Source organism: Syngnathus acus, chromosome 3, assembly GCF_901709675.1.
Source record: "Syngnathus acus chromosome 3, fSynAcu1.2, whole genome shotgun sequence".
Taxonomy (NCBI): domain Eukaryota; kingdom Metazoa; phylum Chordata; class Actinopteri; order Syngnathiformes; family Syngnathidae; genus Syngnathus; species Syngnathus acus.
In genome coordinates, this window is record NC_051089.1 from 21334613 (window position 1) to 21478791 (window position 144179).

The 144179-nt window shown below is 44.3% G+C and overlaps 4 protein-coding genes and 1 long non-coding RNA gene across 7 annotated transcripts; 2 read left to right on the forward strand and 3 right to left on the reverse strand.

The window, feature by feature from the left end:
- Positions 1-891: 891 nt before the first annotated feature.
- LOC119120192 (USP6 N-terminal-like protein) lies at positions 892-60103 on the reverse strand. Its single transcript, XM_037246843.1, has 15 exons — positions 59633-60103; positions 32480-32551; positions 17023-17108; positions 16882-16921; positions 16492-16572; positions 13341-13448; positions 12906-13015; positions 11184-11232; positions 9928-10048; positions 9617-9711; positions 9440-9505; positions 7496-7595; positions 5162-5314; positions 3852-4805; positions 892-3095 (listed from the first exon to the last, which is right to left on the reverse strand). The coding sequence occupies exons 2-14, from the start codon at positions 32543-32545 to the stop codon at positions 4465-4467; spliced, it is 1416 nt and encodes a 471-aa protein (XP_037102738.1). The 5' UTR covers positions 32546-32551; positions 59633-60103; the 3' UTR covers positions 892-3095; positions 3852-4464.
- A 2166-nt stretch (positions 60104-62269) lies between these two features.
- si:ch211-71n6.4 (para-nitrobenzyl esterase) lies at positions 62270-75356 on the reverse strand. 3 transcript variants are annotated; one of them, XR_005097483.1, is made up of 10 exons: positions 75210-75356; positions 71800-72070; positions 71032-71452; positions 70300-70407; positions 68266-68462; positions 67589-67788; positions 67454-67512; positions 65541-65708; positions 63016-63152; positions 62270-62847 (listed from the first exon to the last, which is right to left on the reverse strand). XR_005097483.1 is itself a non-coding variant. In XM_037246840.1 (10 exons), the coding sequence occupies exons 2-10, from the start codon at positions 72061-72063 to the stop codon at positions 62705-62707; spliced, it is 1788 nt and encodes a 595-aa protein (XP_037102735.1). In that variant the 5' UTR covers positions 72064-72070; positions 75210-75356; the 3' UTR covers positions 62270-62704. The 3 variants fall into 3 exon arrangements, 2 of the variants coding, with proteins under 2 accessions (XP_037102735.1, XP_037102736.1); XM_037246840.1 differs by having other exon boundaries at positions 63016-63243; XM_037246841.1 differs by lacking the exon at positions 65541-65708 and having other exon boundaries at positions 63016-63243.
- Positions 75357-93231: 17875 nt separating this feature from the next.
- Positions 93232-94524, reverse strand: LOC119120875. Its single transcript, XM_037248102.1, has 3 exons — positions 93498-94524; positions 93281-93458; positions 93232-93236 (listed from the first exon to the last, which is right to left on the reverse strand). Exons 1-3 carry the CDS (start codon positions 94437-94439, stop codon positions 93232-93234), a joined length of 1125 nt encoding a protein of 374 aa, XP_037103997.1. The 5' UTR covers positions 94440-94524.
- A 17167-nt stretch (positions 94525-111691) lies between these two features.
- On the forward strand, positions 111692-111994 carry LOC119120556. Its single transcript, XR_005097539.1, has 2 exons — positions 111692-111845; positions 111896-111994. It is a non-coding gene; the product is annotated as an uncharacterized LOC119120556 (long non-coding RNA).
- A 9670-nt stretch (positions 111995-121664) lies between these two features.
- LOC119120877 lies at positions 121665-123065 on the forward strand. Its single transcript, XM_037248103.1, has 2 exons — positions 121665-121881; positions 122518-123065. The coding sequence occupies exons 1-2, from the start codon at positions 121665-121667 to the stop codon at positions 123063-123065; spliced, it is 765 nt and encodes a 254-aa protein (XP_037103998.1).
- Positions 123066-144179: the final 21114 nt, after the last annotated feature.

A 144179-nucleotide genomic window follows, 5' to 3' on the forward strand; every position in this document is an offset into this window, starting at 1 on the left:
TCATTTGTTCCAGTTGATCGTTGGTTCGCTGTTGCTGCTCCAGGAGGGCTTGGAGAGTGGACTTGTGGGATTGGAGTTGGTATTGCTGTTTTGCGAGGGTGCGTCTGAATGGCTCTACTGGGTCTGATTGGCCTGAGTGTTATGCTATTGTTTTAGCGATTTAGTTGACCCATATGCAGAAAAACCAACTCAGACGTCCAGAATGAGTGAGGAGTGTTTATTGGAGGAGCTGCGGTGGAGGTAGAGCGGGATGATCGGAGCCAGGAGCACGGAGCGGGAGCAGCAATGGCGGAGTGTGTGGAGTCCAGCCAGATCGGAGTGGATCTTGGCGTTGATCGGTGGAGGTAAACTACGAGCAGGATACACAAGACTTGGTCAGAGAATTCAACGTGACTGTAGCGGAGATCTTACTGCGGACCAGAGGATCTGAAGAACGTGGCGTCGAAGAGCAAGGCGAGAACTTTGAGCGAGGAGCTAGAGGCACAACCGTGGAGGTGATCACACTGAAGGGACACTCAGGCGCCGAGCAGTTGACAGCATGCTCCTTAAGAGCTTTCCTTTAACGAGCCTGATGAGTCACACCTGGGCCCTCTGCACTCTGCCACTCTGCTCACAGTTGCTCCCTGTGGACAAAAGAAGTATGCCACCCCGAACCCTGACAAGTTTTTCACCAACACACCACGGGATGCAGAATTGCGGATGAATGATTTCCACTTCAACATCACTATTCAAAGTAAGATTATCTCTGGGCTGGTCTAACTGCCTCAAAAAATGGGGTGGGGCCTTCTTCTGGCATTTTGGTCGATTTTGGGTGCATACCCACTACAGCATTTATTTTGTGCAATACAGTAAGTTAGATGTGGAATACAGTCAATACCACCTCACACAGAATGTAGTCAAAGGTTTTAATATTTAAGAACCCGAGTTTAACAGACAATGTAATATAAAATGTGCTTGGCATTTGAATGTACAACAATTTTTAATAAATCATTACAGAATAATTCATAGGTTTCTGCTCACTTTTCTGATCGATTAAACACTTTATTGTTGGCACCGATTTAATTAGGAGGAAATAAATGAAAACAAAATTTACAGGATTCATACTTCAAATACAAATTCTGACAAATGACTTTAGCTCAGCTTAACCTAAAACAACCACACGATGTCGGCTTTTTACCATTTTTAAGCACAGCTACACCGCCTTGTCCTATGACACTAAAGTGGGTCCTAGTATGTATTTAACATGTCCACTAATGATATAAACATTCTTGTTAGGGTGTTAAATGCAATGTTTGAGGAAAAAACATAAAATCAACATAAAAAATAAAATGGACTGCTCCGTATTTGAGCTTTTTATTGCATTAAATAATCAAAGTACAGTACTGATGGAATCAATTTCAGAGTAAAACCACAAATAACTGATCAAAAAAAGGAGCGTGAGAAAACAGTTTCACTGGGTGCAATTCTGACAGTGAGCCAGCTCACCATGGCAGAGGCCTCAAGTTAATTTTTCAGTGGAGTTTAACTTTTTTATGTCTGATGGATCCTGTTTGAAATATGAGTACGTAAGCAATATTCAATTAAGGGCTCAAAATATCAGCAAAATTGGTAAGAGAGCAAGCAAAAGTTTTACATCCTTTGTTTCCTGATGAAAAAATTCAAAACTACAAAAAAATAGGTCTAAAAAGAGTGATGCCCCAGTTTGACGTCTCTAATTTAAACATTACATCAAGCTTAATGTGGTTCTTAAGTTCCAAATTTGATGTGAAAATGATCCTAATATTTTAGGAATAGAATGATCATAAACAGAAAGAGTGGAACTGTTTAAAAAGAGGGGTTTCAAATACTGACCAAATTAATCGTTAAAAACAAGCATCTCTTCTCAATTTGAGGAACTAGTGGGTAGTTACTGTAAAAGCTCATTATAAAAACTCCCTCGTAGGCGCACCTTTGAAAAAAAAATCATTAACACAACTTCAAACTGCAGCAAATTGCTGTAAAATTAGTATGTCCTAATTGCAGGAATTGAAGCAATACCCACGCAAACCACTATATAACTTTTTAAAACTAATCTTGCCAGACTTAGTGCCTAACAAGAACTAGAGCTGAACATAAGTACGTTTTTACACTTGGCTGTATGTAATTGCAGATAAGTAAGAAAACAGATGCTGCCTCTACAGAGGTAATGTGCCAACATTGTACTACACTAGCTGTTCATGCAGTTATCATTTCACACAACTGTTCTATTTTTCCAATGACAAGTGATTATAGTCCATTTTATAATGTTCAATCATCAAATGTTAAAAGAAAACGACACAACACTCTAAATTGGGGAAAATATTTAGAAAAAACAGTTGCTCATGAACTGAAATTAATGTATTGCCAAACACATAATCTCATGAATGAACCCTATGTCACCAAACAGGAACAGTATGTTTATCTAAACCGTAGCAATCTGTTTTTCCTCTTAATCTGCATCACATTTACTTTTGCAATTGTGCCATCTTTCAGGCCTCTCATCTCAACCTCTGATGTATATAGTACTCAAGTTCTTATGACAATAAACACTTTGAATTGTGGACTCTTTGAGACAAATGATCAAATCTAGATCAACCACGGACGATATCCTATAGGCTTGCATGAAAATGCAAGAGCATTAAAATAAGAGTGCCTACTCAAAGCCCTGAAATATTGCGTCGGCGGAGCTTGCATGTTAAACTATTCATGAGAGTCTATGGCTGTTGTCCGCTGTGCTCACACCGGAAATACATTTACGTTTGAGATGCTAGAGGTAAACAAATCAATTTTATTCATCAATAACGTCAGACTATTTATCCTGCTCATCTAAAAATAGATATAAACATACAGTGGCTATTTTTTTATGATATTGCAATATCATTTTCATATAATTTTTGACCCTTTTAAAGTGAATGAGCCCTAGCCCCCTCTATTGATGAGCAGCCACTGATCATGAAGCAACAAAACGAACTGTAAAACTGACTTGTGTGTGTGTGTGTGTGTGTGTGTGTGTGTGTTCATTTGTGCAAAAATCTATTTTTCTCATGAGCAAATCAGAAGCCGAACTGATGATTAACCTATAAATCACTGCATGGCTTAGCGCCTTCGTATCTCGTCGGCCTAGTTGTTCCTTATGTTCCGTCTCGTAACCTTCGTTCGCAAAACGCTACCCTTTTAGCGACACCGAGGGCCAAGAAAGTGTCTGCAGGGTCTAGAGCATTTTCTATCCGGGCTCCAGAGCTTTGGAATGCCCTCCCAATGGATATTAGGACTGCTACCTCAGTAGAAACATTTAAGACACGTTTAAAGACACATTTCTATGACATGGCCTTTAACTAACCTGTAGTGGCCGATTCGGCCGGAGTTTGTTTTGTTTTCTCCCCACCACCCGCCCCCCCACCCCCCTCCCCGGCCGGGGAGGTGGTTAGGTGGCACCCAAGCTGACAGCGGCTATCTGGATTCTCGTGGGCCAATTCAGGTTGGGGGATCTACAGCTCAACCTCCACTGCCAGGATAGTAAAGGGCTCCTCCGGCAGCCCTTCGCTCTGACTTGGACATCCACTTTTTTGATTTTCATATTATGTATTATTTGTGCCCTCTCTGCATCCATTACAACCTGGTGATCCTGAAAGGGGGATCCTTCCATCTGTGGTCCCTTCTCAAGGTTTCTCATTTTCCCCTGGCAGGGGTTTTGAGTTTTTCCTTGCCCTTTTGGGAGCTTAAGATCAGGGGATGCTTTGAGAATAATTGTCAATTTCTTGTCTATGTGAAGCCCTTTGAGACTGCTTGTGATTTAGGGCTATACAAATAAACTTGACTTGACTTGACATGACATTTTTTTGTCTAACGTTTGTGGAGCATCAGTGTCTGTAAAGGCAACTCTTTGTTGTGACTTTGCTGTGAAGTAAAGGCTTGAAGCTTGTGGATTTCTTTTGCTTCATAGTGCAGAATTGAAGATTTAAAATACTGTCCCTTGCAAATGAGAATCTGTTCTCACTTTCCTTACCTGGATAAATAAGGGTTAAATGAAACAAAAGAGTGCTATTTCTACTATGTAGGAAACACAATGCATTGCAAATGTACCTCGTGCTAGCCTGTTCTCAGAGCAAAGCATTTGGACAAGGCAGTCAAAATGTAATGTTCATGGAGAGTAACAATATTGGGCTGGTATTGAACATACAATGAGCATTTTCATCAAGTGTTCAGGGGTGGTCCTGGCTCAGGGTCCTATTGGAGGACAGAGAATCCGACAGCTGGCCTAGGAAAGTACATTTTTCTATTTCTGTTGCCGTCTCACTTTTTGACTGAGCAAGACTTAAGGGGGCTGATAGTGTCCTCAGGACCTTGCTGGAGGATCCCTCAGGGCTAATGTTCACAGGAGTGAGGTTGTCTGTCGAGTGTAAATCTGGGAGCCCTAAGTCATCAGCTTGCACCTCAACCCTCCACTCATAAGACTGCGAGAGCTGAGCAGCAGTTCTGGGTGCTAGGCTCTCTGGGGGCTGGTAAGGCGGTGGCCCGGTTGTACAAGGCCTGGTTGTGGATAATAACGGGATCTGGGGAAGGAAGCGGAACCTCCTCATCATTAACAGAATGCAGATCATTGATATCTTTGCAAAGAGTCTGGTCGGGGGATATGGAATCTGGCTGGTTGGATATGATGTGGAAGCTGAGTCCTGCTTTAGGACAACCACTGGCTGAGGAGCGCTTTCCTCTGGATGGCTCCAGTGGACTCAGCAGCAATGGCAGCTCCTGGCCTAAAGGCTTACGTGGTAACTCTTCAGGCTTCCCTGAGAAAACAAGTGGATAGTATTGGTGAAAGGAATATATTGTGTGTGTGTGGGGGGGGGGGGGGGGGTAATATTGAGATTGCTTAGCACTCAAAACAAACAATTTCAGGTCAAATATGTGTTTCCTCTGTTTTTTTCTTGCTGCTGTGTTTGTGTGTCAGATTTATTTTGGGCTCACTGAATTTTCTATATTGGCTGTAGATGTGAATGGTTGTATCTATGCTATTCCTGTGTTGTCTTTTGAGACTGTTGGAAAAAGCATTCTGTATAAATGAATGACTTGCTGTAGTGCTCAGTGTATTGGTTGTTATGCACTAAAATAAGACAATTTGGAAGCTGTCAAAACTGTTATGTACCTGGGGGAGGAAAATCCAGCTTCATCTTTCGTAATTCAGTCATAGAGGCCTGTAGCTGTTCAATGACTATGTCGTCACTGTAAAAAAAGGTCTGAGCAATTCGCTCCAGCAGGAATTCTCGAAGCTCCTCCAAAGACATCTTCATGAGATGCTCTGTGCAAACATAAATGCACTTGCATCAGGCTATGTTCACATCATACAAGTGATACAAAAAGGTTGTATTCTTACAATTCCTCAAAGTGATCTGAAACTTTACAGTGTCAGCTGACTGTCTCTTTTTCTTAGATAAAATGCTAAAAAAAATTGCAAGTATAAAGAGATAGAATGTTAATAGAAAGGTTTAAAATGTATATTAAGTTTTGCTTTTGGGAGCTAAACCAAACATGTATTAATTCATTGTCACTTGACTTGTGTAATTACTGGTGTAACTGCCTCAATTGCTAAAGTTGGTGACAGTGGTGGAGCTAGAAAATTGTCAGTGGGGTGGCCAGGGGGACACAGTGAATCACTACAAAGTGGCTTTAAGATGTTGCATGCAGCCACAAGCACACAGCTGTGACTTTACACCTCTGCCAAGGCTACATATCGCACATGGCCTAGAAGTAATTTTTATCCACAGTCAGGGTTTCATGAAATAACATGCACATACGTATAACCAATACACATGTATAACCATAACACAACCTTGCCCAACGCACACATAGTACAGGCATGAACACATCTAAGTAAAAAGCAATGTTCGTCTTAATATTCTAGATAATGCCCTTTGCTTTGTTGTTTGTTTGTTTTTCTGCATAACTGTAATAATTTGTGCAGTAATTCGCTAGTTAACAGCTAACCAGAGTGATCTGTGGCACTGACCATATTTAGCATATACCCTATTTTTCGGACTACAAATCGCAGTTTGTTTTTCATAGTTTGGCTGGGGGTGTGACTTATACTCTGGAGCGACTTATGTGTGAATTTACTAACACCTTATTATATCATTTTACGTGTTATTTTCACTAAACCGCAAGAGGTCACTCTAGGCCTGTGTTGATAATTTCTGCAACTGGCGATAAGTCTGACGTAAGCGATGTAGAAGAGGAAGCGCCGCATCTTCTACCTCCGGAGTAAGCAAAGTAGTTTAAAAGTGATACTGAGGATGAATATATCATTGGATTTAGTGATTTGGGGTGACACGAGTGGTTTGATAAACTTGTGAGCATGTTATTCATGCTATAGTTATCTGAATAACTCTTAATATGTTATGTTAACATACCAGGCATGTTCTCAGTTCGTTGTTTATGTGTCATGTAACGGTAGCATACTGTACAATTATTCAGAATGTTGTTGCCTCTATTCTATTTTTATTTTAAATTGCCTTTCAAGATGACATGTCTGTTCTTAGTGTTGGATTTTATCAAATAAATTTCCCCCCAAAATGCGACTTATACTTCATTGTGACTTTTATATATATATATTTTTTCTTTATTATGCATTTTATGGCTGGTGCAACTTGTACTCCGGAGCGATTTATAATCCAGAAAATGGGGTACTGTCGATCAATGGCTCATCCATTTAAATCATACCTAAGAAGCAGTGCTATTAGTAGTTGATGATGTACCATAACCATTGTGGGTTTGGCAGACATCATAAACATCGAGTGAACCATGCTGAAGTGCATTTGCAATTGTTTTGGTGACATCAGAGTTAGTTTGATGTGTTTACACCTGTCCAAGTGAACTGCACAAAGATGGAATATGAACTCCAGTTCAATTAAAACAAACAACAGGGTGCGTGTGCACTATTTTGAAAGCATGAGAAAGATCATGGTGACTTAGGCAAGGAGATCTTCATTTAGGATAATAAAAAAATCCTGGTGATTGGTTATTACATTATGTAGAATCAAACATGAGGTTATTTTTGCGAATGGTTTTAATGCTACATCTTTGGCTAATGATGATGATGATGACTTTATTCATCCCACAGCGGGGAAATTCACTTGTCACAGCAGCGCATATGAGTGCAAGAATAATACGAGTGCAAGAATAAAACAAGTGCCAGAATTACAAAAAAGGGTAAACAACAGACAAGGACAAACACAAGTGCTGCTGGCAGAGACGAAACACATTCATTTTATCAGGTGGTTTTAATGATATCTCATTGGGTCATAATGTTGATTAATTAAATATGTCCCATTATCATGTAAGACAGAGGTAAAGCAGACGAATCAATGTCCTAGTAAGGTTATTTCTTTACATACTTTACATAAAAGAATAACTAAGGAGTGTGCATTAATAAATAAGTGTATTAATATGTCAGCAAAAAATGGCAAGCTGTTTGACATCTTACTCTTGTGTATCTTCAAGATGGTGTAAGACATGGCGGTGAGGAGCCTCTCTCCCTCCAGAATGAAAACATCCCATAGGCGTAGGGTCAAAGTAAACGGTGTCTGCAAAAATCACATCATCACTCTGGATAAATGAATTTATGGCATCTCCTGGCCAGAATCAGAGAGTTTCTTTTATTTTCTTTTGTTTTGTTTTAGCGTCCAGCAGACTATATCGAACGGCAAAATGACTCAGTGGGAAAGATAAGTGCTGACAGTGGCCCAATGGTGCCAAACCCCCACCACAGGATTGTAGGCCTAAATTGGTTTGGAATAGATGAACACTTCATTTGCTTCTGATGCAATATTCCAGAGATTTAAAACACACAAGGTAGTATTTGCTAAAATAATATTTAAAAAAATATATATAATAATGATGTTGCATGGCATTTCAAAGAGATTTTGTAACGGTTTAGCTTTAAAGAGTGCCTGTCTTTGTTGTTCAGAATAAGAATTAGAATCATCTTTCTTATAGTAGTTCATCCAAAGATGGCTTGAGGTTATATAGTACATGTTCTTCCACATGAAATAATCCGAGCATGTCTCTGCTGCCATGCTGGAACAGAAAAAGGCCTTCCCCAAACTGTTGAAAAAAAATCCAATGTCCATCTTTAAATCAAACTTTAAACCAACTACTAAGAAAAAAACAAAGATGAAGATTAAAGAAAAAAATGGGTCCTATCCTTCTCTTTCAGTATTGTGTTCTTAAATCTGTCTCAGGCTAAACGATAGGTATGCTAACGTGACATAAACACAAACGAAGAGCTGAGAACGGCCATTCAGTTATTTAAAAAAAACTATTACATAAATAACACGTTTATAAAACCATCTGTGTCACTCTAATTCATTAAATCCATCGATCGTCCTTTGTCAACAATGTGTGCGCGCCGCTGACGGCGCTTGCACTTCAAAATATTCCACAGGCCCAAATAACGATATATAAATTAGAAATCAAATAACTATTATGTAAGCAATAATATTATCAAACCATCTGTGCACTCTAAATCATTAAATCCATCGATCAAATTCCTCGTCCTTTGTCAACAACGCCGCGCGTGAGCCCTGACGTCAGCCTCGTCGTTATTCCACAGATCTAGTATATAACTATATATACGTCTAGCCTTAACAAAGTACAAGGAAAGACGTGGGTTTGGTAAACGGCTCTTTATTTAACAAACCAAACTTCCAGGCGTGTGGCAGCGTGGACTTCCAGCCACGGAAGTGGAAGAGAGATCCATAGAATAGGACCGGGCGTACGTAAAAGCCATGACCGAGCCCCATCCACCGTCCCCGGACAGCCACCCGGCCGAGCGCCGGCCCTCGACTTCCATCCACGGAGGTGAAAGAGAGCTCCCTAGAGTAGGACCGGGCGTGCGTAAAAGCCATGTCCGAGCCCCATCCACCGTCCCTGGACAGCCACCCGGCCGAGCGCCGGCCCCCGACTTCAATCCACGGAGGTGAAAGAGAGCTCCTTAGAGTAGGACCTGGCGTGGGTAAAAGCCATAATAGTTTTTCAAGTTTTCCTTCTGTGTCACTCCAAATCCTTAAATCCTTCAAACTCTTCGTCCGCCGTGTCACTTAGAAACAAAGCCGCTAATGATGCCGGTAGTACGTGGGGCCCTTCGTCATCTTCGTCATCCCGTGATCAATCTTTGTCCTTTATGTAAACAACCGCCGCGCCACGCCACGTCGCGCTGTTGACGTCACTTGAAATTCAAATTACAGTAATCCCTTGCTACATCGCGGTTCGTTTATCGCGGTTTCACTTTTTTTTTTGGGGGGGAAAATTTTTGAAAAAAAACATATATAAGTTGCTCCTTATTATAAGTCGCCCCCCCACCCAAACTATGAAAAAAAACGCGACTTATAGTCCGAAAATTACGGTATATCTTGATCAATTTACTCACCCTATCAATGAAACACTGTAAGAACCATTTAGTACTGTAAATCCCTGCAGACATCTGTTCTTTGTCCTACAGAGAAACATTTAATGGTTAACCAACAATCCTTAATAAAACTGAAGAATTGTACACGCCACTGTGTGTTCACAGATGTACTGGTAATGCAACAGTGTCACGCCTCACCAGGTGTTTTTTTAGTTTCGGAATGAGTTTGGAAATGATCTGGTCATGATGTGCTTGGAATCGCTGAAGTTTGGGGAACCCAGGAATAAAAAATCCTGAAAGGAAGGGACAATGGCGTGAGTTTGCGAGCAAGACAGCGGAGAAACATTAAAAAAAAAAAAAAAAGCAAATCATAGCAGCGCACCGAATAGAAAGTTACACTGACCTGCACATTCCAAAAGCAACATGCAGCAAACTGCAAAATGACTTTTTCCTATTCTTAGAGCGCAACATCTCAAAAAGCATACGTCATCTTCAAAACATAATCTCACCATGCATGGCGTGTTTCTGGTTCGCCAGTAGCTGTGTCAGAGCCCAGAAAGCGTCTTCCTCATTCATGTACATGAGCAGCAGTGCAGCGATCTGACTCATGCCCTGGCAATAGCTCACCTCCTGCAGACCACAGGAGAAAGTGAAAACAATTACATAGACGGGTTTCCACAGCTTTCCTGATGCTGACACTGCAGCACAGCTTCAGGATGATCAAATCCTCTGCGTTTTTGTGGCATTGTGCACAATAGTTGCAGCCAACAGCTGAACTGAACCTAATTCCTAGCATGCCTTCCCTCTCCTTGCAACAGTACTTTAATGTAATTCATGCACAAAAACCCTTCTTAATAAAAAAGTAACTACAAAATGAAATATTTGTATAGAAACTACGTATGTGAATGCTCAAGAGCTGACACTGAGCTGAAACACTGTGAATCTAATTGATTTGCTGAAATATACAATGTGAGTCTTTAATTTGGAAAAATGCAGCCATAGACAAGTGTCTTTCCTGTGCCGGTCCCAAGCCCGGGTAGTAAATGCAGAGGGTACGTCGGGTTAGGCATCCGGCGTGAAATTTGCCAAAATTTCTTATGTGGCGACCCGTGAGGGAAAAAGCCTTCAAAGTCTTTAATTTGGAAAGGTTTGACACGGTCAAGAAATGTAGCAGGATGAGGTAAATATGTAGACTATCTTAGAATTTGTGTATTTCATTGTAATATACAGTGCATAAATTTCTCTTGAATTCACTGAGCAAAATCAATGATGAAATGCACCCCAAATTCCATGACATACAGCCAACTCTATCACCATGGATGGCTATGCAGTCTTATATTTGGAATGCACATTTATCTTCTCCGTTTTGTAAGTGAACTCCAAAGTATGTGGAAGCAGTTTCCACTAGGGGTGTAACAGAATGCCAAAAAGTGAATCGACATAAACACAGAACTGGAAAAAGAACTGCAAACAACTAGCTCTAATTTTTTCTGCAAATAAAATATTCTCCAATATGCAAAATAATAATAACATATCTGATAATGAAATGTTAAAGAAATGATCATATCATTGTTTTTTAAGAAACCACAATATTGATAGCTTGACTTATGTGGTGATACATAGTATAATTACTTTCTGGCTTATAGATAGTTACACTAAAGGTGTAATAAGAAACTAATACAAATTTTAGTCATCTTTATTAACATTCAATGAGTTTCACTAGTACAAGAGTGGGTTTTGTGATGGAGGCAAAACCGTCACTCACTGTGTTGTAGGCTGAATACGCCGACAGAACATTGAAGAGAGACTGCTGTCTGCAAAAAAAGGTTCAAAGTAACAATGTCAGAAAATGAGTAAATTATTTCCACGTTACTATTGTTCTGTTCACTTAATATGCTTGTGCCCATGGTCTAGAACCCTACACATCTTTCAAACATACAAATAGCAGTAACATCAAATGTCCTAATTACTCGTGACTAAAATAAGCTAAGATGATGTGTGTCTTGGAATCACGCTTCCTACCAATGAAACAGTTAACAATAATAATTTGTGTATTTTATTTAAAGCACTATTCAGTACACTCAGGGTCACTGTACCAAGAATTTACTAAATTTGATTACAACAGTTGGACATATACATTTCAGAGGTTGACCTGCATGTCAAAACAGTTTGTTTTCATCCTCAGAAATACCACTGTTTAAAAATAGGTAATACTTTGGAAATACCTCTTAGGTAATCCATCCTGTTAGGGTTTACAGATTATCTTCATCGTATGATTATGTTGGAATGTAACCTGGAATAATTTACCTAGCTTGTCCTGTCTTAACAAAAGTAGTAGAACAAAGTGCTAAGATCTTTTGAACTGATTGACTAGCTGCAGAGGAAGCAATCAAAGTTGTTTTGTTTACACGTCGTAAAAGCCCCCCTGCTATGCTTTGATCAGCAGGCCAGGGGCTTCAACCCCATCCTGTCCACTCTCACCCCCACTCTCACCCCCACTCTGTTTCTCTCAATAAATATGCTCCTGCATGAGGCCTGAGTCAGACCTCATTCGATCATCGCTGTACGCACAGCGACGAATGGACTCTCCACCTGCAGGTGTCTAAAAGGACTTACTTGTGTCCCGTGTGGCTTTTGCAAAATAAGGTAGAGTGAGCACCACCCTAACACATCCAATTTCATTGAAACATTAACAAAAACTTTCTAAAGCGACATGTGCTCAATGGGTTTTCAATCATTTTATTTTCTTCATACTTAGTATTTTCTGCTTCCGTTGACTTTAGTCATAATCAGAAATAATTTGTGGTTGCAAGCCAATGTTCCTTCTACAGAAGCTTACAACACTGTTCAAGTCATTGTTTTGCATAACAGATGCAACAACACAACATCTACAATGTATACATTCTAAATCATAAACCAAAACATTAGACAGACCCTCGCCCACAGTGAGGCGAAATGAGCGATCAACTACACAGTGGCTGCAGAAATTTCTTAATAAAATGGAGCTCAAACTCGCCAACACTTTATCTTCAAATATACATTTTGCAGTTAGGTAAAGAGATTGCTCCATACTTTCCAGTGCCTCTTCCAAAATAGGCCTGTGATCTATGACAATGACATCACAATGTAGAACACTAAATTCCAGTGAAACCCATCCAAAACATAGCCTGGACTTAGTCCACACTGAGGTCGCAAACGCAATGGGTAAGAAAAACGCTCCCTGATTTCATGATGTAATGACATCTAACCCAATTTAAATCAATTGATAAGATTAAGATCCTCAATCAGCTCTCAAATATGTACGTATATATTCCATCCATCCATCCATCCATCCATCCATCCAGCCATCCGTTGTCTGTACCGCTTGTCCCCATGGAGGTCACGGGCGTGTCCTGAACCCATTGCCAGCCAATCGCAGGTTGGTCGGTTGTTTGGTCTTTTGAGGTTGTCCTTTTTTTTTGTCTTTTATGATGATTTGAATACTTACTTGACTCCAAATCGATCCATGAACATGACATGATTGCGGAAGGTCCTGTTGATGTCAAGGTCAATCAGTTTGATCTCAGATGAGTAGAGTTTGGCTTGCTCCTTCATTTTCTAGGACATCAAGACATTATAGTCAGGTTAAGATACTCATATGTACTATGTTTATGAAAAACAAAATTCAATGAAAGTATGATGATTCCAATTGCTTTATGCAGGAAAAAAAATATGTAAGCAAAAGCTGCATTCATAGCTTCATGAGATAACTAAAAGCTTAAGAGCATACAGTATGGTATTTCATTTCCCAATTTGTCCCATACCAGCTTTGCAGCAATGACAGTGGACATGGTATTGTCTGAATTGCTGTTAATACGTGAAAGGCCTGAGACAAGTCCCGGAAAACAATGCTGGCATCGTGAATAAGTATTCTTGTGTTTACCTCATATTTACCCTCATTGAGCTTCTTGATGTCCTCCACATCCAACAGCAGACACCAGACACGACCTCTAAGCTGCACAGGGATGCCTTTGTACACCCGTTTAACCATCTGACAACATGAAGTCGAGCAGAGGGAGGTACAAATGTGGCAAATACAAAACCAGAAATTTTAGTCAGGCATGGTATAATAATAATAATAATAATAATAATAATAATAATAATAATGATAATAATAATAATAATAAAACTGTCAATATTTTGATGCAACAAAATTTAAGCAATTTTCAGATGCATTAAGGCATCTGTGGGTATCAGAGTTTAGAAACAGCTTATTGCAAATATCACAAAACATCAAAAACATTACCATGAAAATTAGCATTTGACAGCTGGCTCTTTTGTAGTACCGTATTTTTCGGACTATAAGTCGCGTTTTCTTTCATAGTTTGGGTGGGGGGGCGACTTATACTGAGGACCGACTTATACGTGAATATTTTCATAAATTTAAAAAAATAAAAAAATAAAAAATGTGAAACCGCGATAAACGAACCGCGATGTAGCAAGGGATTACTGTAATTTGAATTTCAAGTGACGTCAGTGGCGCGGCGGTTGTTTACATAAAGGACAAAGATTCGATCACGGGATGACGAAGATGACGAAGGGCCCCACGTACTTAGAGACTTAGACTTAGACAAACTTTATTGTCATTTTGTCAACACTGGGTGTACACAAAACGAAATTTCGTTGCATATGGCTTTCAACAAAGTAGTGATATTGCGGCTGGTTAAAAAGTGACATTCTATATAAAAATATGAAATAAGATAAGTATAAAGTACAAAGTGCAGCAGTGATAAAGTATGTAAACAGTGCAGGAGACAAAAACAGTATTTACAAGTGTGCAGAGGAATGCTAAGTTTGAATGTTCAACAGTCTGACGACAGCAGGGAAAAAACTATTGCAGAACCTGGTGGACCTGCAGCGGATGCTGCGAAACCTCTTCCCAGAGGGCAGCAGGGAGAACAGTCCATGGTGGGGGTGTGATGGGTCACTGATAATATTACGGGCTCGGGACACGCAGCGCTGGGATGACAAGTCCTGAATGGAGGGGAGAGGGGCCCCGATCTCTCTGCTGTCCTCACCACTCTCCTCAGGTTCTTTCAATCGGAGGCGCTGCAACCTCCACACCACACTGAGAGACAGCTTGTCAGAATGCTCTCTATGGTGCTTCGGTAGAACGTCCTCATGATGGGTGGGGGCAGGTGGGCTCTCCTCATCCTCCGCAGGAAGTACAAGCGCTTCTGTGCCCTCTTGACCAGTGTTGTGGTGTTCACAGTCCAGGTGAGGTCGTCTGTGATGTGGACCCCCAGGAATTTAGTGCTGCTGACCACCTCCACAGCTGAGCTGTCGATGATCAGTGGAGCGTGGTGAGGCTGGTTCTTCCTGAAGTCGACGATGATCTCCTTCGTCTTCTCCACATTCAGGATCAGGCTATTGTCTCTGCACCAGCCCACCAACTGCTCCACCTCCTCTCTGTAGTCCAGGTCGTTGTTGTCACTGATGAGGCCCACCACCGTTGTGTCGTCTGCAAACTTCACGATGTGATTGGTGGTGTACCTGGAGGCGCAGTCGTGTGTCATCAGGGTGAACAGCAGGGGGCTCAGGACGCAGCCCTGAGGGGAGCCTGTGCTGAGGGTGATGACATCTGAGGTGTTCTGTCCAACCCGGACTGACTGAGGTCTGTTGGTGAGAGAGTCTAGCAGCCAATTTCGAAGGGGGGTGCTGAAGCCCAGGTGTTCCAGTTTTTCCACCAGATGCTGTGGAATGATGGTGTTAAACGCTGAGCTGAAGTCCAGGAACAGCAACCGCACGTGGGTGTTCCTCTTCTCCAGGTGAGCCAGGCTCAGGAGAAGAACGGAGGAGATGGCATCCTCAGTAGAGCGGTTCTGCCGATAGGCAAACTGGAACGGGTCGAATGTTGGGGGGAGTCTGGAGACGATGTGTTCTTTGAGCAGCCTTTCGAAGCACTTCATCATGATGGACTACTACTGGCATCATTAGCGGCTTTGTTTGTAAGTGAAACGGAGGACGAAGAGTTTGAAGGATTTAAGGATTTGGAGTGACACAGAAGGTTTGAAAAACTATTATGGCTTTTACGCACGCCCGGTCCTACTCTACGGAGCTCTCTTTCACCTCCGTGGATGGAAGTCTGGGGCCGGTGCTCGGTCGGGTGGCTGTCCGGGGATGGTGGATGGGGCTCGGACATGGCTTTTACGCACGCCCGGTCCTACTCTAGGGAGCTCTCTTTCACCTCCGTGGATGGAAGTCGAGGGCCGGCGCTCGGCCGGGTGGCTGTCCGGGGACGGTGGATGGGGCCCGGTCCTATTCTATGGAGCTCTCTTCCACCTCCGTGGCTGGAAGTGCCACCTCTGGGGATGGAAGTCCACGCCGCCACACGCCTGGACGTCCACGCCGGTGCTTGGGTCCTTGTACTTTGTTAACGCTACAATATAGTTATATACTAGATCTGTGGAATAACGACGAGGCTGACATCAGGGCGCACGGGCGGCTTTGTTGACAAAGGATGAGGAATTTGATCGATGGATTGAATGATTTGGAGTGACACAGATGGTTTGATAATATTATTACTTATATAATAGTTATTTGATATATAATTTATATATCGTTATATGGGCCTGTGGAATATTTTGAAGTGCAAGCGCCGTCAGCGGCGCGCACCCATTGTTGACATAAAGGACGATCGATGGATTTAATGAATTGGAGTGACACAGATGGTTTTATAAACGTGTTATTTATGTAATAGTTATTTGAATAACTCTGAATGTTACGTCAGGCCCGTTCTCAGCTCTTCGTTTCTGTTTATGTCACGTTAGCATACCTATCGTTTAGCCTGTTGTTGCTCGTTCATGTCTGTTCTTGCTGTTGGATTTTGTCGAATAAATTTCCCCCAAAATGCGACTTATACTCCGGAGCGACTTATATTTTTTTTTCCACGTTATTGTGCATTTTATGGCTAATGCGACCTATATTCCGGAGCGACTTTTAGTCCGAAAAATACGGGACTCAATAATGTCAGCCCATTTATTATCATTCGGGATAGACAGACTATTTTTACATTTCATTTGGCTGCTACTTACTCTGTCACTGTTTTTGTATTTATCCCACTTCTTCACCATCTTCAACCACTTCTCTGCTCTCACTACCGCTAGTTGCTTCAACTGTGGAAAAACGAACAATGAAATAAACAATTGAGTGTGAGGAATGTGTGATAAACTTCACACATCACTTACACACAGCCTCAGTTACTATGTTCCTTTCTGACACTATGGGCTTTATATTTTTTGAAGGTGTAGATGCGCTCAAGTGTAAAAACTGGTGAATCTGGCGCACCTGTCAATTGGATAAGACTTTAGCCTAATGGAATCACGTGTAATTATTGGTGCAGGTAATACGTGACTTTAGTGAATGGGATCCGAGAACACTTCAACTTCACCTTGTTCTGATAACTTTACACGTGCATAACGTACCTTTTCTTCATGAGCAGTTGGTGCAGGCAGCTCATCGTCACTGGAAAATGAATAAATAAATAAAATAATTAACAGGAAGAAAATAGTATTACTTCTACAATACATTTATAAACTCGTCAAAAAGATCAAGAATCGACTTACTGCATGAACCCGAGGCGATCAATGACTTTATAGACGCTGTAGTCAGCATCTTCCCAGGGGTCAATCTTGACCCCACCCTGTCTGCCCTGGAGATATAATCAGTACCAATAGGTAAAGGTTATCTCAGGATGAAAAATAATTCAGTGGGTGTGTTGAACTGGGTGTTGGGGGTCAAATCAAGCCAATTATCTGATGGCTGGGGAGTGTTGGAGAACATGGAATTTGCAGACTCCAACCCAACCCAAACCAAACAGTACAACTGAGAAGGTAAGAATTATGGGTCAACGTCATTGAATAAACTCAAGGCTACAAGCGCCTTAATAATAATTCCCATTCCATCTGGCAGTGTTGCATCATGAATCCGTTTTCATTTTGAGAAGATAAAAAATACATTGGTTTACAATCAGTAAACCTTCGATTGTCAAAATGAAACTTGATGTCAAGTGCATACACAATCACTCTCTAGGTCCGTCAAAAAGTGGAAATCTTTGTTATGGTAATATGATGATGATGATAATGATGATGATGATAAATCCGTCACTGCACTTTTTACTAAGAATATCAGGCCAGCATCGATTCAAAGTCAATTCAGCCACCTCAACTATTCACTCCAAGGGGCAACTTCAAAATGTTTGCACTTCAAACTAACAAACTTCAAAATAAATGCAAGGTAAGTCATTGATATCCATGTGACCCTCGCGGTGCTTTCCATAGAAGCCTATGCACAACCGTTGTCATAGCTGGCTTGACTAGGATGCATTCAATGCAAGACAGTGGCCAAACCCGTCACTGGAGGACCACTTCAACCGTCTGTCAAAATATGTTCATGGTGCAAAAAAAAGACAGCAACCCAAGAGAACATTGCCAAGCTATCTGATCACAGGGTCCCATACTCCAAGTCAGAGGTGGTCAATTAAAGGGCATGTAAAGACACTATGGGGTCCAAAAATGTATTTGATAAAGATGGACGTGTATTTTTGGAAACTGTTGTTAATTTTTGAATAAAATTGCGAAATGAGGAGTAATCGATGAAAAATCAACGGTTTGTATGTGATCATCCCGGAAATTGCCGAAGTGACTGTGACGTCGATTATAGGAGGCCGAGCGTTGCCGAGTTACTTAGCCCATGTAAGCATAATGGCGGATACAGAAGTGGAAGCGATGTCGTTTTTGTTTTGTTTTGTTTTATTTACAAATAGCGAAGCGATGTCGTCTGACGAATCTCCCTCAAATGATTCTTCACCTTCTGACGAAAATGAAGAAAAGTATGATTTCTTTCTTGGGGTACAAGGCTACCGATTTGAACCAGTGAGAAGTACCCCAGCGACTGATGCATTGCAAAACGAAGGCGCGGAAGGTACAGACGGATCGGGACAAAATCAATGGCTATATACTGATATTGTTTTGGGTGTCCAATTTAATAAATTCTAAGAAAGTTGCAAAGAAAATTTATTTTAATAATATATTCGGCAACATATTTTTTATAGGGTAGAAAACAGTAGGAAAATTAATTTTTAGGACTGGGAAAACCCATGAACGATTATTACTTTGGTGTGATAATTCTTATTTCCCCTTTGCACACAGTATGTTACTACCGAAGTTACACCTATAGTTATAAGCCTAAACGTTTTTATTTTTCAAATAACATAAAGGTAACATTTTATTATTATTATTATTATTATTATTTTCATACCCCAAGAATCTCCCTTTTGGCAATTGCACGGCTCTGTCTTGGCACTTTCGAGGGGGGGTGGGTGAACTTGGGGGGGCTCCGTTGTCTCTATTATGCTTATATGTGAAGTATTGGAGACAAAACACCAGGAAATTGTATGGATCTCCGCGCTATCAATCGGTAAACAATGGAGGGAGTCCTATCATCTACGTCACGGTACCATGTGATCCAGAATGGCGCGGTTCATGACAGGGGCAGGAAAGATCAAGAAATACACACAAATTGACTGCGTTTGTCTCACGAATGCAATTTTATTTCAAATGCTATAATATTATTTGGATACAGGTGAATATAATCGAACATTCTGAGTGGTTTTTAAAACATGTTAAAGGTGCCTTTACATACGCTTTAAGTTTTTGAACGGGCCAGGAAACTCAAGTGTGCCAAATATGAATTTAATGTCTTCTTTTAATCAAATAGTAAATTGTCTTAATAAGATGCCATAGTTAATATGTGAAACATATATTCACTTATATCAAAATTGAATATCCACACATAAACCTTGCCCAGGTGTGATGTAAGTCTCTAAGTTCATCCATAAAGGTCAATGGGTCAGGTAAAATATGAGCACCAAACAACAATCTCTGGTGCTTGTTTGAGAACCCTGCTAAAATGTTTAGTTGCACCTCTGATAATAATTTTTAAAAAGGACATACAGAATATTGTTCAAAGTCTTGATTGTGCATTTCTGGGCATGCCTAATTCTATAAAACAATGCCAAACACATTCTATGAATCAGAAATATGCATTAAAGAAGAGAATGGGGCTTGCCTTACAATAATAGTCTTACAGTGTTTGCGCATTCAATACCGAAACTGGCTGAAATAAAATACATTACCTACATTCCTTTTCAGTTTTGCTAAGAGTATTTTAATTGTGTTAAAGGTATCTAATGAGCAGGGAGACATGCAAAACAGGGTAAGCAGTTTATTCAACACTATCATGCTGTGAGTTTTATTTTGTTCCAGCTATGATCCAACTACAAACCTTCATTAGAATGCACGAGTCTCTCCCACTGAGAATTTAGCCCGGAATATGGGAATGTCAATCAGTGTCACAGCTGTTGCTAAGGCTAGACAGAGTTCACCCGTCCACTGCACACCCCACCTCTCAGACATTGAGCAAAATTTAACCTCACTGTCCATCTTCCATCTCCACATTAGCCTCTATAAAGTTACCAACTAACTCGATGAGCAATTCTGCTTTAACAACAACCTTTATTAATGTACAAAAAGTATTCATTTATCCATGTCTACCTGTCAATCTATCCTCAAAAATCTACAAGACACTGATGTCGTTCTGGGTGACTGATGAAAAGAATGAGTTTATGGCCACTGTTCAGCATTTCTTCAAACATTTCCACTCAACCAGTATAGTCTGAAAACATTTCAATAAGGTTGCTTTATCTTGTTGACAATTTAGAGCTGTTTCATACTTCATTTTAACGAATAGAATTGGTCCTCATTCCCCCCATCACATGCACAGCCACTGTAAATGCCTTTGGCAACACGAATTCATCGACCTGCGCACACCCACACTAGTTTATGTTTTCATCCTAGAGCAGTGGTTCCCAAACCTTTGCAGGCTGGCGCCCCCTTTGGCTCCCCAGTGAATTCCTAGCGCCCCCCCCCCCCTAAGGCACATATGGAAACAAACACCTCTTTCTTGATATTTGGTTTGCTGCAATTTGAAAAGAGAAAGGTTAAACACAAATGTGTATTTCACAAATAAAACCCAATTTAGTATTTAGTAAACCAATTTATTTTTTAGCAGTTTTAACTGTTTCAGCAACATAGAATCGTAAATAAACATTCCATCAGTAACCTTCATTGTCTCACGTAATATTAATGGGATGGATGTGCTTGGTGCAGGGACATAAGCTTCTCAACATCAGGCTGGAACTCACTAAGAAGTCGTAGATCCCCGCGGTCAGTAATTTTCAGTCGGTTTCTTTGCTTGGAAAGAAGCAAGGTGACTGCACTGAAGCCCCGTTCTACTAAATTTCATAAATAGGCCTACTTAAAGACAAAAATGACAACATTGAAGGTATGAAAAGCAAGTTTACCCTCTCATGTATTCATTTTCTTCCATTTACTCACATAAAATGGTGGCGGACGTGATCTAAGGCAGTGGTCCCCAACCTTTTTTGCGCCACGGACCGGTTACATGTCAGAAATATTTTCGCGGACCGGCATTTATATAAATAAATAATACATTTATATAAATAAATAAATAATACATTTATAATATCATTACCATTACGTTGAATTAGTGGGAGCACTGAGTTTGTTTCTCAGAAACGAGCCGGTCCCATCTAGACGTAATCGGAGACAATGACACCCGAAGTGATTTAAGGTTTGTCTTTTATTGCAGGATGCTTGGTCTCCATGTGTTGAAGCAGTTTTGAATGCTTCACTGCCTGGTTAGTTAGCCTGTCGCCACATATTAGCTTTGCGGGCTCGACTGGGGAAACATGTCACGTGACCGGGACGAGTGTCTTGACCTGAATTAATTGATCGTCGATAAAAAAAAAAATTCTGTGCGGCTTGGCGGCCCGGTACCAAGTGACCCACGGACCGGTACCGGTCCGCGGCCCCGTGGTTGGGGACCACTGCCCTAACCAGCTCAACACAACACAACACGGCGCGTTCTGGCGAGTCCCCAATTTCTTGTTGACTTGAACTCAAGATGATGTTGACCGCCAGAATGCGGTTTTTATTATAAGATAAAATTCTGAACATTACAAGCTTGAAATTACAAACCTGAGCTTTTGCTTTTGTAGTCTATGCTGTCGGATCTGACTGGGCCAGAGCGGCGTGTTGTGTACAAATCGACTGCCGCCCCCCTACCGCCCCTTTCTTCCTCACCGCCCCCCCAGATCTTTCCACCGCCCCCAGGGGGGCAGTACCGCCCACTTTGGGAACCACTGTCCTAGAGTAACACAAAGCAAAATACCGTGTTTTCCGGACTATAAGTCGCAGTTTTTTTTAATAGTTTGGCTGGGGGTATTCCCTCCCTAAGACAGTGCATGTTTTGATAAATAATAATAATAAAAATAATCATTTATAAAAGAACAACATATAAAAATATTTTTACTTTTCCTCTCTATTGGTAGAGATCTTCCTAGGGTACATTTTCTAGATTAAAATGAACATCTCAATATTATCCATCCATCCATCCATCTTCTTCCGCTTATCCGGGGTCGGGTCGCGGGGGCAGCAGCTTCAGGAGGGACTCCCAGACTTCCCTCTCCCCAGCCACTTCATCTAGCTCATCCCGGGGGATCCCAAGGCGTTCCCAGGCCAGCTGAGAGACATAGTCTCTCCAGCGCGTCCTGGGTCGTCCCCGGGGTTTCCTACCGGTGGGACATGCCCGGAACACCTCCCCAGGGAGGCGTCCAGGAGGCATCCTGATGAGATGCCCGAGCCACCTCATCTGGCTCCTCTCAACGTGGAGGAGCAGCGACTCTACTCCGAGTCTCTCCCGGATGACCGAACTTCTCACCCTATCTCTAAGGGAGAGCCCGGACATCCTGCGGAGAAAAACTCATTTCGGCCGCTTGTATCCGGGATCTCGTTCTTTCGGTCACGACCCATAGCTCGTGACCATAGGTGAGGGTAGGAGCGTAAATCGACCGGTAAATTGAGAGCTTTGCCTTTTGGCTCAGCTCTCTCTTTACCACGACGGACCGGTACAGAGTCCGCATTACTGCCGACGCTGCATCGATCCGCCTGTCGATCTCGCGCTCCATCCTCCCCTCACTCGTGAACAAGACCCCAAGATACTTAAACTCCTCCACTTGGGGCAGGATCTCCTCCCCGATCCGGAGAGGGCATTCCACCCTTTTCCGATCGAGGACCATGGACTCGGATTTGGAGGTGCTGACCCTCATCCCGACCGCTTCACACTCGGCTGCGAACCGCTCAAGTGAGAGCTGGAGATCACGGCCTGAAGAAGCCAACAGCACCACGTCGTCTGCAAAAAGCAGAGACGCGATGCTGAGGTCCCCAAACCGGACACCCTCAACGCCTCGGCTGCGCCTAGAAATTCTGTCCATAAAAATTATGAACAGAATCGGTGACAAAGGGCAGCCTTGGCGGAGTCCAACCCTCACTGGGAACGAATCCGACTTACTGCCGGAAATGCGGACCAAACTCTGGCATCGGTGATACAGGGACCGAACCGCCCTTATCAGTTGGCTCGGTACCCCGTACTCCCGAAGCACCCCCCACAGAACCTCCCGAGGGACACGGTCGAACGCCTTCTCCAAGTCCACAAAACACATGTGGACTGGTTGGGCGAACTCCCATGCACCCTCGAGGATCCTGCTGAGGGTGAAGAGCTGGTCCACTGTTCCACGGCCAGGACGAAAGCCACACTGTTCCTCCTGAATCCGAGGTTCGACCTCCCGACGGACCCTCCTCTCCAGCACCCCTGAATAGACCTTACCAGGGAGGCTGAGGAGTGTAATTCCCCTGTAATTGGAACACACCCTCCGGTCCCCCTTCTTAAAGAGGGGAACCACCACCCCAGTCTGCCAATCCAGAGGCACTGTCCCCGATGTCCACGCGATGTTGTAGAGACGTGTCAGCCATGACAGCCCCACAACATCCAGAGCCCTTAAGAAATCCGGGCGGATTTCATCCACCCCCGGGGCCTTGCCACCGAGGAGTTGTTTAACTACCTCAGTGACTTCAACCCCAGAGATTGGAGAGTCCGCCTCAGAGTCCCCAGGCCCTGCTTCCACAATGGAAGGCGTGTCGGTGGAATTGAGGAGGTCTTCGAAGTATTCTCCCCACCGACACACGACGGCGCCCCAGTTGCCTCCACACCACACCGAGAGACAGCTTGTCAGAATGCTCTCTATGGTGCTTCGGTAGAACGTCCTCATGATGGGTGGGGGCAGGTGGGCTCTCCTCATCCTCCGCAGGAAGTACAAGTTATTTAGACCATTTAGGAAGTCAGCATCAACCTCACCCACCGGGGGGGGAGGGTAAGTTGTAGTCCGTGATCGCCCGTATGCCTTGCCACATACTCCTGGTGTTATTGGCGTCGTGGAAAAAATCCTGAATTTTTCGACTGTGGCTTCGCTTCGCTAGCCTGATGGCACGGTTCAAGTTGGCTCTCGCTGTCCTCAGTGCCTCCTTGTCGCCAGACTTGAAGGCTGAGTTCCGTGCTCGTAGCGTATGACGTACCTCCTCAGTCATCCAGGGTCGTTGGTTGGCTCGGGTGATGATGTTCTTAGTGGTGCTGATGTCCTCGGAGCATTTGTTGATGTAGGCTGACACAGTCATGGCGTACTCATCAATGTCGATCTGATTGTCATGTGTTGCTGCTGATTTGAACATGTCCCAGTCAGAGCACTCAAAGCAGTCCTGGAGTGCCTCCATGGCCCCCTCAGACCACACCCTCACCTGCTTCACTGTGGGTTTTGCTCTGATCAGCAGGGGCCTGTATGCAGGGATTAGCATAACAGATAGGTGGTCTGAAGAGCCGAGGTGGGGGCGGGGGGCTGCTCTGAATGCATCCTTTATATTGGTGTAAACCAAGTCCAGAGTGTTCTCTCCCCGAGTTGGAAAATCCACGTGTTGGTAAAAATGAGGGAGAATAGTCTTCATGTTAGCCTGGTTGAAGTCCCCAGCAATGATGAAAACACCCTCTGTGTGCGTGGATTGCAGCTCACTGATTGTCCGATAGAGAACACTCATGGCCTCTTTAGTATTAGCGCTAGGAGGCACATACACAGCCGTGATGCGAACAACAGTAAACTCTCTGGGCAGGTAGAAGGGTCTGCAGTTAACAGTCAAAAGCTCGATGTCCGAAGAGCAGAAGCTGGCGACAGATCTAGCATTTTTGCACCAGTTGTTGTTGATGTAGACACACAGCCCACCTCCTCGGGATTTACCGCTTAGCTCGCTGTTTCTGTCGGCGCGGAATGTAGCGAGCCCCTCCAGGCTAACGGCGTTGTCCGGTATTGATGAGTTCAGCCATGTCTCCGTCAGGATGAGAGCGCAGCAGTTTCTAGCCTCCCTCTTTGAAGAGAGTTCCAGTTGTAGATGGTCCATTTTATTATCCAGTGAGCGGACGTTGGAGAGGAAGATGGATGGAAGCGGCGGTTTGTAGGGGTTAGCTTTAAGCTTAGCCGTTAGCCCACCTCGACAGCCGCGCTTTCGCCGCCGGTCACACCGCCTACGCTTACTCCTGCTCCGGCGTGTGCTGCCCGGCGAGCCCGCTGCATCGTGAGCTTCTGGGGCTAGCGCCCTAAGCACTCCGAGGCTACGTTAACAGACTAGGGTAGTTGTGGCTACGAGTCCGAAAACACTTGATGACCGTACCTCCAGCAGGCGCTGGCGATCATACACTAATCTACTGGATGGATAAACTAAACTTTATGTTGTTTGTAGTGTCCTAGGCGACATATTTTGTGAAAATACTCGTCGGTTGTTGAGACCCGTAGCGGCCGCGGCCAACTGGGGCGCCGCCATCTTGAATACTTGAATAACACCATCATTCCACAGCATCTGGTGAAAAAACTGGAACACCTGGGCTTCAGCACCCCCCTTCGAAACTGGCTGCTAGACTTCCTCACCAACAGACCTCAGTCAGTCCGGGTCGGACAGAACACCTCAGATGTCATCACCCTCAGCACAGGCTCCCCTCAGGGCTGCGTCCTGAGCCCCCTACTGTTCACCCTGATGACACACGACTGCGCCCCCAGGTTCACCACCAATCACATCGTGAAGTTTGCAGACGACACAACGGTGGTGGGCCTCATCAGGGACAACAACGACCTGGACTACAGAGAGGAGGTGGAGCAGTTGGTGGGCTGGTGCAGAGACAATAGCCTGATCCTGAATGTGGAGAAGACGAAGGAGATCATCGTCGACTTCAGGAAGAACCAGCCTCACCACGCTCCACTGATCATCGACAGCTCAGCTGTGGAGGTGGTCAGCAGCACTAAATTCCTGGGGGTCCACATCACAGACGACCTCACCTGGACTGTGAACACCACAACACTGGTCAAGAGGGCACAGAAGCGCTTGTACTTCCTGCGGAGGATGAGGAGAGCCCACCTGCCCCCACCCATCATGAGGACGTTCTACCGAAGCACCATAGAGAGCATTCTGACAAGCTGTCTCTCGGTGTGTTGTGGAGGTTGCAGCGCCTCCGATTGGAAGAACCTGAGGAGAGTGGTGAGGACAGCAGAGAGGATCATCGGGGCTCCTCTTCCCTCCATTCAGGACTTGTCATCCCAGCGCTGCGTGTCCCGAGCCCGTAATATTATCAGTGACCCATCACACCCCCACCATGGACTGTTCTCCCTGCTGCCCTCTGGGAAGAGGTTTCGCAGCATCCGCTGCAGGTCCACCAGGTTCTGCAATAGTTTTTTCCCTGCTGTCGTCATACTGTTGAACATTCAAACGTAGCATTCCTCTGCACACTTGTAAATACTGTTTTTGTCTCCTGCACTGTTTACATACTTTATCACTGCTGCACTTTGTACTTTATACTTATCTTATTTCATATTTTTATATAGAATGTCACTTTTTAACCAGCCGCTATACCACTACATTGTTGAAAGCCGCATGCAACGTAATTTCGTTTTGTGTACACCCAGTGTTGACAAAATGACAAAGTTTGTCTAAGTCTAAGTCTCTAAGACGTCCCGAGTCGAGGTCAGCAGCACGCCATCTCCACTGTAAACAGTGTTGACGTTGCACTGCTTCCCCCTCCTGAGACGCCGGATGGTGGACCAGAATTTCCTCGAAGCCGTCCGGAAGTCATTCTCCATGGCCTCGCCAAACTCCTCCCACGTCCGGGTTTTTGCCTCAGCAACCGCCGAAGCCGCGTTCCGCTTGGCCATCCGGTACCTGTCAGCTGCCTCAGGAGTCCCGCAGGCCAAAACGGCCCGATAGGACTCCTTCTTCAGCTTGACGGCATCCCTTACCGCCGGTGTCCACCAGCGGGTTCAGGGATTGCCGCCACGACAGGCACCAATGACCTTCCGGCCACAGCTCCGGTCGGCCGCCTCAAAAATGGAGGCGCGGAACAAGGTCCACTCGGACTCAATGTACCCGCCTCCCCCGGGACGTGGGAAAAGCTCTGCCGGAGGTGGGAGTTGAAGCTCTTCCTGACAGGGGATTCCGCCAGACGTTCCCAGCAGACCCTCACAGAGCGTTTGGGTCTGCCAGGTCGGACCGGCATCTTCCCCCACCATCGGAGCCAACCCACCACCAGGTGGTGATCAGTTGACAGCTCCGCCCCTCTCTTCGCCCGAGTGTCCAAAACATCCGGCCGCAAATCCGATGACACGACTACAAAGTCGATCATCGAACTGCGGCCTAGGGTGTCCTGGTGCCAAGTGCACACATGGACACCCTTATGGTTGAACATGGTGTTCATTATAGAAATCCGTGTCGAGCACAGAAGTCCAATAGACTTAGACTTAGACTTAGACAGAACTTTATTGTCATTTTGTCAACACTAGGTGTGTACAAAACGAAATTTCGTTGCATACGGCTTTCAACAATGTAGAGGTATTTCGGCTGGTTAAAAAAAGTGACATTCTATATAAAAATATGAAATAAGATAATTATAAAGTACAAAGTGCAGCAGTGATAAAGTATGTGAACAGTGCAGGAGACAAAAGCAGTATTTACAAGTGTGCAGAGGAATGCTACGTTTGAATGTTCAACAGTCTGACGACAGCAGGGAAAAAACTATTGCAGAACCTGGTGGACCTGCAGCGGATGCTGCGAAACCTCTTCCCAGAGGGCAGCAGGGAGAACAGTCCATGGTGGGGGTGTGATGGGTCACTGATAATATTTCGGGCTTGGGACACGCAGCGCTGGGATGACAAATCCTGAATGGAGGGAAGAGGAGCCCCGATGATCCTCTCTGCTGTCCTCACCACTCTCCTCAGGTGCAGCTCAGTGGCCTAGTGGTAGAGTGTCCGCCCTGAGACTGGAAGGTTGTGGGTTCAAACCCCGGCCGGGTCATACCAAAGACTATAAAAATGGGACCCATTGCCTCCCTGCTTGGCACTCAGCATTAAGGGTTGGAATTGGGGGGTTAGATCACCAACTGATTCCCGAGCGCGGCACCGCTGCTGCTCACTGCTCCCCTCTCCCCCAGGGGATGGATCAAAATCACATGGGAATGGGTTAAATGCAGAGAACAAATTTCACCACACCCAGGTGTGTGTGTGACGATCATTGGGACTTTAATCTTTAATCTTAATCTTTCCAATCGGAGGCGCTGCAACCTCCACACCACACCGAGAGACAGCTTGTCAGAATGCTCTCTATGGTGCTTCGGTAGAACGTCCTCATGATGGGTGGGGGCAGGTGGGCTCTCCTCATCCTCCGCAGGAAGTACAAGCGCTTCTGTGCCCTCTTGACCAGTGTTGTGGTGTTCACAGTCCAGGTGAGGTCGTCTGTGATGTGGACTCCCAGGAATTTAGTGCTGCTGACCACCTCCACAGCTGAGCTGTTGATGATCAGTGGAGCGTGGTGAGGCTGGTTCTTCCTGAAGTCGACGATGATCTCCTTCGTCTTCTCCACATTCAGGATCAGGCTATTTTCTCTGCACCAGCCCACCAAATGCTCCACCTCCTCTCTGTAGTCCAGGTCGTTGTTGTCCCTGATGAGGCCCACCACCGTTGTGTCGTCTGCAAACTTCACGATGTGATTGGTGGTGAACCTGGGGGCGCAGTCGTGTGTCATCAGGGTGAACAGCAGGGGGCTCAGGACGCAGCCCTGAGGGGAGCCTGTGCTGAGGGTGATGACATCTGAGGTGTTCTGTCCGACCCGGACTGACTGAGGTCTGTTGGTGAGGAAGTCTAGCAGCCAGTTCCGAAGGGGGGTGCTGAAGCCCAGGTGTTCCAGTTTTTCCACCAGATGTTGTGGAATGATGGTGTTAAACGCTGAGCTGAAGTCCAGGAACAGCAACCGCACGTGGGTGTTCCTCTCCTCCAGGTGAGCCAGGCTCAGGTGAAGAACGGAGGAGATGGCATCCTCAGTGGAGCGGTTCTGCCGGTAGGCAAACTGGAACGGATCGAATGTTGGGGGGAGTCTGGAGACGATGTAATCTTTGAGCAGCCTTTCGAAGCACTTCATCATGATGGGAGTCAGTGCCACAGGTCTGTAGTCATTCCATGAGGTGATTTGAGGTTTCTTCGGCACCGGAATGATGGAGGCAGCCTTGAAGCACACTGGCACTTTGGCTTGGTCCAGCGAGATGTTAAAAATGTCTGTGATGACACCAGCCAGCTGGCCTGCACATTCCTTGAACACCCGCCCAGGTATGTTGTCGGGGCCTGGGGCCTTACGTGGGTTGACTCTTCTCAGAGTCTTCCACACGTCGGCTGAGTCAAGGCAGAGGGCCTCCTCTTCCTGGTGGGGAACAGTTTTAACTGCCGGAGTGCTGTTTAGTGCCTCAAAACGCCCAAAGAAGTTATTTAGACCATTTAGGAAGTCAGCATCAACCTCACCCACCGGGGGGGAGGGTGAGTTGTAGTCCGTGATCGCCCGTATGCCTTGCCACATACTCCTGGTGTTATTGGCGTCGTGGAAAAAATCCTGAATTTTCCGACTGTGGCTTCGCTTCGCTAGCCTGATGGCACGATTCAAGTTGGCTCTCGCTGTCCTCAGTGCCTCCTTGTCGCCAGACTTGAAGGCTGAGTTCCGTGCTCGTAGCGTATGACGTACATCCTCAGTCATCCAGGGTCGTTGGTTGGCTCGGGTGATGATGTTCTTAGTGGTGCTGACGTCCTCGGAGCATTTGTTGATGTAGGCTGACACAGTCATGGCGTACTCATCAATGTTGATCTGATTGTCATATGTTGCTGCTGATTTGAACATGTCCCAGTCAGAGCACTCAAAGCAGTCCTGGAGTGCCTCCATGGCCCCCTCAGACCACACCCTCACCTGCTTCACTGTGGGTTTTGCTCTGATCAGCAGGGGCCTGTATGCAGGGGTTAGCATAACAGATAGGTGGTCTGAAGAGCCGAGGTGGGGGCGGGGGGCTGCTCTGAATGCATCCTTTATATTGGTGTAAACCAAGTCCAGAGTGTTCTCTCCCCGAGTTGGAAAATCCACGTGTTGGTAAAAATGAGGGAGAATAGTCTTCATGCTAGCCTGGTTGAAGTCCCCAGCAATGATGAAAACCCCCTCTGTGTGCGTGGATTGCAGCTCACTGATTGTCCGATAGAGAACCCTCATGGCCTCTTTAGTGTTAGCGCTAGGAGGCACGTACACAGCCGTGATGCTAACAACAGTAAACTCTCTGGGCAGGTAGAAGGGTCTGCAGTTAACAGTCAAAAGCTCGATGTCCGAAGAGCAGAAGCTGGCGACAGATCTAGCATTTTTGCACCAGTTGTTGTTGATGTAGACACACAGCCCACCTCCTCGGGATTTACCGCTTAGCTCGCTGTTTCTGTCGGCGCGGAATGTAGCGAGCCCCTCCAGGCTAACGGCGTTGTCCGGCATTGATGAGTTCAGCCATGTCTCCGTCAGGATGAGAGCGCAGCAGTTTCTAACTTCCCTCTTTGAAGAGAGTTCCAGTTTTAGATGGTCCATTTTATTATCCAGTGAGCGGACGTTGGAGAGGAAGATGGATGGAAGCGGCGGTTTGTAGGGGTTAGCTCTCAGCTTAGCCGTTAGCCCACCTCGACAGCCGCGCTTTCGCCGCCGGTCACACCGCCTACGCTTACTCCTCCTCCGGCGTGTGCTGCCCGGCGAGCCCGCTGCGTCGTGAGCTCCTGGGGCTAGCGCCCTAAGCACTCCGAGGCTACGCAAACAGACTAGGGTAGTTGTGGCTACGAGTCCGAAAACACTCGATGACCGTACCTCCAGCAGGCGCTGGCGATCGTACACTACTCTACTGGATGGGTAAACTAAACTTTGTGTTGTTTGTAGTGTCCTAGGCGACATATTTTGTGAATATCCTCGTCGATTGCTGAGACGCGTAGCGGCCGCGGCCAACTGGGACGCCGCCATCTTGGAATAATAGAACACCGCTCGGGTTCAGATCGGGGGGGGCCGTTCCTCCCAATCATGCCCTTCCAGGTCTCACTGTCATTGCCCACGTGAGCATTGAAGTCACCCAGTAGAACGATGGAGTCCCCAGAAGGAGCGCTCTCCAGCACTTCCTCCAGGGACTCCAAGAAGGGTGGGTACTCTGAGCTGCCGTTTGGTGCATAGACACAAACAACAGTCAGGACCCGTCCCCCCACCCGAAGGCGGAGGGAGGCTACCCTCTCGTTCACCGGGGTGAACCCCAATGTGCAGGCGCCCAGCCGGGGGGGCAATAAGTATACCCACACCTGCTCGACGCCTCTCACCGTGGGCAACTCCAGAGTGGAAGAGAGTCCAGCCCCTCTCGAGAGGGCTTGAACCGGAACCCAAACTGTGCGTTGAGGCAAGTCCGACTATATCTAGTCGGAACTTTTCTGCCTCGCACACCAGCTCGGGCTCCTTTCCAGCCAGAGAGGTGACATTCCATGTCCCAAGAGCCAGCTTCTGCAGCCGGGGATCAGACCGCCAAGGTCCCTGCCTTTGGCCGCCGCCCAGCTTGCACTGCACCCGACCCCTTTGGCCCCTCCCACAGGTGGTGAGCCCATGGGAAGGGGGACCCACATTTCCTTTTCGGGCTGTGCCCGGCCGGGCCCCATGGGCGAAGGCCCGGCCACCAGACGCTCGCCTTCGAGCCCCGCCTCCAGGCCTGGCTCCAGAGGGGGGCCCCGGTGACCCGCGTCCGGGCGAGGGAAATCTGTGTCCATATATCTTTTTCATCATAAGGGGCTTTTTGAGCCGTGCTTTGTCTGGCCCCTCACCTAGGACCCGTTTCCCATGGGTGACCCTACCAGGGGCATGAAGCCCCAGACAACATGGCTCCTAGGATCATAGGGGCACGCAAACCCCTCCACCACGATAAGGTGACGACTCACGGAGGGGTCAATATTATGGTTAGTTGTTAATCTCTGTATTACAAATATATAATTACTATATTCAAACATTGATGTGAATTGAATGAGCAACCAAATAAAGAAAAAATGGATGGATGGATGGATGGATGGATGGATGGATGGAGGGATGGATGGAGGGATGGATGGATGGATGGATGGATGGATGATTTAAATTTTAAACTGTTGACTGAAGGTATGGCAGACCCAAATATTAATTTACAAAAATAACGAACGTGACCACCTGCTTGTTATCGACCACGTCTTGCTTGCCGTCCTAACCATCTGCCCGTTATTGACCATGTTCTGCTCGCTGCCCGTCCTGACTCCTCACCTGTCCCTGACCACGATCACCACAAGCGTCCCACTTTGCTACGCGCTCGCTTTGCTGCTCTCTCCACCAAGTCAGCTCCTGCCCACTTGCTTCCCAGCGCGTCATGGAGAGCGTTCCTCCATGAAGCCGTTGGCTAAAGCCAACTCCCACGCCGTGAGCCGATCAGGTTCCAGCCTGAGCTCCAGCACTCCAATTCCCCATCCCTTATCCTCAATAGTCTTTGTCATTCTGGACTTGGCTGCACCGTCTGATCTGTCACAACGCCGCACTGGACTACAAGCCGCTGGGTTCAAAGCTTGTGCAAAAAGTAGCGGCTTATAGTCCGGATACCTTTCCTGTCTGAATGTTACAACTGTAGAAAATGTCGGGTTATAGTTATTGTGAGCTAAGTAAAAACATTCTGTTGTACTTTAAGGCACAGACTCACCGTGGCATATTTTAAAATGATGTCAGCTCTTTCCTCTGCTATTAATGTCTCAATGTCTTTCTTCATGTCAATCTGTGGAATAGAAGGAAAAAGCAGGTAAAAAAAAACACGAGTGCAACAGGCTAAAGAAAACTTTGCAGTATTGGGCTCCATGTGTTAATAGAAACAATTCTATTTAGCAGCCATTTTTTTGTAATAATGCTGAGTTTCTGGTACTGTTTATGGTGATTAACAGTATTATTCTGTTACACAGATATTCTCGGTCAGGAGCTGTTGAATGCTCAGGGAAATGTGAGCAAGTTCTTTGTCACGGTGAAGCATCCACAAGCTGCCTTGTCCCAACTCTCGGCTTTTCTCGCACTTTGCACAAAGCAAACGTCACAGGATCTCTTTGAAGTCGAGCTGTTTTATTGTCGAGCACACATTGAAGGGTCAAAATTGTAGTTTGGCTTAGAAAGATTTCTTTTCTGACACCAGTCTTGGAACCTTTCTGACACCCCTCGAAGACAACTGTGTTTGCAGCATCTGTCAGAGTCAGAGTCAGAGTCAGAGTCAGCTTTATTGTCAATTCCTTCATGCTAGGACACACAAAGAAACCGAAATACCGTTCCCCCTATCCCACGGTGACGAGACACAGCACACGATTAACACACAAGTAAAACAACGGGGAGAGAGTTCAGGACCCCAACAGCCCGGAGATCACAAACTTCGCCAGTGGCGAGCAGTGCTGGCATCCCACAACAAAGTCCCGGCACCATTCTTCACGGATGCAGACGCACAGTCCACCTCCACGTGATGTTCCCCCTCGTACAATGGCCCGGTCCGCCCGATAGCGCGCCATCCGCTCCAGACGCACAGCAGCTACGCACTGTCCGGTCCGCCAAACTCAGCAGGCATGTTGATGTCCAGCGATCGAACGTCCGCCAGAAGAATGGAAGGCACGGCCGGGCGAGCTGGGGTGGCCGCCAGCCAGGCCCGGACGCCCAACCGGGGGAAGAATAGCAGGCGAGTCCGGCGACGATCCAGGACGGCGCAGACCGAGCGCCTTTAATGTCCCCGCTTCAAAGTTCAGATCGCCACAAAACTCGCTTTCGCCGATGTCGAGCAGAACCAGCCCGCCGCACTTGAAGCACAACCCGGTACGACGAGACAAACACACAAAACTGGCGGACAAACCCACATTAAACGACAAAACAAAACACCGTTCGGGACAGAGAGAGGCCGCAGCGTGTGCACGCGCCGCCATCTTACTTCCGCTGTAGCATCCATCCATTCTCTTCCACTCATCCGGGGTCAAGTTGACTATTTGAGCTTGGCTTTGTTTGGTCCTTTAGCTTATTTGGCATAAGAGACCCTGGCAGTGACACTCTGCCCCTGACAGCTTAGCTCAGGGGTGGGCAAACTACGGCCCGCGGGCCACATCCGGCCCACGGGACCGTTTAATCCGGCCCGCCAACCCTGAATTAATTGTATTATTAAACTTTTTTTTTTGTCATTTTGCCTGCAATGACTGCGTTTCCCCAGTAGATGGGGAACCACTCGCCTGCGCATTTACTACCGGAAGCCGTGTCAGAAAGCTCGGTGCACACTCACAAGTGCGTGTACGTACGTACTCAGTAGTACGGACATGGCGCACTCGCGCTCTATTTGTATCAGTCCCGAATTTAGAGCGTGGGCTGTGACGACAGCATTCTTGTAATTCGCTCGCTGAGCTTTCAGATACAGTTTTACGCTAAAGCCACCCACAAACCTTCCGCTGGAATCCTTCCATTAAAATGAGTGGCCCGAAGAAAAGAAGTGAGTGCCGAATGTTAAAAGAGTGGCCAATTTGGCTCGACGTACGCGACGTGACGTTCAGCCACATCAACCCGTCACAGATCGAGGTAAACGGATCTCTCCTAAGAATTGCCACAACAAATTTTACTCCAGACTATGATGCACTATCAAAAAAGGGAGACCAACAACACTGTTCCCACTGAAAATGAAGGGGAGGCTCTCAAGTTTGTTGTAAAAAAATGCATTTTGAATATGATTTGTACACATAGCAGGGATTGAAACTAGCGACCATTCTCATTTTCAAACAATGCAGGATGCTCAAGGACATTGATGCACCACCTGTTTGCGACTAATCTTAACCTGTAAAGTTCTTAAGGCTTACTTTAAGGAAGTGTTTCCCGTTTCCTCACCTCTGTTACCAGGTGTTTGTGAGTTAAAACTCTGCTCTGATGTTCAGATACCCCTCACCGTGTTGCCGTTTTGATTACTTTATTTGGATGTATGCTTTCACCGATTCTTCAAGATGATATATTTGGTCAGAATGTTTGCTGTTTGATGTGATCTCATAAGATAAACATTTTTCATTAATCTGACCTGCAGGCACTGAAGTGATGGAGACTGTTATTCATAATAATAGTGTCGTATTTTATGAGAATCACTGATAACAGTTTTTCAGTGAATTTTTTTTTTTTTTAATGCTGTTAATAAATGCATTTGTTTTCAAAAAACTTGTTTGGAATATCCATGCTTTACTACCTACTAAAGGCCAAAATCTTTTATGCAATGACCTTTACAGGTCGCTTATATTACTTCACACAAACACTACGTCCATCTGCTCCTGGTTCGGCCCTCCGGTCCAAATTTAGAACCCAGTTCGGCCCGCGAGTCAAAACGTTTGCCCACCCCTGGCTTAGCTCCTAGGATAATTGACACAAAAATCCCTCCACCACAACAATGTGACGGTTCAGGGAGTGTGTTGGTTGTCTTGTAATGTATACTGTATTTTAAGGGAAGTGACAATAGTATAGCAAAATGTTTCACCCCCAATTTTTTATTATTGCTTTTTTTAAACTCCCGCTATGTTCTTTAAAATATATAAGATCTTTGGCAGTTGTTTTAGTCAAAACAATCAAAAGACTCTCCAATTATCTTAACTTGGCATCGAGTAGGGAATGGAACGGACAAGAAAACAGGCTGTGAATTAAAGAAGCAACCATTTATCGCGTAATGTGAGTGGCTCTGATAATACATCTATGTGCGCAACGTTTTTGAACAAACAAATCCCAGCCTCAACCAAACTGATACTACCAAATCATCCCCATACATTAGAACTAGGTACTACTAATCCTACTTGATCTGCATTCTGTGGGCAGATCTCCTCTAATGGCAACAATGGCAAACTTGACACGCAACACCACAGGGCACAAAACCAAAACATCTGTATTAAATATTTATGTAAAGTGGAATTACAGAGTTGAGTTTTGGGACGGGGGAAATAATCAGATTCCAGAGCCCACAATTGGGTCACTGAATAATTATTGTTGGGTTGTAAAAAACATACAGAGGGACTGTCCTTGGTTCATGACTGTGCCGATTTACGACTTTTTGTTTTTCATGTTTTATATTCATAGTTTTTCATACAAGTCATGTATTTACTGTATTTCTTACTTTATTACTGCATTTTCATAGGTTAGTGATGGAGTTTGACAAGTTCCAATTTTTGTACAAATTTGAAGGAGTGGAAACTGAGAACCTCCTAAATATTTACTATTCACAATAATGATAATGATGGCGGTGAATTTGTTAATAATAATGAGAAGAAGAAGAAGAGGAAGAAGATTAGGAGAAAGAAGAAGAGCAATAGGAATAACAATAAGAATAAGAATAACTTAGCATTTCTACATACATAGTGGTATAGTAGTTAACTGGTTCTTTGCATCTCGTCATCAATATTTCACTATAATGACAACAAAGTTGTATTACCGTAATTTCCGGACTATAAGCCGCACCGGACTATAAACCGCACCAGCTTAAATCCGGGGATATTTTAGTTTTTTTCTTATATAAGCCGCACCGGACTATAAGCCGCACGTGCACACGAGTTTTTTACAAAGAAAGACAGTACACAGAAAGCCTTTTTAAAGTTTTAATAACATACTTTAACATGTCTTTCTAAACATTGCCTGTGACGCAGCAGTAGTACCGCAGCAACACGGAAGTGTGCACGCGAGTTATTAACAAAGAAAGACTGGACACAGAAAGCTTTTTTAAAGTTTTAATAACATACCTTAACATTTCTTTCCAAACACTGCCTGTGACGCGGCAGTAATACCGCAGCAACACGGAAGTAACACAGCACTAATAGGGTTTGATTAAATAAAACATACCGGTAAAAGTCACTGAGACGCGGCGGTAACACAGCAGCAACACGGTAGCACAGCACTAACAGGGCTGATTAAAAAAGCATACAAGTAAAAGTAAAAAAAAGAGCTTCATCGTCTTCATCTTCCTCCTGTGCATTGAAACCATCGAAGTCTTCCGATTGGAATAGCGTTAGTTATCCTTTGCCACACACTTTCTCAGTATCTCTTTCGTCGTCAGTTTTATGCATTTCTTCTAGCATTTTCCATGATGAGGGTCTGTTCATGCTAATTTTATTCATGCACGAAGCACTAAATTACATTAAACTAGCGAGCGACACGTATAGCTCCAGAGTAGACGGGACCACGAAATAAAGAAAAGGGTGATGCAACACAATGTCATCAACATCGACTGCCTTTAGCTTAAAAGCGGCATCATATGCATTTCTTTTGTCCCCCATAATGACGGTTTGTGTATAAAAGCTTCCTTTCAGTAATGTCCGTCTTGATCTCGTTCTGTCTCTTCTTTGTGTGATTTATACGGCACTATTTGCCTGGCGGATGGACATGCGATCAACACACCACTTTTCTCCCCAGTGACCGTGTCCATATATCCCTCCGCCCAGCAAAGCGGTGCCGCACAACAGCGGTCCACAGCCTTTTTACGAGTGTATAAAAGTGATCAAGTCATCACAAAAATCACGGAAATAATCATATATAAGCCCCCCATAATGATGGTTTGTGTATAAAAGCTTCCTTTCAGTAATGTCCGTCTTGATCTCGTTCTGTCTCATCTTTGTGTAAATTTTACGGCACTATTTGCCTGGCGGATGGACATGCGATCAACACACCACTTTTCTCCCCAGTGACCATGTCATATCCCTCCGCCCAGCAAAGCGGTGCTGCACAACAGCAGTCCACAGCCTTTTTACGAGTGTATAAAAGTGATCAAGTCGTCACAAAACTACGGAAAAAATCATATATAAGCCCCCCATAATGACGGTTTGTGTATGAAAGCTTCCTTTCAGTATTGTCCGTCTTGATCTCGTTCTGTCTCATCTTTGTGTAGATTTTACGGCACTATTTGCCTGGCGGATGGACATGCGATCAACACACCACTTTTCTCCCCAGTGACCGTGTCATACATCCCTCCGCCCAGCAAAGCGGTGCCGCACAACAGCGGTCCACAGCCCTTTTACGAGTGTATAAAAGCGATCAAGTCATCACAAAAATCACGGAAAAAATCCTATATAAGCCGCACCGGACTATAAGCCGCAGGGTTCAAAATTTGAGAAAGAGTCGCGGTCTATAGTCCGAAATTTACGGTACTCTAATTTCAGGAAAGAATATAATGTACACATGTATAGTAGACAACATGTGCCCATTTGTTTTTTGTTGTTGTTCATAATTGTATTAGATAAATTTGTTAAAATATTTTAGTTTTTATTTTAAAAGGGGAAACTCGTTAGCCGGATTTTCATATCCACTGCACATCATGCACTAAGGACAGTCTTACTGTGCGCATGGGTGGAGTTTTCTTGTTTTTGGTATTTTGCTTGGATATGAGAAGGTAGAATGGGCTCCATTCCATTTCTGTTTCCGTTATGTTCCCTGTCAGTCTCAGACAGGCCCATAGTTTACAAAAATCGGGGACTTCCCCTGTCAAAATCTCTTTTCGGAATAAAAGAAGACCTTGAGAATGGACGACGGATGTGGGTCTAAACATTCGGAAAAATGTATTAATCTCTAATGTGCCAATATTCCAACATGGCTATGGCAGCAAGGCACCTGCGTGAAGCTGGCCCCCCACCCCACGCAAAATTTAAGCAAAATAGTCTGTTTCGTTTGTGCTTCGTTTGTGCAGGTTTGTGCAGCCAAAATGTTCGTTTGTGCTGCTATGGTTTTTTAGTTATGAACAATTCTTTTGTAGGTCATCCAGAGTTCACCCAGCCCCCCATCTGCTCAAAATGGACCCAAAATGGTACCGTTCGTTTGTGCTTCGTTAGTGCTGGTTTGTGCAGCAAAAATTTTCGTTTGTGCTGCTTCCGTTTCGGCGATATTACACATTTATTTTATAGCGATGACGTCACCCAGCCCCCCATTTCGGTCCAAATGGACCCAAAATGGTACCGTTCGTTTGTGCTTCGTTAGTGCTGGTTTGTGCAGCAAAAATATTCGTTTGTGCTGCTTCCGTTTCGGAGATATTACACATTTATTTTATAGCGATGACGTCACCCAGCCCCCCATTTCGGTCCAAATGGACCCAAAATGGTACCGTTCGTTAGTGCTTCGTTAGTGCTGGTTTGTGCAGCAAAAATTTTCGTTTGTGCTGCTTCCGTTTCGGAGATATTACACATTTATTTTATAGCGATGACGTCACCCAGCCCCCCATTTCGGTCCAAATGGACCCAAAATGGTACCGTTCGTTTGTGCTTCGTTTGTGCAGGTTTGTGCAGCAAAAAGTTTCGTTTGTGCTGCTATGGTTTTTTAGTTATGAACGATTCTTTTGTAGGTCATCCAGAGTTCACCCAGCCCCCCATCTGCTCAAAATGGACCCAAAATGGTACCGTTCGTTTGTGCTTCGTTAGTGCTGGTTTGTGCAGCAAAACTTTTCGTTTGTGCTGCTTCCGTTTCGGAGATATTACACATTTATTTTATAGCGATGACGTCACCCAGCCCCCCATTTCGGTCCAAATGGACCCAAAATGGTACCGTTCGTTTGTGCTTCGTTTGTGCAGGTTTGTGCAGCAAAATTTTTCGTTTGTGCTGCTTCCGTTTCGTAGATATTAAACATTTATTTTATAGCGATGACGTCAGGTAGCCCCGCCCCCCTGTTTACTTCCAAACGACCCAAAATAGTGCCGTTCATTTGTGTTTCGTTTGTGCTGGTTTGTGCTGCAAAAGGTTTCGTTTGTGCTGCTACGGTTTTGCAGATATTACACATTTAATTCATAGCGAAGACGTCACCCAGCCCACGTCACTGTATTTTGTCGCGAATTTCAAGCTCCTGGAATGCTCCTGATGCAGGACGAATACAAGGTAAATATGTTCTTAGCCTTTTTTTTCTTTTCTTTTTATCTTACAGAAAACTTTCACTGCGGGGAATGGCTTTTAGTACGAGGATATTTCTGTAATTATGTTTGTATCGTGCTCATTGATTAATTTCCTTGTTTTCAATAAGCCTATGTGATCATTTTTTCAATTACATCTGACATGCAAAAGGTTCACCGCAACCTAAATACCTGATGAGTCTATGTCTGCTCCAAAACATTCATTAATGCAACAATTAATACATGTATGTGAAGTTGATGACAGCCAGAAAAGGAAACTTGAAAACGTGAAAAAATAACTTTCTTTGTCAAAGGGAACATTATCAACATTTTTTTCCAACAATTCAAACAATGCATCACTGCACTGTGTAGAACACAGCATGTAGGAAGATCTTAGTATTTACTGATGCTGCTTTCACTCCACTTCCCAGGTCATTATAGATCTCCCAGGCATATGCAGTCCTCCTGCAGTATGCCACATAATGCCCGAGAGAATCCTGGGTCAGTACTGGTTCAAAGCCAATGACTGCTCTCAAAGTAAAGGTCTTCTCTTTTAGCTCCAGACTGGAGGGAAATTCAAGCAAGGCAACTTCCTTGCAACTGCTACCAAGGTCAGTGTCAATCCACACAAACTCTCCCAGATTATAGCTGTGAGTAACATTACCTGAACACAGAGCCTTGCCTGTATTGTTGTCCTGTGTTTTGAATGAAGACGGACACTGGGAAGGATTTTCAATTGGCCTGAGGCAGAGAGAGTCAGGAAGGCTGAGTCCCTCTTCAGCAGCAGTCTGAAGAGAAGCCATGCCACAGGTCTGCAGGACAGCAACGTTTGGACAAACAAGTGAAAGTTGCCTTGTTACTTGTTAGCTTAAACTGCAGTACTGTGAGGAGCATTGTTTTATCAAATAAACACTTGGGATATTCCTCATTGCGCTCTCAATTACAGTGGAGATGTGGCATTGTGCATCAATTTGGAGAGCACCAGAGGTCAGGAGGACAGGTTTGAATATTTCCCCCAGCAGTTCTGCCCTCTGTGAGTATACAAGTCTGTGGGTTCACACTCTGTGTTGTGATGGTTTTCACCAGGTGGAGGAATTGGTTCCCACGTTCATAGTTCAGAACAGTCTTTTCAAATGAAAAACTTTCACAGAAAGAACAGCATACGCATTGCAAGACAGAATCAAATGCACAAGTATTGAGCACAAACACTTTTGATGTGCGAAGTTTAACAGGCTGTTGATGGTTCCCGTTTTTCAACAATGGTACCTTGACTTTTTTCCAGCCCACTTGTGTGTCAATATGCAGCCATTCAGGACAAGGAGAGAGATATGAAGTTATCTTTCTTTTTTTCGGTGGGACCGCTAAACCTCTCCAGTTTTCAACTGCACTGTCAGTAGATGCATCTGGCTCCGCTCCAAGATGAGATTTTTTTCCCCTTTTGTTTACTACTTCAGTTTGAGAAGTACTGCAGACATTGTCAGGCTCTTTGACAGTCGCGGCATCACACACATCCTTTTCACTTTTTTGTTTTGCAGAGCAAATCCGCATGTTTCCCTCAATGAAGGAAAGATGACGAGCAACAAACCGGTCCACAAGAATGGGTAGGCTTTCATGCTTAAAAAGGCCTTTTTTTATGTTTTTGAACTCTGCTTCAACAGCTGCGGAACTTGCAGTGATGCTGGCGCTTTTGAAGAGAGGGACCATTATTGCTGTCCAGAGTGGCAAGTAACTTCCAAGTCTTGTTATTTGGGGAATAATCTCAGGGAGGAAGTGGATGTTGTCTCTATCCCCATCAGCCATGGCAAGTGACCTGCTCTCCTCACATATTTCTGTCACCCACTCTCAGACATTAGTCTGGATGTGCTGATTTAATGCATCACCTGGTTCTTGTCCCTCAACTTCCTCATCTGAAATGGGGACAAATTCCTCTGCGATTTGCGCTCTCAAGTATTTCTTGCACTTTTCTGATGGGATAGGGGCTCCAGAATTGTCATTACCCTCTGTCTCACTCAGTGCCACAATGGTGATAGCACGAAGAAGTTATTTTGCATGTTGCAAACATTGTGACTTAAGAAGCTGTGCTATTGACCTAACAAAGAAATCCTTAACACGAGGTCTTTTGTTTTTCAGGCAGTCCCATCGGCAGATCATCTTAATACAGTGTGCTACATCTACCCTGACAAAACATGGGGGTAGATGTCCAGGTTGATTCCCACGTGAAATGTTAAAGCACTCATTGATGTAGCTCTTCAGATCAGGATGAGGGGTAAAAGCTTTGACTAGAGCTCCAAGAATCGCCAGAGAAAAGTCACTCACTGCTTCTTTAGGAACAGATGCACCTGCATGGATCCATTCCTTCAGCCACTGTGTGATAGCATTAACATCATGCTTCTCTGACAGCATCTGCACGACTGGGACACTGGAGCTGTCATAACACCCTGATACAGGAAGATATGGCCAGACATGCTTTCTGTCACTCACTGTTATTAAATCTTCGGAGATAGTTGTGCATTTGTCGCTTGAAAAAGTTGCACGTCTTTGTTTTTCGCCACCCTGTTGCAATATGTCTTACCGGCCTGCAGAGGTCACTTGGCATGGTAATTAGTTGGATAATACATGTGTAAGAATTAAGGAGTTATCATGATGTCAAGTGAAAAAGAATAAAATACATGACAGGGGGTTAATGAAGATGCATGATTTTAATAATGAAAAATTGCAATGGCACAAACAAATGGTTAATTAACGATCCATGGAGCAAGGATTTGACATCTCTAGAAAATAAATTAGTATTAAATAAATGACAAATTGAATGATTCACTGAACGCCAACAAATTTTTTTGCGGCACAATCTGTACCATTTTTGCAGCACAAACCAGCACAAACGAAACACAAACGAACGGCACTATTTTGGGTCCATTTGGAAGTAAACAGGGGGGCGGGGCTACCTGACGTCATCACTATAAAATAAATGTGTAATATCTACGAAACGGAAGCAGCACAAAAGAAAATTTTTGCTGCACAAACCAGCACAAACGAAGCACAAACGAAACAGACTATTTTGCTTAAATTTTGCATGGGGTGGGGGGCCAGCTTCACGCAGGTAGGTGGCTGGGTGACGTCATCGCTATAAAATAAATGTGTAATATCTCCGAAACGGAAGCAGCACAAACGAAAATTGTTGCTGCACAAACCAGCACAAACGAAGCACAAACGAAACAGACTATTTTGCTTAGATTTTGCGTGGGGTGGGGGGCCAGCTTCACGCAGGTGACGTCATCGCTATAAAATAAATGTGTAATATCTCCGAAACGGAAGCAGCACAAACGAAAATTTTTGCTGCACAAACCAGCACAAACGAAGCACAAACAAAACAGACTATTTTGCTTAAATTTTGAGTGGGGTGGGGGGCCAGCTTCACGCCGTGGCTGGGTGACGTCATCGCTATAAAATAAATGTGTAATATCTCCGAAACGGAAGCAGCACAAACGAAAATTTTTGCTGCACAAACCTGCACAAACGAACGGTACCATTTTGGGTCCATTTGGACCGAAATGGGGGGCTGGGTGACGTCATCGCTATAAAATAAATGTGTAATATCTCCGAAACGGAAGCAGCACAAACGAAAATTTTTGCTGCACAAACCAGCACTAACGAAGCACAAACGAACGGTACCATTTTGGGTTCATTTTGAGCAGATGGGGGGCTGGGTGAACTCTGGATGACCTATAAAAGAATTGTTCATAACTAAAAAACCATAGCAGCACAAACGAAAATTTTTGCTGCACAAACCAGCACAAACGAAGCACAAACGAAACTGACTATTTTGCTTAAATTTTGCGTGGGGTGGGGGGCCAGCTTCACGCAGGTCTGCAAGGGCCCTAGCTCAGACACCGGCAATCTTTTCGGAATAAAAGAAGACCTTGAGAATGGACGACAGATGTGGGTCTAAACATTCAGAAAAATTTATTAATCTCTAATGTGCCAATATTCCAACATGGCTATGGCTGCAAGGGCCCTAGCTCAGACACGGGCAAACTCCGGCCCGCGGGCCACATCCGGCCCACGGGGTCGTTTAATCCGGCTCGCCAAACCTGAATAAATTGTATTATGAAACATTTTTTTGTCATTTTCCCTGCAATGACTGTGTTTCCCCAGTAGATGGGGAAACGCCCGCCCGCGCATTTACTCCCGGAGGCCGTGTCAGAAAGATCTTTGCACACTCACAAGTGCGTGTACGTACTCAGTAGCACTCCACGCTCTATTTCTATCAGTGCCGAATTTCGAGTGTGGGCTGTGACGTCAGCATTCTCGTATTTCGCACGCTGAGCTATCAGATACAGTTTTACGCTAAAGCCACACACGCACAAACCTTTCCCTGGAATCCTTCCATTAAAATGAGTGGCCCAAGGAGAAGAAAGGACACTGAGTGCCGACCGAGTGTTTAAAAAAGAGTGGAAAATTTGGCTCTACCGACGCGTGTGAGCAGACGTTAAAGGAGAGCTCTTAAGGAGCATGCTGTCAACTGCTCGGCGCCCGAGTGTCCCTTCAGTGTGATCACCTCCACGGTTGTGCCTCTAGCTCCTCGCTCATAGTTCTAGCCTTGCTCTTCGACGCCACGTTCTTCAGATCCTCTGGTCCGCAGTAAGATCTCCGCCACAGCCACGTTGAATTCTCTGACCAAGTCTTGTGTATCCTGCTCGTAGATTACCTCCACCGATCACCGCCAAGATCCACCCCGTTCTGGCTGGACTCCACACGCTCCGCCATTGCTGCTCTGTGCTCCTGGCTCCAATCATCCCGCTCTACCTCCACCGCAGCTCCTCCAATAAACACTCCTCACTCATTCTGGACGTCTGAGTTGGTTTTTCTGCATGTGGGTCAACTAAATCGCTAAAACGATGACAGAACACTCAGGCCAATCAGACCCAGTGGAGCCACTCAGACGCGCCTTCGCAAAACAGCAATACCAACTCCATTCCCACGAGTCCACTCTCCAAGCCCTCCTGGAGCAGCAGCAGCGAACCAACGATCAACTGGAACAAGTGACCAGATTGCTTAAAAACACCCAGGTCAGAGAAACCCCCTTGCCGCCAGCTGGCGCCTCGAGCTCCACAGTATCGCCGCCGAGTCTGCACTTTGGCGAGGTTCGTTCCCCTCATCCGGAGAAGTTCTCCGGAGAGGGTGGTAATTGCGGAGGATTCCTTCTGCAATGTTCGATAGTTTTTAATCGGTCTCCCCAGTCTTTTTCCCACGACGGAGCTAAGATCTCGTTTGTTTCGGGACTCCTCACGGGCAAGGCGCTAAGGTGGGCAGAGGCCCGATTTTCTGACTGCAGGAATTTTGGCTGAGCAGACCTTTTCGACCGAGACCGATCAGACCGGTGTGTCTCGCCAGTTGCGGGGGCTTAGGCAAGGGAACAACACAGTGTCAGATTTTTCTATTGAGTTTCGTACGTTAGCAGCCGCGTCCGGGTGGGGCCCTGTAGCCTTGAGGACGTTTTTTTTTCAAGCCTTAAATGAGTCCTTAAAGGACGAACTGGCAGTCCTGGAAGAACCAGGGACTTTGGACGACCTAATTTCCCTGGCCATTAGGTTGGACAATTGAATTAGGGAGAGACTGAGAAGCTCCCGATGGGAGCAGACGGAGGAGAGATCACAGTCTTTTTTTAGCCAGGCCCAGTCTGCCAAGGCAATCGCCTAGCCAGTCCTCTCCAGAACCCGAGGCCATGCAGATTGGCCGGGCCCGACTCTCCCCGGAGGAGCTGCAGCGGCGCCGCAAGTCCCAACAGTGTCTGTACTGCGGCTCCCCGGATCATTTCATCGCCTACTGTCCGGTTCGGCCAAAAGAGAGGGTCCGACGGTCTTGAGGAAAGGACCGCCGGACCAGCCAACAAGTGTTAAGTCTCCTCGCTTCTCCCTACCTGCCATGATGTCTGTGCACAACCATCACTACAAGCTATCCGCGCTGGTCGACTCGGGGTGCGAGAGCAACTTGATCGACCAGGAATTTGTCTCCCGAGCCAAAGTCGAGACAGAACCTCTCCCTACGCCTCTCGCTGTCTCTGCCCTGGATGGGAGAATGCTCTCCAGCATAACCCAACGCACCAGACCCGTGGAGCTAATTATCTCTGGCAACCATCGTGAAATCATTTCCTTTTATGTCTTCCCCGTAAGACAGTCAGCCCTTGTACTTGGTTTCCCCTGGCTTCAGAGACACAACCCTCAGGTCAACTGGTCAGAATGCCATATCGAGTCCTGGTCCACAACGTGCTTATCCTCTTGTCTTCAGTCTGCCGTGCCATCTCGCCCGCCCCTAGTAGCACCCGAGGAACCTGGTCCGATCGATCTTTCACAAGTGCCTAGAGAATACCATGACCTAAGACAGGTTTTTAACAAGAGCAAGGCTTCATCCTTACCACCACATCGCCCCTATGATTGCGCCCTAGAGCTTCTTCTCGGAGCTCCGCTACCGTCCAGTAGAGTACGCACAGAGAGACAAGCTATGGAGACTTACATCAATGAATCACTGGCCGCTGGCATCATTTTCCCGTCCTCCTCACCCCTGGGGGCAGGTTTCTTCTTTGTGGGCAAGAAGGATAAGACTCTCCGCCCTTGCATTGACTACCGTGGCCTCAACCTCATCAAAAACAGATATCCTCTTCCACTCCTCATCAGCATTTGAACCAGTCCAGGAGTCCACTATCTTCTGCAAGCTCGACCTCCGTAATGCATATCATTTGGTCAGGATTTGCCAGGGAGATGAGTGGAAGACCGCTTTCAAGACCCTGCTAGGCCACTTCTAGTACCTTGTCATGACTATTGGACTTTGCAACTCCCCCGCAGTCTTTCAAGCCTTAGTCAACGATGTCCTTCGGAACTTCCTCAACATATTCGTCTTTGTCTACCTTGATGACATCCTCATCTATTCAGGGAACCTCTCCGAACATCGCCATCATGTCCGCCTGGTGCTGCAGCGTCTCCTGGAAAATCGCTTATGTGTCAAGGCTGAGAAGTGCGAGTTCCACAAACATTCCGTCACATTCTTGGGATTCATTCTCAAGTTCGGCCTGACCCCGACAAGATCAAGGCCTGGACTGGCCTATTCCTGAGAACCGCAACCAGGTCCAACGCTTCCTCGGGTTTGCCAATTTTTACCGCCGATTTATCCGCAACTACAGTCAGACAGCTGCTCCCCTAGCCAAGTCAAGTCAAGTCAAGTTTATTTGTATAGCCCTAAATCACAAGCAGTCTCAAAGGGCTTCACATAGACAAAAAATTGACAATCATTCTCAAAGCATCCTCTGATCTTAAGCTCCCAAAAGGGCAAGGAAAAACTCAAAAACCCCTGCCAGGGGAAAATGAGAAACCTTGAGAAGGGACCACAGATGGAAGGATCCCCCTTTCAGGATCACCAGGTTGAAATGGATGCAGAGAGGGCACAAATAATACATAATATGAAAATCAAAAAAAGTGGATGTCCAAGTCAGAGCGAGGGGCTGCCGGAGGAGCCCTCTACTATCCTGGCAGTGTCTTCGAGGAGGTTGAGCTGCAGTTCCCCCAACCTGAATTGGCCCACGAGAATCCAGATAGCCGCTGTCAGCTTGGGTGCCACCTAACCACCTCCCCGGCCGGGGAGGGGGGGGGAGAGAAAACAAAACAAACTCCGGCCGAATCGGCCACTACAGGTTAGTTAAAGGCCATGTCATAGAAATGTGTCTTTAAACGTGTCTTAAATGTTTCTACTGAGGTAGCAGTCCTAATATCCATTGGTAGGGCATTCCAAAGCTCTGGAGCCCGGATAGAAAATGCTCTAGACCCTGCAGACATTTTCTTGGCCCTCGGTGTCGCTAAAAGGGTAGCGTTTTGTGAACGAAGGTTACGAGACGGAACATAAGGAACAACTAGGTCGACGAGATATGAAGGCGCTAAGCCATGCAGTGATTTATAGGTTAATAGAAGAACCTTGAAGTCACATCTTAAATGGACCGGGAGCCAATGTAAGTTGGCTAATATTGGGGTAATGTGATCAAATTTTCTTGTCCGTGAGAACAGCCTTGCAGCAGCATTTTGTACTAACTGTAGACTTTTGATGCGGGACTTAGGAAGACCAGAGAATAGTACATTACAGTAGTCCAGGCGCGACGTGACGAACGCATGTATAATAGTTTCGGCATCACCGGTCGAGAGGATCGGACGAATCTTTGCAATATTACGAAGGTGAAAAAACGCAATTCTGGTTATATTCTTAATGTGCTTTTGAAAGGAGAGAGTTTGGTCAAACATTACCCCGAGATTAGTTACAGTATCGCTCTGAGTGATGGTACGGTTATTTATAGTTATAGCGGTTTCCTTGAACAAGTGTTGAAAACGAGTTGGACCAATTATCAACATCTCAGTTTTATCTGGGTTAAGACGAAGGAAGTTGAGAGACATCCATTGCTTGATCTCCGCAAGGCATGCCTCAAGATTACAACAATCCCGCGGATCTGTCATCGATAACGGCATATATAATTGGGTGTCATCCGCGTAGCATTGAAAACTAATATTATATTTACGTATTATGTCCCCAAGCGGAATCATATAAATATTAAATAGAATTGGTCCGAGAACCGATCCCTGTGGGACACCACACGTAACATTATAGAGCTCCGAGGACGCATTGCCATGGACCACTCGGTGCGTCCTATTTGATAGATAGGAATGGAACCAGCCTAGTGCTGACCCTGAAATACCAACACAACTTTTAAGACGCCCTAATAAAATATCGAAGTCTACAGTGTCGAAGGCAGCACTAAGATCGAGTAGTAACAGTACAGATGAAGTGTTTGAATCCATAGCTATGAGGAGATCGTTAGTCACTTTAGCAAGTGCTGTCTCAGTGGAATGATTAGCTCTAAAACCAGACTGAAAAGAGTCATATCGATTATTGGCGACCATGTAATCAATAAGCTGCTGTGCTACTACTTTTTCAAGAAGTTTTGCTATGAATGGGAGGTTTGAAACTGGCCTATAATTACTGAGACAGTCCGGGTCAAGATTTGGTCGCTTAAGTAACGGTTTAATGATAGCGGTTTTAAAGGCTGTTGGCACTATCCCAGAGGAGACAGACAAATTGATTATATTTAAGACAGACGGTCCTAAAATTTGAAATAATTCTTTAAGTAGTTTGGCTGGAAGAGGGTCGAGTAAACATGTTGTTTGTTTAGCCGCACTAACCAATTGTGTAAGCCTTTCAAGGGACACGCTATTAAAAGTTGAGAGGGTTGTTGCATGATCATCAGCGTTGGTAAACGGCGGGCTCGACCGAGCGATTGCAATGGTATTCTTGATCTCGTCCCTAATGGATTCAATCTTTTGAGCAAAAAATTTCATGAACTCGTCAGCTGAGTGGAAGGAACTATCGGGGGTCGGCTGGCGTAGAGTCAGCTTTGCCACTGTATCAAATACCGTAATTTTTGGACTATAAGTCGCGTTTTTTTTCATAGTTTGGGTGGGGGGGCGACTTATACTCAGGAGCGACTTATGTGTTTTTTTTCAAAAATTTTCCCAAAAAAAAAAAATGAAACCGCGATAAACGAACCGCAATGTAGCAAGGGATTACTGTAATTTGAATTTCAAGTGACGTCAGCAGCGCGACGTCGCCGTCAGCAGCGCGACGTCGCCGTCAGCAGCGCGACGTCGCCGTCAGCAGCGCGACGTCAGCAGCGCGACGTCAGCAGCGCGACGTCAGCAGCGCGACGTCAGCAGCGCGACGCGGCGTTGTTTACATAAAGGACAAAGATTGACTCGACGGAGCTCTCTTTCACTTCCGTGGATTGAAGTCGGGGGCCGGCGCTCGGCCGGGTGGCTGTCCAGGGACGGTGGATGGGGCTCGGACAATGCTTTTACGCACGCCCGGTCCTACTCTACCGAGCTGTCTTTCACCTCCGTGGATGGAAGTCGAGGGCCGGCGCTCGGCCGGGTGGCTGTCCGGGGACGGTGGATGGGGCTCGGTCATGGCTTTTACGCACGCCCGGTCCTATTCTATGGAGCTCTCTTCCATTTCCGGGGCTGGAAGTCCACGCCGCCACACGCCTGGAAGTTTGTTTTGTTAAATAAAGAGCCGTTTACCAAACCCACGTCTTTCCTTGAACTTTAACGCTACAATATAGTTATATAGTAGATCTGTGGAATAACGACGAGGCTGACGTCAGGGCGCACGCACGCGCGGCGTTGTTGACAAAGGACGAGGAATTTGATCGATGGATTTAATGATTTAGAGTGCACAGATGGTTTGATAACATTATTGCTTATATAATAGTTATTTGATATATAATTTATATATCGTTATATGGGCCTGTGGAATATTTTGAAGTGCAAGAGCCGTCAGCGGCGCGCACGCATTGTTGACAAAGGACGATTGATGGATTTAATGAATTGGAGTGACACAGATGGTTTTATTAACGTGTTATTTATGTAATAGTTTTTTTAATAACTCTGAATTTTACGTCAGGGGCGTTCTCAGCTCTTAGTTTGTGTTTATGTCACGTTAGCATACCTATCGTCTATGGAGCTCTCTTCCATTTCCGTGGCTGGAAGTCCACGCCGCCACACGCCTGTAAGTTTGTTTTGTTAAATAAAGAGCCGTTTACCAAACCCACGTCTTTCCTTGAACTTTGTTGACGCTACAATATAGTTATATAGTAGATCTGTGGAGTAACGACGAGGCTGACGTCAGGGCGCACGCACGCGCGGCGTTGTTGACAAAGGACGAGAAATTTGATCGATGGATTTAATGATTTAGAGTGCACAGATGGTTTGATAACATTATTGCTTATATAATAGTTATTTGATATATAATTTATATATCGTTATATGGGCCTGTGGAATATTTTGAAGTGCAAGAGCCGTCAGCGGCGCGCACGCATTGTTGACAAAGGACGATTGATGGATTTAATGAATTGGAGTGACACAGATGGTTTTATTAACGTGTTATTTATGTAATAGTTTTTTGAATAACTCTGAATTTTACGTCAGGGCCGTTCTCAGCTCTTAGTTTGTGTTTATGTCACGTTAGCATACCTATCGTTTAGCCTGTTGTTGCTCGTTCATGACTGTTCTTGGTGTTGGATTTTGTCGAATAAATTGCCCCCCAAAATGCGACTTATACTCCGGAGCGACTTATATATGTCTTTTTTCACTTTTTTGGGCATTTTATGGCTGGTGCGACTTATACTCCGGTGCGACTTATAGTCCGAAAATTACGGTAGGTGTTTCGGATTGTTTTTATTGAGATTAATAACTTGCGAAAAATACCGAGTTTTTGCTAAGATAAGCGCATCTTTATATTTCAGGAGGCTATCCTGCCCTGCCTGATGGAAAACCTCAAGTTTGGTTAGACGCCATCTGCGCTCATGCTTTCTACATAATTGCTTAAGCGTACGCGTTTCATCTGTGAACCACGGAGTAGGCAATCTACGGCGAGTTTTCAGACATAACGGCGCCACAGAGTCAATGGCATTTAACAATGTCGCATTGAATTCATTTGTAAGATTATCAACAGAGCCGGTGTATGCGGGAAATATAGCGGTTGCCGGCGACAGTAACTCAGATAGCGCAGTTGCAGTCATGGAGTTAAAATTACGGCTCCTATAATTCCGATTGCTCTCTTGTCTTTGACAAGGAACTAGAATTTCAAATTTTATTAAGTAATGATCAGACAAAACAGTAGTGTATGGCAGTACTGCTATATTTGAGGGTCCGGGGTGGCATACTTCTTTTGTCCACAGGGAGCAACTGTGAGCAGAGTGGCAGAGTGCAGAGGGCCCAGGTGCGACTCATCAGGCTTGTTAAAGGAGAGCTCTTCAGGAGCATGCTGTCAACTGCTCGTCACCTGAGTGTCCCTTCAGTGTGATCACCTCCACGGTTGTGCCTCTAGCTCCTCGCTCATAGTTCTCGCCTTGCTCTTCGACACCACGTTCTTCAGATCCTCTGGTCCGCAGTAAGATCTCCGCCACAGCCACATTGAATTATCTGACCAAGTCTTGTGTATCCTGCTCGTAGATTACCTCCACCGATCACCGCCAAGATCCACCCCGTTCTGGCTGGACTCCACACGCTCCGCCGTTGCTGCTCCCGCTCCGTGCTCCTGGCTCCGATCATCCCGCTCTACCTCCACCTCTCTTTCTCGTGTAACGTCAGAGCTAAAACTTGGTGTCGTGGAGCCACGCCACCGCAGCTCCTCCAATAATCACTCCTCACTCATTCTGGACCTCTGAGTTGTTTTTTCTGCATGTGGGTCAACTAAATCGCTAAAACAATGACACCACTTGTTTGCGACTAATCTTAACTTTTAAAGGTTTTAAGGCCGACTTTAAGGAAGTGTTTCCCGTTTCCTCACCTCTGTCACCAGGTGTTTGGGAGTTAAAGCAAAGCTCTGATTTTCAGATATCCGTCACCGTGTTGCCATTTTGATTCTTTATTACTTTATTTAGATGTATTCTTTCAGTGATTCTTCAAGATGGTGTATTTGGTCAGAATGTTTGCCGTTTTATGTGATTTCGCCTCATAAGATATACATCTTTCATAAATCAGACCTGCAGCGGCTGAAGTGATGGAAACTGTTCATTCATAATAACAGTGTTGTATTTAATGAGAATCACTGATAATAGTCTTTGGGTGAAATATTTTGTTTAATGCTGTTAATAAATGCATTTGTTTTCAAAAAGCTTTTTTCGAATATCCATGCTTTATTACCTACTAAAGGCCAAAACCTTTTATGCAATTACCTTTACATGTCATTTATAATACTTCACACAAACACTACATCCATCTGCTCCTGGTTCGACCCCCCCCAGTCAAAATTTAGAACCCAATTCGGCCCGCAAGTCAAAATGTTTGCCCACCCCTGCCCTAGGTGCTCGCAGTTCTGGCAATGATCATTTTTCTTTCATTAACAATTCTGTCCACATGTGTATAAAACAAATTCACTGCAAGAACCAATTATCACAAGGCCCTTGTATATTTATTCCAAAGTAACACAATAAAGCAAGCCAATTAAACATACTGCATACTGTTTGACAGACTGTAATGTCAAACAGTCCAATCTCCCACCAACTTTAAAATTATAGCTTTCTTCTGAAGCATATATTATAACCATCTGCATGTGGTCAGAGCACTATATCAGACCAGAACTCTGGCAGTATTTCAACTACCGAGGATGGAGGCCAACTTTGGGAGAGAGCAGAGACAGCAGCTCAACATTAACAGTTATGGATTTCGAGGAAACACTACCTTAAGCACTGATAGGAACATTTTTAAAAATTAGTCAATAGATCAAAGGCTCTCTGAATAAATCTTCAGGGGTTGAATAAATCGTAACAGAAATGACTTCACTCACTGGCTTTCACTTTACGCCATCCGAGTATTGTACCTGTCTTGATTATGTTCCAGTTTTTGCTACTGTCATTACTTTTTGAGCAGAGTTGAGGGGGAGAGGGGCGTTCATGGAAGGCTAAGCTAATGCCACGCTTTCAGCCACGTTAGTTTTCGACTTTCTAACATGCTTGATCCCTTTAACTCGCAACACAAACACATTTTTCTATGTGTGTGGGGGAAAAAACCTTACTGTGTATGTGTTGTGTATTTTGTGATGTTTTGGCTATCGTCGAATGTTGGGGCACGTGAGGGATGAAGTGCCTGTTTGATGGCTGACAGATGTGTGCTGCCGTTGTAAGAGTTGGGTTAGGGTTAGACTTGACTTCAATTCACGTCTCCCAAGTTTGAGCACACACACACCAAATTCCTGTGTCCAAATTCACAGGTTGGGTCCTCTGAAGGCCGCATTTATGGCTGCATGAAGTCAGTTCCATGTGCAGTCCACGTTTGCATATCATGTTCAACGAAATGAAGTGTTAAGTAGGGAATGGTAGACCTACTGGCTATTTAAGACTGACACGGCTTGAGTGTGGAACAACTTATCGGGGACAGTGTTTCCCAGAGTTTTATACGTATTTATTATGATTTTTGCTTTGTGGTAGCTCCTTGGGGCTTGTTTTCTTCCTCACTGAATAATTGATTGATTGGAATTGAGTGAGTCCAATTTTCACAGACGCCTGGCTAGAACCATGTTAAAGCGAAGAACATCTAATTTTGAGCATCAAATTAAAAGCAGGCAAAACTCCAGGCTGAACTCCAGACAAAAAATTCTATTTGCTAAACAGAACCGGAACATAAAGGATTACGACAGCTGTATGCCATGCATCAGCAAAGAGGAGTGGTAAACAATGTTAAAAATGTAATATACAAGTACTATGTGAAATATTTATATCAATACTGACGTTTGTTTATTTTCAAACTTGAGTCCTGAGTTTTTATTTGACTTTTGAGATCTGCACAATAAATGTTCTGTAATTACATTATCATAGAGCTTGATTTTGTGTCTCCAATTTTTCAATTTAGGCTTGCTTTGAGACATAAAAATAAAGTTTGCTCTTATACACAATGTGAATTCTCGAAATAACATTTATTTTCTCATATTATTATGGTTTAATAAAATCCTTGCTCAGGTCCCTAGGACGCATGCGCAAATGAAATTGCTCCACAAAATTAGAAAGTTGCCCCTCGAATGATTAGCATGAGTAAGCCCAGTCACCAAGTGACGGCGAGCCACTAAGCAAATTAACCGACTTAAAATGTGCAATATGATGTTTCACATTCACGTGGCACTGGACTAAATACATAAATGCTTGAGAGGAAATGCAATTAAGAATACACACTAGGCAAGATTTGACAGGGAACACCTTCATTTAAGGGGTTAATCCACCCACAGTGTGTAGATTCCATGAAGCTGCATACAAAACAACTTGAACATTTACCCAAAAAAATGTAAATGGTGTGTACTTATAATAGCAACACCGTATGGTGCCCAAAGTCTCACATTCATCTATTCCCATACAAACTCATACACCAATGGGCTGCTGTTGCTATGACTACCATGCCCATTTGTAGAAAAGTAGGGTTCAATGTCTTGCCCAAGGACACTTTGACAGCCGACATACAGTCAGCAGTGGAATTTGAATTGGCAACTCTTCGGTCACTGATGACCTGCTTTAGTAACTGAGCCTCAGTCACCAATAAAATAAACTCTTAAAACAGTGAGTTTTATGAATTTGAATTAGTTTACATGGTAAAGGCAAATTCAGCAATATGGAGCATTTTCTATACTGTATATCCGTTGTTTGATTTGTATTGTTTAATAATTCTTATATTTTATATTACTGTATTTTCGGACTATAAGGCGCACCGGATTATAAAGCGCACCTTCAATAAATGGCCCATTTTAAAACGTTGTCCATATATAAGGCGCACCAGACTATAGGGCGCACCATTAATGCAATCACAATATAATAAAAGTCAAAGTCAAAAGTCAAAGTCAAAGTCTGCTTTATTGTCAATTTCTTCACATGCCAAGACACACAAAGAGATCGAAATTACGTTCCCACTATCCCACGGTGACAAGACATAGTACACAATATACAAACAAGTAAACAACACAAAAAATAAAAACAAGAAGGCACAAACAATGAATAAATAAGAGTGATGAATAAATAATAAATAAACAAATAACATAATAGTAATATAAATAACTTGAAATAGTGAAAACAATAACAATATATCAATAATGTTAATATCACACAACACACAAAATAAACATGTAAAGCTTACTTTAATAAGTCCAAAACAAAACAGTCAGATAGATCAGTAAACTTTAAAAGTTAAAGTTAAAGATTAAAATAATAACAAATAAACAATTTTATGAAAGTTGAATGATTTTTTTATTAGATGTATTAAGTTTGTTTTATTGTTGTTATTGTTGTATGAATAAGAAGGGTGATATTGGTGTTTGTGACTGCAGTAAACAGGCCAGGTTGCATCATGTCAAATTTTTAATCCAAATCAAATCATTCTCCATTTTATCTTTTTTATTTCAACTTCAGACGCAACAAATTACTTTATAATCACAAAATAATGATCCATCGTCTTTTTGATTCATGATTCATAGTCTTCAGCGGGCCACTTATGATTGATTTTATGACACAATGCTTCGGGACGGTTTAAATTTAGACGCGGGCCGCATTTGGCCCGCGGGCTGGAATTCGGTCAATATATAAGGCGCACCTGACTATAAGGCGCACTGTCGGCTTTTGAGAAAATTTGAGGTTTTTAGGTGCGCCTTATAGTCCGGAAAATACGGTATATATTTATATTATATTATAACATATTATTCAGCTTGTTTATTTATATTATTTGTCCGATGTAGGCAGCTACATTCGCTAACTTTCTTCTCGATGCTTTGTTCTTTATCCATTGTTCAAGCCAGTCGATGCTTTGTTTATTGTTCAGTTACCTCATTCTCCTGCCTTGTTCTCTCAAATTTGCTTCAGCCTGTATGCACACACTTTCAATTTTATAAAGCGCTTTGGACACAGATAAAGTAGATAAAGCACTATGTAAATACAGTCTATTTACTGTTTCTCTTGCATTGCGTGATCATTTAATTGTGTATGAATGCCATTAATCATCTTCCTGTGGGGTTTTTTGTCTGTGAATTTGTCCATTTCTGGAATGTGTTTTAATGACCCTCTCCAGCCCTCTCGGAATTGATCAAACTGTCACTGTTGTATTCAAATCAAACTGTTAAAACATGTTATCATTAAATCAACTTGGCATTGCTGTATACAAAACAAATTGATATAAATTGTTATGCAAATTTCATTTTGTTTTAAATAAATCAACTGTATTCAAAACAATTAACACAAATTGTTATTCAAACTTCCAGTTTATATACGTAGGTATTGCTGTATTCAAATCATATGCTATACTGGTCTAGTTTCTGTTTTTCTTTGTTGTCAATGTTTTATTCAAACTTTAGTTTATTTGTTACTGCTGTATTCAAATCATGTTATACTGGTCAAATCTATGTTTCATTTTGTTTCTCTCTTTACATGATTATGGTAGTATTATAATTAGTACTGTAGTAATTTAGATTGGTTTAGATTGGTTGTAGTCTGGGACTAGATAAGCAGAAACGCTTCAACCCGCTTCCCTTTTCGACAAGTCATCTAAAATAAAATGTGAAATAAAGTTGTAATAAGGGTGGTGTACATGCCGATATAATCCAAATTAAAAATCAAACCATTTCAGTTTTTAAAAAACATACAAAATCTTTTGAGACTAATCCCTACTGTCTCTTGAAGCAATGACAATGTCAATGTCTCAAGGTAAAAGCAAATATGGTTGATTTCACATTTCACAAATCTATAATACTGGCCAGACCTCACATGGGTCTTTTATTGTGTGAAGGTCTCATTTGTTCAGTGTTGCGGGGGGTGCTGGAGCCTATGCCAGTTGACATCCTATTTGAAATCTTGTCATGTCTTTAATGTCGCAACAAATATGCCTTTTTTAATGTACATAATTTAAAAATGTAATAATTTGGCAGATGCAAGGATTCTGCTCAATGCCATAAATATTCATGATCAAATTTCTTCCAACACATCACAAGCTTCCCACGATTGCCTTTGTTTGTGAAAATTAAAAAAAAAATCATTTTACAATTACTCACAGAGGTTTTTAGCTTTGTCTGTCTGTCTGTCTGTCTGTCTGTCTGTCTGTCTATTTGTCCATCCATCCATCCGCCCGTCTGTCTGTCCGTCCATCCGCCCGTCCATCCGCCCGTCTGTCCGTCCGTCCAAGTAATAAAAAATCCATAAGACAGAAAAGACGAGACAAACATACACAGATGTTGTTATTGTTGCCGTTGTCTTTTTTTAACATACAGTATTTGATACTGGAGTAATCCAAAGTAATTAAAATGAATCAAGTCACATTACTTTATTTTGGTACTTTGATTACATTACTAATTGCATTTTTTAACAGGTAACTTGTAGCTGTATCAGAATAAAATTTTCAAACTAACTATCCCAACCCTGCCTGTCAGTTTACTTTAATGACGATGCAAAAGTTTGTAATGCTCAGTGGCCTAGTGGTAGAGTGTCCGCCCTGAGACTGGAAGGTTGTGGGTTCAAACCCCGGCCGGGTCATACCAAAGACTATAAAAATGGGACCCATTGCCTCCCTGCTTGGCACTCAGCATTAAGGGTTGGAATTGGGGGGTTAGATCACCAACTGATTCCCGAGCGCGGCACCGCTGCTGCTCACTGCTCCCCTCTCCCCCAGGGGATGGATTAAAATCACACGGGGATGGGTTAAATGCAGAGGACAAATTTCACCACACCCAGATGTGTGTGTGACGATCATTGGGACTTTAACTTTAATGGGAAGAGGTTGAAGGGGTGGGTGTGAGAGAAGCTTATCTGTCAAGACTATGACAGAATCTACTCACATTCTGGGGACCTAGTCACACTGCTGAACACTCCAAAGCTCAGTCCTTATCTCATCATCTAAGAATGACAAAAAACGAGGTGGGAGTCTCCATGCAGGTGGAGATGGGAGGAACTTTTATCTATCTCTATTTCTTGATCTCTTTCATTTATCTCTTTTGCCATCACTCAGTATTGTTACAATAGTATTTTTTATTATTATTTTGCAGTGAATACATGATAGATATTTATAGATATTCCCTTTCTTACTGAAGTTACCGATTAAGCTTATTAGTTGGTCAGTGGTCACATATTTGTACAAATATACTAGGGGTGTAAATCGCGGGTTTTGTCACGATACGATATCATATCGATACAAAGAAGCACGATACGATATTTGCAGATATCTTAAAGCCTGCTGTGATTCATTCACGATACATCACGATATAGTGCTCTACGATCGATATAGAACAATATCCTGATTTATAACAATTCATACGCAAAATCAACAAGGTACTGCAAACTCTTTATTTAGGAAATTACAAGAGTATTGTAGTATACAAAGTGCTTATTTTAACACGGAACTTTATCAAATTCCTATATTTTTTCTCATATAAGTAAGTAAAGAAAAAATGAATATTCTTTCTTTTTTGTAATACCATTAACTTTAAAGTGCATTACTGAACTATTTAATTACAAAACAAAAATAAGTTATTTATAATGAATGTAGTAAACATTACACCTTGACCATATGTTCTAATCCAAATGCAAAAAAAACCCACATTCTCTTGCAATACCAGAGAACTATACACTAACTTCTTGGACACTAGCCATAGCACCAGCCCAGGAGCCGCGTAGTTGTCGGCTCCCCTTTCACGTGCCTGCTCTGCTCACAACACAACACGCCGCGCACTGCTCCCGGAAAGAGGAAGCAAGCAACAATGAACTGGATTTCAAAATAAAGTCGCGTCTAATGTCCGAGGTCAAAAACGGGCGATATAGATCGATGTTTACGTTTAGCATCGATGCCAACAAATCGTAGAGCATTATATCGATTAATCGATGTGTATCGATGAATCGTTACACCCCTAAAATATACACAGATCGAAACTGTGAATAAATCAGAAATACGTTTTTTCCATCGTGCATAACAAAAGGACCAGAAACTGTTCAACTTTTTTTTGTTATACGATTGTGTATGGATGTAAAAGATGTTAATTTGATTGCCTGGTCATTGTATTGGATATAATTTGTATATTAAACAAAGATCAGAAACTTAAAATATTGTAAGCTCTTCCATCTTGACGTAATTGACCACCCAACATAGTTGATTACGTTATAGCTGCATCACCGGCAGGCCCAGCAGCGACGTCACCGTTTTAGTTAGAATATACATAAACATCCAATCTACCATTCATGCTTCCCGATGCTGATCCGGGCGTCGTAGCATGCGGTACGAGCAAACACAAGGTTGCTGATGGTAAATAAACCCACAGCATCCAACGCTGCGAACCGCAGTGATGGCACCGCATCCTTTCATCTTTTCGAGAGTAGTAAAATCATATTTGGCGACACACGTACGGGGGAAAAAATGAGCAGTCTTTACCGTCTTTTTGTGTTGAAATTCGGCACTATCCGTGCAGCAACACAACTCCGGATTCTCTGATCATTCTTCGTTTAGGGTTGCTCCTACAGCACGAAGCACCTGGCTGAGTGTCTGACAACAATAGCCTGCCGTCATCAAACCATAGCTTTCAATAAACCGAAAGCACAGGCGCATTTCTCACTCCCACACAGAGAGCTCACTCAAGAAAAACAGCAGTACTGTACTGGCAGCGGTGCTGAGAACAGCGCCCCTGCGTGGCACCATTGAGTATTGGGTGTAAACTCGGGGTAATTTTTTTTGTTTTTATTCAGTCTGGCTTTCTCTCCATTCCCCCTGAATAGAATCAGTCCACTATATTTTAAGCAAACTGTTAATGTTCGAACTACTGTCAGTGTTACAGTAGTTTACAATAATTTTGTTTTTTATTAACAGTTTGGCCTACAACGCAAGAGTATTTTAATGTTGGTCATCCCAGTGGTAGAACTTGCCAACTTTGGGTTGAGAACCATAGGAAGATTTTTTTCCCATCTGTGTATAGGCCCAAGGTTTCTTTGCCAGGTTTCCAAGTGTTTTTGCCTTATTTTTAGCACATGAAGAAAAATTATGCACAGAGCCATTTCCCTAATATTCAAAAGTACTGTGTTCGAGGACAATGGATACATCAGCAGTTTTAGCTTTGCTTTCTTTAGAAATATGCATGCACATTTTACAACAGCAGCTGCTGTAACTAAGCGCTTCGCAAATAGCAGCGGGACAACCACAAAGACAGTGAAAACAGTAAATTGAAACACAAATCATGTGTAAAAATGAAATGGATACCAGACAACAATGAATAATGGTTACACTGCATTTCATTTACTATTAAGTCATTATTGCACATCAAATGAAGGTGTGCGACTAAAAAAAGAATGAATACGAGCAGACTAAGGAGCTACCTGGTGATGTTCCTGGCCTTTTGACTATTTTTTGTCTTTGTCTATTTAATTGTATTAAAAATATGAAAATATTTATACATATGTACATCTTTATTCATATAAAGCTTTCACAACAACATTCACTATAACAATACGAACACAATAATAACTTAAACGGTAGAGGAGGCATTATATCAGCCGTGTGGTACCCGAGTGGTATGAATAATTTTTAGCTTATATATATCTGTATAACTGTAATATATTGTCATCAAGTGGCCAAGGCACACACACCAGAATTTAGGTTTATCATTAATTTTCAAACATCAATCCATCTGTCCATCCATCCATTTTCTGATGCACTTGATCTGATGCACCTATCCTAGCAATTTTTGGGTATATTCCGAACTGGTCTTCAGACAATTGAAAGGCACACAGACAAACAACCATTCACACTCACAATCACACCGTCAGATAATTTGAAGTGGTCAATCGGCCTACCATTCATGTTTTTAGAATGTGGGAAGAAACCGGAGTGCTTGGAGAAAATCCACGGAGCCATGGAGAGAACACAGGAAGGCTGTAGCCGGAATCGAACCCACAACCTCTGCACTGTGAAACGGACATGATAACCAGTTTTCCACCACGCCACCCCATTTTCAAACAAACTGCATTAACACTTGTCAGTGAACTGCAAATAAGATTTAATTCAATCCATGTTGCCAGGAAGATAAATACAGCACGCTCTGAAATAATTTTATTTGGTAATAACAGCTTCATCGCAAACTTTTTTTTCACTCATTTATGCAAATATACTTCAATACATGTACAACAGGATTTATCTATTCACAGGAAAGTGCAAATATCCATAGCCAATGAACAATGTGAATAAGTAGTGCAAACAGTGTGTTATGTCGTGGCATCTATTTCTTTAAAGGTGAAATAAAAACATAATTGGAACTTGGTAGCATTTGGCGATATGTCTGCACGTGTCAAATAATGCTTGCATTGCTTGGTGAAGCAGTGATAATACACAGTCCAAAAAAATTTGTCAACTGCATGCCCTGTATAACATTCGAGTTTGGCGATAAGGCACTGACCTTTAAAATACTGACAAAGAAATACTCAAGGTCCATCGAGGGACATTTTGCTTGCCTCCGTTTAGTTGTTTCACGCATGTCAAATATACAGGATTCCCCACAATTAAATTTTACAAATTTAATAATGAAAGTGTTTTAAATTTATCCACCATTCAGTTTGTGTGCTGGACAAACAAAATGAATTAATTAAAACGTCTAGACATGAATAAAATGTTTTGAGTCTAGGGAAAAAGGCTGACTGGGGCTGTCATTATTGAATATTTTTCAAATTGCTTATTTTACCGATTATTTCATTGATTAATCTTATCCAATATTATTTTCATTAAAATGTTTTAAAAACATTTGTTAACCAATTATTTCAGTTATTTCTGGTATTATATAGTGCAGGGGTCTCAAAGTCCAGTCCTCGGGGGCCGCACTCCTACATGTTTTCCAAGTTTCCCTCGTTAAACACACTTGATTCAATCGTCAGGCTCCTGCATTATGTGAGGATGACCTGATCATTTGAATCAGGTGTGTTTAACGAGGGAAACTTGGAAAACATGTAGGAATGCGGCCCCCGAGGACTGGAGTTTGAGACCCCTGATATAGTGATTAAAAAAAAAAACTAAACAACAGTAAAGCAATATCACACATAAATTGATGATCTGCTTTCCAAAGGAAAGGCAGATGATTGCAAGTGACTTATTTTGATGAAACACAACAGATATAGCAGTCTGCTTTCATGAAGGACTAGATATTTCAGATAATTGACTTCTTGAGAGCCTGAAATCAGAAGTTTTGGACACTCTTTAATTAAAAAAATGGCTCTAAACATTTACTCCATGATTAAAATATGAGGCGGTTAGTTTGATAACCGGTTTGTTGATGATTAATCGATTAATTTTGACACATCTAAGACTCACTTCGGAGAATGTGTAATTTTACTCAACACTGACTGGCTGCTGGTAAAATAAAAAACAAAATGTAACTTGGCTTATGTGTAACTCAAATAGAATATATTCCCTTCACAGGAACTAAGCAAAAGACAGCTGAACAACTTTTCAAATGTCTCTGTATCATCAGTTTATCCACGCATAGGCATACAGGCCATTCTTTTTCCACAAGCGACAGCGTGCAGCTGAATACTCGTTGACCACTGAAAGCTTGCTGGACAGGAGGGCAGTGACTCCTGGGTAAGCTGACCACTCATCAGCCATTTTGCCTGAAAGAGACAGACATTTTAACATTCTCATTCATTATGAAATAATAAACATACAGTGTAATCTACAGTTAGTTTCTAAATCCCTATTTCCATAAAACTCCATAAAAGTTTTTATAATTGTGTCCTTAGTCATTTGACATTGACACAAGAACTGAATGACACTGTTACCTGTTTTGGCGAAGTTCACAAGATGTTGTGTTACAAGATCTTGGAAACTCTTGTCCTGCTCAGAGAGTGGTTTTCCCAGAACTAACTCCAGTCCCCCAAAGAAAGCAATGACATCCAAGCAGTGGAAAGAGAAGCGGCTATGAAACGGAAGGAGAGGAATAGTTGTGTTGACTGCTCCAGAAGGTGTGTATGTCACCACATAACGATAAACAGGACTCTGAAGGGCAGCTGCAGAAACAAAAGTTAAATTAACGGGCAGTATGATGCAGGAATCCTACACCAAACAGACTCCACAGATTTTAAATGATACATCAACCCCTCAAAAATAGTTTTTGCAGAGTACATGTGATAATGGTAAATTATATAATTCGGTGAATAGCTGCTTATTGAGCAAACACACTCACACACACACGTGCACACACACGTGCACATACACACACACGCGCACACACACAACAGTGGTGGAGTGTTCTTAAAATATAGTATTTTTTTTAGATGAGATTTGCGCTGGCACAAAAATGAATTTGTGTCCATTTTTGTGGCAGGCCTCATGATTATACTTTGTCACAATGGATACTTAGTGGAATTCCAAGTTTAAAATTATGTTTCTATAGATAAATTCTTGATAAATACTGGTGCATCAAGGTATTTGTGGTGGAATCAACAAACAACCATTTTCAGACCTATTCTATGCATTCCTCTAAATCTAGAAATTGCAATACAGTGGGGCCTTAGTTTTCGCACGTCCCGGTTCTCGAGCAAATCGGTATTCGAACAAAAAATCCGAGATTTTTTTGCTTCGGATGTCAGACGAAATTCGGTTGTCGAACCTCGCGAGATGAGCCGAGAGGACCCGCATGCCAACTGACTCCGTTCATTATTATGTTCTCGTTACTCTGAGGATTGCATCAACTCTAATCATGCCTCCAAAGGAAGCAAGTGGGAGCAGTAAAGCCATCCTAAAACACAAAGACTCTCCTAAAGCAATGCGACACTGAGCGCCCGGCGCGCTGCAGTTGCGCGATCGGACAAAATTAAGCTCCTTGCGCACTGATGTCCACTTAAATTTTGGAAAGTACAGCAGGACTTTAAAAGTATTTTCTAAATTTCAAAGACGGCTCTGTCACAATAATGCGACCAGCGGTGCAGTTGCGCGGTCGGCGACGCGCTACGGTTGCGCGTTCGGCGGTGCGTGCAGTTGCTCGATTGGACAAAAATGCGCAAATGAAAAAATGCTTAAAAAGGCGGGGGTCTTTTTTTGCTTGGAACGGATTCCTTTTTTTCCATTATTTGTAATGGGAAAATATGATTCGGAATTCGAACAATTCACTTCTCGAACAGCCTACTGGAATGGATTGTGTTCGAAAACCGAGGCTCCACTGTATAGTTATATTGGCCTGTGGAATAAATGGAACCACAACTGACGACGTGTCCGACATCAGCGCCGCATGCACTTCTGGAGCCAGCAGCGGCGTTTTTTACACAAAAGACGAAGATTTCGATGGATCTAATGATTTGGAGTGACACGGATGGTTCGATAAAATTGTTATTATGTTATAGTTATCTGATGTATAGTTTATATATAGTTATATTGGCCTGTGGAATAACTGGAACCGCAACTGACGACGTGTCCGAGGTCAGCACCACAAGCACCGGAGTCAGCAGGGGCGTTGTTTACGCAAAGGACGAAGATTTCGATGGATTTAATGATTTGGAGTGACACGGATGATTTGATAAACGTTTTATTTATGTTATAGTTATTTGAATAACTGTTAATATGTTATGTCAGGCACGTTGTCAGTTCCTCGTTTGTGTTTATGTAACCTTAGCATACCGTATAGTTTAGCCTGTTGTTGCCTGTTCATGTCTTTTCTTGGTGTTGGATTTTATCAAATAAAGTTCTCCCAAAAAAGCGACTTGTTCTCCGGTGTGACTTATATATGTATGTTTTTTTTCTTCTTTATTATGCATTTTATGGCTGGTGCCAGTTGTACTCCAGAGTGATTTATAGTCCGGAAAATACGGTAATCAGGAATACACTCTATACTTTGTTGATGTGGTAAATGACTATTCTAGGTGCAAACGTCTGGTTTTTAATGCAATATCTACATAGGTGTATAAAGGCTAATTTCCAGCAACCATCACTCTAGTGTTCTAATGGTACATTGTGTTTTCTAATTGTGTTAGAAGGCTAATGGATGATTAGAAAAAACCCTTGTGTTTGTTAGTTTTCATAGAAAATACTAAATTGTCAGGGTGACCCCAAACCTTTGAACGGTAGCATAATCATGGGAAGCTTAAAATAGCATGATACAGTTCATGATCTCTCAATCAAGCCATTTTCTGCATGTTAGCTGACCTCACCATTTGTGCCTATTCCTTGTCCTCGTATACAATTGCATCAAGTATTTTCATGATTTTAATTGTACAGATCTAGGAAGAAAATTGGATTCTGACTGCAAATGTTTTTTGCAATCTATCAGGACAAATTTATTCATGATTTAATGATTGAGAATATAATTTACCTGCAGCCCTGTGGGCTAGATCATTGTTGGGACATGTCACTCTAATGTCAGAAACCATAGTCGTGTATGCTCTCTCAGGACAGCGGTCTGTGGTGGGGCAAGGGTCGGAGGAAGGATAAAGCTCTAATGCCGCTTTGGTAAGATTCTTACTAAATGACTTGAGTTTTTCTGAAAGGAGACAGGTACAGGGCACATATATAAAAATAACATACTGACTTTAAACACATTTCTGATCCTTTCCAACTCTGTTCTAGATTCTATTCACCGTGAGGCACTAGCACAAAAAGCAGTCAACACGTATTGTAAAAGACAATTGTTTTATAAAAAAACAAAAAAATATATACGTATATATTTCAGAAATGACAGTGTGCAAAATTTGGAATTAAAAACCACGCTGAACGTTGTATAAGAGACCTATTAAGCTTTTCTTTCCTACAAAATAAAGGTTTCTAGGTGCCTTAATAAAATAATCTATAACATACTTTGGACAAAACATCCTAAAGTTCAAGAATTACATCATACTAATCATAATTTTTAATTAGCCCTGTTCAGAGCAGTTTTAGTCAGCATTCAAGACATGTCGGGGTGTGCACAACAAGAAAACATTCTGTCTCCTGTTTCCTTTGAAGTTGGCTGTTCGCATTGCCAACCTTTCTCTCACGGCAGTTTGAAACGTGACTAGGACTGGGTGACAGGATATCTTTTTCTTTCACTTGGTGTCATTTAAAAATTACATTTCGCTAAAAGGTGTCACAAACAATCCTCAGCTAGTAGCCCATTATTAATTAAGAAAAGAAAAACAGGGAAATGACACTGCGGAAAGAAATTGGCGGCTGGACTAAAATTAAACTTTGATGTCAAGTAGCGGACCACCAGCTACGACACCACATTTTATGGTCAATTCCGGTCGCCGTTTTTCCTTTGCGCAACAAGGAACAACGCAACAATGGACACCGTGCCTGCTAGGACAAAGGGACCTAGATGACTAGATGATGCATTTAATTCAGTAGCGATTGCTCAGAAACTACAAGGAAAGCTCAGTGTCCCCTAAAAGATGGAATGCAAAAGTGCTGCGCAACACGATGCATTAGTCACATGATGTACATACTCATGTATGCCTTAACACAGTGTCGAGGAAGCTTGGGGCCAAAATCTTTGTGTAAACATATTTTCATGGTTGATTTATCCAACATTAACTTTTTACAGCCGTATATGATAGTGGCTCCATGTAATCTGGGTGCTTTTTGCAACAAAATGGCTGTTATTTGTCCAATTTGTGAGGGGAAAACCAAGGTGTGAGGCTAGTACTATTTAAGGGTGTATTCAGACCAGAAAAGTCCTTTAGTCCGCTTGTTTGGTTCGGACCAAAAGCGGACTTAATTCTTTTCGTTTGGTGCGGTTTCTATTCAGACTGTACATTTTGCAAGGGAAGTATATTTTGCAAACACACCCATGCTTGTGATGATCTGTGCTCCCATTGGACAGCAATGACCAGGGTAGCACACAGAGCACAGACCCAGAAATGGAGGAAAACATGCGAGTCTTCTGCGCTGCATTGCTGCTCTGGATATTTGTGCTGTTGGTTCGGATCTACGCTCTTTGTATTGACATCTGAGTTCGTTTGGAAGCGAACCGAGACCACTTTAAAAAGTGGATCCGTTTCTTTAATCGGCACCAGGATTCGTTTGACTGTATTCACACCTGCACAAAAGGTCTGGACCAGCGTTACAATCGAACCCTGGTTCGTTTAAAGTGGACCAAACAGTCAGGTCTGAATACACCCTTAATTAGCTTGGCTGTGATGTAACAGTAGGACCAAATTCTGCCCAAAACTTTTCAGACAGTGGCAGCTCTAAAAAAAAATTGGCCAACAAAGTATTTCTAAGACCTTTGAATGACGAGTATGTTGTTACCTATCACAAACCACTTGTAGTCCCCCCAGGTCCACATGGAGATATTTTCAGGTGCTGGACTGCAGAGAAAACAGCAGCTTTATTACAGTTACAACAAAACTATAAAAGAAAAACCTGAACAAGGTCAAACTTCACCTGAAGTCCACTTCCTGCTCTGTTGTCCCAATGACAAAGGGAACGTCATTATAAGCTCCTTTCTTTTCCCATATCGCAAAGGGTGACGCTTCGAGGACATACCCGTCCACTACTGCAACAGGGCCAAAGAACAGCCCCCTGGTCGGAAGATCAACCAGCTTATCTGCAGCCCAAGAAGGGTATTGCTGCCATGGGATAGCCTGTCAAAATCATGAGTAATATATCATGAGCAATATATTTCTTTTTTTAGAGTGCTATGTTAAAAGATTATCATTTAACTTGTTGCTTAACGCTAGTACATCAATTTTTACTATTTGAAATTCAGTCCAAAAGTATTGCCTAATGAGAGACTGTTTACATACACATACAATATGTTCAGTCATGGATATACACTGTGTTGATCTTGTTTTATAAATTCAAATACAGTACTTAAAACAAAGAAGGGGTGAGGGGTGAGATTCCTCTGTAGTTGGAACACACCCTCCGGTCCCCCTTCTTTAAAGGGGGACCATCACCCCAGTCTGCCAATCCAGAGGTACTGTCCCCGATGTCCACGCAATGTTGTAGAGGCGTGTCAACAACAACAACAACAACAATAAAAAAAAAAATAATAATAATAACTTCCTGCTGAGATTTTATCAGTTGTTAGTTAAATTTAGGAAACTCAAAATTTTTACCTGCAATATTTGATTAATGGAGAGATTTCTAAGGCATAAAATGTCCTTGCAGCCTGTGTTGTTCAGGAAGATCAGATTGTCCGACTCAGCCTGTTCCAGAGTGGCATTGTATACATACGACCCACTCATATCTACTGCCGCATGGAAGAGATCCTTTGCGAGAGGCGACATCATCAGGGTCCACACAGAGGTTCCACCTTACAGAGAAGAAAACATGTCATTAAAAGAAGTCATAGTTGAGTGAACTTTTATGAGTGTAATTTATAAAATAGCAACAAAACATGTAACAGTGGGTTTATTTAAGATGATGCCATAAGTAAGGACAGTAACTTCATTTTCATCCATCCATTTTCTGTACCGCTCTGTCCCCACGGGGGTCGCGGGCGTGCTGGAGCCTATCCCAGCCGTCATCGGGCAGTAGGCGGGGGACACCCTGAACTGGTTGCCAGCCAATCGCAGGGCACACAGAGACGAACAACCATCCGCACTCGCACTCACACTTTTTGAGATGCGGGAAGAAACCAGAGTGCCCGGAGAAAACATGGGGAGAACATGCAAACTCCACACAGGGAGAGCCGGAGGTGGAATCGAACCAGCACCCTCCTAACTGTGAGGCGGACGTGCTACCCAGTGCGCCACTGAGAACCCGTAACTTCATTTTATTACATCTATATTACCTTAAGTATAAAAAATTAAAGGTATAGATTTTTATGCAGCCTGAATACTGATCGTTAAAGCCTGGTACACAAATATAATTAACATCCATTTTGAAAATGTGAGAGACACTAGACATGATCATAAAAACTTTGTTTTGTTTTGTTTGTTGTTTTTGCTTTCTTATAGTAGATACTTGGGGGGGGGATCCTGACTCTCCTGAGTAGAAATTTGGCCTGTTGTTGACTATGCTGACCTGTAAGGGAAACCATGGTGCAGCCAGATTTGTAGAAAATATATATTTGTTATCTATTAACTAGATAGAAGACTAAATTCTGTATATTGGGGTGAATGACTTGGAAGACACGTGTGAATCCTGACAACAGCACAACCTTCAGGTCATTCCTAAGAGGCTATCGTTCCATTGCACATGACAATCAGAGGCTGCAACTCAGACAAAGTTTGAGTTGCAGCCTCTGATTTGCCAGGATATATTCTATATATCTATATAATATATATATTCTATACCAGGATTTGCAATAATCCTGGTATAGAATAATTCATAATGCCTTAATGCCTAAAATAATGCATTTTGGAAAAAATAATATAAACTGCATTCCCTATCGAATTTATGAGTACAGTGATCCCTCACCACTTCGCGCTTCACCCATTACGGATTCGCTATTTCACTTATATATACAGCGTTTAAATACACGTTGATAGAGCGGGGCATGCCTATGAGCAATGTGCTGACTGAGGACTAGCAAAAGAGGCGGGGCAGCTGGCTGCCAACCGGGAGCTGAATCTTTAGAATCAGTTCACTCAAAAGAATCGTTCAAAAGAATAGTAGTTCAAAAGAATCGTTCAAAAGAATCATTCAAAAGAATCATTCACCGAATCGTTAAGTCACCTCGTGAAAATATTAGTCGCATAGTGGGGGAAAAAAACGATTTCCATTCATAGGCAGGCAATCTGGCTATCCACTTAATAGCAGGTGGTGGGTGAAAGATGTCAACAATATGGCGTCACCCAACATGGCACCGTCCATTAAAGGCAGAGCTAAGGCAAAGACCAGACAGATATATGGTGACCCCAGATATTGACCAAGTATTACATTACTGCTCCCTTTCCAAAGCAAGACCTCAATGTGGGATCTTCATGAGTACACTTTAATAAATTAAATAATCCTTTAGAAAATGCATTTCTTTGTGAGACATTAAAATTGGCCTGATGATCAAAAACTTTCAAGTGTGATAAATATATACAGTAAGTGGGATAAACGTGAAAGGGGGGTGAAATCAAGAAAGGTGAAAATATTTTCAAGGTACAGCCAGTAAGATTGGCATGGTAAAAAAACTTCACAATCCATTGTTTCCTTACCTGAACTCTGGCCAAATATGGTAACTTTTCCAGGATCACCTCCAAAAACGTGGATGTTTCTTTGTACCCATTTTAATGCAGAAATCTGGTCCATGAAGCCATAATTCCCTATTGAGGAAGAGGAGGATTCTTTCCATTGTCCCATTTTTCAAGTCAGAAACAGACCCATTAACCAGATGTACTCCTTTCAAACCGGGAGTGGATTAGACATCAAGTTCTCAGTCAACACTTAACATGAGTGTATATTTACAATACTGTTCAAAAGTTTAGGGTCACACAGGCAATTTAGTGTTTTCCATGAAAACTAACGGAATTGCACAAGAGTTTTCAAAGATCTTCTAATGATCCATTAGCCTTCACAATTACACACAATTAGAAAACACTATAGATCATTAAAATGCTGGAGGGATGGTTGCTGGAAATGGGCCTTTATACACCTATGTAGATATTGCATTAAAAACCCAGACGTTTGCAGCTAGAATAGTCATTTACTATATTAACAATGTATAGAGTATTCCTGATGAGCTTATTGTTATGTTCATTGAAAAACTAGCGATTTAATTTAAAAAATAAGGACATTTCTGACCCCAAACCTTTGAACGTTTTTAATCCAACACAATGTAAAATAGTGATCCAACACGAGACTGAAAGTCTTGACAAGGCAGAGCTGATAAACTGATCTGAGTAAGAAACCCATGCTTTAAAAAAAACAACAACAACAATACAACTGACCTGAAGTGTTTTTGTGAGAACCATCCCTGAGTATCTCCAATGCCATGAAGCCAAATGCATTAAGTCTATAGTTGAAGCTGACATAGACCATCCCAGTTTCTGCTGCAAGCTTCTCCGTGGGTGAGTAGCCTTGCTCACCACCACTGAACATGTGTAGTAGGCCTCCATGGATCCAGACCATGACGGGCAGCTTTGAGTCGGCCTTGAGCGTTGGTGTCCACACATTAATGAAAAGGCAGTCCTCTTGGCCCATTACCTTGCCTGAACTTGACAGCGGTTGGACTTGAGGACACATGCTACGGAAACGACTAGCATCAGTGACACCAGGCCTACAAACTGGCTCGGCAGGTGGTGCCCAACGCAGGTTACCAACTGGTGGAGCAGCATATGACATGCCTTTAAAGGAGTAGGCCCCATTTTTCTGAAAAATGAGAATTTAATTTTGTCATTGCAAATTGAAGGCGTCAAAACAGTATTTTTTAACATAATCTGATAGAGCAAGCCTGCTACGGCTACCTTTACGTTGTTCATCAATTACATTTTAAGGATGGAAATTCTGATTATTTTTTTAAGCGTACTAGCATTAACCTAGAGAAATGTAAAGTAAATAATAAGGACCCTTCTTTCCCAGTGCAAGTCTAACGCAAAGCATTACAGCAATACCTTGCCAGTTTGTGCTTCACCTATTGTGGCTTCACTACTACACTACGCAGATTTTTATAAGAAATTAATAGAAAAAATAATTTGCACCAAACAATAGACACTTACATGTCTTCCTCTGTATTCGCCGCCGTCAGTGGTCACTTGGACAAGTCCAGGAGGAAGTGTCTGGGCTACATAGCCCAAGTAAGTGGCCAGAACGAGGAGAGCAAGTACTCCAAGGCAGATGAGCAAAATGCAGCGTCTAGAAAGCACCAGGAAGGGGCTGATGTAGTGTCTGTGCCGAACATATCGCATCTCCTCTTCATCTTCCTCCTGCACCAAGTAGCGGTACTCTGTCCTTTCCGGGACCTCAAACGCGTCCTCGCTCATCTTCAATCTACCATGAGACACAGAAAACACAAGTGTACAACATGTTGCATGCCAGGTGACATAGCTTACAATGGCCTGATAAAGGTCAAGGAAGTAAGGTTTGTGCATTAATGTCTGAGATTCAGTAATACAGGATACACCCTTAAATTGTTTTGCCATAGCAGATTCATTCCCCATGGGAGACCCACTGTCTGCCATCATGTGCAGTTTTTTCATGGAGGACTTGGAACAAAAAGCACTCTTAACAACCCCGGACACATACAAACCCACACTATGGAGACGCTCCGTAGATGACATTCTAGAAAAAGTAAAAACAGGACATACACAACACCTCACAGACCATCTCAACACCATAGACACCAACGGTAACATCAAATTCACTCATGAAGAGGAAACCATAGCCTTTCTTGACATCAACATACACCACACAGACAACGGAGACGTAAAAATATAAGTCCACAGAAAACCCACACACACCAACTAATACCTCCTCTGGACATCTGAACACCCCACTATACATAAACTGTCTGTAGTCAGAACACTATACGAACGCACAACAATAATCATGGACCCCGATGACAGAACACAGGAAGAAAAATACATACAACACGCACTCAAAAGATGTCAGTATCCACAATGGGCAATAACTAAAGGTGCAGGACAGGTAAAAAACAAAAACAACACAACACAGGGGGGAGAAAAAAACAAACAATTAAACAAGAACACAGTGGAATGGTGACGTTGCCGTACGTGAGAGGGATTACGGAACGCATCAAAAGAGCCATGAAAAAATACAACATAAACACACCTATCAAACCACACACAACACTCCGTCAGATACTGGTTCACCCAAAGGACAGAATTCACCTGTAAAATAAATGCAACTCCATATACGAGATCCCATGCAAATCATGCAATAAATCATACATCGGGGAGACAGGGAGGAACTTCATCACAAGAAAAACAGAACACAAGAAGGAGTGTGAGAAGGAGACAGCAACAAGACAAGAGCAGTAAAACAACAAGCAGAACAGGAACACTATAAGTCAGCCATTACCGACCACTGCAAAAGAGAAAATCACATCATGGACTGGGAAAAGGCCAGAGTCATCCGCACCGAAGAAAACAAACATCAGCGTTGGATCAGGGAAGCCATCGAGATATGCAAGCGGGGCCCCAGGACCATCAACAGGGACGAGGGAGCTTTCATGCTCTCTACCACCCGGAGCAGCATTCTGGAGGGGTGAACGGACAGCAGAGGGCGTGACTTACCTGTCAAATCTGACAGGTGAGCCACGCCTTCATTCATCAGCTGATAAAGACGCGTCACAACTACACCAGTGACACTCTGATGAAGGCGGAAGTACAAGCCTGTGTGTCAGGGAATTCAACCTAAATATCTTGTTTGTGATAAAAGAACCAGTTAAATAATAGATTCATTGCACATTTGGAAGAAATGTCAGAGAAAATTGATGACTAGCTGAATCGAAGGGTTAAGTTTCCTATTTCCAGAAATTGTTAGTCAGGCAACTACCATGCACCTCATGCAGCTCAGTTCCCCAATAGGGTAGTCTAGATTTACTTTACAATTGCTAACTACAGTACTTAGTTTAGGAGAGGTGGCTCTGACCCTCCTCTGTTTCCATAATTTGCATGTCATCTAAGCAATGCTGAACATGCTTTGGTGCGCTATCAAAGACCACACCAAATTTTAATCAGAAATAGCTTTCTGAGACCCGCATTGCATTTTTTAGGCCAATTTAAACATGTCTTTGCTCAACCCCCCACCACCCCCACACACATATCTGTTTTTTGTGATACTTTCATGTTTTATTGTTGTTTTTCAGTTTGGGGGTGGGGGATCTACCTGTTGCTGAGCCTAACCCTTAATTCATAAATACTACTAAATAATAAATATTACTTACACATAATACTGTATTATTATTATTATTATTAACTATCCATCCATTTTCTGTACCGCTTTGTTTTGGGGATGTGGGAGGAAACCGGAGTGCCCGTAAAAAATCCACGCAGGCACGGGGAGAACATGCAAACTCCACACAGGGAGGGCCAGAGGTGAAATCGAATCCGCACCCTCCTAACTGTGAGGCGGACGTGCTACCCAGTGCCCCACCGAGCCGCCTATTATTATTATTATCATTATTATTGTTATTATTGTTATTATTATTATTATCTATTATGATTAGTAGTAGTAGTAGTAGTATAGTAGTAGTATTAAAACCTGATGTACTGAGAGCAGCTTCGGAATCAGCGCAAAATAAAAATTAATCTAGAAAGGTTTATTAGCATTTAGTCAAAATGTGCGACCAGGGTAATTTAAGAACATTTAGATAAAAAAAAAAATAATACAATCTGACTATTAGGGAATATTTGTATGTAAACGGAAAGCACATCTAGTAGCTTCTCGCTGTCTGGTTAAGACTTTAAATGCAAAAAAAACAATGATAACACGATAACGAGTAACTAAACAAGGTTACTTAAGCAGTTTATTAGGCACACTGTCAAATTCTTCAAAACATTGCACAGGAAGACTACTTGTGAACGTAAATGGTGGCGCACATTCAAAGTAATTTCCTGTTGGGCTGGCAAGTGAAAAACATATATGGTTACCCGTGGAGAAATATCACTTTGGAATATTGACAACAGATTTCAAAATTACGCTGTATTGTAATTGCACGAGCATTGTGTTAAACGTTAAATGTAACTGGACAGCACAGTTAAGCGTATTTCATAACTTCCACCCCATGCGCTCGTCAACGGAAGCATACAATCAAATCCCGAAATATACAGTTCTAATATGTGCTTGACACAGGACGGATGTATTGTAGGTGATTAAGAAGTATCTGTAACTAATACATAAATGTGTGTTCATTATGCGCACAAGCGTACGTATTGACAGATTCTTCAAATAACAATACATGACGTAACGACACAGTTAAATTTCCTACAGATAGTGTATAAACAGTACTGCACTATATGCGGATCTTGCTCGACAGTCACAACTAAATCATGTACCCATGTTTATCAAGTCGCAGCTTCATTTCGTAAACAACTTCCTCTGCAATAAGACAGCTCTTAAATTAGTTCGTGGAAAATACATTTGAATCTTCATTTTCTTTGCTTACCATGTACTGAAAAGACGACTCTAAGACAAATAAACTCCAAAATGCTATCAGGAAAGCTTCCACTTGAAAAGACAAAGTCAAGCCATCCTCCACTGTCACTTTTTGTTCATACTCTGCATTACGGTAACAACACGTTGTTGAAGACAATTTCAAAATAAAAGTGAGGAAAAAAAACGCCTATGCTTTTGATTTAAAATAAAACTGAAAATAATTCCTGTGTTATGAAAAAGCTATTCCGCTTCTACAAGATTGTTCACGATCCCAGTATGCAGATGTATTTTAATTAAAACTCGTGAAGCTTCATGATTTATACAGAACACGTGGCAACAAGTACGCGTTTTAAAATACATACATAGTACTCGCAGTAGCGTTTTTTGGCATGGGCAACATGGCAGTATTTTTTTTATGTCACGCCGGGGGGAGGGGCAAAACATTGCGCCGCAAGCGGATATTTCGCTGTGTTTATCACTGTGTGGGGAATGGCGATTTAGCGCCCCCTTCAGCTGCAGGCTGGTTGGGCGAGCAAGTGGGGAGTTTCCGGGTTAACGTAACAAGTCAGTGGGCAATTGGCTAAGGCAACGTTATGGTAGCCAATAAGAATCAGTGTTTTTCACGCGTGCCCAGTCAGTCAGTAGTCGCAACACAAACAGAAGAGGCAGAAGTGGTGACCCTGGACCGCTGAACAGTTAGCATGTTCAAGGTGGCGATATCAACATGCAACGGGCGTGCTGGAGCCTATCCCAGCCGTCATCGGGGGACACCCTGAAATGGTAGTCAGCCAATCGCAGGACACACAGAGATGAACAACCATTCGCACCCGCACTCAGGGACAATTTGGAGTGCTCATTCGGCCTACCAAGCATGTTTTTGAGATGTGGGAGGAAACCGGAGTGGCCGGAGAAAACCCATGCGGACACGGGGAGAACATGCAAACTCCACACAAGCAGGGCTGGAGGTGGAATCGAACCCGCACCCTCCGAACTGTGAGGCGGACGTGCTACCCAGTGCAACACCGAGCAGCCCCTAACTTCATTTTATTACATCTATATTACCTTAAGTATAAAAAATTAAAGGTATGGATTTTTATGCAGCCTGAATACTGATCGTTAAAGCCTGGTACACAAATATAATTAACATCCATTTTGAAAATGTGAGAGACACTAGACATGATCATAAAAACTGTGTTTTGTTTTGGTTGTTTGTTTTTGCTTTCTTATAGTAGATACTTTGGGGGGTGGGGAGGGACCCTGACTCTCCTGAGTAGAAATTTGGCCTGTTGTTTGACTACGCTGACCTGTAAGGGAAACCATGGTGCAGCCAGATTTGTAGAAAATATTTTTTTTTATCTATTAACTAGTGTTAGACTACGGATTTTAGTTATTGATCTGACTCCAAATTACGATCAACACTTAACACATGAATCGTTACGTCCTAATCCACACACTGGTACACCTAACAATTTTGCGAGTTCGTTCTGTCAAAAAGAAGACCAATAAATCAATTAGGCCGAATTTACTAATTGTTTAATCCTGACAAAGCAAGCTAATACAGGCGCCTGGGTCTCGGGTCCCTAACACAAAAACTAGTGTGCCTTCTGTGACCATCAAAAGACAACACATTCTTCCGGGTTGCCCAGTTTTAAAGAAACACAATATGAATATTCAAGCATGCAAAATATTGTGTGGTGATTGGTCGATGGTCGATGGTCGATGGTCGTCTCCTCCTCGTTTGGGTTTTTCCCCTGCTCAGCACAGGTGTCTGGACCACAAAGACGAGTTGTTCCTCACCGGCCTTGAGATATCCTCCCTGTCTGGACATCCTGTTCCACAATACTTTGTAGAGAACAAATTCATTGTAGCCTGCACATTCCTTTCCACTTATTAATCACCACACGAGCACACTAGAAATTATATTGATATGATTATATATGTCTAATGCAGCCTTAATCAAATATGTTTGCAAACTGCCGAAAGTACATTTCCCTTTATTCCCTCTCATGACCTCATTTATGAGGTCATCACCAGTTTCTCTAGCAAGCAGCGACCAGCACACTGTCGGTCCTTTCTTCCCCCCCGCGGCTCATGTTGAGTCACCAGGGTATATTGGCCCTTCGGTGACAACGGGCCAACGGTTTTCTCGATCAACCGAACAGTGAGTGATCTAACACATGGAATACAGCAACAACCGCATAAAATCATTATTGCAGTAAAAATAGCCACAGCAACAAGCACAGACATGATGAGGCCTTTCCAGCTTCCGAACGTTTTCATCCAATCAGACCAAATATCGGTGCGTACACCTGAATGATCTTTCATCTTTTTATTCAGTGTCCTTAGTCCTTCCAACGCCCGGGTCAGTCGTCCCACTGGTGCCATGTTGTTGGGGATGAAAGTACAACATGCATCACCAAACATTCCGCACACACCATGTTCCTTAGCCAATAGCATGTCCAACGCAATTCTATTTTGGAACGACATCAATGACGTCGTAGCCAATTGTTCATGGACCGCTGCAAATGATTCAGCTGTATAATTACCCAATCGTTGGACATTGTAATGAACGTAATTAATACGGTCAACATTTTTATTGGGGGTGATCCATAGGAAAATGCTTTCGAATCCCGAAAACACTTGATTAACGAGTTTATACTTATCTGGCCTGGCACACCCCGGGGCACTCCTATAGCGTCAATATATGTCGGATCGTTGTCGCTCAACAATGGGGTAAAACGTCTCTTTTGGCTCGCTTCAGGAGCCCCGCCAGTGGGGACTCCATGTTCCAATTGAGATTCTGTATTTCAATGGGGACAACCACTACAGGCATTATCAAAGACACGAGGGCACAGATACCTGATGCATCCTTCGGCAAGCGATCATATAATTTGTTGTCACCACAACCAGATGTCACTGATCTTCCTCTGCTCCTTCCATCACTGCTAGTTGAATTCTGGCATGTCCTGTTAAAGCTGAAAAACAAGTGAATTTGGAAAAAAACTGTATACCACAATTACAAATTGAAACCTACTCACCCATTTCTATTTTACACCTACTCACCCATTTCTATTTTACTCTATTTTACACCTACTCACCCATTTCTATTTTACACCTCCCCCTTTTGACACATTCATCCAATGTGTCATTACGTATCAAAAGGAACCTGCAAAGCGTCCCCTCTCATCACCACACCCATTGTAGTCAGGCCCGCGGAACCTCTAGCTCCCATCTGGGCCCCGGGACCGTCATTCCAAGTCCTTAAAACTTGACTGTCCACCACACACTCGGCAATACAAACAAAAATCATCGCACTCCTGTCAGTGAGCTTATAGCCCTGCTGGCAGCGGACATTTGTACACACAAAAACAGACATCAAATATCAAAATAAAAACAGTGATAAAATGAATCCTGGCGCCTGTGGATCATGTCCTGAAAACCATGTCATCAACAAGTTCATCATAAAAACCAAAAGGGCAAGGGTTAACATATTCTTGTAAATTCAACACAAATTTTCCACGAACGCAATCGACAACCTGCAAGAACGAAAACAAGTTACGCAAGCAGTGCGCAATCCGCTCCTTGGCTGGTGGCTGTTGCTGCAAAAAAAATAAAAATCAAGTCACACAGAAAAACAAAGCAGAGCGTGCTCTTGTCGCAAGCAAGCTCAAACGTCAAACATTTGGTCACTGTCCACCTAGTCCGTCACCCCGTCGGGTGAGCTCAAAGTCGTCACACGTCAAATCGTCCAGAGTCTTGATGTTCGATACTAGTTCTGTCTTGTCTGACTATATTACTGAAATGGGCCTTCTCCATCGCACTGTTTTGTTGTCGATGGTACCCTTGAGTAATCCTAAACCCATATTTAATCCAAAATTAGTCCTGATCAATCGTGCTTTTTCAAATCTGTAGTATCTTTATATTTTTCAGGTGAGAGGAATGTTATCCTCTGCTGTGATCACATCACCCCAACTTTGAATCATGTTAACCATTCACAATACACAAACGCCACACCACAATCACAGACTTGACATTCATACACCATTACAAACAAACTGTCATTCCACAACACACACATAAAAACATACAATATTAAATTGTAAAAAGAATCCTCCCTACACAAAATTTTCTCCTCAATTAAAATTTCCCTTTTTTATTTTAAATCCAAAGTTAATATCTAATTGTCTGGTCTCCTGTCCTCTCATTGTTTGCCAATATGCATAATGCTGGAACATGATTTAACTCCTCATTTAGTTTGCTCACATCTCACACTTAGACTATTTGACACTTTGTGTTGAGCTGTAACTTCAATATTTCCACCTTCCCATATTTCTTCCACTAAACAGTTCCATTTTGCTTTCAGTTTAAATTCATCCCTCCAAATAACTATCTCTGGCAAAGAACCAATAATTTATAGAGCACTCCCTTTTACTGTTACCTTGTTCCTTCATTCATCTCCTCACAAGCATAACTGACCCTCCTAAAAAATAATGATACCAAAAATAATGTTTAAAAACAATATACACAGCTTCCTCCTGCCACTTACGCTATCACCTTGAAGATTATCGTTCTCATTTTTGTTGATGCCAATTCTTAAAATTAAAAAAAATGCTTAATCTTGATAATGGAGTCACGCTACGTCACAAATTTTGAAAACCTTCTTCCACGTTCCCCCTTTGTACCTATCAAAACCAATTAAAAATATTTTTGCTGTCATGATCATCATTGTGGCCCTCAAACTTATTGTTCCTGTACTTTAAATTGCCAATTTCTGTACATTTGAAGCCCTTTGAAACTTGCTTGTGGGCTATATAAATAAACTTGACTTGCCTTGACTTTATTATTATTCAACTTCTTCTGCATTCTTCTGCCTCTTTTTATTTATTTATTCTTTTTTTTTTTTAGCTTAACTACTTCTACGAATTCATCTGATTTACTTCATTCCACTTTTAACACATTCCAAATATTCATGCCAAATATTCTAAATATTTACGGTTTTCGAGAAATTTACAAATTTTAAGCCAATATTTCACCATTCATTCTTCATGGCACATTCAATATTTCTCATTTTCTTCCACATAATTCCTCCAATTCACCTTCTTTCACTTTCTAGATTAAAATTTCACATTTTCACTTTCAACATTGCGGTAAGATTTTGCAATATTTCCTTTTTTCCTTCTAATTTCTAATTATTATTGTTAATCCTCCGTGACCCTCGTAAAGACAAGCCGCACCCGTAATGGATGGATGGATGGATGGATTGTTAATCCTAACCCCAAATGCCTATGATAAATTGCCATTTAAATCAATTGTCGCAAGGGTCATGTCACTGTATTTGTTATTTAAAACCCTACTGTATCCTTTTTTAATTAAGTAGTGCCCTGTATTACTATTTTGCTGACTATCCAAACTTCCAACTTTCTTATGGCCCCTCGCCCTTTCAAACTCAAATATGCATCCTATTAATCAGTCGCAATTGATGTGTAATTAAATTCTGTCGTTTTGATAAATTTAATTTCTATCGATCAATTTCCACTTTGCAAAGTTTCTGATCACGCTGTTGTATGATTTGTTATTATTGGTGCATCTTCACTGTCCATATCTATGTATTTTGTTTTTTATCCCCATTTCAGTGTCAATAAGCAGCCTTATTATTCCCTCTTTTATCAAAACTCCTCAGATATGTCTGCCCCAGCACCCAAACACACTTCCATCCCTTTTGTCCCACACTCCACCAACTTTGTAATGCTTCAGCAGTCCAGTAATGTGTCCAGTTTGACTTCATGTGACTCATGCAAGTCTTTAGCAGCCTCTCCTCTTAGATTCTCATGATGATGATTCAGGGCTGGATCGTCCGCCACTCTCAAATGCGTCCATCTTGTCTTTGTTCTTTCAGTCCATTTTCTTTTTGATCTGCAACTGTGTGTATTCCACCAACTGTATGGTTCTTGTCCTGTGAAGAGCTGTGCTTGCCCCCTTCAAGCATGATAGTAGTTCCTGTTGTTCTCCCAAAGGTCAAAGGTGTCTCATGACCAGGGACAGTCCTCTGTTGATTTTGAGACAGCCAGTGGAGTAAGAGGACTCAGTTCAGGAATCGTGCCACGCGCTAGGGAAGAACACACTGGGACACAAATTTAACAAAACTATCTTCGTGTTATCAGTCTTCCTGTGTAGTATTTGTTCCTTACACCCCAAATCTTCCTATTAACATTTTGTATCCTATCAGTTGTGCACACTTATCATCTTACTATCAAGCCGCCCTTATCAAATGCTTTTTTTTTTTTTTTCTTCTGAGCAATCCATCCACCCTACACATTAACACGGCTAAAATCCTCGTTCCAGTGTTTATCAGCAAATAAAGTTCCGAAATCCTTTGTAATAAACTGTAATGTAATTTAACAATCTACCAACATGGTTGTATATGCGGTGAATGTTATTGTTCAATCTATAGGTCATACAGCGCCTGTGTTCCAACTATGACACTCCTCCTTGATTTACCATCTCATAAGTTATTGTTGTCAGCAGCGCTAAATGATAGTGCTTGAAAGTGAATGTCTTATCGCCCAATTTAAAACACATGCCACATTTGAACTAGTATTTATTCATTTATTTATTTGCCATCCTCATGTTAGCTGGCATATGTCAGAATTAAAATGTAATTTTGCTTTTAATTTTAAGTCTTTCAAAACTGCTATATCCTTACTGCACCGAAATAAACTGTTAAATATATCTTTAAAACAACCAAAAACAATCTATGCTCCTGCACAGACTCTTACAAGTGGCACCCAAATGCCAAATTACAAATCAAACCTCCTCCTTCACTCTCACATTTTTTGATAAAACAGTCTACTTATCTTGGCACTGTCATCACCTACTAAATTAATGGCCTGCAAATACAATGTTGTTGCTGTGGTCCCTCAAAACATGTGACTAGAATTTGGATAATTATTAACCCCCATCAATTGAGCAATTATCTCCTCACTATTTACGAGTTAGCCGCCCTCTCTTCTCTCACTCCCTCTTTCTATCTGTCTTGGGCCGAATGTGTAGCGTCCTGCCATAAATCACTGCTGCCACGGCCCAACTGTTTTCCTAAGACCCACAAGTACACCCCTCTCTCGCCTATTTGCAAACTGTTCAGTTTCAATCATGCACGTTCGCTGTTGGTCATGCACCCTTTGCTCATCAACATTTGATCTCCCCTCATCTTGCCTCAGTTCTCCTCAACATTGACCTCTCCCGGGGGGACCCAGCCCCGCCTTTGCGGACTCCTGAACGGGGGTGGGTCAACGTATCAATGTTGACGTCACAATCTGGCCAAGCCCGCGCGTCCCGCTGGCCCCCACCCTCGCCGGTATAGCGCCATTCCACGCCTTGGAGCCCACCGGGCCCCCTCCTTTCTTGAACATTCTCTGATCCATGCCGTCTTCCTCCTCACACGCCCGCACCCACACAGGGTGTGCACATAAACGCACACACACCGGGCGCGCACACAACCGCGCGTACACACACACGCATCCGCACGCACGCACGCCAATACACAGAGTACGCACACAGAGCTCAGATGAACGACAACAGACTGACACAAACTTTTACAGATATTACGCACATACACAGAACACACAGACAAAGGGATTCGAATCCATCTCTCATGTAGCTCACGATTTGCGCTTCCACATCAGCATACATTCCTCTCATTACACACACACTCCCCCCAATTTGGTTGCACATTTTGGATATTTTAGCGGTCTGGTCTCTCACAGGAGGAACTGTTATCACTGGATACTTTTTGAGGAGGCCTCACTTCTCCTCGGGGATCTCAAAAACACCCCAGCTATTTGAATACGGTCGTCACCGCACCCTTGTCCGCCACGACGAAGCAAAACAGAGGAGCCCGCCCTCCCACTACGGAATTTAACTGTTTCTAAAAAGAAAACAGAGGAGCCCGCCCTCCCACTACGGAATTTAACAGTTTCTAAAAAGAAAACAGAGGAGCCCGCCCTCCCACTGCGGAATTTAACTGTTTTTAATTGTCTTAACTTCTTGCACACCTTATTTGATCTGAACGACAGTCTCCTCTTAAATTTCCTCTTTCAATTTGCAGAATTTCGACATATAGTAACAGGTATTCTGCTTACCTTATCATTGATGAGCTCAGGGTTTAGGAGACGTCATACCAGCTCAACGTTGTGCGCTTATTCCTTATTCCCAAACGGTACGCCGACCGGGAGACAGCTGTCCCAGACTAACTGTCCGATGACTTGGACACAGACCACGAGTTGTCAATAACCCTTCTCTTGACATCACGTCGGGGTCGCCAAGAAATTGTTAGACTACGGATTTTAGTTATTGATCTGACTCCAAATTACGATCAACACTTAACACATGAATCGTTACGTCCTAATCCACACACTGGTACACCTAACAATTTTGCGAGTTCGTTCTGTCAAAGAGAAGACCAATAAATCAATTAGGCCGAATTTACCAATTGTTTAATCCTGACAAAGCAAGCTAATACAAGCGCCTGGGTCTCGGGTCCCTAACACAAAAACTAGTGTGCCTTCTGTGACCATCAAAAGACAACACATTCTTCCGGGTTGCCCAGTTTTAAAGAAACACAATATGAATATTCAAGCATGCAAAATATTGTGTGGTGATTGGTCGATGGTCGATGGTCGTCTCCTCCTCGTTTGGGTTTTTCCCCTGCTCAGCACAGGTGTCTGGACCACAAAGACGAGTTGTTCCTCACCGGCCTTGAGATATCCTCCCTGTCTGGACATCCTGTTCCACAATACTTTGTAGAGAACAAATTCATTGTAGCCTGCACATTCCTTTCCACTTATTAATCACCACACGAGCACACTAGAAATTATATTGATATGATTATATATGTCTAATGCAGCCTTAATCAAATATGTTTGCAAACTGCCGAAAGTACATTTCCCTTTACTAGATAAAAGACTAAATTCTGTATATTGGGGAGAGAGAAATAAACAATACACTTAACTTTGATGTCTATTGTTATGCAAATGAGGCAGGTGGATGCACTACCCCCATGATACCGCCAGGGGGCGTTGCAGGTGTCTTCGTTGTTATGTAAATGCTGCAGGTGTCTTCGTTGTTATGTAAAAGATGCAGGTGTCTACGTTGTTATGTAAAAGATGCAGGTGTATGTCTATTGTTTTGTAAATGCGGTAGGGGGGTGCACTGTCACCATGATACCGCCAGGGGGCGTTATCTTGGTGTTACGGTGAGGGGGGCATGTACAGGTGTGTTTTTAAGGGGTGAGGGGTGGACCTACTGCTGGTATATTTAAGGTGGGGGTATTTGAGAAGACACGCCAGCACATGAGCTCTGATCAGAGGAGTGCGTCAAAAAGTTGGAGAGCGTCAAGAGTTGTTTGTCATCTACGTCAGCAAATACAGTTATATCTGCACGATATTACATACACATTACATCATGTTTTATATGATAATCTTAGTGTATTATTATTATTATTATTATTATTATTATACCAGTATAAATTTTTTTTTTTTTTTTTGCAAATGACGTAGGGGGTGCAATGTCACCAAGATAACGCCAGGGGGCGCTGTAAGGTGCTTTGGTGAGGGGGCGTGTCCAGGTGTTTTTTTTTGTTTTTTATCTTTTTTTTTGCAAATGACGTAGGGGGTGCAATGTCACCAAGATAACGCTAGGGGGCGCTGTAAGGTGCTTTGGTGAGGGGGCGTGTCCAGGTGTTTTTTTTTCTTGCAAATGACGTAGGGGGTGCAATGTCACCAAGATAACGCCAGGGGGCGTTGTAAGGTGCTTTGGTGAGGGGGTGTGTCCAGTTTTTTTTTTTTTTTTTTGAGAGACTGAAGATTAGAATTACAGTCAAAGGTGCTATGTTGGGGCATGTTTGAAGATTAGAATTACAATCAGTGTTGAAACATGTTGGAACATGTCTGAAGATTACAATTACAGTCAGAGTTGACCCTACGTAAATATGCCAGAGGGAGCGTTGTAGTTTTTTAGAGAGAGAGAGAGAGAGAGAGAGAGAGAGAGATTAGAATTGTAATAGAGGTGTTATGTTAGAACATGTTGAAGATTTGAATTGCAATAAAGGTGTTATGTTGAAACATATCCAAGTGTAGTTTTTTTAGAGAGAAAGGTCAAGACAAAATGTCTGAAGATTAGAATTGTAATCAGAGCTGAAGCATTAGCACAGGTGTTTTTTTTTGTTTTTTTTTAGAAGCGGTCAGGACAAGAAGAGCAAGATTAGTATCCAAAGATTTCTGAAGAAGCATTCACAAAACAACGATTTTTAACAAACATTTCCAGAAATTAATGAGACAGCATAATATTATACATTTTGCAACGTCTTCTGACACAAAGGCGCAAACGGTTGAACGCTTTCACAGAACGTTGAAATCACGAATGTGGAGATATTTTACCGCCAAAAACACACAACGATATGTCGATGTAATTCAGGATTTTATTATCAGCTATAATGACAGTTTCCATACTAGTATAAAAATGACACCTAATGCCGTAAACGTGGATAATAGAGACATTGTTTTCACCAACCTGTACGCAAACAATCCCTTCCGTCGGGGAATCAAGTTCCGCTTCGCTCCAGGCGATACGATCCGGCTCTCCAAATTGAGAGGTATCTTCGAAAAGGGTTACTTGCAGAGTTTTACGGACGAAATATTCAGGATAACACAACGTCTCCACCGCATACCGCCTGTCTACAAAATATCGGATTTAGACGGTGTTTCTATAGAAGGCAGCTTTTACGAAGCGGAATTTCAAAAAGTAAAAATAAAAAAAAACAAGATTTTCCGTATACAGAAAATTCTTAAATCACGCATCGTGTCAGGCAAACGGGAGTTACTCGTTCACTGGGTTGGCTGGCCAACCAAATTTGACAGCTGGGTCCCCGCATATAGCGTAAAAGACATTTAAAACTCGACAGGATGGTCATTCTGTGAAATTTCAAGATGGGTGATGTCCACAGAGAATTCTACGTAACACTAGCCTCAAATGCTAGCATGCACATCTTTCCTGAGAACACGCTTTCAGAATTTAAAGTGGAATTAGCGCAACATATCGGTTTAAAAGGCTCATGGGAGGTCGGATTGTGTGAAATTTCATACATCAACTCAATTTCTGACGTTCCTGAGAAAAAACGGGACTTCTACTTCAAACATCTGAAACCTCAAAACTCTCTCGATGGCTCTTTACAAGATGATTCGGAAATTAGGCATATGCTGAAAAATCGAGAAGGTGTTCGGAATTTTTACCTCAAACATACGTCTCGAGATGTGTCTTTACAGGGCGAGGTTCAACATACGCTGAAAATTCGAGGAGGCGTTTACAACGATCATGAGTCGTTAGCTTCTGAAATCCGAACTCTATTAACTAAAACCAGTACGAGAAAGATTGACATTCAATTTGACCAACATATGAGCAGATATCTGTTTACAGGCGAAGAAGGTTTGAGAATTATGTTCAAGAGCCCCCTAGCGTATATTGTTGGAATGAACCCGGAACATTGGCTCCAGCTCCGACCGGAAGGCGTCTATGGACAACATCCGGCTGATAAAAGAGCCGGTTTATATTTTGTATTCGTTTATACAGATATTGTTCAACATCAAACTATAGAGGCTTTGCAGCTGACGTCATCAAGCTACCCACATTAGCTTGGCGGCCATCTTGGCGGTCAACTTTTCAGTGCCGGTCAACGACTCACACACGCTTTCTTGTTATATGAGCTTAAAAATGCCGGATACCTGCTGTGCTGTTGGATGTAGCAATAGACGAGGCGATAAACCAAATCTTAGCTTCTATAGATTTCCGGCGAACATGAAAAAACGTGATAAATGGATCGCGGATATTCGTCGTGAACGATGGAAACCTACGATTTACACAAGGATATGCAATGAGGACTTCATATCAGGTATGTAAACAAACTATTCACCCCTGATTTGTTTCACAAAATGTGAAATAATACAATATGGGATGATACAAATATGATTGTTGAAAATGCTGGGTGCATTTCTAGAAAGGCAGCAAGAGCAGCAAGGCAGGGAATGGGATGATTTCTTCAGTTCACCCCCCCGTTTTTATTTTGTGTTTATTTTTTCATGATGCTTCATCTGATTGGCTTGAAAACGTTATCAATGTAAATATTGAACTTCATATTGGAATTGAACAATTAATTCTCGAGTGAATGCATTAGGAAATTTCCCCAAAAATTATTATGAACCTTGTGAAACAATTTTTTTTTAATGTAGCATTTTTTAACAAGAGGGTTTTTGTTACTTCATTTGGCACAAGGTAAAATCTACATTGGTAAAGTTTTCAAGCCATTGGCACAAGGTTAAAATTTTTATTGGTTAAGTTTTCAAGCCAATCAGATGTGGCATCATGCAAAAATAAACAAAAAATAAAAATGGTAGCAACTTGAACAGACAGGTACAGTATCTGAATGATTTCACTCTATTCAGTTTTTTAATATGTCAAGTTATGAAATGCCATTACAAAACAAATCGACGAGGTAATTATAAATATCTGGATATGAGCGTTCAGGCAGGTCGGCTGTTGCAAAATGCTCGGGCGATTTTAGCATGCTTCTCGGTAAAAGGTACGGATCCGTTGTGCCAACAAGGTTCAACTTCTCTCTGTAACGTTTCTTGGAGTCTTCATCCAAATGCCTAACTTCGTTGGATAGCAAATCAGCCATAATTCGGAAGAAATCGGTGAAAACGTAGCGCAGAAATCAGACAATCCATACAAACACGTAGGAACGAGCTGACGAGTTGACCGCCAAGATGGCGGCATAACACAAAATCACGTGATAAAACCACGTGACTGCAAAGCCTCTATAGGTGACGCTTACGCGCCGATGCTTCGCACTCTCCCCGTTATGGGAAAATACGGAGATGTTATAAATAAGACCTTTAATCCTGTGTACTATTTAAACGTGTGCAGAAGTCATATCGAGACCATTACAGTTTGTCTCCGAACAGACCAGAACACCCCTGTGGAATTTGAATACGGGAAAGTTATCCTCATTTTGCATTTTAGATCGAGATAATAAAAACAATGATGACATCATCCACACATCCCGATATGTATAGATTTGTCGATTATTATGAAACGCAAGTGGGAGGAGCGTTTCAGGGGTTTCAGGGGAGCCCCGTTCAATATGGGCGTGGCCTAGGGTCTATTTTTGCAAAACTCTTCCGTTTCGTGATGCCTATGTTCAAAAGCGGCTTTAACCTGGCGAAGCCACACCTTCAATCCGCTGCTAAAAACATAGCAACGGATGTAGCTGTAGATGTAGTGTCATAGAAAGAATTCAACGCAAAACAACTACAACTCAAGAAGGTTCCGGACTTGCAGTTTTATCACGCCGGGGGTTGCATCCTGGTGGGCGGAGAAAAAAGACTGTTAAAAGAAAAAAACGCTCTGCCGATCTCAGATCAGTTAAGAAAAGACGAAGGAGACGGAAGGCAGATATCTTCTCTTAAAAATGGCCCTTCTACATTTTAAATCGCAAGAGTGTGTATTATCAAGTCTCGATTTGTTTTCTTGTCCGTTAACACAACTTTCTATCGAAGACAGTTCTTATGTCGAATTCCTACCGTTGTCGGCCATTGTGGACCAGGGGCCAATCGAATTCTTTATACCCGGGGATGGTTCAAAATATTTAGATTTATCTGACACTCTACTGCACCTGCGTTTAAAAATAACGCGTCGAGATGGTACTAATTTACCGCCGCAAGAACAAGTCGGGATTGTGAATTTCCCGATAAACACAATTTTTAGTCAATTAGATATCTCAATGGGGGAAGATTAATATCACAGTCTAGTGCAACGCATGCATATAGATCCATCATTGAGTTATTGTTAAACTTTTCAAACGATTCTTTGGAATCCCAGTTCACAGCAGGAATGTTTGCTAAGGACACTAGGGGGCGCATGGACTCTATTGTTTTTAATGGTCCAGCTGTCAACGAAGGCCTGGCCCGCCGTGCACAGCTGATGGGAGGATCACGTGAGTTCCACGTCACAGGACCGCTACACGGAGATATTTTCTTTTCCGAACGCCATCTATTGAATAATGTGGATCTACGGCTAAAGTTAACTAGAGCTCCGGACGATTTTTGCCTCATGAGCGCTCCAGACAGCGACTCGTGTCTCAAGATATTAGGAGCTTCACTTTACGTGAAAAAAGTTTCAGTCACCCCGGCTGTCTCTATTGGTCATGAAGCCGCTTTACATAAAGCTAACGCCTTGTACCCACTAAGTAGAGTCAATATAAAGACTTTTTCTATCCCTCAAAACTCACGGATTTGTCACCAAGATAACCTCTTCCTCGGACATATTCCTAAACAAATTGTACTAGCTATGGTGAATCATAACAGTTTTATGGGACGACGAGATTTAAACCCTTTTAATTTTTTACATCATAACATTGAATATTTGGCGCTTAGCCACGAAGGTCGCCAGATACCAGCTAAAGCTTTTCAACCCAATTTCGAAGCTGGATTATATACACGTGAATTTCATAATCTATACACAGCTACGGGTCGTTTTTTAAAAGATTTACCGCTCTGTATCGATCAACAAGATTTTAGTCAAGGCTATTCACTTTTTGTCTTCAATTTAAGTCAAGCAGATGATTCCGGTGCTTTGTCGCCCGTGAATAATGGTGTTTTAAGATTAGATTTGCGATTCCGTACGCCCCTCCCACATACAGCCACGCTTATCGTTTACGCGGTCTATGATTCCCTTATTGAGATTAATGCCAAGAGGGAAGTATTGATGGACTATTATTGACACTATGAACGGCCGTGAATTGGATTTGATTATGACTCGGACGCAAAGGGCGCTGTTTGGAGGTGTTTTAGCATCAGACGAGTTAGCTGACGTCAAAGACAAGCCCCCCAGACATTATATTGTCAATACACATCCTCGACATCTCCCCGGGGAGCACTGGCTCGCTTTGACTTTAGAATCTGATGGTTTGGCCACATTCTTTGATCCTTTTGGTCTGCCGCCGGACAGTCCTTATTACCCGTCAAGTATATACAGATTTCTGAAGAAGCATTCTAAGCGTATGGAATATCATAACGGGCAACTGCAACACGAATTGAATGACACCTGTGGTCAACATTGCGTCTACTACTTGTCGCAACGAGGGTGGGGGCTGAGCTACAGTGAGGTGATGACGCATTATAGTTCCGATCCTCTGAATAACGACGCTATGGTTACCGATTATGTCAAGAAATGTCGGAGACCGGATAGGATGCGCGGCGGTCAAATATCTTGTTCATTACATAAATTTAAAGAATGTCATTGTCTGAAACCGTGTTAATGTTTTATAAAATCTCTTTTATTCAATAAACATTGTTAAAGAGAGTTACAGAGTCATTTGTTTTTTTTTCAGTAACAACATTAACGTATCTAACATTTTTAATAACTAACCCATTTTACTACCGGCGATCTGTTTTTCCTTTTTTTTACGCTTACATATTTTGCATGAGAAACATCATCATCATCATAATCTTCATCCCTAGCGTATTTCAAACGTTTGAAATCAGCACGAGCAGATGGGTTGGAAATGGTTGATTCAGGTAGATTTAGCTGTGCTAATGTACGCAGAAATTCTGTCCAGCCAGCCGGTTGAGCGGCTAGTTTCTTACCGGTTACAATTAAATGTTTTATCAAATCGCTCATGTGCGAGCCCCTGACAGTTTTCCCTCTAAAAATAAATTCGCTTAGCGGCGTCCATCTTACATCTTCCGCCGATAATTCTTTCAGCACATAGGAGGCGTTGCGGCGATAACGTGGACCAATCGTATCCAGAATATCAGCCCAATCTTCATCTGGCACTTTTTGAGCCGTTTTCCTTTCCTCTTCAACGCCCGTCTCTTCATTACGAATCGTAATAGGAATCTGCTCAGAATCTTTTTGTTTGATCAACCCCAAATAACGCTGCATCAGGGTTTGATAAATTTTGATCTTTTCTTATTGATTTAAATTTTTATTATCCAAAACCTGTTTCATCTCCTCATCCAAAGAATACTCAGCTCTGTCACGAATGGTGGGGGCTGGCTTATGGAGCCTCTCGAGCTGGTAAGGGGAGATCAGGAACATTTTCTGCGCCGTTTTCAAACTCATTTTATTATTTGTTCATAAAGCCACTAATAACACTCCCCAGAACAGGTGCGAATGCCGCTAATAAAGGCAATATGAAACCACCTTTCTGAACTAACACAGCTCTTTTCTTCTTCAGAGTATTTTTCTTATCAGCCAGAAAGCGGATATTTTTCTTCTGCTTTTTTAGTTTTTTATAGAGTTTTGATTTTAAGGGTAGATGTCCTTTTAAAAGATTCAGAGCAATCTCACACAATGCTCTCACTAAACTATTCGGACCTCTGAGAAGTAAATGCTTACGTTTGGCCGGCTTGGATGTAAACAAAGACTTGAGTAACGACGCATTTGTTTTTAAAAGCTTTGTCATCGTTTTATTGTTTGGGTATATAAACTACAGGCCACTGGCTATGTAGTACACCTGTACGTAGTCTATATTGTTCTGGGCATGAAGGCGTCAGATCTATCAGTAAATACCCGTGCGGCTCTTTCGTAGCATCCTCGAAAGATTCCAAAAAAAACTTCCGGTTGCTGGGACAGATCTGATTCGCTAAAACATTCACTTGCAATTTATCACGGGGGTTTTTGAACAGAATCAAATAATTACTGTTTAAACTAATAGTACGGCTGAATTTCCCTTGATGGAATACATTCTGTGTTAGCATTATAACGCTTAAATTTTTATGTCTATATTGTGTGAATATTCGGACCACTTCCGGATTATCCGAAGCTTGGAAGATGATGTCGTCCAGAACCAGTAGGTGGTGCTGCTGCGGCGGGAACAGCTTCTCGTCATCAAAAGATTCAGGCAGCCCCTTGATGAAAACGATGTCTTTATTCATGTTTTTGAGCTCATCGTACATTGGTTGGTATGAAGTATAAACCCAGACAATATTATCAGGTTTTTTTCTCATAACATGTTCAGGATTTTCTAAAACGGTTCTGACAAAGAATGTTTTACCACAACCTGACGGCCCAGCTATTATGGAGGAAAAAGGAAGTTCTAATCTGGGGTCAAATTCAATCTGGTTAAAAGCCATTTCCCACACACATCTGTATGTATGGAGAGAGATCAATAACCAAATGGTTCAGTGCGACCTTGAATGAGCAATCTTCTTTTGTCGTAAACCACACGAAGCCTTTTGGAAAATGATGTGTTTCTGAGATGAAACCCTCTCTTATCGCGAACAATGCCATGTTGGGGTGCGTAAAGCACATCTGAGATTGCACCTGCTGTGTCGATGTACCCCTGAACCATGTTGAGCATGCTATCAAGATTGATACTCTGACCGCTTTCGTGAGTCTGCGTGATCCCTTTCACCTTCATGACTGTGAGGCCGCTCGCTCTTGTCCTGTAAGCGTATGTTTTAGGCCCTGCTGAGACAAATTCTGAAATCCTGTCATTCGAAAGCTCATCTGTCAAATCGCCCAGATAATCCCCTAGCGGGAGGGCACTTTCGCCAGGTTTCACCGTGTACACGAGACTGTCTGTGTCGGTGTAAAGAACGCGCGTCTGTAAAATTTCTAAATAGCTGTACATTTTTAGACGTGCATATGCGGTTGTGAAACATGCAGCCGCCACGTTTGATGTTTTTGAGGCGGGTATCTCATTGTTTATGTTGAAACAATACTGTACAATCGAAAGCTTTTCGCTGATAAAGTGGAAGAATTTCACATCGTACAGACCCGAAAACAGAAGTTCAAAAAATTCCTCAGATTTTGTCACAATCTTTGTGTTTGTCATGTTCTCACGCTGGGCTAGTTTTCCCCACAGGTTATTTAAACAGAGTTTTGAAACTTGCCGTTTTCCAGGGTTTACAGCGATTTTAGAAGGGTCTAGTTGGATACCCTGATGAATCGCATAGCTCTGTATGTAATTTTCTCTATCAGCCTGATTGACCGCATGCGCTGGATAGCCTGAAGATTCTTGTTTGCCTTTCAGAAATGCTCGCATGTAATCACGGAAAATTGTGTCGCTCGCTCTTGTGTAATGCCATACTTCTGTAATATCTGCAACAGTGTAGCCAAGATCAAGTGCCTTAACAAATTCAGGGGTTGTCCAAACACCTGTTAACGATCTTTGCTCATCATTATGTGTACAGGCTGTCTGTTGATTGTTATGCTCGGCGCAAGTACGACAGAGCGTGAAGACGAGTTTACCTTTAGCTGTTTTGAAAGGTAAAACAGGAAAATACAAACCACGAGGCGGATTGACGGTAGCGCTTATGAAGCCGAAATACAGTCTTGGGTCTTTAAAATCACCGTGGATAATCGTCGGATGACCAATAGGGTAGATGCCTGTACTGTTAATGAAAGGATATAATGATGTGACATCAACGTACAACACCCTCTCGTCAGCTTCTGCCGTGTATCTTAAAACAAATGTGTTTGTTCGACCTCCGAAAGGAGCCTGCCTCGGCTTGAGCGGTGTAGGGAATTTGGTTTTTTTCAGGAATTCCTTAACCTCTATGTTCAATTTTTTCATTTGCAACCATTCGTGCTCCCACATAATTACAAGGTGCACATCTTGTTTAAGCTGTAGTTCCTGAATTTTCTTCTGGGTGGTGTCAAACCTCTCCTGAAAGGGGCGTTTTGTTGTCGGACATATATTAGAGAGGTTGTAGCATTCTGAGCAGCCGTGGTGATAGCAACCAAAATACTCAAAAACTATTTTCATGCCCCCGATTTCAGAATAGCCGTCTACTGTGTAGTTATCTATCTTAACTTCGCCCCCGTTCAATGCGTGTCTAATGTAGATATTTTGACTATGCATGATCCATTGCATGTATTGAATAGAATCGTGTGAGAAAGCTTTGTACTGACGCATGTAGTTGTCTGAAGGCGTAATGGCTAGTGTTTGAGGGGTTAGGAAATTAGTGCGAAAAACTTTCATGCACGCCGAGGCTATTGTGACGGCGTTGAAAGGGTCTGTTCCAGTGGCCTCAAAATACTCGCTCCTGAATTTCTCACATCCTTGCATTAGCAAATCAACATCGTTTTCACAGTAGGCTATCGCCTGTTTAGCAAAATCGAACACACCGTTAGCTTCTTTGTCGTACCATTCATCAAACTTAGCACGTTGAGAGGGTGACATTCGTTCGACATCGTAGTACGTAGGGTCAGGGTGACATCCCACGTAGTTTAGATGTTCTAAAGAGCTGAATTTATGTGGGAAACAACCCTTTGATTTGTCTACAAGACCCAAGGCCTTAGGCAACGCACTTAGCGGCATCGTTAAGAACGACAACGAGTCTATATAACGAGATTTTGTGTCTAAATCGACAAATGATAGAACCTTACTCCCCTGCATCAGAATGTCAAGTTTGATACCTAATTCAAGCATTCTCTTTATCAAGATGTATGAATCAAAGCCTCTAGCATTATGTGCAACAAATGTCGTTTGTTTAAACCGGGGGTTTCGAAAAAATGTGAGGAATTTGTCAACACAGTCTGTACCAAACCATTGTTTCGCTAGTCTATTTGATTTACAGCAGATAAGAAAGGGTTTGTGTAAACCATCTGCATCTACATAGGTTTCAAAATCATAGTAGACTACATTTTTGCAAGGTGGTTGAGGTTTGATGGGCTGCATGTAGCACATGTATGGGTTCAGTAAGGTATCATCACCTTGGTTTAAGATCTCATCACACACGGCGCATCTTTTAACAGGGCAACGATGTTTAACACCGGTACCATCAGCTTTCACATAATATTGGAGACCGCATTGCAAGCACTTTTTGTATGAGGCGCAGTTGCTCACACGATTCGTCGTTCGAAACTCTTTATGTTTGACAAAGCACTCCTCATTACGACAGGTTTTGTTACAATCGGGGCAGATAACCTGTTTAAATCGTCGTTGTTTACAACGAGGATCGAGACAAATGTTACAATGCCCCTCACAGTAGTGGAATCGGCAATTTTCATGACCTCTGTAGCAGTGTCTGCAAAAATATGCATGCCCCACGAACGGCTCTATCGCTTTCACGCCGTAGTAATGATTCTCGAGGTGTAAGACAAATAAAGTGTCTCCGTCTGTTTTAGGGTAATGTGTGTCGAAGAAAGTCATGGGCCGGCTGTCTTCTTTTCGATACATTACAGTTATTTTCCGTCTGAGAACTTTTTCAAATGTATTTCAAATGTTTTCAAACGTCCCCCAGACTCACAGGTGTTTGACAATCCAAACCCACACTCTCATGTAAAAGTCGTGCTTGTCTTACGGCCTGTTTTGATGTTAGCGTGTCATTTAGCAGATAGGTTAGTGAGAGAGCAAAGCATAGACGGTTATCCTTGTTACGAGGTATGTGCAAGTGTCGTTTTTTCCGCTTCAAAATTTCTTTGTTGGTACTGTTCACCAGTCGACGACGCATTCCGCCACGTAATGGGGTGACTATTTGGACAATAAGCTCTAAATTCTCATCAGCCAAAAGCTCCACATTTGATTGAGCTAGACGTTCAAGCAAAGCCGTTACATTATCTCTGACACTGTTTATGTCGCTCTTTTGTTGGTAAACGTGGGCCCTATCATTTCCAGCCACTATCTCAATTTGAATCACGTCACCTGGCTGTGTTCGTACATCAACCTCTCGCAAGACGTCATCTATTTTTTCTTCAATCTGGAGGTAAAAGGTTGCAAAATCATTGCTGTTTGTTTGTGATGGTATATTTAAATGCCGCCTTACTTCAATATTGTTGAAATGCGGTCTATTAACTACAACAGCACCGCCGCGCTGATCAGTTATTACAGAACTGTTGTTAGATTGGCGGGATATGTCTTGAAACGCTGGTGCGCTGTCATCAATAACATCTATCTCGTGATCGATTATAACCGAGCAGTTAGGTTGAAATGGCGGTGGCATGTTACCAGTTATTACAGAAGCATTGTCACGATGGTGTTGCAATACAGGTGCGCTGTCATCATTAACATCTATCTCATGATCGATAGGCTTAACAGTCGTTGGGTCAATCAGAGGCTGCGTATTTAGATTTTGGATCATGTTTAGCAGTTGAGCAGGAATATCAGGACTGCTACGCCCGCTGCTACCGTTAGCTTGGTTATTTAATTCTGCTATCATGTTTAGCAATTGTGACGGGATCAGTGTAGGACTTTGTCTACCGTCATTCTGACTTTGACTGTTTAGCTCGTTTACGACAACTTGTAAGTGGGCCAGAATATCAGGACTGTCTGTGTCTCCCCCCTCTAACATGGCATTGTTCACAATGTTGATCAAATCTGATATTTGGCTTGTAGAAGCACTGTTTGACGGCAAATCTAGCTCAGGTGTATCACTTCTTTGGTCTGTTTCACAAGGTAACTGTAAATCTAATTCGCCAATGTTTGTTAAGAAATCCGACTCTGCTGACTTAAGGTTAGCATGCTCCATTGTATTTATTTTTATGAAAATCACAATAGAAACAACACAGTGTAGTAAAAAAAAAAAAAAAATCGGACCTATCTTGATTCGGCCAAATCTGTCAGAATACGTATTATCTTAAAACATTCTTGTAACCGATTCTTGTAGATACAATTACCACTGCACTTTATAGGACGTCTTGTCTTGTGGTGATGACTCTCGCTTGTCGATTCAGACCCCTTGCTGTTTGAGTGACACGTCTTGTAGAAGGCTGCACGTCTGCTCTTCCTCGTTCTTCGAAACCGTCCGGTGTCACTACGTTTAACTGGAAGTAGATATTAAAAAAAAACAAAAAAAAACAGTTAAATCGTTATAATACCATCAAAAAAACATTCAAATGATAACATAGAAAAAGAAAAAAAAGAAGGAATACCTCTGACTTTGTTTATCGACTCTTGAGGAAGTTTAGCATCCTCGTAGACAGATAAAACCTCCGCTAATTATTTATCTGTGGATGCTTCCTCTTCCGTCTCTATGCTCTTGACAACCCCCTGTCGGCCGGAGGGGGGTATGATTTGGGTGCTATCACGTGACTCTGATGACTCTGCCGTCTTTGATGCCTCAAAATGGCGTCCAGAGCTGTCCTTTAGAGTCGGGGCTTCAAAACCAGTTTGTATCAACGGGTCTTTTTGTCTAGTGGCCGCGGCCACGAGATCTGTTACATACATAAAAATAAATCACCAACTAATAGCATTTATATTAACTAGCGTAAGTGAACGGTTGCCTTACCGTAGTCTGATTGCGTCAAATAAACGCCACTGTAGTCGTCATCGAATACTGCATGTACGTCAGCAAATACGGTTATATCTGCATGATATTACATACACATTACATCATGTTTTATATGATAATCTTAGTGTATTATTATTATTATTATTATTATTATTATACCAGTATAAATAGTAGCATGACTTACCTTTAACCATCTCGAAACAACTCTTGACGCTCTCCAACTTTTTGACGCACTCCTCTGATCAGAGCTCATGTGCTGGCGTGTCTTCTCAAATACCCCCACCTTAAATATACCAGCAGTAGGTCCACCCCTCACCCCTTAAAAACACACCTGTACATGCCCCCCTCACCGTAACACCAAGATAACGCCCCCTGGCGGTATCACGGTGACAGTGCACCCCCCTACCGCATTTACAAAACAATAGACATACACTTGCATCTTTTACATAACAACGTAGACACCTGCATCTTTTACATAACAACGAAGACACCTGCAGCATTTACATAACAACGAAGACACCTGCAACGCCCCCTGGTGGTATCATGGGGGTAGTGCATCCACCTGCCTCATTTGCATAACAATAGACATCAAAGTTAAGTGTATTGTTTATTTCTCTTTGGGGTGAATGACTTGGAAGACACGTGTGAATCCTGACAACAGCGCAACCTTCAGGTCATTCCTAATAGGCTATCGTTCCATTGCACATGACAATCAGAGGCTGCAACTCAGACAACCTCTGTTCCAAACACACATACGGATTTGCAATAATCCTTGTATAGAATAATGCATAATGCCTAATGCCTAAAATAATGCATTTTGGAAAAAATAATATAAACTGCATTCCCTATCAAATTTATGAGTACAGTGATCCCTCACCACTTCGCGCTTCACCTATTACGGATTCGCTATTTCACTTGTTTAAACAGCGTTTAAATACACCCTCCGAACTGTGAGGCAGGCATGCTGCCCAGTGCGCCACCGAGCCGCCCTATATATATATATATATATATATATATACCGTAATTTTCGGTATATATATATATATAGTGTATATATATATATATATATATATATATATAGTATATATATATACCGTAATTTTCGGACTATAAGTCGCACCGACAAAAGTCGTCATGATGGCGCCGCGGATGGCAGCCATGGTGAGTCGCTCTCTGTTTATTTGTCTTATTTTGTGTGTTTTCTGTGTCCTCTGCTGTCCATCCCGGATCACTTTTACTAGAGAACGCTGTTAAACATCGGACAGTCTTCTTCTGGTATTTTCTCTCCTGTTCTCTTCGATTCAGACTGTTTGTCGGAGATTCTAGCCGGAGCGGCGGTGCTGTACAAGCTAGCACGACGACGGCGGCGCGGAAAACGAGCGGGAGCACTCGTAAGGCTGAGGCAGAGAGGGTTCCGTTCTGCCCTACCGTCAATTCATCTGGCGAATGTCCGCTCCCTGGCGAACAAGATGGACGAACTGCTGCTCCTCACTTCAAGGAACACGGACTTCAGCAGATCCGCCGTGCTGTGCTTTGTGGAAACGTGGCTCAGCGAACGAACGCCCCACCACGCCGTGGAGCTAGCGGGCTTCAGGCTAACGCGAGCAGATCGCAGCGCGGAGCTCTCCGGAAAATCAAAGGGAGGTGGTCTCTGTTTCTACATTAATGAACGTTGGTGTACTGATGTCACGGTGTTGAAAGAGTTTTGCAGCCCTCTCCTAGAAACACTTTTCATAAACTGCCGGCCGTTCTATTCACCACGGGAGTTCTCCTCGATCGTCATGGCGGCTGTTTACATCCCACCACACGCACGTGCGAGTGAAGCCACGCAGATGCTGGCTGACCAGGTAACAGACATGGAGAAACTTCTACCAAACTCACTAATCATTGTTCTGGGTGATCTGAACAGGGCTAACCTCGCACACGAACTCCCCAGATACAGACAGCACGTAACGTGTCCCACCAGAGGGGCACAGACTCTGGACCACTGCTACACCGTGATCAAGGATGCATACCACTCTGCGGCTCGTGCAGCTTTAGGACTCTCGGACCACTGTCTAGTTCATCTGATCCCGGCCTACAGGCAGAAACTAAAAACTTCTAAGCCTGTGGTGAGGACTGTGAGGAAGTGGACAGTGGAGTCAAGGCAGGACCTGCAAGCCTGCTTTGACTGCACCGATTGGGGAGCGTTCGAAGCTGCAACTTCAGACTTGCATGAACTCACTGACACTGTCACATCATACATCAGTTTTTGTGAGGATCTGTGTGTGCAGACTAAGACCTTCTGCACGTACAACAACGACAAACCTTGGTTTACACCGAACCTCAGGAGGCTGCGCAAAGTCAAGGAGGATGCCTACAGGAGCGGTGACCGCGACCTGTTCAGGCAGACCAGAAACACACTGAACCGAGAGGTCAGGAAAGCCAGGAGGTGTTACGGGGAGAACCTGAAGAGACACCTCTCTGCCAATCCTGATCCCTCAACAGTGTGGAAAGGTCTGCAGAGCATCACGGGCTACAAGAAACGAACCCCCCGTCCTGTGGAGAGCCCAAGGCTTGCTAACCAGCTGAATAAGTTCTACTGCAGGTTTGATCGGTCCTCCCACACAACGGGACTTCCTGCAGCACAATCTACATACTCACCTCTCCCCACAACTGCTCTGTCCACACCTCTATCATCGTTGTCACCCACTCTCTCTCTTGCAGAGGCCGCGCCCGCACTCCAGGTCCGCGAGGAGGAAGTGCGCCAGATGTTCCGGAGACAAAAGACCAGGAAGGCACCGGGCCCAGACGGCGTGCCACCTTCCTGCTTGAAAGTCTGGGCTGAACAGCTGGCGCCCACCTTTGCACGGATCTTCAACCGTTCTCTGGAGCTGTGTGAGGTGCCCTCGTGCTTCAAGAGCTCCACCATCGTTCCAGTGGCCAAGAAGCCCGCCATCACAGGTTTGAATGACTATAGACCCGTCGCACTGACATCTGTGGTCATGAAATCTTTCGAGAGGTTAGTGCTGAACCACCTGAAGGAGGTCACGGGCCCCCTGCTTGACCCCCTCCAGTTTGCCTACCGGGCAAACAGGTCAGTGGATGATGCGGTCAACATGGGACTGCACTACATCCTGCACCACCTGGACACCCCAGGAACGTACGCCAGGATCCTGTTCGTGGACTTCAGCTCGGCGTTCAACACCATCGCTCCTGACATCCTCCAACAGAAGCTCATCCAGCTTGCGGTGCCTGCCCCCACCTGTCAGTGGATCACCAGCTTCCTGACCAACAGGAGACAGCGTGTGAGGCTGGGGGGCATCACATCTGACACCCGGACCACCAATACTGGAGCCCCTCAGGGGTGCGTCCTCTCCCCACTGCTCTTCTCTCTCTACACCAATGATTTCTCCTCAGATGACTCTCCTGTGAAGCTCCTGAAGTATGCAGACGACACCACTCTCATCGGACTGATCCAGGACGGTGATGAGACTGCGTACAGACAGGAGGTGGAGCGGCTGGTCCACTGGTGCAACCAAAACCATCTGGAGCTGAACCCGCTCAAGACCGTGGAGATGACAGTGGATTTCAGGCGAGACCCTTCACCACTTTTACCCCTCACTATCCGCAGTAATACTATTCTCTCCACAGACACCTTCAAGTTCCTGGGAACCACAATCTCTCGGGACCTGAAATGGACCGGCCACATAGACTCTGTCCGGAAGAAGGCCCAGCAGAGGCTGTACTTCCTGAGACAGCTCAAGAAGTTCAACCTGCCGCGAGAGCTTCTGAAGACCTTCTACACTGCCATCATCCAGTCTGTCCTCTGCACCTCCATCACTGTCTGGTTTGGATCAGCCTCCAAACAAGACAAGCACAGACTGCAACGGACAATCAGGACTGCAGAAAAGATCATTGGAATCAACCTCCCATCTATCCAAGACTTGTACCTGTCCAGGACCAGGAAACGTGCAAGGAACATCTCTACAGACCCTTCTCACCCAGGTTGCAGTCTGTTTGAACTACTCCCCTCTGGACGGCGTTATAGAGCTCAGTACGCCAAAACCAGCAGACACCGAGACAGCTTCTTCCCCCAGGCTGTTGCTCTGATGAACTCACACCACTCATAGAGTCTCAGAGGCATTACTGTGCAATAACATCCTGCTCTTCACACCTTTTGAATTTGTCTACACTGTTTTTGCCATTATTCACATGTCCTGAGTGTTGTTAGTCACCTATATGTTGAACAGAGGGTGTGTTTTACCGAAGTCAAATTCCTTGTTTGGCACGCTCAAACATGGCGAATAAAAACTCTTGAATCTTGAATACCGTAATTTTCGGACTATAAGTCGCACCGGAGTATAAGTCGCACCAGCCATAAAATGCCCAAAAAAGTGAAAAAAAACATATATAAGTCGCTCCGGAGTATAAGTCGCATTTTGAGGGGCAATTTATTCGACAAAATCCAACACCAAGAACAGTCATGAACGAGCAACAACAGGCTAAACGATAGCTATGCTAACGTGACATAAACACAAACTAAGAGCTGAGAACGGCCCTGACGTAAAATTCAGAGTTATTCAAAAAACTATTCCATAAATAACAAATAACAAAATCCTCGGACAGCCACCCGGCTGAGCGCCGGCCCTCGACTTCCATCCACGGAGGTGAAAGACAGCTCCGTCGAGTGACGCGTGAGCAGCCCTTCAGCAAAGCGCCAATCACATGTGCTTCTTCTTCTACTACTACTTTGGGATTTGGCTTCATAGAGATACATAGAAACACTAGATGATCGCTTTAGCTGGTTGACGACGTGCAGACCTGTCCACCATCTTGAACCGGGAGTCACGGGAAATGGTCATGCTGACGTCAGCAGCGCGACGCGACGTCGCGGTCGCGCGTCAGCAGCGCGGCGGTTGTTTACATAAAGGACAAAGATCGACTCGTCCAGGGACGGTGGATGGGACTCGGACAATGCTTTTACGCACGCCCGGTCCTCCTCTACTGAGCTGCCTTTCACCTCCGTGGATGGAAGTCGAGGGCCGGCGCTCAGCCGGGTGGCTGTCCGAGGACGGTGGATGGGGCTCGGTCATGGCTTTTACGCACGCCCGGTCCTATCGTATGGAGCTCTCTTCCCCTTCCGTGGCTGGAAGTCCACGCCGCCACACGCCTGTAAGTTTGTTTTGTTAAATAAAGAGCCGTTTACCAAACCCACGTCTTTCCTTGAACTTTGTTAACGCTACAATATAGTTATATAGTAGATCTGTGGAATAACGACGAGGCTGACGTCAGGGCGCACGCGCGGCGATGTTGACAAAGGACGAGGAATTTGATCGATGGATTTAATGATTTAGAGTGCACAGATGGTTTGATAACATTATTGCTTATATAATAGTTATTTGATATATAATTTATATATCGTTATATGGGCCTGTGGAATATTTTTAAGTGCAAGAGCCGTCAGCGGCGCGCATGCATTGTTGACAAAGGACGATTGATGGATTTAATGAATTGGAGTGACGCAGATGGTTTCGCGCTGCTGTCGTCACTTGAAATTCAAACTACAGTAATCCCTTGCTACATTGCGGTTCGTTTATCGCGGTTTCATTTTTTTTTTTTTTTTTTTTGAAATTTTTTGAAAAAAAAACCACAAGTCGCTCCTGAGTATAAGTCGCCCCCCCACCCAAACTATGAAAAAAACCGCGACTTATAGTCCGAAAATTACGGTATATACTATATATATACGTATATATATTATATATATATATATATATATAATATTAATGTATATATCATTAATGAAATATCAAAAATATCAACAAAATATCAACATAACAAGACATATATAAACCGGATTCGGTTGAAGTTGGGAAATTGTGTAAAATGTAAATAAAAACAAAATACAACGATTTGAAAATCCTTCTCAACCCATATTCAATTGAATACACTACAAAGACAACATATTTAATGTTCAAACTGATGATAAACTGATGGGTATAAAAGGAGCCTCCCCAAACATGCTCAGTCATTCACAAGCAAGGATGGGGCGAGGTTCACCACTTTGTCCACAACTGCATGAGAAAATAGTTGAACAGTTTAAGAACAACATTTCTCAAAGCAAATTTACAAGGGATTTCAACATCTACGGTCTATAACATCATCAAATGTTTCAGAGAATCTGGTGAAATCACTGCACGTAAGCGCCACAGCCGGAACCCAAGACTGAATGACCGTGACCTTCGATTCCGCCGACGGCACTGCCTTAAAAACCGACATGAGTGTGTAAAGGATATCACCAAATGGCCTCAGAAAAACTTCAGAAAACCACTGTCAGTAAAAACTGTTTGTCACTACATCAGTAAGTGCGGGTTGAAACTCTACCATGCAAAGCAAAAGCCGTTTATGAACAACATCCAGAAACGCCGCCGGGTTCTCTGGGCCCGAGCTCATGAAAAATGGACTGATGCACAATGGAAAAGTGTTTTGTGGTCTGATGAGTACACTTTTCAAATTGTTTTTGGAAACACTGGACGTCGTGTCCTCCGGACCAAAGAGGAAGCGGACCATCCAGACTGTTATCAACGCAAAGTTCAAAAGCCAGCATCTGTGATGGTATGGGGGTGCATTAGTTCCCATGGCACGGGTGACTTACATTTCTGTGAAGGCAACATAAATGCTGAAAAGTACATACAGATTTTGGAGCAACCTATGCTGCCATCCAAGCGACGTCTTTTTCATGGACGCCGCTGCTTATTTCATCAAGATAATGCCAAGCCACAATCTGCACGTGTTCCAATAGCGTGGCTTCGAAGTGAAAGAGTCCAGGTTCTCCATTGGCCCGCTTGTAGTCCAGACCTGTCTCCCATTGAAAATGTGTGGCGCATTATGAAGTGTAAAATACGACAGGAAAGACCCCGGACTGTTGAACAACTGAAGCGGTTCATCAAGCAACAATGGGAAAGGATTCCACATGAGAAGATAAGAGAATTAGTCTCCTCTCTTCCAAAACGTTTATTGTGTGTTATTAAAAGGAAAGGTGATGTAACGAAGTGGTAAACATGCCCTTTCCCAACTTCTACTGCACGTGTTGCAGCCATGAAATTATATTAATATTATTATATATTATATATTATTATATATATGTACATATATATATATATATATACGTATATATCTGGCATCCGTCTGTCTCGAGAGACAATGGTAGCGCCATGGAGTCTCCAGGGCGCTAGCCAGGGCAGAATTTTTGAAGATCATGCGTTGCCCATTAAACATGACTCCACTCTCGGCTGCACCAACTTGATCCAAGGGAACGCTGCGCATTACATTTGGAGCTGGTTTAGCTGCAGGAGCTGCCGGAGAGATGTCGACGTCGACTATCCAACCGTCTTCGGGGCTCCACTCCGAATTTTTCCTCAGGGTTGTCTCCCGAAGCCTTTCCCGAGAATAGGTAACCCACAAGGCAGTGGGGGTTTGAGAATCAGGGTTTTCCGTCCCCTAGATGGATTGCCCTCCCAAGCTGACGAGCTCCATCTACCCGAAGTAACTGGTTTTGAGGCGCCAGTCACACGCCTTTGCCCCTTCTCCTGTTAGTAGAAGCAGTTCCGCCGGGCTTTGAGTCGAAGCCACGCGTGCAGGCCAGGAGTTGGACTTTGGTTGTCAGAGGCTCTTTGAGACGCATGCCTTATGGGAGCTTTTTATAGGCAGTGGGAGCTTATCCCCACTACCACCCCCGGCGTAACAACCTTTGGAACCATATATATATATATATATATCATATATATCATGACAATAGCGTATCATTAGCTTACATGTAACATCATGTTACTTTCTTGCGTAACATTAGCTTACATGTAACATCATGTTACTTTCTAAACCAGGGACATGCGGTCAGAGGAGGCAAGGGAGGTCGTGCCTCCCCTGCCATCATGAAAAGGGGAAAAAAACGATTTAATTTTTTTTATTAGAAAGTCATTTTCCTTTTAATTTCAGTAGTTTTGTATCATTTTGAACCAAAATCGCTAAATTTTTATAGTTATGTTAAAACCGAAGACGAGTCGCTCGGAGGAGGCGACTTCATGGCTTGCCCCCTCTGAGGATTGCGTAATCACACGGCTACCTATGCTGACAGGCTATGCAGTTAGACTGAACTGCTGTCAGTCTCTATGTCGCTGTTTAGTTGTTCAAACACTGTGGCTGTATTAACTAATTTCCTTAGTTAAGCTGATGTACATAATATCTATTTTTTGTCATCTGTCTGTAACGTCGTGTTTCTTTAGATCAGTGGTGTCAAACTCATTTTTTTCGGGGGCAGCATTGTAGTCATAGCTTTTTTCGGAGGGCCATTATGAATGTCAACCCAAATAAATGTATGAGCATCTCATATTATATACAGTAAAAGCTACAAAACAAACTGACAAATAACTCATTTTCAAATCATACGAGTAAAAACTAGTCAAATATTTTAAAATTGTTATTGAAGACAATTTGCAATTCTAGTAATGACACACAAATTTGATGCACAATTTGTCTTCGCGGGCCACATAAAATGATGTGGCGGGCCGTATCTGGCCCCCGGGCCTTGAGTTAGACACCTGTGCTTTAGATGAACAAAACGGCTTTGAAAAGCGACCCAATGGAAGCAATGAAAAAACGGCGCCCTCTCGGCGCGGCGTGTTACCTTCTCCGTGCGACGCGGCGCCCTCTCGGCGCGGAGCCCACCCGGCGCAGCGCGTGCGCGCGTCCTCTGGGCGCAGCGCACTTTCGGCGCAGTGCGTGCGCTGCTAGGTTCGTTCCCAGTTCTTTATCTTTAATGCTCGCTATGCTAACAGTAATTACCAAGAGGCCGCCTTCACTGTTTAACTATTTAATGTATGCCAGAATGATCGATGCACAGCTCTGGAGCCCTTTCTGCGAGATGCGGAAAAAGGTCTAACTCCCAGCGCCAAGGGTCCTGCTCTTACTCTGAGCCGCCTTTCTGCAAGGAGGCGACTCTGCCTAGCCTGTGTGATAATGTGTGACCTTGCAGTCTTAACGAGCGACTTTTACATATGTGCAAAGAGGGTCATAGAGAAGAGAAAGCTAATGAAGCAATAGAAGGGTTACAACGATATAACGGCATAGCTCAAGCTACCTAGCTAATCACACGTGCCAAAGAGGCCTATTCTAACAGTGCCCTGTCAGAGCTGCGCCCTCTTGGCATAGGGCCCTCTCCGCGTGGGGCGTGCACCCTCTCGGTGCAGGGCATTTCCGTCCGACCGCGCGATTTTTTTCCGATCGCGCAACTGTGGCGCGCCGCTGACCGGGCAACCGTAGCGTGCCGCCGACCGCGCAACTGCAGCGCGCTGGTTGCATTATTGCGATAGAGCCATCGCTGAAATTTAGAAAATATTTTAAAAGTCCTGATGTACTTTCAGAAATTTAAGTGGACCCCAGTGCGCAGGGAGCTTAATTTAGTCCGATCGCGCAACCGTAGCGCGCCGGACTATCACTGTCGATGACACAAGTAGAAAATGTTCCAAAATTGGAGCTTACATCCAAGCGGGAGAGGATGATTGGTCGGCATGAGAATTTCGCCCTCCGGCCTCAGCCCAAAAGTAAATGAATGGGTCTTCGCACTTTGTGCAATTAAAACCGAGAGGAAGTGTGCGGCTTTGGAGCAGCCTTTTCGATCGGCCATTGCGCGCGGTCGTTGCAAGCAGCAATTCAGATTGGCCATTGCAGTTTCAACCGAGAGGAAGTGTGCGGCTTTGGAGCAGCGTTGCGCGCGGTCGTTGCAATTGACCTTTGCGCTCCGCCGTTCTGATCGGCCATTGCGGGCAGTCGTTGCGCGCGGCCGTTCCGATCGGCCATTGCGTGCGGCTTTAGCAATCGACCATTGCGCACGGTCGTTGCGATCGGCCATTGAGCACGGCCGTTCTGATCGGCCATTGCGCGCGGTCGTTCCGCAAGGCCGTTCCGATCGGCCATTGCGTGCACCCGTTGCAATTGGTCATTGCATGCGGTCTTTGCGCGTGGTGGTTCCGATCCGACCACGCGGTCCGACCACACAACTGTATCGCGCCAGACTCATTATTGTCATAGCGACGTCGCAGACACTTGTAGAAATAACTCAAAAATTTGAGTTGATCTTTAGGCTGGAGAGGCTGATTTTTCGTCACTTCTGTCCCACCACGCAGCCGCAGAGCGCCGGACGCATTATTGTGACAGCGCCGTCACAGAAACTTAGAACATACGTATTTCAAAATCTGAGTGGAAATCCGTGTGCACGAGACTGATTGTTTGTCATTTTTGCCCGACCGGGGAACAGCAGCGCGACGCCCGAGTGCACCTCCACGCGTTCGGCTTGACTTTTTTCGGCTTCATCGGCCCGACATTTTGCATTTTCAAAGAGAAGGGAGGGGGGGGGTTAGCGGCTGCAGCTAGCAGGGAGCTGCGCACAGGGTTTGCACGAGGCTGATCTTTCCTCATTTCTGCCCAGCCGGGGAACAATAGCGGCCGTTGCGATCGGCCAATGCGCGCAGCCTTTCGATCGGCCATTGCGCGCAGTCGTTGCGCGCGGCCGTTCCGATCGGCCATTGCGCGGGGTCATTGCGCTCCTGTTGGAGCACCGCTGTTGGAATGTCGCCCTCCAGCCAAAGCCCAGAAGTCAATGAATGGGCCTTTGCACTTTGTGCAATTTCAACCCAGAGGAAGTTTGCGGCTTTGGAGCAGCCGCTGCACGCTGCCGTTGCGATCGGCCATTGCACGCGGCCATGCCAATCGGCCATTGCGCGCGGTCCTTGCGCGCGGCAATTCCGATCGCCCATTGCAGTTTCAACGGAGAGGAAGTTTGCGGCTTTGGAGCGGCCGTTGCGCGCAGCCGTTGCCATCGGCCATTGCACGTGGCCGTTCCGATCGGCCATTGCACACGGTCCTTGCGCGCAGCCGTTGCGATCGGTCGTTGCAATTGACCTTTGCGCTCCGCCGTTCTGATCGGCCATTGCGGGCAGTCGATGCGCGCGGCCGTTCCGATCGGCCATTGCGTGCGGCTTTAGCAATCGACCATTGCGCGCGGTCGTTGCGATTGGCCATTGAGCACGGCCGTTTTGATCGGCCATTGCGCACGGTCGTTCCGCACGGCCGTTCCGCACGGCCGTTCCGCTCGACCATTGCGTGCAGCCATTGCAATCGGCCATTGCGCGCGATCGTTGTGCGCGCCGTTCCGATCCGACCACGCGGTCCGACCACGATAAAGTAACGCGCCGGAATCATTATATTCATAGCGACGTCGCAGACACTTGTAGAAATATATCCAAAATTTGAGTTGATCTCCAGGCTGTAGAGGCTGATTTTTTGTCATTTCCGTCCCACCGCGCAACCGCAGCACGCCGGACGCATTATTTAGACAGCGCCGTCGGAGACATTGGAAAATATTTCAAAATTTGAGTGTAACTCCGTGTGCACGAGACTGATTTTTCGTCATTTCTACCCGACCGGGGAACTACAGCGCGACACGACGCCCGAATGCACCTCCACGCGATTGGCTTGACTTTCTTCGGCTTCATCGGTCGGACTTCGTGCGTTTTGCAAGAGGAGGGAAGGGGAGGTTTTCAGCGGCCCTCCGGCCAAAGCCCAAAAGCAAATGAATGGGCCTTCGCACTTTGTGCAATTTCAACCCAGAGGAAGTTTGCGGCTTTGTAGTGGCCGTTGCGCGCGGCCGTTGCGTTCGGCCATTGCGCGCAGCCGTTGCGGTTGGCTATTGCACGCGGCCGTGCCATTCGGCCATTGCGCACGGTGGTTGCGCGCCGCCGTTCCGATCCGACCACACGGTCCAACGACGGAACTGTAGTGAGCCGGACTCATTATTGTCATAGCGCCGTCGCAGACACTTAAAAGATATTTAAAATTTTCAGTGGAACTCCGTGTACACGAGACCGATTTTTAGTCATTTCTGCCCAACCGGGGAACAGCAGCGCGACGCCCGAGTGCACCTTCATGCGTTAGGCTTGACTTTTTCCGGCTTCATCGGTCGAACTTTGTGCACTTTCAAAGAGAAGGGAAGGGGAGGTTTTCAGCGGGTGCATCTAGCGGGGAACTATGCTGATATTTCGTCATTTCTGCCCGACCGGGGAACCATAGTGGCCGTTACTATCGGCCATTGCGCGTTGCCGTTCCGATCGGTCATTGCGCGCGGTCGTTGCGCGCCGCCGTTCCGATCGGCCATTGCACGCGGTCATTGCGCTCATGTTGGAGCGCCGCTGTGGGAATGTCGCCCTCCGGCCAAAGCCCAAAAGTAAATCAAAAGTCAAAGTCAAAGTCTGCTTTATTGTCAACCTCTTCACATGCCAAGACACACAAAGAAATCGAAATTACGTTTCCACTATCCCACGGTGACAAGACATAGTACACGACATACATACAAGCAAACAACACAAAATAAAAACAAGAAGGCACAAACAATGCATAATAAGAGTGATGAATAAATAATAAATAAACAAATAACAATAAATAAATAAATAAATAAGAGGAGCAAAACGGAGCAAGTGTGCATACAGCAGACAGTCAGAATATAGCGCAAAAGTACAGGACGCTACGCAGAAGGGGGGAGAGAGTTCAGGATCCTAACAGCCTGGAGTACAAAGCTGTTGGTGAGTCTGGTGGTGCGGGAGCGCAGGCTCCTGTACCTCTTCCCAGAGGGCAGAAGATCGAACAAAGAGTGAGCGGGGTGACTCACATCACTCACAATCGTGGTCGCCTTGCGGGTGAGATGGGAGGTGTAAATGTCCTTCAAGGAGGGGAGTGAAGCACCAATAATCTTACCAGCCGTGTTCACTATGCGCTGGAGGGCCTTCATGTTGTAGTCAGTGCAGCTACCACCCCAAACAGCAATACAGCTGGAGAGGACGCTCTCAATGGTGCCACGGTAAAATGTAGTCATGACGGCCGGAGGAGCACACGCTCGCCTGAGTTTCCGCAGGAAGTACAGGCGGCGCTGGGCCTTCTTCGCCAGTGATGCGGTGTTGGTGGACCAGGAGAGATCCTCACTGATGTGCACCCTCAGGAACCTTGTGCTGCTCACTCTCTCCACCACAGCACCGTCGATGGTCAGCGGCAGGTGTCGGGTGTGACCCTTCCGGAAGTCAACAACAATCTCCTTGGTCTTGTTGACGTTCAGCAGGAGGTTGTTGTCCTTGCACCACGTGGTCAGAAGGTCAACCTCCAACCTGTATTGAGTCTCGTCGCCCTTGGTGATGAGATGAATGGGTATTCGCACTTTGTGCAATTTCAACCGAGAGGAAGTGTGCGGCTTTGGAGCGGCCGTTGCGCGCGGCCGTTGCGATCGGCCATTGCACGTGGCCGTTCCAATCGGCCATTGCGCGCGGTTGTTGCGCGCGTACGTTCCGATCGCCATTGCGTGCGGCCGTTGCAATCGGCCATCGCCCGGTCGTTGCGCGCGGCTGTTCCGATCAGCCATATTGTGCGGCCGTTTCAATCGGCCATTGCGCGCGGTCGTTGCGCGTGGCCGTTCCGATCCGAACACGCGGTCTGACCACGCATCTGTAACGTGCCGGACTCAGTATTGTAATAGCGACGTCGCAGAGACTTGTAGAAATAATTCCAAAATTTAAGTTGATCTCCAGGCTGGAGAGGCTGATTTTTCGTCATTTCCGTCCCCCCGCGCAACCGCAGCACGCCGTACGCATTATTGTGACAGCACCGTCGCAGACATTTGGAAAATATTTCAAAATTTGAGTAGAACTCCGTGTGCACGAGTTTGATTTTTTGTCATTTCTGCCCGACAGGGGAACCGCAACGCGACGCCCGAATGCACCTCCACGCGATTGGCTTGACTTTTTTCGGCTTCATCAGTCGGAATTTGTGCATTTTGCAAGAGGAGGGAAGCGGAGGTTTTCAGCGGCCCTCCGGCCAAAGCCCAAAAGTCAATAATTGGGCCTTCGCACTTTGTGCAATTTCAACCGAGAGGAAGTGTGCTGCTTTGTGGAGAACGTTGCGCGCGGCTGTTGCGATCGGCCATTGCGCCGGGCCGTTCCCATCGGCAGGCACGTGCACTCATAGGAGGCAGGTGAGGCAGTGCCTCACCTTGCCACCAGGGGCGGTAAAGGGCTCAACATGGTTTCCTCAGCTGTCACCATAAGTTGTTAAAAAATGAATAATATAATAAAACATAATATAATATCTGTCCTGTGGTCTATGCTTTGAATGCAATTTGGGTGTGTTTCCTATACATTTGGATCATTTTCATAGTCAAAATAGCTGTATTTCTTGTTCAAATAACAACGGGAGACGAGAATCATGGAGGCTGAGGCAGTGACAGGGAGTGCCTCTCAGGGCGTGCGTGTGAGAGTGTGCACCACTCACACACTGTACTGAGCGTGTGCAAACGGCGCGTGCTTGCAGTCAGCGGGAAAATACGGGCCTTGAGGCAGCCAGTACTTTTGCCTCAAAGATGGGGCGATAGTGAGCCTGCGGCTAATCCTTCACGACACGAGTAAATGCGAGAGTAAATTAAGAAGAAAAAAAAGAAAAGGAAAACAACCAACAACAATCGGTGCTAACGCGTTGCTATTTGGCTTTATTTTCCCTGAAAATGGAGGATATAATCTCGAAAATAAGAAATTTTTCAAAACTTGACTTTCAGTCAAAGCAAGAAATCATAAGTAAGGGAAGACCAACGCCAGATTTGCGAGGATTAATTCAAACTACGGGCCTCCCGGAACGGACTACAACACGTTCGTTTCAAAAGGATTGGTACTCTAAAAAAGACTGGCTTTGTGGTTGTGCTGCAAAAAATCGACTTTATTGCTTTCCCTGTCATTGAGATCTTCGTCCAGAAGGACAGGAGAATGGACTTCATTGACAAGTTGTACTGATCTCCCTGTGCGTTGTGTACTTCGTGTACGTTGTCACAGTTCATCAGCCAGCCAAACTCATGTATAGAACACGTGAGCCAGGATTCAGAGCGTCTTGAAACATCCATCCATCCATCCATCCATCTTCTTCCGCTTATCCGGAGTCGGGTCGCGGGGGCAGCAGCTTCAGGAGGGACTCCCAGATTTCCCTCTCCCCAGCCACTTCATCTAGCTCATCCCGGGGGATCCCAAGGCGTTCCCAGGCCAGCTGAGAGACATAGTCTCTCCAGCGCGTCCTGGGTCGTCCCCGGGGTCTCCTACCGGTGGGACATGCCCGGAACACCTCCCCAGGGAGGCGTCCAGGAGGGATCCTGATGAGATGCCCGAGCCACCTCATCTGGCTCCTCTCAACGTGGAGGAGTAGTGACTCTACTCAAAGTCTCTCCCGGATGACCGAACTTCTCACCCTATCTCTAAGGGAGAGCCCGGACATCCTGCGGAGAAAACTCATTTCGGCCGCTTGTATCCGGGATCTCGTTCTTTCGGTCACGACCCATAGCTCGTGACCATAGGTGAGGGTAGGAGCGTAACTCGACCGGTAAATTGAGAGCTTTGCCTTTTGGCTCAGCTCTCTCTTTACAACGACGGACCGGTACAGAGTCCGCATTACTGCCGACGCTGCACCGATCCGCCTGTCGATCTCGCGCTCCATCCTCCCCTCACTCGTGAACAAGACCCAAAGATACTTAAACTCCTCCACTTGGGGCTGGATCTCCTCCCCGATCCGGAGAGGGCATTCCACCCTTTTCCGATCGAGGACCATGGACTCGGATTTGGAGGTGCTGACCCTCATCCCGACCGCTTCACACTCGGCTGCGAACCGCTCCAGTAAGAGCTGGAGATCACGGCCTGAAGAAGCCAACAGCACCACGTCATCTGCAAAAAGCAGAGACGCGATGCTGAGGTCCCCAAACCGGACACCCTCAACGCCTCGGCTGCGCCTAGAAATTCTGTCCATAAAAATTATGAACAGAATCGGTGACAAAGGGCAGCCTTGGCGGAGTCCAACCCTCACTGGGAACGAATCCGACTTACTGCCGGAAATGCGGACCAAACTCTGGCATCGGTGATACAGGGACCGAACCGCCCTTATCAGTTGGCTCGGTACCCCGTACTCCCGAAGCACCCCCCACAGAACCTCCCGAGGGACACGGTCGAACGCCTTCTCCAAGTCCACAAAACACATGTGGACTGGTTGGGCGAACTCCCATGCACCCTCGAGGATCCTGCTGAGGGTGAAGAGCTGGTCCACTGTTCCACGGCCAGGACGAAAGCCACACTGTTCCTCCTGAATCCGAGGTTCGACCTCCCGACGGACCCTCCTGTCCAGCACCCCTGAATAGACCTTACCAGGGAGGCTGAGGAGTGTAATTCCCCTGTAATTGGAACACACCCTCCGGTCCCCCTTCTTAAAGTGGGGAACCACCACCCCAGTCTGCCAATCCAGAGGCACTGTCCCCGATGTCCACGCGATGTTGTAGAGACGTGTCAGCCATGACAGCCCCACAACATCCAGAGCCCTTAAGAAATCCGGGCGGATCTCATCCACCCCCGGGGCCTTGCCACCGAGGAGTTTTTTAACTACCTCAGTGACTTCGACCCCAGAGATTGGAGAGTCCGCCTCAGAGTCCCCAGGCCCTGCTTCCACAATGGAAGGCGTGTAGGTGGAATTGAGGAGGTCTTTGAAGTATTCTCCCCACCGACACACAACGTCCCGAGTCGAGGTCAGCAGCACGCCATCTCCACTGTAAACAGTGTTGACGTTGCACTGCTTCCCCCTCCTGAGACGCCGGATGGTGGACCAGAATTTCCTCGAAGCCGTCCGGAAGTCATTCTCCATGGCCTCGCCAAACTCCTCCCACGCCCGGGTTTTTGCCTCAGCAACCGCCGAAGCCGCGTTCCGCTTGGCCATCCGTTACCTGTCAGCTGCCTCCGGAGTCCCGCAGGCCAAAACGGCCCGATAGGACTCCTTCTTCAGCTTGACGGCATCCCTTACCGCCGGTGTCCACCAGCGGGTTCGGGGATTGCCGCCACGACAGGCACCAATGACCAAACGGCCACAGCTCCGGTCGGCCGCCTCAACAATGGAGGCGCGGAACAAGGTCCACTCGGACTCCATGTCCCCCGCCTCCCCCGGGACGTGGGAAAAGCTCTGCCGGAGGTGGGAGTTGAAGCTCTTCCTGACAGGGGATTCCGCCAGACGTTCCCAGCAGACCCTCACAGAGCGTTTGGGTCTGCCAGGTCGGACCGGCATCTTCCCCCACCATCGGACCCAAACCCACCACCAGGTGGTGATCAGTTGACAGCTCCGCCCCTCTCTTCACCCGAGTGTCCAAAACATGTGGCCGCAAATCCGATGACACGACTACAAAGTCGATCATCGAACTGCGGCCTAGGGTGTCCTGGTGCCAAGTGCACACATGGACACCCTTATGTTTGAACATGGTGTTCATTATAGAAAATCCGTGTCGAGCACAGAAGTCCAATAATAGAACACCGCTCGGGTTCAGATAAGGGGGGCCGTTAATCCCAATCACGCCCTTCCAGGTCTCACTGTCATTGCCCACGTGAGCATTGAAGTCACCCAGTAGAACGATGGAGTCCCCAGAAGGAGCGCTCTCCAGCACTTCCTCCAGGGACCCCAAGAAGGGTGGGTACTCTGAGCTGCCGTTTGGTGCATAGACACAAACAACAGTCAGGACCCGTCCCCCCACCCGAAGGCGGAGGGAGGCTACCCTCTCGTTCACCGGGGTGAACCCCAATGTGCAGGCGCCCAGCCGGGGGGCAATAAGTATACCCACACCTGCTCGACGCCTCTCACCGTGGGCAACTCCAGAGTGGAAGAGAGTCCAGCCCCTCTCGAGAGGGCTTGAACCGGAATCCAAACTGTGCGTGGAGGCAAGTCAGACTATATCTAGTCGGAACTTTTCTGCCTCGCACACCAGCTCGGGCTCCTTTCCAGCCAGAGAGGTGACATTCCATGTCCCAAGAGCCAGCTTCTGCAGCCGGGAATCAGACCGCCAAGGTCCCTGCCTTTAGCCGCCGCCCAGCTTGCACTGCACCCGACCCCTTTGGCCCCTCCCACAGGTGGTGAGCCCATGGGAAGGGGGACCCACATTTCCTTTTCGGGCTGTGCCCGGCCGGGCCCCATGGGCGAAGGCCCGGCCACCAGACGCTCGCCTTCGAGCCCCGCCTCCAGGCCTGGCTCCAGAGGGGGGGCCCCGGTGACCCACGTCCGGGCGAGGGAAATCTGTCCATATATCTTTTTCATCATAAGGGGCTTTTTGAGCCGTGCTTTGTCTGGCCCCTCACCTACGACCCGTTTGCCATGGGTGACCCTACCAGGGGCATGAAGCCCCAGACAACATGGCTCCTAGGATCATAGGGGCACGCAAACCCCTCCACCACGATAAGGTGACGACTCACGGAGGTTATAGTTATAACTTAAATGTTTATTAAAATAATAAATAATAATAATAATAATAATTAAAGTACATCTCAAACCAGCAATCTAATGTGAAACTGCAGTCGATATATTGGATAACAACATTTAGGCATATATATGCATACACGTTATTTAAAACCTACTGTAAGTAAATCGTAAATCTACATTCTGGCTTCCATATTTCACGCCAGGAGACGCAACATATTCACTGACTGATCCGTTGATGCACAAGAAGGCATTTCACTCATTGACTCGTTCACAAACGGGAAAACCAGGATTCGTTCCCTCACTGATCCGTTCTCGCGGTGAACTGGAAATGCGAATCACTCAGTGAGTGATTCACTCAGTGGGTGATTCACTCAGTGAGTGATTCACTCAGTGAGTGATTCACTCAGTGAGCGATTCACTCAGTGAGTGAGTCACTCAGTGAGCGATTCAATCAGTGAGTGATTCACTCAGTGAGTGATTTAATCAGTGAGTGATTTAATCAGTGAGTGATTCACTCAGTGAGTGATTCAGAGATTCGTCCGTTGGTGAACGGGAAATGCAATTCACGACTCGTTCGTGAACGGGAAGCTACGTCACTGACTCGTAAAGTCCCTCCTCCATCTAACGCTCGCTGGCGCGGCTGATTGGCTGATTTTCTTCGTTTTTTTTACGGCGAGGTAGCACCAGCTTCAATGGGCATTACTGACATCTATTGGTTGAAGTTATATATGAAAGGAAAAAAAGAACGAATCACTTTAGGAAGAGATTCGTTGACTCTCGTTCACTGAAAAGATATGTTCTTTTTGAACGAATCGTTCACTCACGAGCCAACACTAGCGCACAATTCAGAAAACGTGCTCAGCTCCTCGAGAAAAGGCGATTTAAGCAATAAAATCAAAAATGCTTATAAAACCTAAACCAAACGTTGCAGGTGGTCATTTCTTCCTGCGCCGTGGTCAACTCGGCACTCTAAAGCCCCCTAGAGAACTTTTTACGCTGCCAACCTAACCAGAGTGACGGGAGAGGCAGAATTCAGAAAACGTGCTCAGGTCGTCGAGAAAATTCGATTTAAGCAATAAAATTAAAAAAGCTTATAAAACCTAAACCAAACGTTGCAGGTGGTAATTTCTTCATATGCCGTGGTCAACTCGGCAATCTAAAGACCCCAAGAGCACTTTTTACTATGCCAACCTAACCAGAGTGACGGGAGGGGCACAATTCAGAAAACGTGCTCAGCTCGTCGAGAAAATGCGATTTAAGCAATAAAATTAAAAATGCACCTAAAACCTAAACCAAACGCTGCAGATCAAAGTCAAAGTCAAAGTCTGCTTTATTGTCAACCTCTCCACATGCCAAGACACACAAAGAAATCGAAATTACGTTTCCACTATCCCACGGTGACAAGACATAGTACACGACATACATACAAGCAAACAACACAAAATAAAAACAAGAAGGCAATGAATAATAAGAGTGATGAATAAATAATAAATAAACAAATAACAATAAATAAATAAATAAATAAGAGGAGCAAAACGGAGCAAGTGTGCATACAGCAGACAGTCAGAATATAGCGCAAGAGTTCAGGATCCTAACAGCCTGGAGTACGAAGCTGTTGGTGAGTCTGGCGGTGCGGGAGCGCAGGCTCCTGTACCTCTTCCCAGAGGGCAGAAGATCGAACAAAGAGTGAGCGGGGTGACTCACAATCGTGGTCGCCTTGCGAGTGAGATGGGAGGTGTAAATGTCCTTCAAGGAGGGGAGTGAAGCACCAATAATCTTACCGGCCGTGTTCACTATGCGCTGGAGGGCCTTCATGTTGTAGTCAGTGCAGCTACCACCCCAAACAGCAATACAGCTGGAGAGGATGCTCTCAATGGTGCCACGGTAAAATGTAGTCATGACGGCCGGAGGAGCACACGCTCGCCTGAGTTTCCGCAGGAAGTACAGGCGGCGCTGGGCCTTCTTCGCCAGTGATGCGGTGTTGGTGGACCAGGAGAGATCCTCACTGATGTGCACCCCCAGGAACCTGGTGCTACTCACTCTCTCCACCACAGCACCGTCGATGGTCAGCGGCAGGTGCCGGGTGTGACCCTTCCGGATGTCAACAACAATCTCCTTGGTCTTGTTGACGTTCAGCAGGAGGTTGTTGTCCTTGCACCACTTGGTCAGAAGGTCAACCTCCAACCTGGATTGAGTCTCGTCGCCCTTGGTGATGAGACCCACCAGAGTCGTGTCGTCAGCAAATTTCACCATGCGGTTGGCACTGTAGGTTGCAGCGCAGTCATGCGTCAGCAGGGTGAAGAGCAGCGGACTGAGCACGCAGCCTTGGGGGGCCCCCGTGCTCAGCGTGATGCTGGCGGAGATCATGTCGCCAACACGTACCACCTGAGGTCTCTGACTGAGGAAGTCTAGTAGCCAGTTGCAGAGGTAGGTACTGAGACCCAGCTTGGCGAGTTTGCTGATGAGTCGTCGTGGCACAATGGTGTTGAAGGCAGAACTGAAGTCCACAAACAGCAATCTCACATACGAGTCCCTACTCTCCAGGTGGGTGAGGGCCGAGTGGAGGTCATTTCTTCATGTGCTGTGGTCAACTCGGAACTCTAAAGCCCCCCAAAAGCTTTTTTTCTTTGCCAACCTAACCAAAGTGACGGGAGGCGCACAATTCAGAAAACGTGCTCAGCTCGTCGAGAAAATGCGATTTAAGCAATAAAATTAAAAATGCTTATAAAACATAAACCAAACGTTGCAGGTGGTCATTTCTTCATGCGCTGTGGTCAACTCGGCACTCTGAAGCTCCCCAAATGCTTTTATTACTATGCCAACCTAACCAGAGTGACGGGAGGGGCACAATTAAGAAAACATGCTCAGCTCGTCGAGAAAATGCGATTTAAGCAATTAAATCAAAAAAGCTTATAAAACCTAAACCAAACATTGCAGGTGGTCATTTCTTCATGCGCCGTGGTGAACTCGGCACTCTTAAGCCCCCAAGAGCACTTTTTACTATGCCAACCTAACCAGAGTGACGGGAGAGGCACAATTCAGAAAACGTGCTCAGCTCGTCGAGAAAATGCGATTTAAGCAATAAAATTAAAAATGCACCTAAAACCTAAACCAAACGCTGCAGATGGTCATTTCTTCATGTGCTGTTGTCAACTCGGCACTCTAAAGCCCCCAAAAGCTTTTTTCTTTGCCAACCTAACCAAAGTGACGGGAGGCGCACAATTCAGAAAACGTGATCAGCTCGTCGAGAAAATGCGATTTAAGTAATAAAATTAAAAATGCTTATAAAACCTAAACCAAACGTTGCAGGTGGTCATTTCTTCATGCGCCGTGGTCAATTCGGCACTCTGAAGCCCCCCAAATGCTTTTATTACTATGCCAACCTAACCAGAGTGACGGGAGGGGCACAATTAAAAGAAAGGTGCTCAGCTCGTCGAGAAAATGCGATTTAAGCAATTAAATCAAAAAAGCTTATAAAACCTAAACCAAACTGTGCAGGTGGTCATTTCTTCATGCGCCGTGGTGAACTCGGCACTCTTAAGCCCCCAAGAGCACTTTTTACTATGCCAACCTAACCAGAGTGACGGGAGAGGCACAATTCAGAAAACATGCTCAGCTCGTCGAGAAAATGAGATTTAAGCAATAAAATTAAAAACGCATCTAAAACCTAAACCAAACGCTGCAGATGGTTATTTCTTGATGTGCTGTGGTCAACTCGGCACTCTAAAGCCCCCCAAAAGCTTTTTTTACTGTGCCAACCTCACCAAAGTGACAAGACGCGCACATTTCAGAAAACGTGCTCAGCTCGTCGAGAAAATGCGAGTTGAGCAATAAAATTAAAAATGCTTAATAAACCTAAACCAAACGTTGCAGGTGGTCATTTCTTCATGCGCCGTGGTCAACTCGGCACTCTAAAGCCCCCAAGAGCACTTTTTACTGTGCCAGCCTAACCAAAGTGACGGGACACGCACAATTCAGAAAACGTGCTCAGCTCGTCGAGAAAATGTGATTTAAGCAATTAAATAAAAAAAGCAGTGGGGTAGCCAAGCCGGGGCGGCGCCCCGGTTAGGACTCCCTGCGCCCCGGTTGAAAAAAATCGAGCTTTTTCGATTCTTCATTTTCATGCCGTTTTTTTCTTTCGGTCTTGCGCGAATGTGCTTGCGCTATTCTATGTGCGCGAATCGCGATGTTATCCATTCACCGTTTGCCTCCCGGACCCGGATGTTGTTTTAGCGATCAGCGAACGCCGTGGGTGATGTTCGATTTTTTTTCTCCTACATGAAGATGAATAAAAAGCGAATTACCGATTTCTTTGGTGTACCTAAAGCAAAAAATTGTCAGGAAGAGGATGATGCTTCTCGCGCTAGCTGTAGCATTGGTAGAGTTCCTGAAAGTCGACTCGGGAGCGACTCAGAGTCAGAGTCGAGCAGTGCCAATGTCACAATCACTATCGAGAATGGTTCTGCATGCACGAGTGGCAGTGCAACGCCAACTGGTACAACTAGTGCTACTGCTGCTGATGAGACCGCTGGTTCTCCTGCTGCTCTTGATGGTGATCCTGCTCCTGATCGGCATGCAACTCTTACTCAGCAAAAAATGGGTAGGTTATATACTATAGTCTGTGAGCATGGCCTAATTTAGTTGTTGAATAAAACTAATTTAATAATTAGTAGCCTAATTATTCAAATTATTATTAGCCTATATCAAATTATATTAGGCCTAATTTAGGCCTAATATTAATAAGTTATTTGGGGCCTACTGGTTTAATAGATAAGTAATAAATTATTACTTCTACCTGTACCAGTACTATCATTCTGACTGCCAATGTATGTGCTTTTTGACTGGTTATAGATGAGATTTTGTTTTTATCATTTTTATTTTTTGCATATTCATTTTCATATCCAGCTTTAAATTTTTTAAAAGTAACTCCACATTCATATTTTATTTCATAGATATGATTAGAAATAACTACATCAGAAACTAATCTGGTTATTTGTTTTCTTTTGCCAGTAGCTGCGCCATCAGATATTTCATCTGCTCCAGAGAATGGACCAGCACAGCCAAAACTGCAGAAGTTCCCAAGGACACTCTTCTCCAAAGAAGGAGCAAAGAGAAAGGACTACAGAGCCTTCAATCCTGCGTGGTACAAGTGTTATCCCTGGATAGAATACTCTGTGGAGGCCAACAAAATGTACTGTTTTCACTGCCGGCACTTCGGTCGGAACTTACGAGAAACTGCATTTGTCATAGAAGGATTCAATGACTGGAAGCATGCCTTTGGAGAGAAGGATCGTGGCATCATTCCATCACACACCAAATCTGCCTCTCACTCCTCTTCTGAAGTAGCCTTCAAAGAGTGGGAAAAGAGGAGATTTGACAACACTGTTCTCCAAGTACTGGACAAGCACAATCGCCAGGAGATTGAGGAAAACAGAAGATATGTGACTTACATTGTAAACACAATTGTGTTTCTTGGACGCCAAGGACTCGCTCTGAGAGGGTCTGACGAAAGCTCAGGTTCTTTTCAGAGGGGGAATTTTCTAGAGTTGGTCGATTACACTTCCAAGCTCAGTCCAGAGTTTGCTTCGCTCAAGAAGAAAATGAGACGCAATGCCACCTACCTCTCACCTGAGATCCAGAATGAGCTCATCACACTGATAGGCAATCATCTCCTGGATGAAATCTCTGATGAACTAAGCAAAGTTAAATACTTCTGTCTGTCAGCAGATGAGACTAAAGACACATCGCACCAGGAGCAGCTTTGTGTCACACTACGCTACCTAAAGGATGGCAATGTGGTTGAACGGTTTGTGGGATTTCATCCTTTGGAGCAGCTGAATGCAAGATTCATGGCTGAGAAGATAACCAAAGTGGTCAGCAAAGTCGTTCCTATGGACAAATGCGTTGCCCAGGTCTATGATGGTGCTGCAGTGATGAAGGGACAAAAGAATGGAGTAAATGCCATCATCAGCCAGGACTATCCGAAGGCATTGTACTTGCACTGCCAGAGCCATGTGCTGAATTTGTGCTTGGTGGGCACGGTGTCTTCTGTTCAAGAAGCAGAAGGTTTCTTTTGTGTTTTGAAAACCTTATATGCATTTGTTACTTCATCTGCTGTCCATCCCAAGTTTGTTTCTGTGCAGGAGCAGATGAAATCTCCAAAAGAACAGGTGAAGCACCTTAAGTCATGGTCTGACACAAGGTGGTTTTGCAGAATTTCTGCAATTCGTGCTGTGCATGGCACTTATGCCTTCATTCTGGAGACATTGAATTGGTTTGCTGATGAAGAGGTGAATGCTGAGCGTCGTTTGAAGGCAACTGCCCTCAAGCACCAGGTTGCTCATTTTGAATTTTTGTTGATGCTTCATGTAATGCTCAAACTCTTTTCCATTACTGAATCTTTGACATTGTGTTTGCAAGCCAAGTCTCTGCATGCAAAGGCAAGCATTGATCTCATTGAATCAACTATTGCAGAATTGGAGTTGTTATCTCAAGATGACTGGTTTGATGAAATTTCTGAGCAGTGTCTGACTCTAGCTGGAAAATATGAGTTCCCTGTCACTCTGAGGTCAGGAGAGAGAAGGAAGGCCAAGTTACCTGAGAAGTTCTCTGACTCTGTTGTCACCCACAAGGTGCCTGATAGGAGAACTGATGCCATGTCTGCTTCTGATGCTAAAGTTCTTGCTAAGCGTGTTTGCTCAGATGTTGTGAGCATGATGGTGGGAGAAATGAAGTCCCGCTTCAGCAACAAAACCTTGCAATTCCTGAGGGAATTTGGAGCTCTAGAGCCCATGATCATGAGGGAAGGAGTGCTCATTGAGAATGATCAGTTTCTGAATTCAGATGATCTCTTGGCCATAACTGAATTCTATGGGCTTTGTTCCCAGAGTGATTTCCTGGCTGAGGCAAGAGTTGCACGCAGAGTCATCATGAAAAGATGGCATGAAGCTTCCAAGACTGAATTTTCAATTGACAGTGTGATGTCTATTAGCACTGATCTTGGCGAGATTTTTCCTTACATTCTTTCACTTTATGAACTTGCTTTGACAATTGGGTGCAGCAGTGCCTCTTGCGAGAGGTCTTTCTCTGCTATGAAGCGAGTAAAGAGCTACTTGAGGTCTTCAATGACTGAAGAGAGGCTGCATGCTCTATCTGTCATCAACATTGAGAATCAGCTGCCTATTGATGCTAATGCAATTGTTTTCAAATTCGCAGCCAATGATGGAAACAGGCGACTCCTGTTGTATTAAGCTTTACAGTTAAATATGATACAGTTGCTTTCTTCTACAGTTCCATTCTGTTTTTTATTTCGTGGTATTCTTGTAACTTTTTCTTATAGCAAGTTCTATTCTGTTCAAGTGTTTTTCATGTTTTCTGTTCCTTTACAAACATTTATTGGTATAGCTTGATTTTTATTAGCATAACTTGACTGAATTCAGAAACTGATCATTCTAATCAGCACTCCTTCCCTCATAGTAGTGACTTTGTTTTCTGAGCATGTATCTTACTAAATCAACCCAAGGTGGACTATATTTTTGGCTCATATATTTTTCATATTCATTATAGCAGTGTATTGGTTATTCATTGTAGTTATTGAACTAAAATACTGAATTCAGAAACTGATCATTCTAATCAGCACTCCTTCCCTCATAGTAGTGACTGTGTTTTCTTAGAATGTATATTACTAAATCAACCCAAGGTGGACTATATTTTTGGCTCATATATTTTTCATATTCATTATAGCAGTGTATTTGTTATTCATTGTAGTTATTGAAGTAAAATACTGAATCTCAGTTATGAATATCTCTTATGTTGCCTGGATTTCATTATGCTATACCACTCCAATATGAATGGATGTTGTAACTGCTAATCTATGTTCAATAAACAAGGTTGTACTTCTAAGAAATTCCAAGTTATTATTGATTAGTGAGTTGATTTATTACCCTGGAACTATATGTTAAAAATATAAGTTTTTTTTACATTGAAACATCTGGTTGTGGGGCCTGTGGGCGCGCGCCCCTACTGGAAAAATTCCTGGCTACGCCACTGCAAAAAAGCGCAAAAAACCTAAACCAAACGTTGCAGGTGGCCTTTTTTTCATGCGCCGTGGTCAACTCGGCACTCTGAAGCCTCCTAGAGAACTTTTTACTATGCCAACCTAACCAGAGTGACAGGAGGCGCACAATTCAGAAAACGTGCTCAGCTCGTCGAGAAAATGCGATTTAAGCAATAAAATTAAAAATGCTTATAAAACCTGAACCAAGCGTTGCAGGTGGTCATTTCTTCATGCGCCGTGGTCAACTCGGCACTCTGAAGCCCCCTAGAGAACTTTTTACGATGCCAACCTAACCAGAGTGACCGGAGAGGCACAATTCAGAAAACGTGCTCAGCTCGTCGAGAAAATGCGATTTAAGCAATAAAATTAAAAATGCTTATAAAACCTAAACCAAACGTTGCAGGTGGTCATTTCTTCATGCGCCGTGGTCAACTCGGCACTGTAAAGCACCCAACAGCTTTTTTTACTGTGCCAACCTAACCAAAGTGACTGGAGGCGCAATATTCAGAAAACGTGCTCAGCTCGTTGAGAACATTCGATTTAAGCAATAAAATTAAAAATGCACCTAAAACCTAAACCAAACGTTGCAGGTGGTCATTTCTTCATGTGCCATGGTCAACTCGGCACTCTAAAGCCCCCAAGAGCACTTTTTACTATGTCAACCTAACCAGCGTGACGGGAGGGGCACAATTCAGAAAACGTGCTCAGCTCGTCGAGAAAATGCGATTTAAGCAATACAATTAAAAATGCACCTAAACCCTAAACCAAACGCTGCAGATGGTCATTTCTTCATGTGCTGTGGTCAACTCGGCACTCTGAAGCACCCAAGAGCGCTTTTTACTATGCCAACGTAACCAGAGTGACGGGAGAGCCACCATTCAGAAAACGTGCTCAGCTCGTCGAGAAAATGCGATCTAAGCAATAAAATTAAAAATGCTTATAATACATAAACAAAACGTTGCAGGTGGTCATTTCTTCATACGCAGTGATCAACTCGACACTCTGAAGCACCCAAGAGCGCTTTTTACTATGCCAACCTAACCAGAGTGACGGGAGAGCCACCATGCATTAAACGTGCTCAGCTCGTCGAGAAAATGCGATTTAAGCAATAAAATTAAAAATGCTTATAAAACATAAACCAAACGTTGCAGGTGGTCATTTCTTCATGTGCAGTGATAAACCCGGCACTCTGAAGCACCCAAGAGCAATTTTTACTTTGCCTACCTAACCAGAGTGACGGGAGAGGCACCATCCAGAAAACGTGCTCAGCTCGTCGAGAAAATGCGATTTAAGCAATAAAACTAAAAATGCTTATAAAACATAAACCAAACCTTGCAGGTGGTCATTTCTTCATGCGCAGTGATAAACTCGGCACTCTGAAGCCCCCAAGAGCGCTTTTTACTATGCCAACCTAACCAGAGTGACGGGAGAGCCACCATCCAGAAAACGTGCTCAGCTCGTCGAGAAAATGCGATTTAAGCAATAAAATTAAAAATGCTTATAAAACATGAACCAAACCTTGCAGGTGGTCATTTCTTCATGCGCAGTGATAAACTCGGCACTCTGAAGCACCCAAGAGCGCTTTTTACTATGCCAACCTAACCAGAGTGACGGGAGAGGCACCATCCAGAAAACGTGCTCAGCTCGTCGAGAAAATGCGATTTAAGCAATAAAATTAAAAATGCTTATAAAACATGAACCAAACGTTGCAGGTGGTCATTTCTTCATGCGCAGTGATAAACCCGGCACTCTGAAGCACCCAAGAGCGCTTTTTACTAGAAAACGTGCTCAGCTCGTCGAGAAAATGCGCTCTAAGCAATACAATTAAAAATGCTCATAAAACATAAACCAAACGTTGCAGGTGGTCATTTCTTCATGTGCAGTGATAAACTCGGCACTCTGAGGCCCCCAAGAGCGCTTTTTACTATGCCAACCTAACCAGAGTGACGTGAGGCGACCGGGCGCGGACGCTAACTCATGCCCAGCAAGAGCGCTCGGAAGGCGGATAGGCTTTCACGGAAGTCCCGCCAGCTGGTCCGCGGGCCAAATAGGGTTCCATAAGGGACCGGGCGCGGACGCTAACCCACGGCCGGCAGGAGCGCTCGGAAGGCGGATAGGCTTTCACGGAAGCCCCGCCAGCCGGTCCGCGGGCCAAATAGGGTTCCAATCAGGTACTGGGCGCGGACGCTAACCCACGCCCGGCAAGAGCGCTCGGAAGGCGAATAGGCTTTCACGGAAGACCCGCCAGCCGGTCCGCGGGCCAAATAAGGTTCCATAAGCGACCGGGCGCGGACGCTAAACCACGGACTCAACTCGGCACTGTGAAGAACCCAAGAGCGCTTTTTACTAGAAAACGTGCTCAGCTCGTCGAGAAAATGCGCTCTAAGCAATACAATTAAAAATGCTTATAAAACATAAACCAAACGTCGCAGGTGGTCATTTCTTCATGTGCAGTGATAAACTCGGCACTCTGAAGCACCCAAGAGCACTTTTTACTTTGCCAACCTAACCAGAGTGACGGGAGAGGCACCATCCAGAAAACGTGCTCAGCTCGTCGAGAAAATGCGATCTAAGCAATACAATTAAAAATGCTTATAAAACATAAACCAAACGTTGCAGGTGGTCATTTCTTCATGCGCAGTGATAAACTCGGCACTCTCAAGCCCCCAAGAGCGCTTTTTACTATGCCAACCTAACCAGAGTGACGGGAGAGCCACCATCCAGAAAACGTGCTCAGCTCGTCGAGAAAATGCGATTTAAGCAATAAAATTAAAAACGCTTATAAAACATAAACCCAACGTTGCAGGTGGTCATTTCTTCATGCGCAGTGATAAACTCGGCACTCTGAAGCACCCAAGAGCGCTTTTTACTAGAAAACGTGCTCAGCTCGTCGAGAAAATGCGCTCTAAGCAATACAATTAAAAATGCTTATAAAACATAAACCAAACGTTGCAGGTGGTCATTTCTTCATGCACAGTGATAAACTCGGCACTCTGAAGCACCCAAGAGCGCTTTTTACTAGAAAACGTGCTCAGCTCGTCGAGAAAATGCGCTCTAAGCAATACAATTAAAAATGCTTATAAAACATAAACCAAACGTTGCAGGTGGTCATTTCTTCATGCGCAGTGATAAACTCGGCCCTCTGAAGCACCCAAGATTACTTTTTACTTTGCCAACCTAACCAGAGTGACGGGAGAGGCAACATCCAGAAAACGTGCTCAGCTCGTCGAGAAAATGAGATTTAAGCAGTAAAACTAAAAATGCTTATTAAACATAAACCAAACGTTGCAGGTGGTAATTTCTTCATGCGCAGTGATAAACTCGGCACTCTGAAGCCCCCAAGAGCGCCTTTTACTATGCCAACCTAAGCAGAGTGACGGGAGAGGCATCATTCAGAAAACGTGCTCAGCTCGTCGAGAAAATGCGATCTAAGCAATAAAATTAAAAATGCTTATAAAACATAAACCAAACGTTGCAGGTGGTCATTTCTGCATGCGCAGTGATAAACTCGGCACTCTGAAGCACCCAAGAGCGCTTTTTACTAGAAAACGTGCTCAGCTCGTCGAGAAAATGCGCTCTAAGCAATACAATTAAAAATGCTCATAAAACATAAAACAAACGTTGCAGGTGGTCATTTCTTCATGTGCAGTGATAAACTCGGCACTCTGAAGCACCCAAGAGCACTTTTTACTTTGCCAACCTAACCAGAGTGACGGGAGAGGCACCATCCAGAAAACGTGCTCAGCTCGTCGAGAAAATGCGATTTAAGCAATAAAACTAAAAATGCTTATAAAACATAAACCAAACGTTGCAGGTTGTCATTTCTTCATGCGCAGTGATAAACTCGGCACTCTGAAGCACCCAAGAGCACTTTTTACTTTGCCAACCTAACCAGAGTGACGGGAGAGGCACCATCCAGAAAACGTGCTCAGCTCGTCGAGAAAATGCGATTTAAGCAATAAAACTAAAAATGCTTATAAAACATAAACCAAACGTTGCAGGTGGTCATTTCTTCATGCGCAGTGATAAACTCGGCACTCTGAAGCCCACAAGAGCGCTTTTTACTATGCCAACCTAAGCAGAGTGAAGGGAGAGGCACCATCCAGAAAACGTGCTCAGCTCGTCGAGAAAATGCGATCTAAGCAATAAAATTAAAAATGCTTATAAAACATAAACCAAACGTTGCAGGTGGTCATTTCTGCATGCGCAGTGATAAACTCGGCACTCTGAAGCACCCAAGAGCGCTTTTTACTAGAAAACGTGCTCAGCTCGTCGAGAAAATGCGCTCTAACCAATACAATTAAAAATTCTTATAAAACATAAACCAAACGTTGCAGGTGGTCATTTCTTCATGCGCAGTGATAAACTCGGCACTCTGAAGCACCCAAGAGCGCTTTTAACTAGAAAATGTGCTAAGCTCGTCGAGAAAATGCGCTCTAAGCAATACAATTAAAAATGCTCATAAAACATAAACCAAACGTTGCAGGTGGTCATTTCTTCATGTGCAGTGATAAACTCGGCACTCTGAAGCACCCAAGAGCGCTTTTTACTTTGCCAACCTAACCAGAGTGACGGGAGAGGCACCATCCAGAAAACGTGCTCAGCTCATCGAGAAAATGCGATTTAAGCAATAAAACTAAAAATGCTTATAAAACATAAACCAAACGTTGCAGGTGGTCATTTCTTCATGCGCAGTGATAAACTCGGCACTCTCAAGCCCCCAAGAGCGCTTTTTACTATGCCAACCTAACCAGAGTGACGGGAGAGGCACCATCCAGAAAACGTGCTCAGCTCGTCGAGAAAATGCGATTTAAGCAATAAAATTAAAAATGCTTATAAAACATAAACCAAACGTTGCAGGTGGTCATTTCTTCATGCGCAGTGATAAACTCGGCACTCTGAAGCACCCAAGAGCGCTTTTAACTAGAAAACGTGCTCAGCTCGTCGAGAAAATGCGCTCTAAGCAATACAATTAAAAATGCTCATAAAACATAAACCAAACGTTGCAGGTGGTCATTTCTTCATGTGCAGTGATAAACTCGGCACTCTGAAGCACCCAAGAGCGCTTTTTACTTTGCCAACCTAACCAGAGTGACGGGAGAGGCACCATCCAGAAAACGTGCTCAGCTCATCGAGAAAATGCGATTTAAGCAATAAAACTAAAAATGCTTATAAAACATAAACCAAACGTTGCAGGTGGTCATTTCTGCATGCGCAGTGATAAACTGGGCACTCTGAAGCCCCCAAGAGCAATTTTTACTATGCCAACCTAACCAGAGTGACGGGAGAGGCACCATCCAGAAAACGTGCTCAGCTCGTCGAGAAAATGCGATTTAAGCAATAAAACAAAAAATGCTTGTAAAACATAAACCAAACGTTGCAAGTGGTCATTTCTGCATGCGCAGTGATAAACTCGGCACTCTGAAGCACCCAAGAGCGCTTTTTACTAGAAAACGTGCTCAGCTCGTCGAGAAAATGCGCTCTAAGCAATACAATTAAAAATGCTTATAAAACATAAACCAAACGTTGCAGGTGGTCATTTCTGCATGCGCAGTGATAAACTGGGCACTCTGAAGCCCCCAAGAGCACTTTTTACTATGCCAACCTAACCAGAGTGACGGGAGAGGCACCATCCAGAAAACGTGCTCAGCTCATCGAGAAAATGCGATTTAAGCAATAAAACAAAAAATGCTTATAAAACATAAACCAAACGTTGCAGGTGGTCATTTCTGCATGCGCAGTGATAAACTCGGCACTCTGAAGCACCCAAGAGCGCTTTTTACTAGAAAACGTGCTCAGCTCGTCGAGAAAATGCCCTCTCAAAGTCAAAGTCAAAGTCAAAGTCAGCTTTATTGTCAATCCCTTCATATGTCAAGACACACAAAGAAACCGAAATTCCGTTTCCTCCATCCCACGGTGACGAGACATACAAGTAGGCGACACAAAACAAAAACAAGAAGGCACAAACCATAAATAATAAATAATAAATAAAATAAAATGAGCGATGAATAAATAACAGACCAATAACCCATTAAATAAGAGGGGCAAAACCGAGCCAGTGCGCATACAGCAAGAACAGGACGCTACGCTGAAAGGGGGAGCGAGTTCAGGATCCTAACAGCCTGGAGTACGAAGCTGTTGGAAAGTCTGGTGGTGCGGGAGCGCAGGCTCCTGTACCGCCTCCCAGAGGGCAGAAGTTCAAACAAAGAGTGAGCGGGGTGACTCACATCACTCACGATCTTGGTCGCCTTGCGGGTGAGATGGGAGGTGTAAATGTCCTTCAAGGAGGGGAGAGAAGCACCAATAGTCTTACTAGCCGTTTTCACTATGCGCTGCAGGGCCTTCAAGTCGTGGTCAGTGCAGCTGCCACCCCAGACAGCAATACAGCTGGAGAGGACGCAATACAATTAAAAATGCTTATAAAACATAAACCAAACGTTGCAGGTGGTCATTTCTTCATGCGCAGTGATAAACTCGGCACTCTGAAGCACCCAAGAGCACTTTTTACTTTGCCAACCTAACCAGAGTGACGGGAGAGGCACCATCCAGAAAACGTGCTCAGCTCGTCGAGAAAATGCGATTTAAGCAATAAAACTAAAAATGCTTATAAAACATAAACCAAACGTTGCAGGTGGTCATTTCTTCATGCGCAGTGATAAACTCGGCACTCTCAAGCCCCCAAGAGCGCTTTTAACTAGAAAACGTGCTCAGCTCGTCGAGAAAATGCGCTCTAAGCAATACAAATAAAAATGCTCATAAAACATAAACCAAACGTTGCAGGTGGTCATTTCTTCATGTGCAGTGATAAACTCGGCACTCTGAAGCACCCAAGTGCGCTTTTTACTTTGCCAACCTAACCAGAGTGACGGGAGAGGCACCATCCAGAAAACGTGCTCAGCTCATCGAGAAAATGCGATTTAAGCAATAAAACTAAAAATGCTTATAAAACATAAACCAAACGTTGCAGGTGGTCATTTCTGCATGCGCAGTGATAAACTGGGCACTCTGAAGCCCCCAAGAGCCCTTTTTACTATGCCAACCTAACCAGAGTGACGGGAGAGGCACCATCCAGAAAACGTGCTCAGCTCGTCGAGAAAATGCGATTTAAGCAATAAAACAAAAAATGCTTATAAAACATAAACCAAACGTTGCAGGTGGTCATTTCTGCATGCGCAGTGATAAACTCGGCACTCTGAAGCACCCAAGAGCGCTTTTTACTAGAAAACGTGCTCAGCTCGTCGAGAAAATGCGCTCTAAGCAATACAATTAAAAATGCTTATAAAACATAAACCAAACGTTGCAGGTGGTCATTTCTTCATGCGCAGTGATAAACTCGGCACTCTGGAGCACCCAAGAGCACTTTTTACTTTGCCAACCTAACCAGAGTGACGGGAGAGGCACCATCCAGAAAACGTGCTCAGCTCGTCGAGAAAATGCGATTTAAGCAATAAAACTAAAAATGCTTATAAAACATAAACCAAACGTTGCAGGTGGTCATTTCTTCATGCGCAGTGATAAACTCGGCACTCTCAAGCCCCCAAGAGCGCTTTTTACTATGCCAACCTAACCAGAGTGACGGGAGAGCCACCATCCAGAAAACGTGCTCAGCTCGTCGAGAAAATGTGATTTAAGCAATAAAATTAAAAATGCTTATAAAACATAAACCAAACGTTGCAGGTGGTCATTTCTTCATGCGCAGTGATAAACTCGGCACTCTGAAGCACCCAAGAGCGCTTTTAACTAGAAAACGTGCTCAGCTCGTCGAGAAAATGCGCTCTAAGCAATACAATTAAAAATGCTCATAAAACATAAACCAAACGTTGCAGGTGGTCATTTCTTCATGTGCAGTGATAAACTCGGCACTCTGAAGCACCCAAGAGCGCTTTTTACTTTGCCAACCTAACCAGAGTGACGGGAGAGGCACCATCCAGAAAACGTGCTCAGCTCATCGAGAAAATGCGATTTAAGCAATAAAACTAAAAATGCTTATAAAACATAAACCAAACGTTGCAGGTGGTCATTTCTGCATGCGCAGTGATAAACTGGGCACTCTGAAGCCCCCAAGAGCACTTTTTACTATGCCAACCTAACCAGAGTGACGGGAGAGGCACCATCCAGAAAACGTGCTCAGCTCGTCGAGAAAATGCGATTTAAGCAATAAAACAAAAAATGCTTATAAAACATAAACCAAACGTTGCAGGTGGTCATTTCTGCATGCGCAGTGATAAACTCGGCACTCTCAAGCCCCCAAGAGCGCTTTTTACTATGCCAACCTAACCAGAGTGACGGGAGAGCCACCATCCAGAAAACGTGCTCAGCTCGTCGAGAAAATGCGATTTAAGCAATAAAACTAAAAATGCTTATAAAACATAAACCAAACGTTGCAGGTGGTCATTTCTTCATGCGCAGTGATAAACTCGGCACTCTGAAGCACCCAAGAGCGCTTTTAACTAGAAAACGTGCTCAGCTCGTCGAGAAAATGCGCTCTAAGCAATACAATTAAAAATGCTCATAAAACATAAACACAACGTTTCAGGTGGTCATTTCTTCATGTGCAGTGATAAACTCGGCACTCTGAAACACCCAAAAGCGCTTTTTACTTTGCCAACCTAACCAGAGTGACGGGAGAGGCACCATCCAGAAAACGTGCTCAGCTCATCGAGAAAATGCGATTTAAGCAATAAAACTAAAAATGCTTATAAAACATAAACCAAACGTTGCAGGTGGTCATTTCTGCATGCGCAGTGATAAACTGGGCACTCTGAAGCCCCCAAGAGCACTTTTTACTATGCCAACCTAACCAGAGTGACGGGAGAGGCACCATCCAGAAAACGTGCTCAGCTCGTCGAGAAAATGCGATTTAAGCAATAAAACAAAAAATGCTTATAAAACATAAACCAAACGTTGCAGGTGGTCATTTCTGCATGCGCAGTGATAAACTCGGCACTCTGAAGCACCCAAGAGCGCTTTTTACTAGAAAACGTGCTCAGCTCGTCGAGAAAATGCGCTCTAAGCAATACAATTAAAAATGCTTATAAAACATAAACCAAACGTTGCAGGTGGTCATTTCTGCATGCGCAGTGATAAACTGGGCACTCTGAAGCCCCCAAGAGCACTTTTTACTATGCCAACCTAACCAGAGTGACGGGAGAGGCACCATCCAGAAAACGTGCTCAGCTCGTCGAGAAAATGCGATTTAAGCAATAAAACAAAAAATGCTTATAAAACATAAACCAAACGTTACAGGTGGTCATTTCTGCATGCGCAGTGATAAACTCGGCACTCTGAAGCACCCAAGAGCGCTTTTTACTAGAAAACGTGCTCAGCTCGTCGAGAAAATGCGCTCTAAGCAATACAATTAAAAATGCTTATAAAACATAAACCAAACGTTGCAGGTGGTCATTTCTTCATGCGCAGTGATAAACTCGGCACTCTGAAGCACCCAAGAGCACTTTTTACTTTGCCAACCTAACCAGAGTGACGGGAGAGGCACCATCCAGAAAACGTGCTCAGCTCGTCGAGAAAATGTGATTTAAGCAATAAAACTAAAAATGCTTATAAAAGATAAACCAAACGTTGCAGGTGGTCATGTCTTCATGCGCAGTGATAAACTCGGCACTCTCAAGCCCCCAAGAGCGCTTTTTACTATACCAACCTAACCAGAGTGACGGGAGAGCCACCATCCAGAAAACGTGCTCAGCTCGTCGAGAAAATGCGATTTAAGCAATAAAATTAAAAATGCTTATAAAACATAAACCAAACGTTGCAGGTGGTCATTTCTTCATGCGCAGTGATAAACTCGACACTCTGAAGCACCCAAGAGCGCTTTTTACTAGAAAACGTGCTCAGCTCGTCGAGAAAATGCGCTCTAAGCAATACAATTAAAAATGCTCATAAAACATAAACCAAACGTTGCAGGTGGTCATTTCTTCATGTGCAGTGATAAACTCGGCACTCTGAAGCAACCAAGAGCGCTTTTTACTTTGCCAACCTAACCAGAGTGACGGGAGAGGCACCATCCAGAAAACGTGCTCAGCTCGTCGAGAAAATGCGATTTAAGCAATAAAACTAAAAATGCTTATAAAACATAAACCAAACGTTGCAGGTGGTCATTTCTGCATGCGCAGTGATAAACTGGGCACTCTGAAGCCCCCAAGAGCACTTTTTACTAGTCCAACCTAACCAGAGTGACGGGAGAGGCACCATCCAGAAAACGTGCTCAGCTCGTCGAGAAAATGCGATTTAAGCAATAAAACAAAAAATGCTTATAAAACATAAACCAAACGTTGCAGGTGGTCATTTCTGCATGCGCAGTGATAAACTCGGCACTCTGAAGCACCCAAGAGCGCTTTTTACTAGAAAACGTGCTCAGCTCGTCGAGAAAATGCGCTCTAAGCAATACAATTAAAAATGCTTATAAAACATAAACCAAACGTTGCAGGTGGTCATTTCTTCATGCGCAGTGATAAACTCGGCACTCTGAAGCACCCAAGAGCACTTTTTACTTTGCCAACCTAACCAGAGTGACGGGAGAGGCACCATCCAGAAAACGTGCTCAGCTCGTCGAGAAAATGCGATTTAAGCAATAAAACTAAAAATGCTTATAAAACATAAACCAAACGTTGCAGGTGGTCATTTCTTCATGCGCAGTGATAAACTCGGCACTCTCAAGCCCCCAAGAGCGCTTTTTACTATGCCAACCCAACCAGAGTGACGGGAGAGCCACCATCCAGAAACCGTGCTCAGCTCGTCGAGAAAATGCGATTTAAGCAATAAAATTAAAAATGCTTATAAAACATAAACCAAACGTTGCAGGTGGTCATTTCTTCATGCGCAGTGATAAAATCGGCACTCTGAAGCACCCAAGAGCGCTTTTAACTAGAAAACGTGCTCAGCTCGTCGAGAAAATGCGCTCTAAGCAATACAATTAAAAATGCTCATAAGACATAAACCAAACGTTGTAGGTGGTCATTTCTTCATGTGCAGTGATAAACTCGGCACTCTGAAGCACCCAAGAGCGCTTTTTACTTTGCCAACCTAACCAGAGCGACGGGAGAGGCACCATCCAGAAAACGTGCTCAGCTCATCGAGAAAATGCGATTTAAGCAATAAAACAAAAAATGCTTATAAAACATAAACCAAACGTTGCAGTTGGTCATTTCTGCATGCGCAGTGATAAACTCGGCACTCTGAAGCACCCAAGAGCGCTTTTTACTAGAAAACGTGCTCAGCTCGTCGAGAAAATGCGCTCTAAGCAATACAATTAAAAATGCTTATAAAACATAAACCAAACGTTGCAGGTGGTCATTTCTTCATGCGCAGTGATAAACTCGGCACTCTGAAGCACCCAAGAGCACTTTTTACTTTGCCAACCTAACCAGAGTGACGGGAGAGGCACCATCCAGAAAACGTGCTCAGCTCGTCGAGAAAATGCGATTTAAGCAATAAAACTAAAAATGCTTATAAAACATAAACCAAACGTTGCAGGTGGTCATTTCTGCATGCGCAGTGATAAACTCGGCACTCTGAAGCACCCAAGAGCGCTTTTTACTAGAAAACGTGCTCAGCTCGTCGAGAAAATGCGCTCTAAGCAATACAATTAAAAATGCTTATAAAACATAAACCAAACGTTGCAGGTGGTCATTTCTGCATGCGCAGTGATAAACTGGGCACTCTGAAGCCCCCAAGAGCACTTTTTACTATGCCAACCTAACCAGAGTGACGGGAGAGCCACCATCCAGAAAACGTGCTCAGCTCGTCGAGATAATGCGATTTAAGCAATAAAACAAAAAATGCTTATAAAACATAAACCAAACGTTGCAGGTGGTCATTTCTGCATGCGCAGTGATAAACTCGGCACTCTGAAGCACCCAAGAGCGCTTTTTACTAGAAAACGTGCTCAGCTCGTCGAGAAAATGCGCTCTAAGCAATACAATTAAAAATGCTTATAAAACATAAACCAAACGTTGCAGGTGGTCATTTCTTCATGCGCAGTGATAAACTCGGCACTCTGAAGCACCCAAGAGCACTTTTTACTTTGCCAACCCAACCAGAGTGACGGGAGAGCCACCATCCAGAAAACGTGCTCAGCTCGTCGAGAAAATGCGATTTAAGCAATAAAATTAAAAATGCTTATAAAACATAAACCAAACGTTGCAGGTGGTCATTTCTTCATGCGCAGTGATAAAATCGGCACTCTGAAGCACCCAAGAGCGCTTTTAACTAGAAAACGTGCTCAGCTCGTCGAGAAAATGCGCTCTAAGCAATACAATTAAAAATGCTCATAAAACATAAACCAAACGTTGTAGGTGGTCATTTCTTCATGTGCAGTGATAAACTCGGCACTCTGAAGCACCCAAGAGCGCTTTTTACTTTGCCAACCTAACCAGAGTGACGGGAGAGGCACCATCCAGAAAACGTGCTCAGCTCATCGAGAAAATGCGATTTAAGCAATAAAACAAAAAATGCTTATAAAACATAAACCAAACGTTGCAGTTGGTCATTTCTGCATGCGCAGTGATAAACTCGGCACTCTGAAGCACCCAAGAGCGCTTTTTACTAGAAAACGTGCTCAGCTCGTCGAGAAAATGCGCTCTAAGCAATACAATTAAAAATGCTTATAAAACATAAACCAAACGTTGCAGGTGGTCATTTCTTCATGCGCAGTGATAAACTCGGCACTCTGAAGCACCCAAGAGCACTTTTTACTTTGCCAACCTAACCAGAGTGACGGGAGAGGCACCATCCAGAAAACGTGCTCAGCTCGTCGAGAAAATGCGATTTAAGCAATAAAACTAAAAATGCTTATAAAACATAAACCAAACGTTGCAGGTGGTCATTTCTTCATGCGCAGTGATAAACTCGGCACTCTCAAGCCCCCAAGAGCGCTTTTTACTATGCCAACCCAACCAGAGTGACGGGAGAGCCACCATCCAGAAAACGTGCTCAGCTCGTCGAGAAAATGCGATTTAAGCAATAAAATTAAAAATGCTTATAAAACATAAACCAAACGTTGCAGGTGGTCATTTCTTCATGCGCAGTGATAAAATCGGCACTCTGAAGCACCCAAGAGCGCTTTTAACTAGAAAACGTGCCCAGCTCGTCGAGAAAATACGCTCTAAGCAATACAATTAAAAATGCTCACAAAACATAAACCAAACGTTGCAGGTGGTCATTTCTTCATGTGCAGTGATAAACTCGGCACTCTGAAGCACCCAAGAGCGCTTTTTACTTTGCCAACCTAATCAGAGTGACGGGAGAGGCACCATCCAGAAAACGTGCTCAGCTCATCGAGAAAATGCGATTTAAGCAATAAAACTAAAAATGCTTATAAAACATAAACCAAACGTTGCAGGTGGTCATTTCTGCATGCGCAGTGATAAACTGGGCACTCTGAAGCCCCCAAGAGCACTTTTTACTATGCCAACCTAACCAGAGTGACGGGAGAGGCACCATCCAGAAAACGTGCTCAGCTCGTCGAGAAAATGCGATTTAAGCAATAAAACTAAAAATGCTTATAAAACATAAACCAAACGTTGCAGGTGGTCATTTCTTCATGCGCAGTGATAAACTCGGCACTCTGAAGCACCCAAGAGCGCTTTTTACTAGAAAACGTGCTCAGCTCGTCGAGAAAATGCGCTCTAAGCAATACAATTAAAAATGCTTATAAAACATAAACCAAACGTTGCAGGTGGTCATTTCTTAATGCGCAGTGATAAACTCGGCACTCTGAAGCACCCAAGAGCACTTTTTACTTTGCCAACCTAACCAGAGTGACGGGAGAGGCACCATCCAGAAAACGTGCTCAGCTCGTCGAGAAAATGCGATTTAAGCAATAAAACTAAAAATGCTTATAAAACATAAACCAAACGTTGCAGGTGGTCATTTCTTCATGTGCAGTGATAAACTCGGCACTCTGAAGCACCCAAGAGCGCTTTTTACTTTGCCAACCTAACCAGAGTGACGGGAGAGGCACCATCCAGAAAACGTGCTCAGCTCATCGAGAAAATGCGATTTAAGCAATAAAACTAAAAATGCTTATAAAACATAAACCAAACGTTGCAGGTGGTCATTTCTGCATGCGCAGTGATAAACTGGGCACTCTGAAGCCCCCAAGAGCACTTTTTACTATGCCAACCTAACCAGAGTGACGGGAGAGGCACCATCCAGAAAACGTGCTCAGCTCGTCGAGAAAATGCGATTTAAGCAATAAAACAAAAAATGCTTATAAAACATAAACCAAACGTTGCAGGTGGTCATTTCTGCATGCGCAGTGATAAACTCGGCACTCTGAAGCACCCAAGAGCGCTTTTTACTAGAAAACGTGCTCAGCTCGTCGAGAAAATGCGCTCTAAGCAATACAATTAAAAATGCTTATAAAATATAAACCAAACGTTGCAGGTGGTCATTTCTTCATGCGCAGTGATAAACTCGGCACTCTGAAGCACCCAAGAGCACTTTTTACTTTGCCAACCTAACCAGAGTGACGGGAGAGGCACCATCCAGAAAACGTGCTCAGCTCGTCGAGAAAATGCGATTTAAGCAATAAAACTAAAAATGCTTATAAAACATAAACCAAACGTTGCAGGTGGTCATTTCTTCATGCGCAGTGATAAACTCGGCACTCTCAAGCCCCCAAGAGCGCTTTTTACTTTGCCAACCTAACCAGAGTGACGGGAGAGGCACCATCCAGAAAACGTGCTCAGCTCATCGAGAAAATGCGATTTAAGCAATAAAACTAAAAATGCTTATAAAACATAAACCAAACGTTGCAGGTGGTCATTTCTTCATGCGCAGTGATAAACTCGGCACTCTGAAGCACCCAAGAGCGCTTTTAACTAGAAAACGTGCTCAGCTCGTCGAGAAAATGCGCTCTAAGCAATACAATTAAAAATGCTCATAAAACATAAACCCAACGTTGCAGGTGGTCATTTCTTCATGTGCAGTGATAAACTCGGCACTCTGAAGCACCCAAGAGTGCTTTTTACTTTGCCAACCTAACCAGAGTGACGGGAGAGGCACCATCCAGAAAACGTGCTCAGATCATCGAGAAAATGCGATTTAAGCAATAAAACTAAAAATACTTATAAAACATAAACCAAACGTTGCAGGTGGTCATTTCTGCATGCGCAGTGATAAACTGGGCACTCTGAAGCCCCCAAGAGCACTTTTTACTATGCCAACCTAACCAGAGTGACGGGAGAGGCACCATCCAGAAAACGTGCTCAGCTCGTCGAGAAAATGCGATTTAAGCAATAAAACAAAAAATGCTTATAAAACATAAACCAAACGTTGCAGGTGGTCATTTCTGCATGCGCAGTGATAAACTCGGCACTCTGAAGCACCCAAGAGCGCTTTTTACTAGAAAACGTGCTCAGCTCGTCGAGAAAATGCGCTCTAAGCAATACAATTAAAAATGCTTATAAAACATAAACCAAACGTTGCAGGTGGTCATTTCTGCATGCGCAGTGATAAACTGGGCACTCTGAAGCCCCCAAGAGCACTTTTTACTATGCCAACCTAACCAGAGTGACGGGAGAGGCACCATCCAGAAAACGTGCTCAGCTCGTCGAGATAATGCGATTTAAGCAATAAAACAAAAAATGCTTATAAAACATAAACCAAACGTTGCAGGTGGTCATTTCTGCATGCGCAGTGATAAACTCGGCACTCTGAAGCACCCAAGAGCGCTTTTTACTAGAAAACGTGCTCAGCTCGTCGAGAAAATGCGCTCTAAGCAATACAATTAAAAATGCTTATAAAACATAAACCAAACGTTGCAGGTGGTCATTTCTTCATGCGCAGTGATAAACTCGGCACTCTGAAGCACCCAAGAGCACTTTTTACTTTGCCAACCTAACCAGAGTGACGGGAGAGGCACCATCCAGAAAACGTGCTCAGCTCGTCGAGAAAATGCGCTCTAAGCAATACAATTAAAAATGCTCATAAAACATAAACCAAACGTTGCAGGTAGTCATTTCTTCATGTGCAGTGATAAACTCGGCACTCTGAAGCACCCAAGAGCGCTTTTTACTTTGCCAACCTAACCAGAGTGACTGGAGAGGCACCATCCAGAAAACGTGCTCAGCTCATCGAGAAAATGCGATTTAAGCAATAAAACTAAAAATGCTTATAAAACATAAACCAAACGTTGCAGGTGGTCATTTCTTCATGCGCAGTGATAAACTCGGCACTCTGAAGCACCCAAGAGCGCTTTTTACTATGCCAACCTAACCAGAGTGACGTGAGGCGAACGGGCGCGGACGCTAACTCACGCCCGGCAAGAGCACTCGGAAGGCGGATAGGCTTTCACGGAAGCACCGCCAGCAGGTCCGCGGGCCAAATAGGGTTCCATAAGGGACCGGGCGCGGACGATAACCCACGCACGGCAGGAGCGCTCGGAAGGCGAATTGGCTTTCACGGAAGCCCCGCAAGCAGGTCCGCGGGCCAAATAGGGTTCCCTAAGGGACCGGGCGCGGACGCAAACCCACGCCCGGCAGGAGAGCTCGGAAGGCGGATAGGCTTTCACGGAAGCCCCGCCAGCAGGTCCGCGGGCCAAATAGGTTCCATAAGGGACCGGGCGCGGACGCTAAACCACGCACTCAACTCGGCACTCTGAAGCACCCAAGAGCGCTTTTTACTAGAAAACGTGCTCAGCTCGTCGAGAAAATGCGCTCTAAGCAATACAATTAAAAATGCTTATAAAACATAAACCAAACGTTGCAGGTGGTCATTTCTTCATGCGCAGTGATAAACTCGGCACTCTGAAGCACCCAAGAGCACTTTTTACTTTGCCAACCTAACCAGAGTGACGGGAGAGGCACCATCCAGAAAACGTGCTCAGCTCGTCGAGAAAATGCGATTTAAGCAATAAAACTAAAAATGCTTATAAAACATAAACCAAACGTTGCAGGTGGTCATTTCTTCATGCGCAGTGATAAACTCGGCACTCTGAAGCCCCCAAGAGCGCTTTTTACTATGCCAACCTAACCAGAGTGACGGGAGAGCCACCATCCAGAAAACGTGCTCAGCTCGTCGAGAAAATGCGATTTAAGCAATAAAATTAAAAATGCTTATAAAACATAAACCAAACGTTGCAGGTGGTCATTTCTTCATGCGCAGTGATAAACTCGGCACTCTGAAGCACCCAAGAGCGCTTTTTACTAGAAAACGTGCTCAGCTCGTCGAGAAAATGCGCTCTAAGCAATACAATTAAAAATGCTCATAAAACATAAACCAAACGTTGCAGGTGGTCATTTCTTCATGTGCAGTGATAAACTCGGCACTCTGAAGCACCCAAGAGCGCTTTTTACTCTGCCAACCTAACCAGAGTGACGGGAGAGGCACCATCCAGAAAACGTGCTCAGCTCGTCGAGAAAATGCGATTTAAGCAATAAAACTAAAAATGCTTATAAAACATAAACCAAACGTTGCAGGTGGTCATTTCTGCATGCGCAGTGATAAACTGGGCACTCTGAAGCCCCCAAGAGCACTTTTTACTATGCCAACCTAACCAGAGTGACGGGAGAGGCACCATCCAGAAAACATGCTCAGCTCGTCGAGAAAATGCGATTTAAGCAATAAAACAAAAAATGCTTATAAAACATAAACCAAACGTTGCAGGTTGTCATTTCTGCATGCGCAGTGATAAACTCGGCACTCTGAAGCACCCAAGAGCGCTTTTAACTAGAAAACGTGCTCAGCTCGTCGAGAAAATGCGCTCTAAGCAATACAATTAAAAATGCTTATAAAACATAAACCAAACGTTGCAGGTGGTCATTTCTTCATGCGCAGTGATAAACTCGGCACTCTGAAGCACCCAAGAGCACTTTTTACTTTGCCAACCTAACCAGAGTGACGGGAGAGGCACCATCCAGAAAACGTGCTCAGCTCGTCGAGAAAATGCGATTTAAGCAATAAAACTAAAAATGCTTATAAAACATAAACCAAACGTTTCAGGTGGTCATTTCTTCATGCGCAGTGATAAACTCGGCACTCTCAAGCCCCCAAGAGCGCTTTTTACTATGCCAACCTAACCAGAGTGACGGGAGAGCCACCATCCAGAAAACGTGCTCAGCTCGTCGAGAAAATGCGATTTAAGCAATAAAATTAAAAATGCTTATAAAACATAAACCAAACGTTGCAGGTGGTCATTTCTGCATGCGCAGTGATAAACTCGGCACTCTGAAGCACCCAAGAGCGCTTTTTACTTTGCCAACCTAACCAGAGTGACGGGAGAGGCACCATCCAGAAAACGTGCTCAGCTCGTCGAGAAAATGCGATTTAAGCAATAAAACTAAAAATGCTTATAAAACATAAACCAAACGTTGCAGGTGGTCATTTCTTCATGCGCAGTGATAAACTCGGCACTCTGAAGCACCCAAGAGCGCTTTTTACTTTGCTAACCTAACCAGAGTGACGGGAGAGGCACCATCCAGAAAACGTGCTCAGCTCGTCGAGAAAATGCGATTTAAGCAATAAAATTAAAAATGCTTATAAAACATAAACCAAACGTTGCAGGTGGTCATTTCTGCATGCGCAGTGATAAACCCGGCACTCTGAAGCACCCAAGAGCGCTTTTAACTAGAAAACGTGCTCAGCTCGTCGAGAAAATGCGCTCTAAGCAATACAATTAAAAATGCTCATAAAACATAAACCAAACGTTGCAGGTGGTCATTTCTTCATGTGCAGTGATAAACTCGGCACTCTGAAGCACCCAAGAGCGCTTTTTACTTTGCCAACCTAACCAGAGTGACGGGAGAGGCACCATCCAGAAAACGTGCTCAGCTCGTCGAGAAAATGCGATTTAAGCAATAAAACTAAAAATGCTTATAAAACATAAACCAAACGTTGCAGGTGGTCATTTCTGCATGCGCAGTGATAAACTGGGCACTCTGAAGCCCCCAAGAGCACTTTTTACTATGCCAACCTAACCAGAGTGACGGGAGAGGCACCATCCAGAAAACGTGCTCAGCTCGTCGAGAAAATGCGATTTAAGCAATAAAACAAAAAATGCTTATAAAACATAAACCAAACGTTGCAGGTTGTCATTTCTTCATGCGCAGTGATAAACCCGGCACTCTGAAGCACCCAAGAGCGCTTTTTACTAGAAAACGTGCTCAGCTCGTCGAGAACATGCGCTCTAAGCAATACAATAAAAAATGCTTATAAAACATAAACCAAACGTTGCAGGTGGTCATTTCTTCATGCGCAGTGATAAACTCGGCACTCTGAAGCACCCAAGAGCACTTTTTACTTTGCCAACCTAACCAGAGTGACAGAGGCACCATCCAGAAAACGTGCTCAGCTCGTCGAGAAAATGCGATTTAAGCAATAAAACTAAAAATGCTTATAAAACATAAACCAAACGTTGCAGGTTGTCATTTCTTCATGCGCAGTGATAAACTCCGCACTCTGAAGGACCCAAGAGCGCTTTTTACTTTGCCAACTTAACCAGAGTGACGTGAGGCGACCGGGTGCGGACGCTAACTCACGCCCGGCAAGAGCGCTCGGAAGGCGGATAGGCTTTCACGGAAGCCCCGCCAGCAGGTCCGCGGGCCAAATAGGGTTCCATAAGGGACCGGGCGCGGACGCTAACCGACGCCAGGCATGAGAGCTCGGAAGGCGGATAGGCTTTCACGGAGATCCCGCCGGCCGGTCCGCGGGCCAAATAGGGTCCCATAAAGAACCGGGCGCGGTCTCTAACTCACGCCCGGCAGGAGTGCTCGGAGGGCGGATAGGCTTTCACGGGGAACCGCCGGCCGGTCCGCGGGCCAAATAGGGTCCCGTAAGTGACCGGGCGCGGTCTCTTACTCACGCCCGGCAGGAGTGCTCGGAGGGCGGATAGGCATTCACGGAGGTACCGCCAGCCGGTCCGCGGGCCAATTACGGTCCCGTAAGGGACCGGGCGCGGTCTCTAACTCAGGCCCGGCAGGAGTGCTCGGAGGGCGGATTGGCATTCACGGAGGTACCGCCAGCCGGTCCGCGGGCCATTTAGGGTCCCATAAGGGACCGGGCGCGGTCTCTAACTCAGGCCCGGCAGGAGTGCTCGGAAGGCGGATAGGCATTCACGGAGGTACCGCCAGCCGGTCCGCGGGCCATTTAGGGTCCCGTAAGTGACCGGGCGCGGTCTCTAACTCAGGCCCGGCAGGAGTGCTCGGATGGCGGATAGGCATTCGCGAAGGTACCGCCAGCCGGTCCGCGGGCCATTTAGGGTCCCATAAAGGACCGGGCGCGGTCTCTAACTCAGGCCCGGCAGGAGTGCTCGGAGGGCGTATAGGCATTCACGGAGGTACCGCCAGCCGGTCCG

What these genes read in the sequence shown, in the direction of transcription:
- LOC119120192 (XM_037246843.1), bottom strand. Translation starts at nt 32,545, where the DNA reads ATGAAGAAAGACATTGAGACATTAATAGCAGAGGAAAGAGCTGACATC. An exon ending in CGTATTCAGCCTACAACACA is followed by an intron (nt 10,049 to 11,183) that starts GTGAGTGACGGT and finishes TGTGGTCTGCAG; the next exon opens with GAGGTGAGCTATTGCCAGGG. An exon ending in CATCTTGAAGATACACAAGA is followed by an intron (nt 5,315 to 7,495) that starts GTAAGATGTCAA and finishes ATGTTTGCACAG; the next exon opens with AGCATCTCATGAAGATGTCT.
- si:ch211-71n6.4 (XM_037246840.1), bottom strand. Translation starts at nt 72,063, where the DNA reads ATGAGCGAGGACGCGTTTGAGGTCCCGGAAAGGACAGAGTACCGCTAC. An exon ending in GCGAATACAGAGGAAGACAT is followed by an intron (nt 71,453 to 71,799) that starts GTAAGTGTCTAT and finishes CTCATTTTTCAG; the next exon opens with AAAAATGGGGCCTACTCCTT. An exon ending in CATATTTGGCCAGAGTTCAG is followed by an intron (nt 68,463 to 70,299) that starts GTAAGGAAACAA and finishes CTTCTCTGTAAG; the next exon opens with GTGGAACCTCTGTGTGGACC.
- LOC119120875 (XM_037248102.1), bottom strand. Translation starts at nt 94,439, where the DNA reads ATGTCACCCTCTCAACGTGCTAAGTTTGATGAATGGTACGACAAAGAA. An exon ending in AAACAGCTAAAGGTAAACTC is followed by an intron (nt 93,459 to 93,497) that starts GTCTTCACGCTC and finishes GAGCATAACAAT; the next exon opens with CAACAGACAGCCTGTACACA.
- LOC119120877 (XM_037248103.1), top strand. Translation starts at nt 121,665, where the DNA reads ATGGCTGAGAAGATAACCAAAGTGGTCAGCAAAGTCGTTCCTATGGAC. An exon ending in TTCTGTTCAAGAAGCAGAAG is followed by an intron (nt 121,882 to 122,517) that starts GTTTCTTTTGTG and finishes GTGTTTGCTCAG; the next exon opens with ATGTTGTGAGCATGATGGTG.